Source organism: Salmo salar, chromosome ssa17 (assembly GCF_905237065.1).
Source record: "Salmo salar chromosome ssa17, Ssal_v3.1, whole genome shotgun sequence".
Classification (NCBI taxonomy): domain Eukaryota; kingdom Metazoa; phylum Chordata; class Actinopteri; order Salmoniformes; family Salmonidae; genus Salmo; species Salmo salar.
The window spans coordinates 66,593,983-66,734,821 of NC_059458.1; the positions used below are offsets into that span (position 1 = coordinate 66,593,983).

Below are 140,839 nucleotides of genomic sequence, written 5' to 3' on the forward strand. Positions count from 1 at the left end.
ACTTCTATGACCTACATACTCACCAGACATGTCACCCATTGAGCATGTTTGGGATGCTCTGGATTGACGTGTTCCAGTTCTCACCAATATCCAGCAACTTCGCAAAGCCATTGAAGGAGTGGGACAACATTCCATTCAGAACATGACATATCTTTAAGGTCTTACAACTCTTTTCATTGTGTGGAAAATTCCTCATAACTGTACTTTTCCCCTCCCCCTTTCAAAGGATACTCAAAGGCACAGTAAGTACACAACCAATTTATCTTTCTGTCTGTGCTGTAAGGTTGTATGGTTTCCTTTTGTTTTGTGCTGGTAGGTAAACAATGCAAAAACAAATATATGCAAAGGGATGATCTGTTTGGGCCATTGTAGTTTTTCTGCGGGTCAAATCTCCGATATGGGGAGTGGAGTAAATGAGTGCATATTCTGAACTGATCAAGCAAGTGGAAATGATGTGGCTGCTGTGAGGTGTTCAACATTAATACAAATATCCACAAATCTTTAACAATATTTAAAATTCATTGCATTCTCACATCAATTGCAATTCTCTCAAAAAATGAAAACAGTATAATGTTCATGGACAGCACTTGTACATTACGTGATGTTAATGTGGGTAACATTTTACATTACATGATGTTAATGTGGGTAACATTTTACATTACATGATGTTAATGTGGGTAACATTTCACATTACATGATGTTAATGTGGGTAACATTTTACATTACGTGATGTTAATGTGGGTAACATTTCACATTACATGATGTTAATGTGGGTAACATTTTACATTATGTGATGTTAATGTGGGTAACATTTTACATTACATTTTTTTATATTTTAGTCATTTTAGCAGACACTCTTATCCAGAGCGACTTACAGTAGTGAATGCATACATTTCATACATTTTTTTCTCCGTACTGGTCCCCCTGTGGGAATCAAACCCACAACCCTGGCGTTGCAAACGCCATGCTCTACCAACTGAGCCACACGTTACATTACGTGATGTTAATGTGGGTAACATTTTACATTACGTGATGTTAATGTGGGTAACATTTTACATTACGTGATGTTAATGTGGGTAACATTTTACATTACGTGATGTTAATGTGGGTAACATTTTACATTACGTGATGTTAATGTGGGTAACATTTTACATTACGTGATGTTAATGTGGGTAACATTTTACATTATTAGGTAACAAGTCATATTACACGTTCCCCCCTCCTTTCTCTGTCGTGTATTGTATTTATTTTTTCTTTATTTAACTAGGCAAGTCAGTTAAGAACAAATTCTTACTTTCAATGATGGCCTAGGAACAGTGGGTTAACTGCCTTGTTCAGGGGCAGAATGACAGATTTTTATCTTGTCAGCTCGCGGGTTTGATCTGCAACCTTTCAGTTACTAGTCCAACACTCTAACCACTAGGCTACCTGCCGCCCCAGATGCTCCTTTAAATAAATATTGAGGGTCTTATTTTGGTGACATGATGATCGAAGCTTGGCTGCCATTTGACAAATAAAATCATTCTCAAACTTTGGTCCATAATAATCTCATCATGTAGTAGACTATACCCGCACTGTCTACAAGCTGTTGACTAGAGTGCACCTGCCAATAGAGTGGGCACTATTGTTATACCTACGCACCATTTTATGTGACAAAACCATCAATTGGCCTAAAGTTGAAAATAGAAATGGAAATCCATTTAACTTGTATTTTTTATTCGGTTTATGGGAATTTAACAGCAAAAGTCATTTGTATGTGCACTATGTATTTACACACAGACTTTAATATGCAACATGTCAATTTGATGGAAACAACTCTGATGGGAAAATGCCTATATTGTATTTCTGCAGATTTTAGAATATTCGCATGGAAATCTGTCCTCGTGCTCCTAGATCTTAGTGCCGCTTTTGATACCATCGATCACCACATTCTTTTGGAGAGATTGGAAACCCAAATTGGTCTACATGGACAAGTTCTGGCCTGGTTTAGATCTTATCTGTCGGAAAGATATCAGTTTGTCTCTGTGAATGGTTTGTCCTCTGACAAATCAATTGTAAATTTCGGTGTTCCTCAAGGTTCCGTTTTAGGACCACTATTGTTTTCACTATATATTTTACCTCTTGGGGATGTCATTCGAAAACATAATGTTAAATTTCACTGCTATGCAGACGACACACAGCTGTACATTTCAATGAAACATGGTGAAGCCCCAAAATTGCCCTCGCTAGAAGCCTGTGTTTCAGACATAAAGAAGTGGATGGCTGCAAACTTTCTACTTTTAAACTCGGACAAAACAGAGATGCTTGTTCTAGGTCCCAAGAAACAAAGAGATCTTCTGTTGAATCTGACAATTAATCTGGATGGTTGTACAGTCGTCTCAAATAAAACTGTGAAGGACCTCGGCGTTACTCTGGACCCTGATCTCTCTTTTGAAGAACATATCAAGACTGTTTCAAGGACAGCTTTTTTCCATCTACGTAACATTGCAAAAATCAGAAATTTTCTGTCCAAAAATGACGCAGAAAAATTAATCCATGCTTTTGTTACTTCTAGGCTGGACTACTGCAATGCTCTACTTTCCGGCTACCCGGATAAAGCACTAAATAAACTTCAGTTAGTGCTAAATACGGCTGCTAGAATCCTGACTAGAACCAAAAAATTTGATCATATTACTCCAGTGTTAGCCTCCCTACACTGGCTTCCTGTTAAGGCAAGGGCTGATTTCAAGGTTTTACTGCTAACCTACAAAGCATTACATGGGCTTGCTCCTACCTATCTTTCCGATTTGGTCCTGCCGTACATACCTACACGTACGCTACGGTCACAAGACGCAGGCCTCCTAATTGTCCCTAGAATTTCTAAGCAAACGGCTGGAGGTAGGGCTTTCTCCTATAGAGCTCCATTTTTATGGAATGGTCTGCCTACCAATGTGAGAGACGCAGACTCAGTCTCAACCTTTAAGTCTTTACTGAAGACTTATCTCTTCAGTAGGTCCTATGATTAAGTATAGTCTGGCCCAGGAGTGTGAAGGTGAACGGAAAGGCTGGAGCAACGAACCGCCCTTGCTGTCTCTGCCTTGCCGGTTCCCCTCTTTCCACTGGGATTCTCTGCCTCTAACCCTTTTACAGAGGCTGAGTCACTGGCCTACTGGTGTTCTTCCATGCCGTCCATGGGAGGGGTGCGTCACTTGAGTGGGTTGAGTCACTGACGTGGTCTTCCTGTCTGGGTTGGCGCCCCCCCTTGGGTTGTGCCATGGCGGAGATCGTTGTGGGCTATACTCGGCCTTGTCTTAGGACGGTAAGTTGGTGGTTGGAGACATCCCTCTAGTGGTGTGGGGGCTGTGCTTTGGCAAAGTGGGTGGGGTTATATCCTGCCTGTTTGGCCCTGTCCGGGGTATCATCGGATGGGGCCACAGTGTCTTCTGATCCCTCCTGTCTCAGCCTCCAGTATTTATGCTGCAGTAGTTTATGTGTCGGGGGCTAGGGTCAGTCTGTTACATCTGGAGTATTTCTCTTGTCTTATCCGGTGTCCTGTGTGTATTTAAATATGCTCTCTCTAATTCTCTCTTTCTCTCTTTCTGTCTTTCTCTCGGAGGACCTGAGCCCTAGGACCATGCCTCAGGACTACCTGGTATGATGACTCCTTGCTGTCCCCAGTCCACCTGGCCGTGCTGCTGCTCCAGTTTCAACTGTTCTGCCTGCGGCTATGGAACCCTGACCTGTTCACCGGACGTGCTTGTTGCACCCTCGACAACTACTATGATTATTATTATTTGACCATGCTGGTCATTTATGAACATTTTAACATTTTAACATTTTGACCATGTTCTGTTATAATATCCACCCTGCACAGCCAGAAGAGGACTGGCCACCCCTCATAGCCTGGTTCCTCTCTAGGTTTCTTCCTAGGTTTTTGGCCTTTCTAGGGAGTTTTTCCTAGGGAGTTTTTCCTAGCCACCGTGCTTCTTTCACATGCTTTGCTTGCTGTTTGGGGTTTTAGGCTGGGTTTCTGTACAGCACTTTGAGAATATCAGCTGATGTACGAAGGGCTATATAAAAATAAATTTGATTTGATTTGATTTGAATTGGATGGAAACCTAGTGTCAGGTTCTTATTTTTCAGAGTAAATAATCCAGGGACACTAGAGAAGCTTTAACCAAGTTTCAATCTATCCCAAAGGTTCTGTACAGCTGTAATCAGACAACCCAACATTTGTCCCATCCAGATATTTATATTCCACACTCCCTTCCACACTCCCTCTCTCCAATCCTTACAGTTTATGCCCCAACAGGAAGAAGGTAACCAGATACTACCCTGATTACTCCCTTAAGGGGAACTGACCTCACCCCTCATTTGCTGACCTCAACCCCTCCACCTAATCCACAGATGTCGATCTGTCTTCCCTATATCAACATGTCGCTCTCCTCTCTTCCATCAAACACATTCCAAAGCCTTCTGGCTTTCTACAGAGAACCCTTAACTTTCTATGCTTCTTCTCTATCATTTATTTAATATCTCAATGTTCAAAATGTCAAACCCAACAGTCCCTCCTCTTGAACAATAGCATCCTAATGTTCAATTCATATAAACTTGGAAATTACTAATAAATGTATAACAATGATAATAAAACATGAATAAAAAAACTAACAAATGACTATATGATTCCAATGCTGTCTCTTGCAAATCAGGCCTAGGTTTTGGAGTAATATAATCTGGGTCACATGTATGAGATTCACCCTCATGCAACGGCATTAACGCAGGATTCAAAGCACCGATCTTATGAAATGGTAGATTTTCCCCATTTAACGTTAACTCCCAGTTTGTCCATCTTGCACTAGTAACAAGTTGTGCTTTGTCATACATGCTTTATGACCCTGTTCCGTCAAATTGTCTACCAATGTGGTGCGGTCTCGCATATGAGTTTCTTCGTCTTTTGACGCTAATAACAAATCCTCCACGTATTGTACAAACACAGAACCTACAATTGACACCCTTTTAACGATTGTTGGTTTTAATACAGCTGGACAGCGTCTTTGAGTAGTCTTCGTTTTCTAGGTATCTACTAAAATGTCTCCCATAGGCCTCTACTTTGACATGCCTACTGAGCTCGTTGAACACCTGTACCCTCTTGTAGTTTGGGTTCCAGTTGCTCACTACCCAGCAAACTAATTTGTCCTTCTTGGGCAGCTCAAAGATTTTATCCTCACTGGTTACCTCGACAAGCGACCCATATGGAACCTTGATATCAGAATCCATTCGATAACTCTAAGTCAAATTGAACAAGTGGTCAACACCAGGGATCCTGTTTGTGTTAGCCGGTGATTCTGCATTCCACCACACCCATTTCTGGAACCATGGACGTTGTTCTTGAGGCATGTTCTTCAGGTCTCCATGGATGTCTCTATGGTGGACGATGACACCGTGCGCCTTGCTGTAAAGGTTTTTATCCACGGTTAGGTGACAGCCTTTGATGTTAAAGTAGGCACAAGAGTCTATGTCAAAAGTGTGATCAAGTGGCCAAATCAAAATGATAGTCATCCTGAATGGTTGTCTGGGCATGGTGTGTTTGGTTCACCATCTGGTTCCTTGCCCTACGTACTTGAGTGCAAGGAGGACAACAAGCCTGGGATGCCTGGTCGATAGGGCATGAGAGAAACTTGATCTGGTGTTTGTAGTACATGAAGGATAAGCCCAGTAAGAATGTCATCATCAGAACAGGCCGTAGAACCCCCTGGGAAGCCGGAGTGGACATACCTTGACCCTTTTGAAAGAGAAAAGAGACCAATCAAATCCACTCTAGAATATCAACAATAGCCATCTTATAAAATGACAATACACCATGGAATCCAGGGAACAAAATACACAAGGAATGCAAAATGCATCACTAGTGAAACATACCAACATTCAGTGCTGTTGATTAATTCAGCATTCATGTTGACCATGTGCAAACTCATTCCACAGAGGGTCGAGTGTCAGTAGGTTTTTGCTCCTCCCTTGTACTTCATTGATTAATTAAGGTCACTAATTAGTAAGGAATTCACCTCACCTGGTTGTCTAGGTCTTAATTGAAAGGAAAAACCCGCAGACACTCGGTCCTCCGTGGAATGAGTTTGACTCCCCTGATGTGGACTCTCTGGTTGTCCTATATGATGACGTACACTACAACCCTCAAACGCAACTCTGGATCTCGAAGCCAGTTCCACTGCATTCTTTCATTGTTCCCTTCTATTCAGAGACTGATTTAGACCTGGGACACCAGGTGGGTGCAATTACTTATCAAGTAGAACAGAAAACCAGCAGGCTCTGGACTTCGCAGGGTAAGAGTTGAATACCCCTGCACAGCAAACCATGTGCACAATACGTAGAGCTATGTAACAGTACTTTTGTGCATTTGTAGATTGGCCTGAGGGCATTGTTGGGAGTTACTGTGTGTGATGATAAGTCTGGATTGTTCCAGTTTCTGTTTTTTTTGTAAATACTTATCTTAACGTTGTCCTCTGTGTATATATTTTCAAATAAATTAAAGGCAATACTTTTCATTTCCCCCCTATCTTTTTGAATAAAGTCCACTTGTGTTATCCTGTGAATATGGCAAGTATAGGTTCAGCAATATCTCATACAAGGAACAATAAGGTCTTTAGACAATACCAAACCATGTTATCACATCAAAATCATATCAAGCATTACTCCTACGGGGACTAAAGAGATTTCACCGGGACAGCTCGCAAGAACTGGCTGAACAAACAGGACACAAAAAACAAACTGTTACATGGAGGAAGTGTCAACCCTGAGCTGCTGCTGCTGCTGCTTCTTCAAGGTTTATTGGCAGACTACACTCAAAAGGTGCATTGTCTCCACCTACTGTACAGGGTGGTGAGAGAAAAAAATCTAACCTGAGCTGAGGAAAAGTACAGCACCTTTTTTATTTTACCTTTATTTAACCAGGTAGACCAGTTGAGAACAAGTTCTCATTTACAACTGCGACCTGGCTAAGATAAAGCAAAGCAGTGCGACAAAAACAACAACATAGAGTTACACATAAACGTACAGTCAATAACACAAAAGAAAAGAAAAATGGAAAAATCTATGTAGTGTGTCCAAATGTAGAAGAGTAGGGAGGTAGGGAATAAATAGGCCCTAGAGGCGAAAATAATTACAATTTAGCACTAATACTGGAGTGATAGATGTGTAGATGATGATGTGCCAGTAGAGATACTGGGGTGCAAAAGAGCAAGAGGTTAAGTAATAATATGGGGAGGAGGTAGTCGGGTGTGCTATTTAGCTGCTCAGACAGCTGATGCTTAAAGTTAGAGAGGGAGATATAAGACTCCAGCTTCAGAGATTTTTGCAATTCGTTCCAGTTATTGGCAGCACAGAACTGGAAGGAAATGCAGCCAAAGTAAGTGTTGTCTTTGGGGATGAACAGTGCAATATACCCGCTGGAGCGCTGCTACGGGTGAGGTTGCTATGGTGACCAGTAAGCTGAGATAAGGCGGGGCTTTACCTAGCAAAGACGTATAGATGACCTGGAGCCAGTGGGTTTGGCGAAGGACATCTAGTGAGGGCCAGCCAATGAGAGCATACAGGTTGCAGTGGTGGGTAGTATATGGGGCTTTGGTGATAAAACGGATGGCACTGTGATAGCAAACTGGATGTAGTCTGAATAGAGTGTTGGGGGCTATTTTGTAAATGACATCGCCGAAGTCAAGGATCGGTAGGATAGTCAGTTTTACGAGGGTATGTTTGGCGGCATGAGTGAAGGAGGCTTTGTTGCAAAATAGGAAGCCGATTCTAGATTTAATTTTGGATTGGAGATGCTTAATGTGAGTCTGGAAGGAGAGTTTACAGTCTAACCAGACACCTAGGTATTTGTGGTTGTCCACACATTCTAGGTCAGAACCGTCCAGAGTAGTGATGCTAGTCGGGCGGGCAGGTGCGGGCAGCAATCGGTTGAAGAGCATGCACTTAGTTTTACTAGCATTTTAAAAGCAGTTGGAGGTGTGGTGGATGAATCAGAATTAGTTGGGTAACATAGATAATTAAGATGTTTTATTAGCATAATATGCTTATGTGAGATACTTGTCATTAGAAAGTGTCCTTTGGACTCAGGTGTCTTTTAGTTGCACTTTTCCCTTAGCTGGGGCTCAGTCACTTGGGGCCCAGAGAGGGGAGAGGTCAGACTTGTCTTTGACATATCTCTGTTGCTATGCAGAATATCAGACAGGGAGGAGGACAAAATGGAACAGAGTCTTCATATGTGAATGTGTCTTTACCTATTCTTAAACCATGTGAAGAGATGGCGTGATTAATGGGGAACCAATTATCTGTCTCCACAATGTCTGTGCGCAAGTCACTCCCCTCAGTGAGCTTGTCCAGAAGTGGGATCAAGAGGGGGTTTACTTGAGATGAGAGTATCTAGAGTTGACAATTGATATATGCCATTGGATGAGATGGGGTTTTTGTACTATGAAGTACCAGGAACGAGATTAGAACCTCGTCATTGGGGACCAAACTGAACGATCATTTATAGCGAATGTTATCTGGTTAAGGGATACTCCTTTCTTAAGTATAAGGTCCCTTTGTGAACAGTTCCTAAGATCTGTTATTCGTCATGTACGGTATAAAAGATCTTTGTACTTTTGTGTAATCACTTTTCAATGGTTCATTGAAGGTCAAGTGCTTTTGCAAAAGCATCTTAATTATTAAAGATGTAGTTTTAAGTATAACTCTGCCTTGTGTGTGTGAAGTTTGTAACTCTCCTCAGTTGGTAATGCAGAAAGTATCCACCACAGAGGCCACGGAAGGAGTGTTGTATGGCGATGAAGCTCGTCTGGAGGTTTGTTAACACAGTGTCCAAAGAAGGGCCAGATGTATACAGAATGGTGTCGTCTGCGTAGAGGTGGATCAGAGAGTCACCAGCAGCAATAGCGACATCATTGATATATACAGAGAAAAGAGTCGGCCCGAGAATTGAACCCTGTGGCACCCCCATAGAGACTGCCAGAGGTCCGGACAACAGGCCCTCCGATTTGACACACTGAACTCTATCTGAGAAGTAGTTGGTGAACCAGGCGAGGCAGTAATTTGAGAAGCCAAGGCTATTGAGTCTGCCGATAAGAATGCGATGATTGACAGAGTCAAAAGCCTTGGCCAGGTCGATGAAGACGGCTGCACAGTACTGTCTTTTATCGATGATGGTTATGATATCATTTAGGACCTTGAGCGTGGCTGAGGTGCACCCATGACCAGCTCGGAAACCAGATTGCATAGTGGAGAAGGTGCGGTGGGATTCAAAATGGTCGGTGATTTGTTTATTAACTTGACTTTCGAAGATTTTACAATGGCAGGGCAGGATGGATATAGGTCTATAACAGTTTTGTTCTCGAGTGTCTCCCCCTTTGAAGAGGGGGATGACCGCGGCAGCTTTCCAATCTTTGGGGATCTCAGATGATACGAAGAGAGGTTGAATAGGCTAGTAATAGGGGTTGCAACAACTTCGGCGGATAATTTTAGAAAGAGAGGGTCCAGATTGTCTAGCCCAGCTGATTTGTAGGGAACCAGATTTTGCAGTTCTTTCAGAACATCAGCTGTCTGAATTTGGGTGAAGGAGAAGCGGGGGGGTTTGGGCAAGTTGCTGCAGGGGGTGCTGAGATGTTGGCCAGGGTAGGGGTAGCCAGGTGGAAAGCATGGCCAGCTGTGTAAAAATGCTTATTGAAATTATCGATTATCATAGATTTATCGATGGTGACAGTGTTTCCTATCCTCAGGGCAGTGGGCAGCTGGGAGGAGGTGCTCTTATTCTCCATGGACTTTACAGTGTCCCAAAACTTTTTGGAATTAGTGCTACAAGAAGCAAATTTCTGTTTGAAAAAGCTAGCCTTAACTTTCCTAACTGACTATATTGGTTTCTGACTTCCGTGAAAAGTTGCATATCACGGGGGCTATTCAATGCTAATGCAGAACGCCACAGGATGTTTTTGTGCTGTTCAATGGCAGTCAAGTCTGGGGTGAACCAAGGGCCATATCTGTTCTTAGTTCTAAATTTTTTGAATGGGGCATGCTTATTTAAGATGGCGAGGAAAGCACTTTTGAAGAGCAACCAGGCATCCTCTACTGACGGGATGAGGTCAATATCCTTCCAGGATACCCGGGCCAGGTCGATTAGAAAGGCCTGCTCGCTGAAGTGTTTTAGGGAGCGTTTGACAGTGATGAGGGGTGGTCGTTTGACCGCGGACCCAGTGCGCACACAGGCAGTGATCGCTGAGATCCTGGTTGAAGACAGCAGAGGTGTATTTAGAGGACAGATTGGTCAGGATGATATCTAAGAGGGTGCCCATGGTTACAGATTTATGGTTGTACCTGGTAGGTTCCTTGATGATTTGTGTGAGATTGAGGGCATCTAGCTTAGATTGTAGGATGGCCGGGGTGTTAAGTATGTCCCAGTTTAGGTCACCTAACAGTACGAACTCTGAAGATAGATGGGGGGTGACCTAGATGACAGAAGTGAGGGAGAGGCTGGAAGCTGTGGCTATCAATCGTTGATCAACAAACAATCAAACTGTTCTTGGTGTGGCGATGGTTCAGCACTGGGTCAAAGATAGTAGGAGATGATGGAGACGAAAGTGAAGCAAGTATGGAGCATAGTGGTACAAATAAATTTAGGAGTAAGAAAGAGAAATGAAGCGGGAGAGAAAGGGTGTAATGGTTTGAAGGGGAGCGAAAGGTCTATGGAGGCAGAGAGGAGGCAGAAAGGGATGTTTGAGGAGAGCAACATAGCTTCCAACGCTATAGCAGCAGTTCAGAGGTACAGAGTGCCGAGGAAGGGTAAGATAAGTCGCGAGGGGAGCATGGCGGTGAGGAGGCACATAAAGTGATTCTGAAGTTTAGGGAGGAAGGGGAAGTTGGGGCAATGAGTCCAATAAGGTTGACGGCTGTGATAAAAGAGTAGATTTGGGAAGTTGTCCATGCTAAAGTGTTAAGAGACGGGAGCTTGTTGGTGTTCTGTAAGGACATGGCACAGAGGGAAAAAGTATAAGGTGGTGTCAAGCAGCTGGACTCATCAAGCAGGGAAGCAGTGGATTAAATGGGCGATAACAGGAGTGGGGGTGGCTGGATGGAAATGGCCAAGTGATGGAAAATCTGATAGAAAGGAAAGATCTGGTGTGCCTGAATGATGGCCGAGGGACCAGGATTCATGTAGTTACAGGGAAATAGTCTGCCTTGGACCTCACTCTGGTATCTAGTGCGATGGCGGGAATCTGTGAGTGGGAGGTATGGGAGGAGTTGACAGTAAGGAGTGATCATTACCCCATAGTATGTACAGTAGGCCGGAGGAGGAGGTGTCAGTGGATGGAGTAGGCAGGTGGGTGTTTGGAAGGGCAAAGTGGACTCAGTTTCAGGAGCTGAGTGAGCAGGTGATGACTCAGGTGGATATGAGAGGAAGTGGATAGTATGAATAACTGGGTGAGAAGTGTTAGTGGGGGCAGCTATTGAGGCTATACATAAGAGTTCAGGGAGGAGGAGGAAAGCAGTCCCATGGTGGACGGAGGAGTGTGCGGTAATGGTAAGGAGTAGGAACAGGGCATTTAGAATACTGAAAAGGACTCATAACTTCCAACGTCTGATTCAGTATAAGCAGGCCCTGGTGAGGAGAACTATCCGTCAGGTAAAGAGGTCATGTTGGCGTCGGTTCTGTGACACCATTGCAAGGGCGACACCTGTGGGAGAAGTGTGGGAGATGAGAGGATGAGTGAGTGAGATTATCCAGTGTTGACGAGTGGGAAGGATGTGGCAGTAACAGATGAGAAGGCAAAGATGATGGACAAAGTATTTGTCCAAGTGCATAGCAAATTTGTCAGAGGAGAGGGAGAGAGAACGAGAGAGGAGCATCCTGGAGTGCTGGATAGGAGGGAAGATGTAAATGATGCGTTGAATGCACCATTTACCATGGCAGAGGTGAAAAGGGCAGTAGATAAGGCTGGGTTAACTTCACCTGGGAAAGATGAGGTGTGCCATGTTATATTGGCCCATCTTTGTGATGAGGCACTGGATAAGGTGTTGGTGTTGTACAACAGAGTGTGGGAGGAGGTGAAACTACCAGGCAGCTGGAAGGAGGCAGTAGTGTAAACAAGCCAGGGAAGGACACAATGAGGTCAACAAGCTATCGGCCAATAGCTTTAACATCACATGTATGTAAGATTATGGAACATATGATTACGGAGAGGCTAACTTTCTTCCTGGAGTGCAGGGGGCTAGTATCGCCACATCAGAGTGGGTTCAGCAAGGGTAGGGGAACTATGGACCCAGTGCTCTTCTTAGAAGCAGAGGTCAGGAAGGCTCAGGTGAACAAGGAGACAGTTGTAGCTGTCTTTGTTTGATGTGGAGAAGGCGTATGATATGATTTGGAAGGAGGGGTTGTTAATCAAGCTTGATATTATGGGGTTCAGAGGATGAACGTACAACTGGATAAATTATTTCCTGTTTGGATGGTTTATCCAGGTGAGGGTGGGGAAGTCTATCAGGCAGCTACCTGGTGGATAACGGTACACCACAGGGGAGCGTGATTAGTCCTCTGTTGTTCTCAATCATGATCAATTATGTTTACTCTCAGGTAAGGACAGATATTGGGAGGTCGTTATTTGCAGATGATGGGGCCTTATGGAAGAAATGTGCCATACATAGTCAGGAAGGTACAGGAAGCAATTGATGAGGTAGAGCGATGGGATTCAGGTTCTCTGTAGAGAACTCGGTGTTCTTTACCAGGAGGAAGGTGGGAGATGAGGTATGTTTGAGGTTATATGGGAGAAACTTGGAGAGAGTGGGGGCCTTCAGGTTCCTTGGGTTATACTTTGACTGACCTGGGCAGAACATGTTGAGAGAATGGTGGAAATGTGTAAGAAGGTGCTAAATGTGATGCGCTGTCTAACGGGGAAGTAGTGGGGGGTGAGCGTTCCTCATTGAGTACCATGCATGTTGGGTTGATCCGATCTGTAGTAGACTATGGCAGTGTAGCGTATAGTTCGGCAGGCCGGACCTCATTGCAAAGGCTATATCGTACAGGGGTAAGGACTCTGAATATGTAGTGGGGTGTTTCGGACCTCCCCAGTGTCTGAACTACAGGTGGAGCTGGGGGGGATATGCCATTGCAGATTAGGAGACAGCAGCTGGCAATGAATTATTGGATCAACCTACAGGGACATGGGGTGTCTCATCCTGCGAAAGGGATTTTACAGGCATGCTGGGAACATGAGTGAAGACAGAACACAAGCTTTGGGTGGGTGGGTAATACCCAGGCGAAGGAGATGGGACTGTATGGAAGGGAGTTTAGTCCAACAGTAGCTATTCCTGTAAATTCACCATGGCTACTCCCACCTCCAGTAGTTGATCTAGAAGTGTTGGAGAGACTACAGAAAGACATGATGTTTAAGAGATGTCTGGATAGTGTGTATCAGGATTTTGTAGCCATTTACACAGATGGTTCAAAAGATCCAAGGAAGGACGTACTGGGTCAGCATTTGTAGTGCAGGAATGTGGGGTGGCAGTCAGGAAATGTATTACAGATCATCTGGCTGTATATACAGCGGAGCTGATGACCATACTGTTGGTCTGGCAGTGGGTGGAGGAAGTTAAGCCAGACAGAGTAGTTATTTGCTCTGATTCATGTGCAGTGTTGATGAGTCTCCAGTCCTTTATCTCACCTAGCAGACAAGACCTGCTTTAAGAGGTGCAACAAACCCATTGCAGGATTAGACAAATTAGTATACAGATATGATTTACTTGGGTCCAAGCCCATGTGGGGGTGGAGGGCAACGAGGCAGTTGGCTAAACAAGCACTTAGTTTTGGGGATGTTGAGGTTGTAGTTCCAATGAGCAAGGCAGAGGCAAAAAGCCTGATATGGACAGTGATGGTGCAGAGATGGCAGGAGCAGTGGAAAAGAGATACTACGGGCAGGCAATTATTTAAAGTACAGAGGAAAGTCGGGGAGGCCGGCAGGAAGGGATCAAAGAGAGGAGGCTATTTTTACAAGATTAAGGGTGGGACACAGCCAGTTGAAAAATACCTTAAATGTGATGGGAAAGCATCCAACAGGAAAGTGTGATTATTGCCAGGAAACAGAGACCGTGGAGCATGTATTGCTTCACAGTGGGCAATATCAAAGGGAAAGAGAGAGGCTGAGCTCTAGTATGAGGGAGAAGGGGATACAGGAAATTAGTTTTTAAGGAGTATATTGAGTAGAACGTCATTATATATAAACTCAAATATTTGATCTTTTTTTAAGTGCAACAAGGCTGGCAGGTAGGATTTAGTTTCTCCCGGCCTCTGGCCCACACACCAGTACAGTTGGTGTTGGTAATGCACTATAACGTTGGATGCCAACTGCCAATTAACCCCACTGAAGAAGTAAAATGGTTGATAACTATGCATGGCAATGAACTAGTGCACTTTTTCCAAATCACACTGTATAGCATTTTAGATTATAATATTAAAATATAATAGACCAGGCTAAGGCTGCACCATTACATGCCCAAGTTATCACACTTACCTTGGTATCGACAATGCCAGGAGAAGATGAAGTATTGTATCACACTGTCTACGTATACAATCCAGGTGTAGAGATCCGTGAGTGACTGAGTGCAATGCCTTATCAAAATCCCTAATACCTACCTTTCAGAGAGGGGACCGGGCCAGGTGAAAAGACATGGCTGCATTTTATGTTGTCTAATCACCTGGGGTGTGTTCAGTTTGCCACAACAGTTGCTACGTTGCGTGATGGTTTGTACTGTATGACACGTTTTCCCAAAATGGTGCGCACCGTTCTTTAACAACCTTTGAAGTACGTTTGGTTCCGTTTGGTGGTTTTGGCGAGGTGTGGCCTGATCAATACAGGTCTGAAATGGAAGTGAATAAGGGAGAATTATTGGAGGTGGCATGTGCAGTGAAGTTCTCAGAGCTTGCACCGATGGTCAGGATAAAGATTAGTCTGACGGTAGGAGTGTCATTTTTTGACAAAGTGGACCCCTGCCTTTTTGCTGATCCATATGTGGTTTCAGGGTGGGTGAAAACCAAGTTGGCTGCAGTGGAATCGGTGAAGGTAACCCGAAGTGGTCTTGTGATAATTGTTTGTGTTTCTGCTGGTCAGAGGGAGCGGGCGCTTCACACCACACTGCCGTATTCATTGACCTGGCCAAGGCTTTCGACTCTGTCAATTACCACATCCTCATCGACAGACTCAATAGCCTTGGTTTCTCAAATGATTGCTTCACCTGGTTCACCAACTACTTCTCTGATAGAGTTCAGTGTGTCAAATCAGAGGGCCTGTTGTCCGGGCCTCTGGCAGTCTCTATGAGGGTGCCACAGGGTTCAATTCTTGGGCCGACTCTCTTCTCTGTATACATCAATGATGTCGCTCTTGCTGCTGGTGAGTCTCTGATCCAACTCTCTGATCTAACTACCCTCCAGACAAGCTTCAATGCCATACAACTCTCCTTCCGTGGCCTCTAACTGCTCTTAAATACAAGTAAAACTAAATGCATGCTCTTCAACCGACCCGCCCGTCCAGCATCACTACTCTGGACGGTTCTGACTTAGAATATGTGGACAACTACAAATACCTAGGTGTCTGGTTAGACTGTTTCTCTCCTTCCAGACTAACATCAAACATCTCCAATCCAAAGTTAAATCTAGAATTGGCTTCCTATTTCGCAAACAAAGCATCTTTCAATCATGCTGCCAAACATACCCTCGTAAAACTGACCATCCTACCAATCCTCGACTTCGGCGATGTCATTTACAAAATAGCCTCCAATACCCTACTCAATAAATTGGATGCAGTCTATCACAGTGCCATCCGTTTTGTCACCAAAGCCCCATATACTACCCACCACTGCGACCTGTACGCTCTCGTTGGCTGGCCCTCGCTTCATACTCGTCGCCAAACCCACTGGCTCCAGGTCATCTACAAGACCCTGCTAGGTAAAGTCCCCCCTTATCTCAGCTCGCTGGTCACCATAGCAGCACCCACCTGTAGAACGCGCTCCAGCAGGTATATCTCTCTGGTCACCCCCAAAGCCAATTCCTCCTTCGGCCGCCTCTCCTTCCAGTTCTCTGCTGCCAGTGACTGGAATGAACTACAAAAATCTCTATAACTGGAAACACTTATCTCCCTCACTAGCTTTAAGCACCAGCTGTCAGAGCAGCTCACAGATTACTGCACCTGTACATAGCCCATCTATAATTTAGCCCAAACAACTACCTCTTCCCCTACTGTATTTGCTCCTTTGCACCCCATTATTTCTATTTCTACTTTGCACTTTCTTCCACTGCAAATCTACCATTACAGTGTTTTACATGCTATATTGTATTTACTTTGCCACCATGGCCTTTTTTGCCTTTACCTCCCTTATCTCACCTCATTTGCTCACTTTGTATATAGACTTATTTTTCTACTATATTATTGACTGTAGGTTTGTTTTACTCCATGTGTAACTCTGTGTTGTTCTATGTGTCAAACTGCTTTGCTTTATCTTGGCCAGGTCGCAATTGTAAATGAGAACTTGTTCTCAACTTGCCTACCTGGTTAAATAAAGGTGAAATAAAATAAATAAATAAATAATTGGGATTAGAGCTGTGACTTATTTTGCTCTCAAGAAAAGGGCACCATTGAAAGGAGTGATTACTGGGGTAGCGGTAAATGTGAAAGTGGACCAGCTGAAGGGAAAGATTCCCGGTGTTTGTGATGCTTGTCGTTTGGTGCGACGCAAACATTGTGGTGTGAATGTAAAAATAGAAGAGTCATGGTCTGTTCTTTTGAGTTTTGATGTTAAGTATTTGCCTGACAAAGTGACGTTAGGAAATTTCAGTCATACCGTGCGAGCATTTGTGCAGAATCCATTACGTTGTTATATGTGTCAAGCTTATGGGCATCTGGCAGCAGTGTGTAGGTGTGAGGTTCCTAGGTGTGAGAAGTATGCAGATGGGCATAAAACAAAGGAATGTGTTGTATTGGGGAAAGAAGTGGTATGTGTTAATTGTATGGGTGCTTATGGGGCTGGGGATCAGAAGTGTCTGGTGAGAGGCAGGTTGAGGTTACCAGGGTTAGAGTTGTGTTGAGGAAGATGGCTCAAAGGGGAGGGATCCTGAGAGGATTTGTGTGAGTAGTAGATCTGTGCCATCACAGAGGGATAGGTAATTGAGTGATACATGCTTCAGTAAGACTGGCTTTTTAGCGCTCATCAATGCACCCCAGAGATGGAACTTAAGTCACAGAAAATAGAAGTTGTGGTGGCAGCTACAGAGAAGTATTTAGGTGTACGAGATTTGACGTCAGAGTTAGGGTGTGTTGAGTGGTGGGGTCCAAACCTCCCAGGCCATTGGCCTGAGGTAGGACCAGATAGGTTTGAATAGCGTGGTGGGTTTTTAATGTGTAGGGTTAGATGGCAGGGTATTTTCTTTAATGTATTTTCCACTCAAAGTATAAGGGATTTATACCCTAGTCTAGTTGGTGGCGGTAATGCAACATTTATTGGATGCCAACTGCCGTTAAACCTCATCGAAGAAGAATCTACGTCACATCCTTTTTCACAATGGCGGCTGATTTAACTCAGAGGTTTAGACGATTGAACAGTCAAACACGGAGCCTTCGTGAAAATGTTCAACCAGGTGAGAAATTGACATGAACATCCTTAGGCTATAAACCGTAACATGCTTTCAACTTTTTGTTTTTTGTTTTTATATCCAAAAACACAGCCAGCGTACAAAGCTGTGTTAGCTCATCTTGCTAGCCTAGCTAGTTAACGCCGTTAGTTAAACTGCTAACTAAGCCATTTATAAACACATTACATTCTAACTTAGCTAGCTACATGTCATGTTTTTAATGGCTTATGGCCACAACCCTTATCTTTTACACAACTGTGAGTAAACTTAAGTTAAACGACCATACTAGAGGTGTGTTATTAATATTGAAGTGAAGGGTAGCTAACTAACTAGATTCAGCAATGTGACGACATCCCACAAAAATCAACAACCCCCACCAAAGAAATCTGAACTGACAAGAGCCAACAGTGGCTGTCTTGGCAGATTTGAACTCTGTCGTGGTGTTTTTATTTTGCATGCAGTCGCCATACTGTTGATGAACTATGACTGAGTCTACTACCTGAATGTGTCATCACATAGGATTCTCTGGGCCCTTCCATGCTACACAGCTGTGGCACAACATCATCCAGGCGCTGCATACACAGGTGGAGGTGTGACGACGGCGGCACCACCTGTGTGTGCACCCTGACTGCTTCACGGGCTCGGACGCAGTAGACGCTGTGCTCAGCTGCTTGATGCAGAACGTCTTCTTCTGTGCCAGCGAGGTGTCACACCTCAAGGCCGCCAGGCTCTGCCAGGCGCTCATGGAGGCCAAGGTGTTTGAGGCGGTGGGGACCAAGCTGTTCCGCCGGGACAAAGAAGGCCACTTTCGAGGACACGGGCTGCAGCCTCTACCGTTTCCAGGACTGTGGCTCGCTGCCCGGTTCAGCCAGGAAGGCTGGGAAGGATGGGGACACAGAGAACATGGCCCCCGAGGACTTAGTGAGGAAGAGGAAGAAAGGCTCTAGGTTTGTCTGAGTCACAAACATGCACACACATACATTCTTATTCTTTTGGTTTCTCTCACACACGGTTTTACTATACCTCACTACATCGTCACTGCTCTCTCTCTGCAGACTGAGTGAGCTGAGGACCATCTCCAACCCCTTGGCGCTGGGCCCCTCAGACCGGAGGGTAGAGAGGCTGCTGAAGACCATCAACCTGCAGCCCTCCCTCCCTAAGGCCATTACCAAAGCCCCCACCACCATGTTCCTTTCAAAGACAGGTGAGATGACAAAGCCTGGCTGTCTCCACCTGGCCATGTTGGAAATTACTATATTGGAAAAGTTCATGTACTTTTTTCTTTTTTTCTTTCCCACTCTTGCTTGTCATTCTATACCCCCTCTCTCCCTCCTCTGTCCTCAGTGGTGGAGGAGGTGTGGAAGCAGTGGACGTTGCTTCAGCTGCTGCAGACGGTGGAGCTACCCGTGCTGGACTGCATCCTGGCGTCTCCGACCCGGGGGACCCAGCCCCACCTCCAGGCTGCCACCCTGCAGCTGCTGTAGAGCCACCACCAGGACCTGGTCATCTCCAACACCTGCCTGGACCGTGAGCTGCCCCAGACCACCAACCTTCCCGAGTTAGTACCTAACCAGCCGCCATATGATTTCATGGAAAAGATACTAGGAATTGTAAGCATTATTTTGTTGGTCAAAACCAGGGATTGGAACCGGATTATGGAACAGAACACTGAAAAAGTCATTTGAGGAACGGAAACTGAACTGGGAATGAAAGTGATCTTGTGTTCTGGAACAGAAACATTATTTTCAAATCTTTAGAATGGGTTAATAATGTTCTTTTTGTTCCAAAAATATTCTTAATATCTAGTATATAATTTGATATAAAGTTTTAATGCTAGTAATAGCCTAAACACATTCCAGTTCATGACATGATGTTCAGTGCTTCAAGCCAAGCTGGTCTCTCTCTTTCTCCCCCCACCGGTGCAGGCTCAAGATGCGACTGAAATATCTGACCAATCAACATGTAAACAACTAGCTTATGCTTCCATAGCAAGCTTCTCTATCAATGCTAATGTGTTGAGTAAATGAATGAGCTATTTTGTAAAAACTGTTGATTTCACCCAATGAAAAGGAACAATCTGAACCGGTTCCAAACTTTTCTGGTCGGAAAACTGGAACGAAAAAAGATAGGAATATTTAATTTGGCTCCAACCGCTGGTCAAAACATTAACAACCTACCATTATATTTAAGCTCTTTTGACATTAAAAGAAGGCCCTGAAGTTGGCTTCCTCTCCCTGTGACACTGTAGGCTGGACGCATGGCTGGTGGCAGCTGCCGACTGCCTGGAGCTCTTCCCTGACCAGCTGATCGTGTTGGCGGGGGAGCACCTCCTCCAGCAAGGCAGTACCACAGAAGAGACCAGTGTGGATGACGGATCACCACCTCAAGCTGAACCTCGGCAAGACGGAGCTGCTCTTCCTCCCGGGGAAGGACTGCCCGTTCCATGATCTCGCCATCACGGTTGACAACTCCATTGTGTCCTCCTCCCAGAGTGCTAAGAACCTTGGCGTGACCCTGGACAACACCCTGTCGTTCTCCACTAACATCAAGGCAGTGACCCAATCCTGTAGGTTCATGCTCTACAACATTCGCAGAGTACGACCCTGCCTCACACAGGAAGCGGCGCAGGTCCTAATCCAGGCACTTGTCATCTCCCGTCTGGATTACTGCAACTCGCTGTTGACTGGGCTCCCTGCCTGTGCCATTAAACCCTACAACTCATCCAGAACGCCGCAGCCCGTCTGGAGTTCAACCTTCCCAAGTTCTCTCACGTCACCCCGCTCCTCCGCTCTCTCCACTGGCTTCCAGTTGAAGCTCGCATCCGCTACAAGACCATGGTGCTTGCCTACGGAGCTGTGAGGGGAACGGCACCTCCGTACCTTCAGGCTCTGATCAGGCCCTACACCCAAACAAGGGCACTGCGTTCATTCACCTCTGGCCTGCTCGCCTCCCTACCTCTGAGGAAGCACAGTTCCCGCTCAGCCCAGTCAAAACTGTTCGCTGCTCTGGCACCCCAATGGTGGAACAAGCTCCCTCACGACGCCAGGACAGCGGAGTCAATCACCACCTTCCGAAGACACCTGAAACCCCACCTCTTTAAGGAATACCTGGGATAGGATAAAGTAATCCTTCTAACCCCCCCCTAAAAGATTTAGATGCACTATTGTAAAGTGGTTGTTCCACTGGATATCATAAGGTGAATGCACCAATTTGTAAGTCGCTCTGGATAAGAGCGTCTGCTAAATGACTTAAATGTAAATGTAAATGCAAGGAGGCAAAGAGGCTGGCCAGCCAGAAGAAACTGCTGTTTGACACCATGGCCAAGCACTACAGAGGCCAGGAGAGGTCCCCACTGCTCACCGGACGCTACCTGGACATCCACACGGTCATACTGGACCTGCTGGGTGAGACTGGCTGGTTGAGGAATTATTGTGGGGTGTTGTGTGATATAGTGTTTTCATCATGTTAGACCCCTGTGTCTGTACATGTCTCTTTGACATACACTCCCACCCACTCTCTCCCTATTTTCACTCTTCCTGTGTGTGCGTTCTCAGACTGTGGGAAGGTGGATGATGCTTGATGCTGTCAGGGCCTATCAGCTGTGTGTGCATCTGCTGGAGCCTGCTGGGAGAGATGAGCTGAGGAGGCTCCTGGCCTTCATGTCCACAGCAGCCCATCCAGATGCCTGCCGTCTGCACAAACAGGTAATCTCACTCCACACACACCATTTGAAAACTATTGTTTCTCAAATAATGGGTCAGGGCCCAATGATAAATACATCAGTGGTGGGCCAATCATACCCTGCGATGGCGGCTGTGGGTGTAGGTTTTTGCTTCAGCCAAAGTGGTAACACTGGTGGTCCACTGTGTGACGGACCACTCAATATGTCCAGACAGACAACAGGGCCCTGATCAGCAGGACATTTCTGAAGGCCATCATGCAGAATAAAGAGCTATCTCGTACCCAGAGCGAGAGGTTGCTGCTGTGTCTGATGGACAACCACACTCAGCTCTTTAAGGTAGGCACATGAAATCCCTGATCCTCTTCCCTGGCCCTCTTCTGACAGACCCTCGCCCGCAGTCCTCCAATCCCAAAATAAACAAGTTTAGGGCCGCATTGTTGAAAAGAAATAGTAGCTACAGAGGGAGGCTTTATAATCAGGATTTGGACACCTTGCCTTTTTAAAGTCAGGCATCTGAAGACTTAATACTGCACCCTATTCTCAAGAGTGTAATCTGTACTACAACGGTAGGGAGGCGGTACTACAACGGTAGGGAGGAGGTACTACAACGGTAGGGAGGAGGTACTACAACGGTAGGGAGGCGGTACTACAACGGTAGGGAGGCGGTACACAACGGTAGGGAGGAGGTACTACAACGGTAGGGAGGAGGTACTACAATGATAGGGAGGAGGTACTACAACGGTAGGGAGGCGGTACTACAACGGTAGGGAGGCGGTACTACAACGGTAGGGAGGAGGTACTACAACGGTAGGGAGGCGGTACTACAACGGTAGGGAGGAGGTACTACAACGGTAGGGAGGCGGTACTACAACGGTAGGGAGGAGGTACTACAACGGTAGTTTCAATTTGTTTGGCGTATTTCTGACATTGCCTGATACATTAAGTGCAGCATGTATATGATTTGTTTATGTGAATAAAGTAACCTATTATCAACCCTTCTCTATCCATAATGGAAATAGACCCCCACATCGCTGATTGATGCTATGAGGAGAACGCTGCAAATCCTGCAGCAAGGAAGAGATCCGAACAACATTGTGAGTTCAATTCAACTTGAGTACATTCAGCCCCACTTGATACATCATTTTAGGACTTGGTGATCTACAGTATATGCCCTTTTGTGGTTATGCTATTATTATAACAGTACTACATAAAATAGTGAGTCGTCCCTAATCTTCAGTAATGAAATAAACCACCATCAGTGTCGTGTTCACTAGGTACGAAATGAAAGAAAAATGACTGAAACTACCAATGAGAAGCTAATTTCTGTTTTCCGTGATGCGTTCCCTAATAAATACACCCCTGTATTGACTCCCTTCTCTTCATCCTGTGTTGCAGTGTTTACGTTCTGCCAGCAGGTGTCGCTGCAGCAGTATGAGGACCAGCGAGAGGCGGCCACCCTGGAGAGCCTGAAGCAGCTGATCAGGGACATCAGCCTGAGCAAGGCCCTGTCTGTCAAGGAGAGGAGGAGGCTGGTCAAGGAGTTCCAGAAGCACCATCCCGTAGTCTTCCTCCAGCACTTCTCCTCCATTTTCTAGGGGGGGAAAAGGAATGTAATGAGTGGTGGTAGACCCAATCCAAAATCAAACCTTACCCCCGCCATGCATTTGTAGATCTGAAAGGATTGGATTAATTATAAGCAATTCCAGGTATAAGTGTTCCACTTACCAATAAGAGGGTAAGGTCATTCCAGGGCTATGTTCGGTTGCTAAATGTTCTTGAACATTACAGATTGAAGTGAGCCTATGTGATTCCTTATTCTACATGTCAGAGGCATGTTTGATCTACATAGCATATTTATATCTGAACGTTCAACCCTGCTGAACATGCCCCTGGTCTACACAAGGGCATACTACATAGGGGATGGGCCTAGAGGTTGATTTTGGAATTGGGCAGTAGGGATCCTTGTCGCCTTAACAAGCGCGTTTGTTCTTCGTTATGCCAACATTTTCCACAGTTTTGGCAATAGTTTTGTCCCAAGACAGGATATACAGTAAGTTTTTGCCAGGTGATTATCAGGACTGTTTGTGCTTTACATGGGATGAAATGACTATTTTGATTTGATGTAGGCCTAGTTAGTGTTATCTTTTAGTGATGTTACTCTTACGAGGCTTTGCTTTTCAAGCATTCTTATGACTCCGGCTTCAGGAATGCATTTGCACTAGTTTGTAGGCTATAGTATGTTCTCATCAACACTAGATGCTAGTGGTATGATAGTAACAATTGTTTTGTTCTAACAAGGAGAGATGCACTTACCCAGGTGCCTCAAGGGTTTATTTCTGGTGAATGAGAGCATTTTCTGCTTTCCTTAGCTGATGCCTGTCAGGAAAACCTTTTGATTTTGTTGAAATCTACACAGTGGGGAATGTGTGAAATGTTTCACCAACATTAATCTAAAACTAACAGGCATAGGATCTAACTGAATTTATTCAGGGCTGGTTTTGGTATCTAGTTTTCTCAGGTAGAGTTGATTTAGGTACTGTAAATAGAAGTTTAGGCTGGATATTAAGCTTGAAGAGGAATCTCTTTTGATGAGTAAGCATTACACTTTATTTCTATACCTTAAATGAAATGTAACACACTTATTGTGTTGACAGTCTTTTAACAAATGACGTATTGTTTTGGATTTCGTTGATTGCATCTTATAACTGGTAAGGAAATAATGCTGGTAAATGTAACACTACTTTTATATCTGTACATTTTCTGTTGGGGACAAACTGAATTATTTGAAATGGTATTCATTTAGTTATTTGTGGAACCTGTTTCCCACTGCTGTCAAGAACATGTTTCATATCTGTTAATCACATAGTTGACACTAACTATTCTATTGGATTGTAATAGGTTTGATTGCATGGATTTGCAAGTTTAATCATAAGGTGTAATGTTTCAAATGCAGCCAAAAGTTTTTACTTTTGTAGTTTTTTGGCGGTCTTACAAATGAATGCTTTGTCTCAAATAAGTGCCATGTTTTTACAATAACTTGAAGGTTGAGTGAATTAACTTATTGAAATGAGTGTAAATCATACAATCCAGGGGTGTATTCATTAGTTGCACACCCTAGCAAAAAGTTGTGCAAAAAAAAATGAGTTTCTGTTGGACAAATTCAAATGGGTCCGTTTGTTTCCGTTTTCCTCTGTGTGGTTCCTAGTGAATACACCCCGGGTTACTTTTTGTGAGTGTTACATTGTTAATTAAGTTGTTGCATCATTGGTACTATGTTTTAAATTGTATAGCATTTTCTGTACTGCATGTTGCTGCCTAGTTTTGAGCTTTACGTATCTTAGTCAACAGAATAGTACACATGATCTGTAACGTTGCCGATTCAGGTTTTATAGTTAATGCGTTGAATTGTTTTGAAATGCACTTTGTTGAAAAACTGTATTAAATACAGTACAATAAGACTTTCATTAAACATCATTGGAAGTTCCAGTTCTCATTTGAGCAACCATTGGACATATAGATGTGCATGAAATATACAATATTCAAACACTATACAGAAGGGTATAATCACTTGTCTGGTATAATCATGAGAAGTGATCCTAAATGAACAGAAAGGGCACTTAACTGATAGAGTAGCCGGAAGTGACGTTTACAGTAAGTGGCAAGCTAGCTTAGCAAAGAAGTCAACCAGAAATTTAGACTGGAAGAGATGGAGGCTGTGTATCACAGCCATCACTGACAGCTGTTTTCCCATTTAAACAGTACTTGGAATCATAAAACCACTGACATTCCCTTCGTGACACAGGTAAGCATGATATAGTTTGATTCAGACCCAGAAACGCAACACGGCATTTCAACAAACGTCAAAAGTGACGTCTCTCTTTAACTAGCTTCCTACTGCTATGCGATAGCTAACTAGCTATCCATTCCAGGTTATGCGGCTAGCTGACTGGGTAGCCACATTAACAAAAACCGGTTAAACAAACAGGACAGGTATTGGTTTCGCCGATACGTTAGCTAGCTACATGGTGTAGCAAACTCTAACCCTGTCACACAACCGCGTTCCTTCCGCAATTGCTGAACTGGCCGTCGGCAGGCTCACTGGTATGGATAGCCTATCCTAGAAGCCAGCTAACGTTAACTAGCTGCTTGTGTTTGTTCAGCTACCCTACCTGACTCACGTGATCTGGCTACTTAGTTAGTTACACAGACGGTGAGGTGACAAGGGGAAAGTCTCTGATTGGCACATTCACATTTCCAGTGGGAAATAAATTAAACCAATTGTAACAAGTAGCTAAATTGATTACACTTTTATGATCATAAGGTCCATAGTGGAGTGTTAAATGTAGCCTAACTTATACAATATCCAGAGAGAGAGATACTTGTGATATATCATATTCCAACATTGCATTGCATTTTGCTTAGGATATACAGTAGCTAGGTCTCCAAGCTTGCAGACATATTTTGGTCTAATTCATACATTCATTCAACTCTATTTCAATATCTGTCATCAATGTGAGGATCTCAATAGCACAGTAAGGCGAGATTCTGGAAATTGAAATACTCTTTATTGAAATGACACGACTGCATTCAGGAATAGTATTGTGTAAATCTTTTCACAGCAGACAGACAGAGTTTGACACTTTTTAGGCAAGCTCAATCTTGATTCAGGATGTCTCTGCTGTAACCAAGAAGCTTGATCTTGACATCTAGCCACTTAGATAGCAAGTTAGAAAACAAAATGCATAGCTGGAGCTCTGAGCTGGATATCATTTATTTGATACGTCTTACATTTCTTGTAGTTATATTTAACTTCTAGTTAGTTATAAGCAGTGGCGTAGCCCTAGTCCACACATTTAGTTTGGGACAGAATTTTCAGTTTGTTGTTATGGCAACCGATGTGTGAATCATTGCTTTTTTCTAGTGTGTGTTCCACAGTTTTTTGGACATGATGGATTGGGCAGTAATGAGAGACAGAAAGTTAGTCACACACACAGTGGGGAAGAAGCTGATTAAGTAATGGGTTTTATGGACCGGTTGGTTTCCTCCCTGCTCAAGATTAAAGCACTTGGTTCTGTCCACGTACAGCATTGTCCACTGACTCAATTATGGCTGTTGGCAACAACATCAGTACCAAGCCCAGGTGATGAGGAGAGCAATGACGTTATACCCTGCTTGCAGGAGACCGACTCAGACAGATAGAGGCTTCAGACAGTGACTCAATAAGGTTTATAAATAAACATGGGGTCAATGGCTTCCTCACTAGTCTGTTTGGCATGCGAACCCACATCTCCAGCATGCGTCCCAAATGGCACCCTATTCCCTATATAGTGCACTACTTTTGTCCAGGGCTTAGTGCACTAAATGGGGATAGGGTGCCATTTGAGACGCAAGCCCACTGCTTGATATGCTAATAGGATATTATGTCTGAATGTGTTCATTCACTCTGATTCTATTGTTGTCGTGCCGGGGTTTGGACAGCGCTTGTCGGGGTTTGTCAGACGCGAGTGCAGACAATGCATACTAATAATACAGAGATATTGACTCCTGTTCGGATCTGTCTCTCTCACTTCTAAGTCACTGTGATTTAGGAGATTTGTTGGGATTTGTGTTTGTGTAATCACAGTCGCCGTGTGTGTGCGTGTGTGTGGGGGGGCACACGTCAGAGACATCGATAGCTCTGTCTACAGCCATCACAGGACACTTTAATGTAGAGGTTGAGCGATTAATCGGAATGGCCAATTTCAAGTTTTCATAACAATCGGTATTTTTGGCCACCGATTAAAAAAAAAAAAAAATTATGTTTGTGACCTCTTTGTCTCTCTTCTCCCCCAGGGGTCAAAGGTCAGGCTGAGTCACCATGGAGTCCATGCTGAACAAGCTCAAGAGCACTGTCACCAAGGTGACGGCCGACATGACCAGCGCCGTCATGGGCAACCCGGTGACACGGGAATTTGAAGTGGGCCGCCACATCGCCAGCGGCGGGCCCGGCATGTGCTGGAGGATCTACAATGGAACCAAGAAGTCAACCAAACAGGTGAGGCTGCCTGGGGGCTTCATGGACCGTTCTATACTTAACTAGAACAATGTCTCCCAACCCAGTCCTTGGGCAGCCTGAGAACATACATATTTGTTTTCCACAATTTGTTCAAAGGATAGATGGGACTCATTTTACCATCGCCAACTGACACAAACTGTCAGTGGTTGTCCTGATACAGAAGGTAATTCCTGTTTTATTGTTTGTTCTTCCAGGAGGTGGCTGTGTTTGTGTTTGATAAGAAGATGGTGGATAAGTATCAGAAGTTTGACAAGGACCAGATCATTGAGTCTCTGAAGAGAGGTGTGCAGCAGCTCACCAGACTGCGTCACCCTCGTCTGCTCACTGTCCAGCACCCACTGGAGGAGTCGAGGTGGGTTAAGTCTGCTTCCCAGTCCAAACAGTTTGCGCGTATATTCTGACTACATTTTGTGAAATTTTTGTTTGTTTTGGTGTTCTGCAGGATTTTTTTGGGGCTGTTCGAGTTGAAGTTTTACGCCCCTTCATCTGTGATTGGTCAACAGTAGGGATTCTTCAATGAAGTGTTTGTAGTCATTCAACGACAGACTAATCGTTTTCATGCAAATTCTTTCACTTGAGAAATACTCCTCCAAACATCTTGGTTAGATGTAAAATTGCGAGACTAAGACCTCCTCTGCAAAAATGTCAAAATGATAATTACAGACCTCTTGAGTTATTGTAGATTAATTCAGACTATTTTAAGGATGTGTACTAGCTGCTACGGCGTCTCAAGAGGGACAAACAGTAATATTGCCACTTTTCTAGTTTTTCAAATTAGGGTATTTTAAGGGAGTATGTGAGCACAGATGTTCACTTCGCCTAGCTGAGTTCTGCTAGGAGCCTTTACACACAGACACAAACGCGTAACACACACACACACACACACACACGTCATGCATACACACAAGGAAGTCATGCATACACACCCATGCAAAAAATGGATACATACACACGACAGATGACACATACACACATGCAGCAAGATATGATGAAAAGTTTCGGGCCTAGCTCTACAGACTTGACACTGAATAATACATACACCTGCCAGAGGAAGTGGAACAAGAGATTCACTCACTCACTCACTCACTCACTCACTCACTCACTCACTCACTCACTCACTCTCAAATTAAAGCTGCTTTATTGGCATGAAAAACATTGTGTCAATATTGCCAAAGCAACAATGTATACAATATACATTGTAATACAATTATAAACAATAACAAATAATATGAAATGGCAGTAAATAATAATATAAAATTAAATATAAAAATAATAACAATAAAATAATAGTAAAATAGTAGAATGTATTAAATATAAAAATCTAAATATGGAAAATGAATCTATAACTAACTTATAACTAATTAACGGTCATCTTCACCATTACATCAGTACTACAACTACTATCGTCATTACTACTTCTACTACCACCACCATCACTAAACTGCTATCATTACCACCCATACCACTACTATTTGGAATGATAAACAACAATAATAATAGTAATAATAATAAGTAAGTTACTATTTACTATGCAGATGTTATTATTCAGTGTCCCTCAGGCTATGGCAGGCAAATACATATTTGGCTGCAAGAGGAGCCATTGCTCCTTCACCCATGAGTATTTTTAGTTTTTCTTCTGGGTTTAATAAGTTCAAATTTGGAATGAATGTAGTTATTTCTGTGAATAATGAATCTCTTTGTGAGGAATATTTATCACAGTAAAGGAGAAAGTGCATCTCTGTCTCTACCTCCCCTGTCGTGCAGTGACCACATACACGGTCCTCTTTGAGTAGCCATGTCTTTTTATGTCTGCCGGTTTCTATTGCCAATCGGTGGTCACTCAGCCTGTACTTGGTAAGGATCTGTCTCTGCTTCGTATCTCTGACAGAGTAGAGATAATCAGCCAATTCATATTCTCTGTTTAGGGTCAGATAGCAATTTAGTCGGCTTTGGGATTTTGTTTCGTTTTTCCAATGTTGTAAATATGAGTCCTTTGATTGGTTCATGATTTTGTTTATTTGAATTCTTTCATTTGAAGCAGTGCTGGTGTCAGCTTGGTTGGTGAGGTCCAACACCAGCTGACTGAGAGGGCTCGTTTCTGGGCTCAGCTCTTGGGTTTGAAGTGCTTTAAATTGCAGACTTGAATTTGGGCTTGAATTTAGATGTAGCCCAAATTTGAATGATCTTTTCTGTATTTTCATTATTACTGGAAAGCGGCCCAATTCTGCCCTACATGCATTAGTTGGTGTATTTCTCTGGACTTGTAGGATTTTCCGACAGAATTCTGCATGTAGGGCTTCAATTGGATGTTTGTCCCACATTTTAAAGTCCAGTTCATTGAGTGGCCCCCAAACCTCACTTCCGTAAAGAGCTATTGGTAGGATTACACTGTCAAATATTTTGGTACAAATTCTAATTGGGATGTTGATTTTGAATAATTACATTTTTATTGCATACAATGCTCTGCGGGCTTTTTCTTTGAGTGCATTCACTGCCATATTAAAGTTTCCCGATGCAGATATGGTCAGACCAAGGTAGGTGTAATTTTTAGTGTGTTCAATGATGGCGTTGTTCAGGGTGAATTTATATTTGTGTTTCTGACATCTGGTTTTCTTTTGGAAAATCATGATTTTCGTTTTTTTTGAAATTTACTGCCAGGGCCCAATTATGGCAATATTGCTCAAGAATATTAATGTTCTGTTGAAGACCTTCTTTGGTTGGTGATAGAAGTACCAAGTCATCAGCAAATAGCAGGTATTTCACCTCTGTGTCAAATAGTGTGAGTCCTGGGGCTGGAGAATGGTCCAACATGTCTGCTAATTCATTGATATAAATGTTGAAAAGGTTTGAACTCAAACTGCAGCCTTGTCTCACACCTCGACATTGTTAAAATAATTATGTTCTTTGGTTTTTGATTTTTATTGCACATTTGTTTTCTGTGTACATACATTTTATTAATTCATACACCTTACCACCAAGCCCACTTTGGAGAATTTTGTAGAATAGCCCTTCATGCCAAATAGAATCAAATGCTTTTTTAAAGTCAATAAAGCAAGCAAAGATTTTGCCCTCTTTTTTTTGGTGGACGTGTTTATTAATTAGTGTGTGTAAGGTGTATATATGGTCAGTAGTGCGATGGTTAGGGAGAAAGCCAATTCGACATTTACTTATTACATTTTTTTCTTGAAGAAAGGTTTGAATTCTTGAATTCAAAATGCTACAGAAAATCTTTCCCAAGTTACTGTTTACGCAAATTCCCCTGTAATTATTGGGGTCTGATTTGTCTCCACTTTTGTGGATAGGGGAGATGAGCCCCTGGTTCCAGACATCAGGGAAGCAGCCAGAAGTTAAAACCATGTTGAACAATTTAAGCACAGCATTTTGCAACTCAGGTGTGCTGTTTTTCAGCATTTCATTTCTGATGTTGTCTAGACCACAAGCCTTCTTTGATTTAATATATTTGAGCTTTTCATTTGGTTCTTGTTGGGTTATTGGGTAATCTAATGGATTTTGTTTGTTTTTAATGACTGATTCAAGGATGTTCAATTTTTCTTTAATTTCTAATTGGTTCTGTTTTAAGTCTTTTTGTGGGATGTTTTTGTATAGATTATCAAAATAAGTTTTCCAAATTCCTACATCATGTATGGCTAATTCTTGTGGCTTTGTTGTGCTTAAATTGTTCCACATGTCCCAGAACTGATTTTGGTCAATTGCGTTTATAATTTCATCAAGTGTCTTGTTGGTATAATTCAATTTCTTGCGTTTCAGTGTTTGTTTATACTGTTTCAGAGTTTCAAAGTATTCATATCGTAGCTCTGGGTTGTTTTGCTGCTTATGTTTTTCGTTTGACATTTGTCTTAGGTGTTTTCTAATTGTTTTACATTCATTATCAAACCATTTATCAGAAACATTTTGTTTTTTGTTTCTGATGTTGCATTTCTTTTCTTTTTTTTTTCAAATTTGCTTTCGCTGCTGCTTTTTGGAATATGCAGTTGATGTTTTGAGTAGCCGAATTGACACCATCTTTATTGTTTTGGTATTGTGAGTTATTGAAAAACTGTATAGAGTTCATCATTTCATTTACGTTCAACGTTTCAATGAATCTCTCTGCACTGTTTGGAGCCCATCTGTACGATTGGTTTATGTTGTAGAGTTTATTGGGCTGTTTTTTTGAATGAGTATTGCCGGTTAATTTCTTCAGAAACACGTTGATCTGACTGTGATCTGACAATGGTGTCTGTGGTCTGACAGTGAATGCACTAATGGAGGAGGGGTCAATGTCAGTGATGGCATAATCGACTACACTTGTCCCAAGAGCTGAGCAGTAAGTAAACTGACCTAAAGAGTCCCCTCTGATTCTGCCATTAAGCATGTACAGGCCTAAGGCTCGACAGAGGTTCACTAACTCCTTCCCATTTTTGTTCAGTATTTGGTCAGGACTGTTTCTGTTATTTATAATAGGGCTACTGTACAAGGAGGGGTGTCCAAATATGTGGTGGTTACCTCCCGCATCAGTGTAGTCAGGCTCAGAACCTGTTCTTGCATTGAAATCTCCACAAATAAGCACTTTACCCTCTGCCTGAAATGTAATGATTTCTGTGTGGAGATTGTCAAAAAACTGATCATCATAATATGGTGAATCTGAAGGAGGAGCATAAGCTGCACATACGTATACATCATTGTCACAGTAGATTGTACCTTTGTTAAGTTTTAGCCAAATGTGACTGGTACCTTTTTTCATTTCATTCAGTGCTAAGTCCTGCTTATGCCAAATGATGATTCCACCTGAGTCTCGGCCCGTTTAACATTTTTATGTTTGATTGATGGTAGTAAACTTTCTCTATAGCCTGAGGGACACTGAGTATCTATGTCTCCACGACACCATGTTTCCAGTAGGATTATGATGTCCTGTCCCTTGATGTTTTTAATCAATTCTGGATTTGTTGTTTTATAACCAAAATGTGAAGAGTATAGGCCTTGGATATTCCAAGAGCTGATAGTTAATGATCTCATTTATAATAAGTGATATTCACTGGTTTGAGTAAAGTACATTGAAAAAAAAACTAAATAACATACATACATACATACATACATGCATGCATACATACATGCATACATACATACATACATACATACATACATACATACATACATACATACATACATACATACATACATACATACATACATACATACATACATAACTATAATACCGGTGCCAATAAAATTAAGAATAGTTTGCACAGAAAATAAGTACAATGCAATCTGCAACCGTGTGTGTGTGTGAGAATTAAAGGGTCTGTCTAGCTCTCTTTCCTTCGCTCTCTCTCTCTCTATTTCTTTCTCGCTCTCTACTTCAATTCAAAGGGCTTTATTGGCATGCTCACTGAGTCTGTACATTGTCAAAGCTTTCCTTATGTTTGGGTCTGTTACAGTGGTCAGTTTTTCTGCCACTCTGTTCTCTCTGTTTAGGGACAAATAGCATTATAGTTTGCTCTGTTCTTTTGTTAATTCTTTCCAATGGTTTCTCATGATTTGGTTGGGTCTAATTGTGTTGCTGTCCTGGAGCTCTGTGGGGTCTGTTTGTGTTTGTGAACAGAGCCCCAGGACCAGCTTCCTTAGGGGGACTCTTCTCCAGGTTCATCTCTCTGTAGATGATGGCTTTTTCATGGAAGGTTTAGGAATCGCTTCATTTTAGGTGGTTGTAGAATTGAGTGGCTCTTTTCTGGATTTTGATAAGTAGAGGGTATCGGCCTAATTCTGCTCTGCATGCATTATTTGGTGTTTTACATTGTACACAGAGGATATTTTTGCAGAATTCTGCATGCAGACTCTAAATTTGGTGTTTGTCCCATTTTGTGAATTCTTGGTTTGTGAGCGGACCCCAGACCTCACAACCATAAAGGGCATAAATGGGTTCTATAACTGATTCATGTATTTTTAGCCAGATCCTAATTGGTATCTCTCACACTACCCCTCTCACTTTCTCTCTCACACACACACTATCTCTCTCTCTCACACACGCACACTACCTCTCTTTCCTTCTCTCTCACACACACACACTCTCTTTCCTTCTCTCTCACATACACACACTACCTCTCTCTCTCTCTCTCACACACACACACACTACCTCTCTCTCTCTCTCTCTCACACACACACACACTACCTCTCTCTCTCACACACACACACACACTACCTCTCTCTCTCTCTCACACACACACACACACTACCTCTCTCTCTCTCTCACACACACACACACTACCTCTCTCTCTCTCTCACACACACACACACTACCTCTCTCTCACACACACACACACTACCTCTCTCTCTCACACACACACTACCTCTCTCTCTCACACACACACACTACCTCTCTCTCTCTCACACACACACTACCTCTCTCTCTCTCACACACACACACTACCTCTCTCTCTCTCTCACACACACACACTACCTCTCTCTCTCGCTCTCTCTCACACACACACACTACCTCTCTCTCTCGCTCTCTCTCACACACACACACTACCTCTCTCTCTCGCTCTCACACACACACTACCTCTCTCTCTCTCTCTCTCTCTCTCACACACACACTACCTCTCTTTCTCTCTCTCTCACACACACACTACCTCTCTCTCTCACTCACACACTACCTCTCTTTCCTTCTCTCTCACACACACACACACTACCTCTTTCTCTACCTTTTTTATTACTCAATCCTTCCTTTAGTTCACCATCATCCCCCTTCTCTTTTGTTCTTTATCTTACTGCTCCTCTTCTCTTCTCTGTCATTTTTAACACACTCCTTCTTTCTTCATCGTTGTTTGTTTGTAATAATTGACACTGTTGTTTCCTCTCTCCCTCCCTCCTTCAGGGACTGCCTGGCGTTCTGTACAGAGCCAGTGTTTGCCAGTCTGTCCAATGTGCTGGGTCAGTGGGACAACCTGCCCAGCCCCGTGCCCACAGACATCAAGGACTACAAGCTGTACGACGTGGAGACCAAGTATGGCCTGTTGCAGGTGAGACCCAATACACACACATGCAATCGTGCACATACACACACACACACACACACACACACACAGTCTGAAATGAACACACACACGTCTTGTTGCTATGTATATTGCTTGGCAGATTTATGTTTCAAACCCAATTGAACTAACCACACCTCTCTTTCTGTTTATTAAATTGTGTCCCAGGCATATTTTTGGGGATAGTTGATTAGATTGTACTCCCCTGCCAAGTCACACAGCTATTTAAAGGGGCAATCTGCGATTGCTACATACATTTTTTTTTAAACTTATAAATCAATTATATCTACCCATTGATTCTTGAAGAATATAACTTACTGTATAAATGCCTCATGAGCTTAGTTCAACTGTCGTACCCCATCAGAAATGGTTTTACTAATTTGTTTGTTATTGTAAACAAACACTTGCTTTAAAACATGGTTAAAACTATAATGTTGATGTAATGGATGGTCAGTTCTTGCATCCATAGCTCCGTTTGGGAGTGGTAAACATTTTCCAGCCCCACCCTTCGGCTTTTTACCAAAACATTGGCGGAGTTGCGCTTTGTTATTGTTTGAACTGCAGATTGCCCCTTGAAGGAGGAATGCTGTGAAATGCCAATGCTACATAATTGTTCTGTTGAGAAAAAACCTCCGTCAAGTACAGCTTGAATGTGTGTGTTATGGCGTGAATGTTCTTTTGTTGTTGCACGTCTTCTAAAATGCCTGGGACACGTGAGATGAGATGAAGTAATCAGACTGTACTTTACTGATCCCCAAGTCTTTAGTTAATATCACAGATTGTCTTTCTGTTTCTCTGCTCACTGTCTTACCTCTCCTATCTTTATCTGCTTCATGCCTTTTTATTTTCCTTTGTCTTTTTCACTTTCTTTCTACTTTGTTATGTTCTCTCATCTCTCTCTCTTCTCCCTCCTTCTTTCTCCCCCTCCTTCATATGTCCCTCCCTCAGATCTCGGAGGGCTTGTCATTCCTACACAGCGGGGTGAAGATGGTCCATGGGAACCTGTGTCTGGAGAACGTCATCCTCAACAAGAGCGGAGCCTGGAAGATCATGGGCTTTGACTTCAGCATCTCCTCCACCAACCCCTCCGATGCCGAGGTGAGACGCTCAGCGCATCTGCCTGTGTGTGGCCTGTGTGCACCTGTATGTATCTCTTCCTCTGTGTGTATCTGTATATATCCTTACATACCCGTCTCCACCTCCTTCCCTCAGCCCAAGTATTCCTGTAAGGAGTGGGAGCCCAACCTGCCGCCGCTCTGCCTGCCCAACCCAGAGTATCTGGCCCCCGAGTACATCCTGTCAGTGAGCTGCGACGCCGCCTCGGACATGTACTCGCTGGGCGTGGTGATGCACGCCGTCTTCAACGAGGGCAAGTCCGTGTTCCAGGTCAACAAGCACGACATCTTCAAGAGCTTCAGCCGACAGCTGGACCAGGTGAGGGGGTGGGGAGTGAGATGAAGGCCTGATGGCCAGAACATGTCCACGTGATTGCTCGTAAAAAAATCTACATCAAAGTTGTGAGTGCTGGTCCTCTTCATAAAGTTAGAGTTCTCTGGAGCGACAGCACCCAAGGACCTCATTCAGGCAGCAGACCTCAGGTAGAATGCATCACGTCTTATTTAGCATTTTAGGGAGAAAAGGACAAAGAGAGATTAATGCCAATGTGCACTGCAATATTTGTAATGCTTCATTGATTCCATACTTTTTGAATTGGTAGATCTCTCTCTCTCGTCCCGTCCCCCCCCCGTCTGTCCATAGCTCAGCAGACTGAGCCCCACCATGTTGAATAAGATTCCTGAGGAGGTGAGGGAGCACGTCAAGATGCTGCTGAGTGTCACGCCCAACGTCCGGCCTGACGCTGACCAGATGACCAAGGTCAGATCACCCCCCCCCCCGTGTCACCAACTATGACCTTATGTCACTAATACAACAGGATACACAAGACTTTTTACATATTAAAACAGGCTCACCAAGTTAGCTAACTGATAAATATTTAGAAATACCTTTTAGATTTTCTGATTCATTAATAAAGCTAAACTTGAATATGTGTCGTCGGTTGAAGGCCCGTTTCAAGATGGTCTTCCTAAAAAGTTACATCAGAGAATTTAAGCAAGATGATGTCATTGATCCTGCTTCATGACATACCAGCCAGCTCAGTTGAATCATCCCTTCTCTGTGTCTGGGTGCTTCAGATCCCCTTCTTTGATGACGTGGGGGCGGTGACGCTGGCCTACTTTGATTCCCTCTTCCAGAGGGACAACCTGCAGAAGTCCCAGTTCTACAAAAACCTGCCCAAGGTCTTGCCCAAGCTACCCAAGGTTAGTGTTCACTGTGTGTGTGTGTTGCTCTTACAGGTCATTTTAGTGTCCTAGCTGTACATTCCTGCAGTAGAATGCTTCATGCTCAGTGGACAGGTAGTTTGGAATGTGGTCTTCAATAATCCAGTCAAATTGGGATTGGCCATTTTGCAAATATGTGCTCAAAGGTGACTTAATACAAATGATTCTGATTAAAGCCACTATTCCTAACCCCATTGTGTCCTGTCTCGTCCTCTCCACCCCAGAGAGTGGTGGTATATCGTATCCTCCCAGCCCTCACCTCAGAGTTCCTGAACCCAGACATGGTGCCGTTCGTCCTGCCCAACGTGCTGCTGATCGCAGAGGAGTGTACCAAGGACGAGTACGTCAGACTCATCCTGCCGGACCTCAGCCCTGTGTTCAAGCAGCAGGAGCCTGTCCAGGTACACACACACACAGGATGCAAAGGGCACACGCATACAGTGTATCCCCATACCCAGTTTCCAGGCCTACCTTCTATGTTTGCTTGATGTGTGTTACAGGGATGGCATGGTTAGATAACAGACTAGAGGATGCTATACGCTTTATCTGGTGACAGGGCTGTATGTATCATACTGTTTCTCTCTCTTCTCCTTTCCACGCCTTCAGGCAAGCAATATGGTGAGTGGTCTTTGCTAAGCGTAGTTGCTAAGACAGTGTGTGTGTGTGAGACACTCTAATGCTTAAAAGAAGAGCTCACTTTATTCCTAGTTTCATTTCACTGGTAGTTACCCATCTCTCTCTTTTTATCTGTCACTCTCCCATCATTAAGCCTGGATGAACTGCGTTTAACCCTCTGTGTCTCTCAGATCCTGCTGATCTTCCTGCAAAAGATGGACCTGCTGCTGACCAAGACCCCACCGGAGGACATTAAGAACAGCGTTCTGCCCATGGTCTACAGAGCCCTGGAGGCCCCCTCCATCCAGATACAGGTACCACGGACAAGCACATCATGAGTTTACAAAGTGTTTATTCCACCGGCAGAAAGAGACCTGCAGTACTAATGAAATAAGGTTTAGGATTGAGGTTAAAGTTAGGTTTAGTTTGAGTGTGATTCAAGGTAAGTGTAAATTAGCATACTGTCGTCCGTTGCCATACATATTCTGCCCGTTAAAAATACCACCTTGATTGAATGCGTAATTTGTTGGCCAGGTACTGTACATTATAAAAGACAGACATCTCTATTTACCTATCCAAATGAGTCAGTGATGTAGTGAAGGAAGTAAAGTGTAGGAGGATAACTGCAGCGTTAACGTCTAAACACTGATTGTGGTACAAGTTGCCCCTAACCACAGCTCTAGAATCCCATTGCCTGTCCCCAAATCCTAAACTAACCATTGCGAGGATAAGAAAAACCTGACCCTGGACCAGTGGTTAGCAGCACATTCAACCAACTCTGTAAAGCTCACATGGGAACCTCCATAGAGATTCTATAATACGCCTGACCAAGACAGACAATATTTTGCCGTTGCTATGATCCCAATGTCCATTCGAGAGTTCTAGGCTTTATGTGATTCTATGGAAACCCCTGCCGTTAAGTCATCAGCAATGCTGTGCCATATATTTGTGTGCCCCCCCCAGGAGCTGTGTTTGAACATAATCCCTACCTTCGCCAACCTGATTGAGTATCCCTCCATGAAGAACGCACTCATCCCCCGCATCAAGTCTGCCTGTCTACAGACCTCCTCACTTGCAGTCAGTCTCTCGCTTTCATTTGACTCTCTGTCTGTCTCTGTCAGTCTCTCTCTCTGTTGATCAAATGCACACGGTTGTTTTTGACTGACCATTGATTGACAGGTGACAGAAATATTCTGATTGTGTGTGCGTATGTTTGACCTGTGTGTGTAGGTGAGGGTGAACTCTCTGGTGTGCCTGGGGAAGATTCTGGAGTACCTGGACAAATGGTACGTCATTGACGAGATCCTTCCCTTCCTGCAACAGATCCCCTCCAGAGAACCAGCCGTACTCATGGGGGTTCTAGGTAACAGAACATCTAGAACGTCTTAGAATCTAGATGATAGTCCTAGGAATAGTTTGCTTTTTTTCAAACAAAGAAAATCTCAACAGAAAATTATCAGTACTGTTAGTTATATCTTATTTTAGAATCCCCTAGGATAAAATGAATCAACTCACCTAGGATAAAATGAATCAACTCACCTAGGATGAAATGAGTCAACTCACCTAGGATGAAATGAGTCAATTCTCCGAGGATGGAATGAGTCAATTCTCCGAGGATGGAATGAGTCAATTCTCCGAGGATGGAATGAGTCAATTCTCCGAGGATGGAATGAGTCAATTCTCCGAGGATGGAATGAGTCAACTCTCCGAGGATGGAATGAGTCAACTCTCCGAGGATGGAATGAGTCAACTCTCCGAGGATGGAATGAGTCAACTCTCCGAGGATGGAATGAGTCAACTCTCCGAGGATGGAATGAGTCAACTCTCCGAGGATGGAATGAGTCAACTCTCCGAGGATGGAATGAGTCAACTCTCCGAGGATGGAATGAGTCAACTCTCCGAGGATGGAATGAGTCAACTCTCCGAGGATGGAATGAGTCAACTCTCCGAGGATGGAATGAGTCAACTCTCCGAGGATGGAATGAGTCAACTCTCCGAGGATGGAATGAGTCAACTCTCCGAGGATGGAATGAGTCAACTCTCCGAGGATGGAATGAGTCAACTCTCCGAGGATGGAATGAGTCAACTCTCCGAGGATGGAATGAGTCAACTCTCCGAGGATGGAATGAGTCAACTCACCTAGGATGAAATGAGTCGACAACTCACCTAGGATGAAATGACAAATTGAAATAGGCTAACACTTAAAAACATGATCTATCGCTTTAACAGTATTGCTGCTTTGTCTGTTGATTGTTGTGGTTCTGATTTATTGTGGAATGGTTGTTTCCTCCCATAGGGATCTACAAGTGTACCTTCTCCCATAAGAAACTGGGCATCCCCAAAGAGCACCTAGCTGCCAAGAGTCTGCCTCACCTAGTCTCGCTCAGTATAGACAACAACCTCAACCTCAACCAGGTATGTAGATGTGTGTGCGTGCGCACGAGTGCGCACACACACACACACACACACACACACACACACACACACACACACACACACACACACACACACACACAGACACACACACACACACACAGACAGACACAGAGGTTGTATTCCCACCCTCTCTCTGTGTGTTTCAGTTTAACTCCTTCATGGCTGTGATCAAAGACATGCTAACTCGTATGGAGGCAGAACACAAGACCAAACTGGAGCAGCTACACAGCATGCAGGAACAACAGAGGTATCAGTCAAATCATTCTCTCCCTCCTGTCTTCCTCTGACGTTGTAATGTCAGGTGCACCAGTACAATGATGATGAATCCATAATGTTTTACTAAAAATAACAAGGTAGAACAAAAACACATGAGATATAAGAACAACACGATAAAGTAAGTACGCATACTATATACAGGGTCAGTTCCAGTACCACATTTCCAATGTGCAGGGATACTGGGTCGATAGAGGTAGATATGTATAGGGGTAAGGTTACTATATACAGGGTCAGTTCCAGTAGGGATACTGGATCTATAGAGGTAGATATGTATAGGGGTAAGGTTACTATATACAGGGTCAGTTCCAGTAGGGATACTGGGTCGATAGAGGTAGATATGTATAGGGGTAAGGTTACTATATACAGGGTCAGTTCCAGTAGGGATACTGGATCTATAGAGGTAGATATGTATAGGGGTAAGGTTACTATATACAGGGTCAGTTCCAGTAGGGATACTGGGTCGATAGAGGTAGATATGTATAGGGGTAAGGTTACTATATACAGGGTCAGTTCCAGCAGGGATACTGGGTCGATAGAGGTAGATATGTATAGGGGTAAGGTTACTATATACAGGGTCAGTTCCAGCAGGGATACTGGATCTATAGAGGTAGATATGTATAGGGGTAAGGTTACTATATACAGGGTCAGTTCCAGCAGGGATACTGGATCTATAGAGGTAGATATGTATAGGGGTAAGGTTACTATATACAGGGTCAGTTCCAGTAGGGATACTGGATCTATAGAGGTAGATATGTATAGGGGTAAGGTTACTATATACAGGGTCAGTTCCAGTAGGGATACTGGGTCGATAGAGGTAGATATGTATAGGGGTAAGGTTACTATATACAGGGTCAGTTCCAGCAGGGATATTGGGTCGATAGAGGTAGATATGTATAGGGGTAAGGTTACTATATACAGGGTCAGTTCCAGTAGGGATACTGGATCTATAGAGGTAGATATGTATAGGGGTAAGGTTACTATATACAGGGTCAGTTCCAGTACCACATTTCCAATGTGCAGGGATACTGGGTCGATAGAGGTAGATATGTATAGGGGTAAGGTTACTATATACAGGGTCAGTTCCAGCAGGGATATTGGGTCGATAGAGGTAGATATGTATAGGTTTGTGTATGTGTGTTGGAGTGTCAGTGTGGCTAGGGTGTAGAGCCCTGTGAGTGTGCATAGAGATGGTCAGACATTTGTATTTTATTCTCTATGCACACTCACAGGGCTCTACACACTTTATAATGTTTTAGTAAATACAGAAAGAACAGAAGTCTATCTTCCTACTTCTCCTTTTATTGGTCAACAATGACTCAGGAAAGATGTGATGCAAGTTAATGTTCAGAATCTGATTAGAAAGATGAGGGTTGAGTCATATTTGATTGTTTGTGCGAACCAAATTCCCCTGAATGAAATAGTTTGAGCTATTCTGTCTGTCCTCAGGAGTATGACTATTAATACCAGTCAGACCAACCAATCGGAAGAGACGAAGCGCACCCCCAGCCCTGGCAACCAGGTGAGAGGTCATTTCCTTGACAGCGAGGGGAGAGGCGTTTGCCCGGATGAGGCAAATGCATGAAGGATTGATTTAATGAAGGCTTGATGTTTGTGATTTCATACACTTATAAGGTCGAATGTATAATAAAAATGCATGTTGGCATGGGTTAGTGTTATGGCTTATTGAAACCATTGTCTTTTTCCAGATTGATGATGTCTTTGGAGGGAGTTCTGGGAGTGCAGGGGTTAATGGGAAAGCGAACGGAAACTCGGCATCAGCTCCCCAACTCAACAGAGTACGTACTCTGGATCTTATTCAGTAGGCACAGACTGGAGCAAACGTATTGCACTGGAAGTCTGTTAACGTTCCTGTTAAATTAGCTTGGGTGGTGCATGTTCTGTTTGACTCTCTTTTTGTGATTGAACGTTACCAAACCCATCTTATCTATCCTAACCTTGTATAGCTGCTAGTGTATATTTCAGGGATAAGGGGTTATTATTGTTTTCTGTTCTTTCTCCCTCCCCCCCTCTCTCTGTCCCTCTCCTCCTCTGTCCCTCTCCTCTCTCTCTCTCCCTCTCTCTCTATAGATGTCTCTGACTCTGGAGGAGAAGCAGCGGTTAGCCAAGGAGCAGGAACAGGCAGCCAAACTAAGAAACCAGCCAGCACTAGCCCCCCAGAGTATCAAACCATCTACTCCTTCTGCCCAGGTAATAGACATACACACTCATACTCATGTGAAAATGTATGGTTTCTTACTTGGTAGCCATCCATGGTTACACGTTTTGATCTCCTCATATAGAACAATCACAATATATCTGTATAATTTATTAGTTTGATGTTTAGAGTGATGTAATCTACTTTAGTTTCCACTTCAAACCTGCCACCTATTTGTCATTGAGATGATAAGCTGATTTGACCTGATGTGTTTGGCAGGCCAAGGACCTGACCAGCTGCCTGCTGAACAATATGACATCCCTGGGCAGCCTGTCCCTCACCTCTCCCCCCAGACCAGGCCTCATCCAGGGCAGCACCATCTCAGCCTACCCCTCCACCACTCCCATGGGCTCTATGGTCAGCAACGGCTACAACCCAACCATGGGCTTCCAGACAGGGGGGCTGGGCATGCGGCCCCCCGGCCCCGGCCTCTACGGAGGGATGGCCACCACCACCAGCACCCCTAACTTTGGTGCCCTGACCCACAACCAAGGGAGCACCAACACCCCTGACATGTCTGTCTTGGACTCCTTGTTCACTTCCAACAAGCCCAAAGTCAGCCTCAACCAAATGGCTCCTCCCAAGCCCACCCCTGGGACCACCGCCACCCCCTGGCTTAATCAGTTTGGTTCAGCCCAGCCCAGTCAGACTGCCCCGATGCAGGGCTCGCCATTAGCCATGGGAGGGTTGACCAGTGGGTTCGGGATGCAGGCCAACCCTTTCTTCAGCCCGCAGAACTTCTCTCAGCCCACAGCCGCTCCCGGAATGAACGCGGGTGGTGGGCTCAGACACAGTTCGTCCGTCAACAACGACCTGAAAGACCTCTTTGGCTGAAAACAACTTTCCCCTCTTTTAATGACGACAGACTGATAAAAGGGGAGTTGGACTTTTGAACTGCAAACAAGAAGAAAGAAAAATCCACTTTTTGGACCGACTGTGAAAATGATGATGAAATCCACTTGATATTTGTTGCTTTTTGTATTTTAATCTTCTGTGGTTTGGGTTGCAGTGTGGTTCTTCTATGCTCCCATCAGATTGAACACTGAAGACTCAGCTTTTCAATCTGCACGCGGATTCCAAACCTTCTTGACTAGAGAGAGAGGGAAAAAGACTCACGTTGTGTTCTGCTCTCAGTAATGTTTGTGGGGGTTTCATATCGTTTCTTACTTGAGACACTTTGGGGTGAAAGGTTTATTCTAGAATGCATATCTTCTCCATAATCCCTGTTCTATGTGCTAGGATGAGCAGTGGCATGGAGACCAGTCTTTCTCAGTCCATTCCTTTTTAGCCCAGTGCTAACACGTTATTCATGCTGCCCACCTCAGCAGCCTGCTATATCATATCAATGTGGTTCTTTTTAGGGGTTCTGTTGCTTTGAGGACGACAATCCAGAAGAGCTGTAGAATCGCCGGCTAAACCGCACGGGCGGAAAGGCCAAGTCTCCATGGAAACGGTCTCCGCAGTAACACCCCACTCCATTTGGGGATTTTTAGTACCTATGCTTTCTGTTCTCTGCCTAGGAGATGATGGATAAGGATTCAACAGTGATGTCATAAGTGTCAAGATTCTTACAGTATAAATGAATCCAAATGAAACGGGATGGAAGTGAAAATCTAATCGAAGTTTATTGGTTGCGTACACAGTTTAGCAGATGTTATAGTGGGTGCGGTGAAATATTACTAGCACTTCTGCAGTCTCTATATCTGACCTAAAGAAAAGGTTATTTTCTGAGCAGAAATCCAATTCAACGAACAGTTTGAAAAGGGAGGGGTTGATTGTGTTTAGGTTAGAAGTCTGGTGAGGGATTGTTATCCACACAGAATCCTGTGTGTGCTGTGAGGGTGACTGTTACATATGTCTACCTTCTTAATTGAAGTAACTCACCTGCATATGTACTGAATGGTTTGCTGTAAGTGAGTGATTGGTCGATATATACTGGGAATTGTGAATGAATGTGAAGTAGTATACACAAATGGGTGCATATTGAAATGTCATCACAATCATCATTCATTGAGTTAGTTTGCCCGGTATCTGGTAACTTTAGCCCTGTGTGTTCCTGTTTTGTAATACCCCCTCTGACTTCATCAATGTGTTCCCTTCCATCATGTTACTGACCTGACCAAGCTGGGACACCACAAATGATTGTGATCCTGTTGAAATGTAGTGAATTTAGTAATGAATTATTTTATTCCATGCATCAAACCAGGCTGCTTTCAACAAAGCAAGCAGTCCGTGCATTTTAAGTTAATCGTTGGACATATCAAATGTACTATCAAATGCAGTTTTTATTTATATATATATATATATATATATATATATGAGTTGAGCACTTTTTCATTAAAGGGGACCTGTCCTAAATTGTTGATAAATAAATCTATTTCAATTGGAAGAGCTCTTAAAGGGGCCCTTGGATTGTTGTGGTCTTGTGATGATGAATGAAAGGCCTTAGAGGAGCGCTGTGTGCAGTAATAATCCTTGGGGGTGGAACTAAGTCTGGGACTGCATCTCAATAGTCAAAAGTAGCCTCCTTTCCTCGTCCCCTTTGCGTATCTCCTTCCCTTCATCTGCACTCATCTGAAATCCCAGGATAGGTGAAAGCCCTATGGACCAAATGGGACAGGAGTGTCATCTCACCTATCAACCTGTTGCAGACTAGTGCAGGTGAAGGAAGGAGAGGAGAAAAGGACGCCATTGTAGACTTTTGAGACCAACCCCCTTGTGTGAATCCTCATTGAATGCTGTTTGCAGACTGGGGGATGTAGGTTTTGTTAGTTAACTGAACACATGCTAATTTATATTCACAGGTCTTTGTTGGATTAAAATTAATAATTATTCCTACTGTAAACCGTGACTAGGTGAGCTGGCACTGAGCTGGCACAATGATAATGTTATGGGCCAGTGTATAACAAAAAGGTGGGCCTTCTGGGTTGTAAACCTCTCTCTATTGGACACAAGTGATGGAGGTCTGTCCTGATTGGGCAAAGACCTCTCTGATGTCCATCTTTCACGAAAGGTAGCTGCAATGTTCATGTGATTGTAACTATGACGACGGAAGCCTTTTTGAGGGCGAGAACTGGATTGCATTTCCTGTCATTGTGACTCGTGCGTTTGGACGCGAGGACAAAAAACAAAAGCCTATTCTTCTACAAGAGTTCTGATCCTTTGTATACTACTGCTGTCATATGTGTTGTGTGGCCTCTATGAACTATGTATTGTGTGGTGTTGTCTGAGGTAATTCAATGAAAATCTGTACATATATATGAAAATACACAATCTAATATTCTCTATGATGTCTGTGTATTTGAGTCTGAGCCAGAGATTTGAAAAGTAACTTTGAGTTCTGGAATAAGATGGCCTCAACAGTAGATACTTGAAAATCACCTTTATTCAAACTAAAGACAATGAAAATGTACATGCTAGAACATGCTCAAAAGGCTTGTTCCTTTTGTACCATTGGCAGTGAAAGGGTTCTTTTTACAGATCACATTTTTTAAAAAGTATTGTGCAGATAGTCAGAAGCTACTTTTCTAATAATATTATTGGTTTTTAAGTATATGCACTATGTTGAAGAAATAACAGGAACCCATGAATACATACGTAAACAAGTAATTTTTAGGAGGAAGTGGAATGGAAGGGGTTCCATCTCAATACCGGACAGTGACTTCGTCTTCACTGTGCACACGAAGAAATGGAGTTGAGAGGAAGCCACTAGACAATTGAGATGCACCCAGGGTACAATGGCTGGAATGGAATAAAGGAAACGGAGTGAAACGTTTCCATGTGTTTGATACCGTTCCATTTATTCCATTCCAGCCATTACATTGAGCCTGTCCTCCTATAGCTCCTCCCACCAGCCTCCACTGCCAGGGTATTGCACTTCGCCCCTGACAGAGGACAGTGTCGTCGTGGGCAGTGATTAGTTCAGGCGTCGAACCGATCGGGTGGTCTGAGTGGACAGGTTTTTTTGGGTCAGGGCTGCGAAAGACAAATCAAACAACTGTTAGGTCATGACAATAATGTTCTCCAACACAGGAAACGCTTGGTTTGGAGTTTGGATTCATCAAATCAGTTAAACTATTCCTCAACCTTCAACCAACCGCTATCCTTTACCCGATAGGCACTTGTCAAACTCATTCCACGGAGGGGCCGAGTCTCGGCGGGTTTTCGATCCTCCCTTGTACTTGATTGATGAATTAAGGTCATTGATTAGAAAGGAACTCCCCTCACCTGGTGGTTTAGGTCTTAATTACAAGGAAAAACCAGCGGACACTAGGCCCTCCATGGAATGAGTTTGACACCCCTGCTATAGGCACTTGTTCTGAGAAGATGACATATTTACCGGAGAAGTCCAGTTGATAGCTGAATCCCCTGGTAGTGAAGTTCATAGTTCCATTTGGGTTCTGCTGGTACTGGGCTTCAATGTCCTGGCTAGATACACTGCAGGTGCCGCTTCTCTACAGGATTAAGTCAACACACACACGCTGCTCGGTCATGTGTTTTTAATGTAGTAATATGAAGACTACTCTTATGGAGTCTGATGAGAGAGCGCAGTAAAACGGTTCATCTTACTTTGGCAAAGTCTTTCCAGCTTCCGTCCACGTCTTGAAACTGCCAACGGGACTGTAAACCCATACCTCCACTGTGAGAGGAGGATGGGAATTAGACATTGAGGTTTTCATTATTTGTCACATTGTACAGTTGTTACACATGGGTTCTCTCTAGCTGGTCAGAAAGGCCTTGACTAATGGCCAGGACATCTTCCTGAATACATGACCAGACCAGGAAAAACTCTTGGCCCTAACCTGGTCAGTAAAACTCCTTGCTCTAGGTTCCCAGCCTGTATTGTCCATACCTGCTTGTTTGTTGAGCTTCACATTGAGTTCTCCTCACAATTCTTTTGGTCCCGACGCGAACGTTGGTCTGACACATGCCTGGAAGAGACACAGAACACTTCAGGAGTGTTCCTAGACAGGTCACGTTACGATACACCAGTATTTAAGTCAGTCTGACCTGAGAAGTCGAGGGTGTAGGAATATCTCCCAGCTTTGAAGCGTATCTGTCCCTTAGGGTTCTTCTGGTAGTGTCTCTCAATCCCAGCACTGTCCAGTGAGCAACTCTGGAAATAGCCACATATTATGTGCTGCTATACCATGACTGTCTCCCTCCCCCTTTCTCACCTTAATGAGGGCATATACAATATACAATCTGTCATGTAGTGTGCTATTTGCAAGGGTTCAAGGAATCAAATAATGTCCCACTCACTGGAGTCTGGTATTCTATCCACACTCCCTCCTCGCCCATGAATTCCCAGGTGTAGCCAGCAGAGGGAGGTGGTGAGGCAATTACGGTGGGGGCTGATTGGGCAATGGATACGCTGCAAAGAAATAGTGAATTTACACTTCAGTGTTGCTGTGACAAGAAACTAGGTATGAAACTATAGATGATCACACTTGCATATGTCAGGAAAGTATGTAAAGTTATCTTGACACTGAGTTGAGGTCAAAGGGGAAACCAATCCCACTAGAGAGATTGGTTTGGTCGGGGGCACCCGTGACCAGCTCGGAATCCGGTTTCCGAGCTGGTCACGGGTGCACCTCAGCCACACTCAAGGTACTAAATGATATCATAACCGCCATCGATAAAAGACAGTACTGTGCAGCTGTCTTCATCGACCTGGCCAAGGCTTTCGACTCTGTCAATCACCGTATTCTTATTAGCAGACTCAATAGCCTTGGTTTCTCAAATGACTGCCTCGCCTAGTTCACCAACTACTTCGCAGATAGAGTTCAGTGTGTAAATCGGAGGGCCTGTTGTCCGAACCTCTGGCAGTCTCTATGGGTGTACCACAGGGTTCAATTCTTGGGCCGACTCTTTTCTCTGTATATATCAATTATGTCGCTCTTGCTGCGGGTGATTCACTGATCCACCTCTATGCAGACGACACCATTCTGTAGACATCTGGCCCTTCTTTGGACACTGTGTTAACTAACCTCCAAACGAGCTTCAATGCCATACAACACTCCTTCCATGGCCTCCAACTGCTCTTAAACGCTAGCAAAACCAAATGCATGCTTTTCAACTGTTCACTGCTCACACCCGCCTGCCCGACTAGCATCACTACTCTGGACGGTTCTGACCTAGAATACGTGGACAACTACAAATACCTAGGTGTCTGGCTAGACTGTAAACTCTCCTTCCAGACTCATCAAACATCTCCAATCCAAAATCAAATCTAGAATCGGCTTTCTATTTCGCAACAAAGCCTCCTTCACTCACGCCGCCAAACTTACCCTAGTAAAACTGACTATCCTACCGATCCTCGACTTCGGCGATGTCATCTACAAAATAGCTTCCAATACTCTACTCAGCAAACTGGATGCAGTCTATCACAGTGCCATCCGTTTTGTTACCAAAGCGCCTTATACCACCCACCACTGCGACCTGTATGCTCTAGTCGGCTGGCCCTCGCTACATATTCGTCGCCAGACCCACTGGCTCCAGGTCATCTACAAGTCTATGCTAGGTAAAGCTCCACCTTATCTCAGCTCACTGGTCACAATAACGACACCCACCCATAGCACGCGCTCCAGCAGGTATATTTCACTGGCCATCCCCAAAGCTCTGGCACCCCAATGGTGGAACAAGCTCCCTCACGACGCCAGGACAGCGGAGTCAATCACCACCTTCCGGAGACACCTGAAACCCCACCTCTTCAAGGAATACCTGGGATAGGATAAAGTAATCCTTCTAACCCCCCCCTTAAAAGATTTAGATGCACTATTGTAAAGTGGTTGTTCCACTGGATATTATAGGTGAATGCACCAATTTGTAAGTCGCTCTGGATAAGAGCGTCTGCTAAATGACTCAAATGTAAAAAAAAATGTAAATGTAAAATGTCTAACACCTCCTTTGGCCGCCTTTCCTTCCAGTTCTCTGCTGCCAGTGACTGGAACGAATTGCAAAAATCGCTGAAGCTGGAGACTTACATTTCCCTCACTAACTTTAAACATCAGCTATCTGAGCAGCTAACCGATCGCTGCAGCTGTACATAGTCCATCTGTTAATAGCCCACCCAATCTACCTACCTCATCCCCATATTGTTTTTATATACTTTGCTGCTCTTTTGCACACCAGTATCACTACTTACACACCATCATCTACTCATCATCTGCTCATCTATCATTCCAGTGTTAATCTGCTAAATTGCAATTACATTGCTACTATGGCCTATTTGTTGCCATATCTCCTCATTCCATTTGCACACACTGTATATAGCCTTTTTCTTTCTATTGTGTTATTGACTGTACGCTTGTTTATTCCATGTGTAACTCTGTGTCGCACTGCTTTGCTTTATCTTGGCCAGGTCACAGTTGTAAATGAGAACTTGTTCTCAACTAGCTTACCTGGTTAAATAAAGGTGAAATAAAAATCAATAAAATAAAAAAGAGAAGCTGGAATTTTTTGTTATAAATAATGTATATTTAATGCTATTTATTATGTTGTGGCTATTTTGTTTTGGTGTTTGTAACTTTTTCTGTATAGATTTGATGAAGATTTCTATTGATTAACACATACAAGATTCCTATAGGGCAGTTTGTATACAGAAAGTCTGCATTCCAGGCTGATTACATTGCAGACAGCGGCCAGATCTCACAAAGCCTGGATGGGTTTAAATAATCAGCTAAACACATCATATAATACAGCTGCCTGAGTGCTCAGTCGATGATGCAATACAACGAATGCAATGAAGTTGACCTGGAACTTATCCATTCAAATAACTTTGGCAACACCACCATCACACAGGTTAAATTAATGAGGCAGGCGCTTAACGGTGTATATAGATGAGGCAGCATAATAAATGCTCTTCACCGTAGGTCCTAGGGGAAGAGGCTAGGGGCCAAAATACCTGCTGTTCATCATAGGTCCTAGGGGAAGAGGCTAGGGGCCAAAATACCTGCTGTTCATCATAGGTCCTAGGGGAAGAGGCTAGGGGCCAAAATACCTGCTGTTCACCGTAGGTCCTAGGGGAAGAGGCTAGGGGCCAAAATACCTGCTGTTCATCATAGGTCCTAGGGGAAGAGGCTAGGGGCCAAAATACCTGCTGTTCATCGTAGGTCCTAGGGGAAGAGGCTAGGGGCCAAAATACCTGCTGTTCACCGTAGGCCCTATCCTAGGGGAAGAGGCCAGGGGTCTAAATGGAATAAGGCTGTGGACGAAACCTCATACCTGCCATTCCCTGAGACGATGGAGTTGAACTTTGGACGCCGCCGGACTTTTCTCTGTACCCGGGTGGCTGAATTGGTCTGTGTCATAGCTGAAGAAGACATACATATGCTAAGAAAAACCTTTGTATTGTACGGGAAAATGCTGTCTGGCAGGATATGCAAAGTATTGTCAATTGCTCTACAAAAACAAAAAATAAGCTTAAAGCAGCAATCAGCAGTTGAAACAATAACAAATCGTTCTCCATGCCCGTTTTGGTAAAAAGGTAAGGGAGGAAGCTGGAGAAATGTAACCAATCTCAAATTCATAGAGCTATGATTACAAGGACTGACCATTCATGATATCAAAAGTATAGTTTTAACCATGTTTTGAGGCTATTAAATGTTTGTTTACATTTACAAACACTGGAGTGAAACAAGCTTGTATTTTGGGTTCTGATGGGGTATGACAGTTGAACTAAGCTCATAAGGCATTTATAAGTTATATTCTTCAATAATTAATAGGTACATATCATTATGTCCAAAAAGTGATGAAGAAACTGATCAATTCAATCCATAGCGCAGAAGACCTGCCTTGTAGCGCAGTTGACATTTAAAGGTCATTTACGATTGAGCCAAAATATGCAGCGTTTATGTGAATGCAGTCTCCGCAAACGTGGTAACATTGCCTTTAAATGTCAATCGCGCTAAAGCGCAGATCTTCCACGCTATGGATTGAATCAAACCCCAAGTGCCAGATCTCAACCCCGGTGTTCCCTCTTTATGCTACTTGCTCTGTCATAATTGGGAGGGATTAGGACTTTATAATAAGAAAAACTTGTTTTGTTTTTCCGCTGCACGTTTCCAAACATTTTGCTACAGCGTGACCTAATGAATACGGCCCTGTGTGGAGTCTACCTGTGAAGTCTAACGTGTAGCTGGTGCTCCCCACAGTGAAGTGGAAGGTCCCCTGAGGTCTGAGGATGTACTGTCGTTCCACATCACCACTACTGACTGAGGACGAGCCCGGACCTGGACCCTGGGGGGGAGCAGAAAGAGAGAGAGAGAGAGAAATGAAATATGCAGGGAGAATTTCATTTTTATTTAATTCCAATTTAAAACGTTGTATTATAGGACCATTTGGGAACTTTCAGATTCACTCACCAAAGAACCGTATTCACGCCATATCAGATTGTGTTTGAAGTACCACCCGATGTCTTCACTTTGACCCTGAGGTAGGAACGTGAGTCGCCGTACACCCATGGCAGCATTTTGAGCCTCAATCTGATCAAAATCTATATAGACCTGCCTAGAATACACAGAGCAGAAAGGCTACACACACAATCCACCTGTTTGTTCAGAAACATATGTCAGAACTTAGATTACTGAACTATTGTTTAACATATAACAAATACATAATCAGATCCTAGGTTTGAGTCTTAATTCTCTTAAAATGCTTCCTCTCCTGTTCACCTCCTTGAACCAATATTATCTATCAAGGAAAGGGGACAAGGAATGAACACTATTCAAGACTATTGGGATGCAGCCTGTATAAAAGAAATTGGCACGAAACGTCTGTAAACTGACCCCATGTGTGATGGGTAGATGTTCATTCCTTTGGCCCCAGGCTGGCAGTAGTGGGTCTCGATCACATGGTCATTGCCAATATTAAGCCATCTCTGTCCTTCATACAGCTGCCACTCAAAGTGGCTCCCCCTGGCTGTCGAAATAGGAATAGCAATTGTGCGTCATCTGTTGAAGTTGCCCCCTTTGCACTGATCTAAGGTCAGTTTCTGTAGTTCTTTCCCTTCTTCCCTTCTTTCCCTAGATGTGCTCTGCTCATAGTTGTCTTCCTCCTCCTCCTCCTCTTCCTCGTCATATTCCTTCAATAAGGATTAGACCGGTAATAAACAAGTCTGAAACTATTTCCTATAAATAATGTTCATCTATAGAATGATATACCGACAGGTCTATGGGCTCTTATTCATTGTTAAGTACTTGATTTTCTGCTATGGCCGATTTATTGCTCAAGTAGTCAGTTGTGACATCAGCATTAGGCATTTGACAATAAAGTGTTTTGTTGGTGTGTTATTGACAATAGCCTATGCAAACAATAATGCAACTGAGAAATGTTGACCTGTAATGCTCGTAAACTTACCAGATAACTATTGCCAAACCCACGTAATGACACTGTAAATAACAGATATAAAACGTAATCATTATAACAAACAAAGTGAAAAATTATCTAGTCAATGACGAGCCGACTTGCTTGCTTTAGTACAAAGAAAACCTCCCAAAAGATTAAATGGGTATTAAATCATGTCTAGAAAAGTTGAAAGGCTAGTTATTTAAATATAATAGTCAAATGGTTAAACAAATAAAACTTCTTACTTTTAGTTGAAAATATAGAGTGGAAGTTTCATTCGTCTTTACACATCACTCATGACTTTATTTTGTATTGCTTTCACTTTCATTTCTTGGGCATGACGGGCGCGACTCTTGTTTCGCATAAAACATACCCTTTCAGATTGGAGAAAGATAAATAAAGACGAACAAAGGGTTGGTGAAACGCAGATTTATTAGAACCAAGAAAAATCATACTAACTACCAGAACACAAAATAAAAGCATTGCAATTTATTCTGCTTTTTCAAAACCTTATTACATAGAAACATACACTGTTTTGTCTTTATTCATTGTGTACAGTAACAATACGGCAGTTTAAGCTTTCAATTATATTATTAAGGTACCTAGGACAAGCGTTTGCCCATTTTTTTGAACATTTTAACGCAGTGTTAGTCCAACATTGTTACTACCACATTACTGTAGATTGTATTGCATTGATTTTCATAAAACATAATCAATTCATCATTGCTTAAAGTCAAACTGTTCAACTGTTCGTAACAGAATTTGTTTACTCACAGTTCTTCTGAGCAGTTATTGCACCAAAAAATTGTAACTCATCTAGGGGTAAAGTATAAGGCAGTCAGTGGGCTGTTTATTCTGAACAGCCATGTTAGAAATGAACACAAGCTAGATGACCAATGATGTGTATATACATCATTGGCTATGACTCTTGATTGAAATAAATGATTCAATTAAAAATATTAAGGCTTATTTAATGAGTGCTTTGAATATTCCCGTCTTTTCGAACAACACCTGAGATAAAAGGTATGACCTACATTTCAACATCATGCACACAAATGTTATCTAACTAAATGTCCCAGTTACTTGATCATGGCAGTCTGCTACAGCATTCCTCATATATGCAAAATAAAAATTAAAAATAAAAAACACACAGAAAAAGGTAAACAGTTTGTTATTGTGTATGTTGTTTCATACACAGTGTATACAGGAGTATATCCAATATCTGTAGTCCATTTCTGCAATAGGCATGTATTTCGTTAGTGAGCTAATGGCAGGTTCTTGCATGTAAACAATAGCAACCCAACAATTCTACTTCCCCTGAAATAAACAGGCAATGATGATGTTGGAGTGTTGCGTTGTTCATCATGCTCTCAAGACACGCCTGATGTTGCGCGTCACCCTTGTAGACTGGTTGGTTTGCTTCATGGCTGCAAAAGACAGAGACATTTAGAGAATGCTTCAGACAAGGCCTAAATACATACTGTCATTCCTTTTCTAGAGAATCTAATTGATTAAGACCTACTATGAGAATGATGATCTTCAAAAGAGATCCCACTGAAGTTCTCTCTCCTCTAACATGAGTTACACATCATCTGTAAGGCTACACGTCTTGAGGCCTCCTACCTGAGAAGTCCAGCTTGTAGGTCTGTCGGTTGACAGTGTAGGACATGGATCCCTTGAAGTCCTGCTGGTACTGGTGTTCAATGTCAGCACTGTCTTTGAAGGTGTGCCAGCCCCCACTTTTCCCCCCAAACTGCCACTCTGGAGATTCACTCTGGCCCGCTGGGGACATCTTCACTCTCTGGAAAGCAGACGTCACTCGACCAATTCTGTTCAATCAGAGAGACCGGTTCGCTTGTCTCAAGTAAAATATCAATACATTCAAATCAGCACATTCAAATAATGAGGGTTTTATCTATGGCACAGTCAATGTCTTCTCCTAAAGGGGTAATCTGTTCCATTGTGTTTGAACTTACAGATTTCCGCTTTGAGGTGGTTGGTACTTTGGACGACGGACAACTTTCCTCTTCCTCTTGCCGCTCACCTGTCTCATTTCTGACAAACACACACACACATAATGAACAGAGAAATGAATAAGCAACGCAGAAATGTTTTATTCACATACTTTCACTTTCCCAGTTACGTTGAGTCTTTCTGTTTTGAGTGAGTCACAGACTGGCAACTGCTTGGCAACGACCACAAGGCACTACAGAGGGTAGCGCGTACGGCCCAGTACATCCAGCTCTATAACAGGCGGTGTATATATGTCTATTTAGAAATATATGTTTATTTTGAAATATATATCTATATATATATATATATCTATATCTATACTGTATAGCCACATTATTGTTATTTTATTGTGTTACTATTTCCTTTTTTTCTTTAGCAAATGTTTCTTACTTTTTAACTCTGCATTGTTGGGAAAGGGCTCGTAAGTAAGTATTTCACGGTAAAGTCTTTACCAGTTGTATTTGGCGCATGTGACAAATAAAATGTGATTTGACTGATTTGACATTAAAGTTCTAATGTCAATATAAGTGTTTGTCTAAGGTTTCTTTCAGTCTGACTCACGTCTGAATCGGATCTCGAAGATATCGGATCCGATGTTGAACGTAAGAGAACCGTTACGGTTGCCTTGGAATTTCTTCTCGATCTCAGAACTCTGGATGGGGCCTGGGTTTCCCTTGGAATCCTGAGAGAAAAAACAAACACTCTTCCTGTCACTCAACAATGGTTTCTGTGACACTTTTTTTCTCTCAATAGCATTACATGTCATATGATATGTTTCTAAGCTGAATTAAGACTGGAGAAGAGGATTCCAGAGTTCCAGAAGAGGTTTCCATGGTTCAGTTTACTTCCTGAATTGACTGAATTGAAATGGAATTGACCTCAACCCTGGCATGTCCCTAAGTTCAGCTTCTAAAGATAACGGTACACTTGGGGTTGTTGCCTGGTGTTCTGCTGTACCTTTTCTCCATATTTGGTCCAGCCTTTGCTAGTTGAGTAGAACCAGATCCACTCTGTCTGCTGACCATCCAAACGCCTCACCCTCAGATTCTTCTTACCGTGGACTCTCATCGCCTTGAAATCAATACTCACTTTGCTACAGAGAGAGATAATAGAAAGAGACAAGATAGAGGGAGAGACAGACAGACATGGGGGGGGGGGTGAGTCTCAATTACCAAAATCATTATTTCAAAGTCCTTGAAAGACTTTAGATCAGTCAACCAAACCCATGTATATATACAGTGTCAAGAAAAAGTATGTGAACCCTTTGGAATGACCTGGATTTCTGCATAAATTGTTCATACAATTTGATCTGACCTTCATCTAAGTCACAGCAATAGACACACACAGTGTGCTTAAACTAATAACACACAAACAATTATACATTTTCATGTTTTATTGAACACACCGTGTAAACATTCACAATGCAGGGTGGAAAAAGTATGTGAACCCTTGGATTTAATAACTGGTTGACCCTCCTTTGGAAGCAACAACCTCAACCAAACGTTTTCTGTAGTTGCGTATCAGACCTGCACAACGGTCAGGAGGAATTTTGGACCATTCCTCTTTACAAAACTGTTTCAGTTCAGCAATATTCTTGTGATGTCTGGTGTGAACCGCTCTATTGAGGTCATGCTACTGCATCTCAATCGGGTTGAGGTCAGGACTCTGACTGGGCCACTCCAGAAGGCGTATTTTCTTCTGTTGAAGCAATTCTGTTGTCGATTTACTTTTGTGTTTTGGGTTGTTGTCCTGTTGCATCACCCAACTTCTGTTGACCTTCAATTGGCGGACAGATAGCCTTACATTCTCCTGCAAAATGTCTTGATAAACATAGGAATTCATTTTTTCTGTCGATAATAGCAAGCTGTCCAGGCCCTGAGGTAGCAAAGCAGACCCAAACCATGATGCTCCCTCCACCATACTTTACAGTTGGGATGAGGTTTTCATGTTGGTGTGCTGTGCCTTTTTTTCTCCACACATAGTGTTGTGTGTTCCTTCCAAACAACTCAACTTTAGTTTTAATCTGTCCACAGAATATTTTGCCAGTAGCGCTGTGGAACATCCAGGTGGCGAACTTCAGACGTCCAGCAATGTTTTCTTTGGACAGCAGTGGCTTCTTCCGTGGTGTTCTCCCATGAACACCATTCTTGTTTAGTGTTTTACGTATCGTAGACTCATCAACAGAGATGCTAGCATGTTCCAGAGATTTCTGTAAGTCTTTAGCTGACACTCTAGGATTCTTCTTAACCTCATTGAGCATTCTGCGCTGTGCTCTTGCAGTCATCTTTGCAGGATGGCCAGTCCTAGGGAGAGTAGCAACAGTGCTGAACTTTCTCCATTTATAGACAATTTGTCTTACCATGGACTGATGAACATCAAGGCTTTTAGAGATAATTTTATAACCTTTTCCAGCTTTATGCAAGTCAACAATTCTTAATCTTAGGTCTTCTGAGATCTCTTTTGTTCGAGGCATGGCTCATATCAGGCAATGCTTCTTGTGAATTGGAAACTCAAATTTTGTGAGTGTTTTATATAGGGCAGGGCAACTCTTACCAACATCTCCAATCTCGTCTCATTGGTTGGACTCCAGGTTAGCTGACTCCTGACTCCAATTAGCTTTTGGAGAAGTCATTAGCCTAGGGGGTTCACATTCTTTTTACAACCTACACTGTGAATGTTTAAATGATGTATTTAATATAGACAAGAACATTACAATAATGTGGGTGTTATTAGTTTAAGCACACTGTGTGTCTATTGTTGTGACTTAGATGAAGGTCAGATCAAATTGTATGAATAATTTATGCAGAAATCCAGGTCATTCCAAAGGGTTCACATACTTTTTCTTGCCACTGTATATATACACAATACCAGTCAAGTCAAGTTTGGACACATCTACTCATTCAAGGGTTTTTCTTTATTTTTACTATTTTCTACATTGTAGAATAATAGTGAAGTGACATCAAAACTATGAAGTAACCCATATGGAATCATGTAGATACAAAAATGTGTTAAACAAATCAAAATATATTTTATTTTGGAGATTCAAAGTAGCCACCCTTTGCCTTGATGACAGCTTTGCACACTATTGGCATTCTCTCAAACAGCTTAGTGAGGAACGCAGTCACCTGGAATGCATTTCAATTAACAGGTGTGCCTGGTTAAAAAGTACATTTTTGGAATTACTTTCCTTCTTTATGCATTTGGGCCAATCAGTTGTGTTGTGACAAGGTAGGGTTGGTATACATAAGATAGCCCTATTTGGTAAAAGACCAAGTCCATATTATGGCAAGAACAGCTCAAATAAGCAAAGAGAAACGTCAGTCCATCTTTACTTTAAGACATGAAGGTCAGTCAATCAAGAGCATTTCAAGAACTTTGAAAGTTTCTTCAAGTGCAGTCGGAAACACCATCAAGCGCTATGATGAAACTGGCTCTCTTGAGGACCGCCATAGGAAAGGAAGACCCAGAGTTACCTCTGCTGCATAGAATAAGTTCATTAGTTACCAGCATCCGAAATTGGCAATGGACATTAGACCGGTGGAAATCGATTTTTGATTCCAACCGCCGTGTCTTTGTGAGACGTAGAGTAGGTGAACGGACTATCTCCGCATGTGTGGTTCCCACCGTGAAGCATGGAGGAGGTAGTGTGATGGTGTGGGGGTACTTTGCTGGTGACACTGTCTGTGATTTATTTAGAACTCAAGGCACACAACCAGAATGGCTACCACAGCATTCTGCAGCGATACGCCATCCCATCTGGTTAGCGCTTAGTGGGACAATCATTTGTTTTTCAACAGGGCAATGACCCAACACACCTCCAGGCTGTGTAAGGGCTATTTGACCAAGACGGAGAGTGATGGAGTGCTGCATCAGATGACTTGGCCTCCACAATCCCGACCTCAACCCAATTGAGATGGTTTGGGATGAGTTGGACTGCAGAGTAAAGGAAAAGCAGCCAACAAGTGCTCAGCATATGTGGGAACTCCTTTAAGACTTTTGGAAAAGCATTCCAGGTGAAGCTAGTTGAGAGAATGCTAAGAGTTTATCAAGGCAAATGGTGGCTACTTTGAAGAATTTCAAATAAAAAAATACATTTTGATTTGTTTAACACTTTTTTGGTTACTACATGATTCCATCTGTGCTATTTCATAGTTTTGATGTCTTCACTATTATTCTACAACATAGAAAATTGTAAAAAATAAAGAAAAACCCTTGAATGAGTAGGTGTGTCCAAACTTTTGACTGGTACTGTATATATATTGTATATACAGACAATGTATGTAGGCCTATCTGGCTCTGAACTGAACTAATACCATCAGGTGTACTTCCTCTCCTTACCCGTAGGGGGTGTTGTAGATATTGATGCCCTTGGTATTGGGTTGGGAGTACTGTCCTTCCAAAATGTGATCGTTGGCTATGTCCTTCCAGCCATGTCCATCTTCCAACTGCCATTTGTATGGCCCGCTAAAGTCACGCTGAGCCCCTGACAGTGGGGCACAAAATGGATACAGGTAAATTACACTCACAACACACTCATTCGTTGCATCCATACATATCTCTGCTCATGGTCACAAACACAACCATATTAACTTGATTAGGCCAATGTCCATTTTCAGTCTTGGTCAATTAACATTTCTTAACGTTTCAAGGTTTATGGAGTGAATGGAAGCAAACTTGTCGACTCCCTCCCTTCCTCTCTGACCCTATTACAGCCTAGTACACGTCTCACCTCTAGATGAAGAACTTTCCCTGGCCCGGTCTCCTCTTCTCACTCCAGATGAAGACCTCCTCCTGTCCCTCCTCCCACCTCCTCCTCCTCTCCCTCCAGATAAAGACCTCCTCCTGTCCCTCCTCCCACCTCCTCCTCCTCTCCCTCCAGATAAAGACCTCCTCCTGTCCCTCCTTCCACCTCCTCCTCTACCTCCAGATAAAGACCTCCTCCTTTCTCTCCCACTTCCTCCAGATAAAGACCTCCTCCTTTCTCTCCCACTTCCTCCTCTCCCTCCAGATAAAGACCTCCTCCTGTCCCTCCTCCCACCTCCTCCTCTACCTCCAGATGAAGACCTCCTCCTGTCCCTCCTTCCACCTCCTCTACCTCCAGATAAAGACCTCCTCCTGTCCCTCCTTCCACCTCCTCCTTTCCCTCCAGATAAAGACCTCCTCCTGTCCCTCCTCCCACTTCCTCCTCTCCCTCCAGATGAAGACCTCCTCCTTTCTCTCCCACCTCCTCCTCTACCTCCAGATAAAGACCTCCTCCTGTCCCTCCTTCCACCTCTTCCTCCTCTACCTCCAGATGAAGACCTCCTCCTGTCCCTCCTTCCACCTCCTCCTCTACCTCCAGATAAAGACCTCCTCCTGTCCCTCCTTCCACCTCTTCCTCCTCTACCTCCAGATGAAGACCTCCTCCTTTCTCTCCCACCGCCTTCTCTTCTCCCTCCAGATAAAGATCTCCTCCTTTCCCTCCTCCCACTACCTCCATTACGGTCAGAGGAGGAGCTGAGGTGCTTGAGGCGACACTTGGCTCCGTAGCGACAGTTGCCTCTCAGTGCGTATTTGCAGACGTGTAAGTAGTGGCACCTTTTCCCATCCCGGCAGTGACCACTGTTGTAGTACCGGCAAGGCTCTTCCTGATCCTGATCAAATATAATATAATCAATTAAACTGAAATAGATATGACAGCATGACTTTTGACTTTTTCCACATTTTGTTACGTTACAGCCTTATTCTAAAATGGAATAAATAAAAATGTTTCCTCAGCAATCTACACACAATACCTCATAATGACAAAGCAAAAACAGGTTTGTAAAAACATAACTACCTTATTTACATAAGTATTCAGACCCTTTGCTATGAGACTCGAAATTGAGCTCAGGTGCATCCTGTTTCCATTGATCATCCTTGCAATGATTCTACAACTTGATTGGAGTCCACCTGTGGTAAATTCAATTGATTTGACATGATTTGGAAAGGCACATGCCTGTCTATATAAGGTCCCACAGTTGACAGTGCATGTCAGAGCAAAAATCTAGCCATGAGGTCATAGGAATTGTCCGTAGAGCTCCGAGAAAGGATTGTGTCGAGGCACAGATCTGGGGAAGGGTACCAAAAAATGTCTGCAGCATTGAAGGTCCCCAAGAACACAGTGGCCTCCATCATTCTGAAATGATGGAGAGCAGGCCGCCTGGCCAAACTGAGCAATCGGAGGAGAAGGCCCTTGGTCAGGGAGGTGACCAAGAACCCAAGAGCTCTAGAGTTCCTCTGCAGAGATAGGAGGACCTTACAGAAGGACAACCATTTCTGCAGCACTCCACCAATCAGGCCTTTATGGTAGAGTGGCCAGACGGAAGCCACTCCTCAGTAAAAGGCACATGACAGCCCACTTGGAATTTGCCAAAAGGCACCTAAAGACTCTCAGACCATGAGAAACAGGATTCTCTGGTTTGGTGAAACCAAGATTGAACTATTTGGCCTGAATGCCAAGCATCACGTCTGGCACAATCCCTACGGTGAGGCATGCTGGTGGCAGCATTGTGTTGTGGGGATGTTTTTCAGCAGCAGGGACTGGGAGACTAGTCAGGATTGAGGCAAAGATGAACGGAGAAAAGTACAGAGAGATCCTTGATGAAAACCTCCTCCAGAGTGCTCAGGACCTCAGACTGGGGCGAAAGTTCACCTTCCAACAGGACAACGACCCTATGCACATAGCCAAGACAATGTAGGAGTGGCTTTGGGACAAGTCTCTGAATGTCCTTGAGTGGCCCAGCCAGAGCCCGGACTTGAACATCTCTGGAGAGACCTGAAAATAGCTGTGCAGCGACGCTCCCCATCTAACCTGACAGAGTTTGAGAGGATCTGCAGAGAAAAATGGGAGAAACTCCCCAAATACAATTGTGCCAAGCTTGTAGCGTCATACCCAAGAAGACTCAATGCAGTAATCGCTGCCAAAGGTGCTTCAACAAAGTACTGAGTAAAGGGTCTGAATACTTATGTAAATGTGATATTTCAGTTTTCTTTTTTTTTTATACATTTGCAAAATGTCTAAAAACCTGTTTTTGCTTTGTCATTATGGGGTATTGTGTGTAGATTGATGAGGGGAAAAAACAATTTTATAAATGTTAGAAAAAGGTTATAACATAACAAAATGTGGAAAAAAGTCAAGGGGTCTGAAAAAGGCACTATATCTGTTAACTATAAGTGGGGTTGCATTTGTAAAGTTGAACAGTTCACGTGTAAAGGCTATTTTCTTTACTTTTACATAAAATGTTTAATTTGAGCCACAGATCGAAACTACAAAAAAAAAAAGGATGCTTGATATTTTTACAGACTTAGTTCTGACCTGCCGGGGTCCTGCTGCATCACTGTCTGATTCCTCTTCTGTAGCACTGCTCTCAGAGTTACTCTCAGAGCAGCTGAAGTCCTCCTGGTAGCTGTTCCCTTGACTAGGGTCTGGACAGGGAAAATAGAATAGAAATACAATAGAATAGAACAATAGGAAATAGAAGAGAAGCTGTGATTACAGTGTGATATTGGACCAGTGTGATATCAAATTGTGTTTTGTCACAGTAAATAACTGTATAATCAATAGTAACAAACTGTATATTACATTGCATATTCGGGAAAAATGTAACGACTGGGAAATATTTTAAGTATTTTGTAACGTAAATAAATGCTTCATAAAATACAGTAGCAGTTCACTTACACAATACATTTAATATTTTATTATTCGTTTACTGGTACTTGTTTTGTTGATTTATATGCATTACTTTGTTGATGGCAGTGTTGTTTTATATTATACACAAACATATACAGTCAGAAAGGCACAACATACAAATAAATCATTTTCCATTGTTAAAAGTAAACCACAAAAATAGGAGCTACATGTAAAGAGCTGGCCCCTTGTGGAAATTAGGTGAATAATATGAGTGTGTATTTTCAATGTGATGTACACTGAGTGTACAAAACACTAGGAACACCTGCCTTTTCCATGACATAAACTGACCAGGTGAATCCAGGTGAAAGCTATGATCCCTTATTGATGTCATCTGTTAAAGCACAATATGTAACTTTTTCAGGGACTTGACCGAATTCACATAGAAATGTGTGTTATTGTTCTGTCCTTCGCATCGAAAGCAAATCTAAGAAGCGGTAGATATGTTCTATGTGCACTATTTCTATGCTTCCCATTCTTAAGTTTTGTTTTTGCGTCTTTTACTTTCGGTTTTGTACACCAATTTCAAACAGCTGAAAATTCAATATTTTGGTTATGGAAAATATATTTTATGGCGGTTTAGATGGTGCAATGACTTTCTAGACTATACTTGCTTGTTTAGCCACATAAACTGAAATTAGGAGAACTATTCGAATTTTGGCAAACAGGAAAAGGCAGAGCTATTTCTGCATAGTGCATCTTTAAATCCACTGACTAAATCCAATCAGTGTAGATGAAAGGGAGGAGACAGGTTAAAGAACGATTTTTGAAGCCTTGAGACATGGATTGTGTACGTGTGCCATTCAGAGGGTGAATGGACAAGACAAAAGATTGAAGTGCCTTTGAACGGGGTATGGTAGTAGGTGCCAGGCGCACCAGTTTGAGTGTGTCAAGAACTGCAAAGGTGCTGAGTTTTTCACGCTCAACAATTTCAAGAATGGTCCACCACCCAAAGGACATCCAGTCAACTTGACCCACTGTGGGAAGCATTGGAGTCAACATGGGCCAGTATCCCTGTGGAACGCTTTCGACACCTTGTAGAGTCCATGCCCTGATGAATTGAGGCTGTTCTGAGGGCAAAGAGGGATCCAACTCAATATTAGGACGGTGTTCCTAATGCTTTGTATATTACATGCTGTCGGGGGGGACATTGTAATATAATTATGTACATTGTCATTACTAGCTTACTAGCCAGTTAGCCAGGCTAACTAGCTACCTTTCCCCTGTGTCATACACTGTGTATTTGAGTCATGATTATGCCTTACTTGTAAGATGGTAGTTCCATTCTATACAGAGTTCTTGTTATACTGTACAGCCTGCTCACTGTTGCAGCATCTTAATGACCAAGTATACCACGGTTAAGTTGGTTAATGAGCGCTCTCGCTCTGTCCGCCATTAACTTGGTTTAGTGACAGTTTTCTTAACGTGCGGTGGTCACGTGTACTCTCGGGCCACATTATACTTCAGTCTATGTGTGCATATCGGATCTGTGTTATGTAGCAGTAAAGACTGCAGCTTTATCCTGCTATTGTCGTTCATATTTTTCTATGCTGCATTATCATTCAGTTAAGTCAAGTTGTATCTGTGTATAGCCTTACCCCTTTTAAATTTGATGATGTGTTATAATTTGTCCTTTCTTTTCTACCCTTGTAGAATCACCATCTACAGTTATTACTGGGTTGGAACTTAAAACTAAGAGTGGTCAGTGTGCGTTTTATTTATTTTAATTTCACCTTTATTTAACCAGGTAGGCTAGTTGAGAACAAGTTCTCATTTACAACTGCGACCTGGCCAAGATTAATCAAAGCAGTTCGACACATACAACAACACAGAGGTACACATGGAATAAACAAACATACAGTCAATAATACAGTACAAAAAGTCTATGTACAGAGTGTGCAAATGAGGTAGGATAAGGGAGGTAAGGAAATAAATAGACCCTGGTGGCTAAGTAATTACAATATAGCAATTAGACACTGGAATGGTAGATGTGCAGAAGATGAATGTGCAAGTAGAGATACTGGGGTGCAAAGGAGCAAGATAATAAATAAATACAGTATGGGGATGAGGTAGTTGGATGGGCTATTTACAGATGGGCTATGTACAGGTGCAGTGATCTGTGAGCTGCTCTGACAGCTGGTGCTTAAAGCTAGTGAGGAAGATATGAGTCTCCAGCTTCAGTGATTTTTGCAGTTCGTTCCAGTCATTGGCAGCAGAAAACTGGAAGGAAAGGCGGCCAAAGGAAGAACTGGCTTTGGGGGTGACCAGTGAGATATACCTGTTGGAGCGCGTGCTACGGGTGGGTGCTGCTATGGTGACCAGTGAGCTGAGATAAGGTGGGGCTTTACCTAGCAGAGACTTGTAGATGACCTGGAGCCAGTGGATTTGGCAACGAGTATGAAGCGAGGGCCAGCCAATGAGAGCGTACAGGTCGCAGTGGTGGGTAGTATATGGGGCTTTGGTGACAAAACGGATGGCACTGTGATAGACTGCATCCAATTTGTTGAGTAGAGTGTTGGAGGCTATTTTGTAAATGACATCGCCGAAGTCGAGGACCGGTAGGATGGTCAGTTTTACGAGGGTATGTTTGTCAGCATGAGTGAAGGATGCTTTGTTGCGAAATAGGAAGCCGATTCTAGATTTAACTTTGGATTGGAGATGCTTAATGTGAGTCTGGAAGGAGAGTTTACAGTCTAACCAGACACCTAGGTATTTGTAATTGTCCACATATTCTAAGTCAGAACCATCCAGAGTAGTGACGCTGGATGGGCGGGCAGGTGCGGGCAGCGATCGGTTGAAAAGCATGCATTTGGTTTTACTTGCATTTAAGAGCAGTTGGAGGCCATGAAGGATAGTTAGTTGTATGGCATTGAAGCTCGTCTGGAGGTTAACACAGTGTCCAAAGAAGGGCCAGAGGTATACAGAATGGTGTCGTCTCCGTAGAGGTGGATCAGAGAATCACCAACAGCAAGAGCGACATCATTGATGTATACAGAGAAGAGAGTCGGCCCGAGAATTGAACCCTGTGGCACCGCCATAGAGACTGCCAGAGGTTCGGACAACAGGCCCTCCGATTTTACACACTGAACTCTGTCTGAGAAGTATTTGGTGAACCAGGCGAGGTAATCATTTGAGAAACCAAGCCTGTTGAGTCTGCTGATAAGAATGTGGTGATTGACAGAGTCGAAAGCCTTGGCCAGGTCAATGAATACGGCTGCACAGTAATGTCTCTTATTGACCGTGGTTATGATATCGTTTAGGACCTTGAGCGTGGCTGAGGTGCACCCATGACCAGCTCTGAAACCAGATTGCATAGCGGAGAAGGTACGGTGGGATTCGAAATGGTCTCTAATCTGTTTGTTAACTTGGCTTTCGAAGACCTTAGAAAGGCAGGGTAGGATAGATATAGGTCTGTAGAAGTTTGGGTCTAGAGTGTCTCCCCCTTTGAAGAGGGGAATGACCACCGCAGCTTTCCAATCTTTGGGAATCTCAGACGATACGAAAGAGAGGTTGAACAGGCTAGTAATAGGGGTTGCAACAATTTCGGCAGATCATTTTAGAAAGAGAGAGTCCAGATTGTCTAGCCCGGCTGATTTTGTATGGGTCCAGATTTTTCAGCTCTTTCAGAACATCAGCTATCTGGATTTGGGTGAAGGAGAAATGGGGGAGGCTTGGGCGAGTGGGGGGTGCAGGCTGTTGACCGGGGTAGGGGTAGCCAGGTGGAAAGCATGGCCAGACGTGGAAAAATGCTTATTGAAATTGTCAATTATAGTGGATTTATCGGTGGTGACAGTGTTTCCTAGCCTCAGTGCAGTGGGCAGCTGGGAGGAGGTGCTATTATTCTCCATGGACTTTACAGTGTCCCAGAACTTTTTTGATTTTGTGCTACAGGATGCAAATTTCTGCTTGAAAAAGCTAGCCTTAGCTTTCCTAACTGCCTGTGTATATTGGTTCCTAACTTCCCTGAAAAGTTGCATATCACTTGGGCTATTCGATGCTAACGCTGAACGCCACAGGATGTTTTTGTGCTCGTCAAGGGCAGTGAGGTCTGGAGAGAATCAAGGGCTATATCTGTTCCTGGTTCAATTTTTTTTGAAAGGTGCATGCTTATTTAAGATGGTGAGGAAGGCACTTTTAAAGAATAACCAGGCGTCCTCTACTGACGGGATGAGGTCAATATCCTTCCAGGATACCCGGGCCAGGTCGATTAGAAAGGCCTGCTCGCTGAAGTGTTTTAGGGAGCGTTTGACAGTGATGAGGGGTGGTCGTTGGACCACAGACCCGTTACGGATGCAGGCAATGAGGCAGTGATCGCTGAGATCTTGGTTGAAAACAGCAGAGGTATATTTGGAGGGCAAGTTGGTTAGGAGGATATCTATGAGGGTGCCCGTGTTTACGGATTTGGGGTTGTACCTGGTGGGTACATTGATAATTTGTGTGAGATTGAGGGCATCAAGCTTAGATTGTAGGTTGGCTGGGGTGTTAAGCATGTCCCAGTTTAGGTCACCTAGCAGCACGACCTCTGAAGATAGATGGGGGCAATCAATTCACATATGGTGTCCAGGGCACAGCTGGGGGCAGAGGGTGGTCTATAGCAAGCGGCAACGGTGAGAGACTTGTTTCTGGAAAGGTGGATTTTTAAAAGTAGAAGCTTGAATTGTTTGGGTACAGACCTGAATAGTAAGACAGAACTCTGCAGGCTATCTCTGCAGTAGATTGCAACACCGCCCCCTTTGGCAGTTCTATCTTGTCGGAACGTTATAGTTAGGGATGGCAATTTCAGGGTGTTTGGTGGTCTTCCTAAGCCAGGATTCAGACACGGCTAGGACATCCGGGTTGGCAGAGTGTGCTAAAGCAGTGACTAAAACAAACTTAGGGAGGAGGCTTCTAATGTTAACATGCATGAAACCAAGACGTTTACGGTTACAGAAGTCAACAAATGAGAGCACCTGGGGAGTAGGAGTGGAGCTAGGCACTCCAGTGCCTGGATTAACCTCTACATCACCAGAGGAACAGAGGAGGAGTAGGATAAGGGTTTGGCTAAAGACTATCAGAACTGGTCGTCTAGTACGTTCGGAAAGAGAGTAAAAGGAGCAGGTTTCTGAGCGCGATAGAATAGATTCAAGGCATAATGTACAGACAAAGGTATGGTAGGATGTGAGTACATTGGAGGTAAACCTAGGCATTGAGTAATGATGAGAGAGATTGTCTCTAGAGACGTTTAAACCAGGTGATTTCACCGCATATGTGGGAGGTGGAACTAAATGGTTGGTTAAGGCAGTGAAATAAGACAATAATCACTAACCAGGACAGTAATGGACAAGGCATATTGATATTAGGGAGAGGCATGCGTAGCCGAGTGATCATAGGGGTCCAGTGAGTGGTTGGGCTGGCTAGAGACACGGCGATTCAGACAGCTAGCAGGCCAAGGCTACCAAGCTAGCAGAAGGGCCTTAGAGGGACGTCAAGACGGAGGAAAGTCTGTTTTAGCCTCCGCATGTGGTGACGTCGATAGACCAGTCGTGATGGATTAGTAGGGTTCCGAGTAGCAGAGGAGTCAAAGTCCAATTGGCAAAATAGGTATAGTGGCCCAAGAAATTGGCCGATGGATCTATTCAGCTAACAGTCCAATATGCTCTAGACTGCTAGCGAGCCGTGGCTAGCAGATGGGCATTTAGGAGACGTCACAGCGTAGGCGCCAGTTGAGTACTCCCTCGAGCAGATTACATCGGTAGTCCAGTTGTGAAGGATCGACGGGGTTCCGTGCCCCGTACCGGCAGTAGAAGAGGTCCGGGTATTATAGCCCAGGAGTGGCAAATGGGCTTCTTCAGCTAGCCGGGAGATGGGCCTAGCTCCAGGCTTATTGGTGCTTGCGTCGGGACAGACGTTAGCCAGGAGTAGTCACTCGGATTGCAGCTAGCTACCTGCGATGATCCAGGTGAAAAGGTTCAGAGCTTGCGGTAGGAATCTGGGGATATGGACAGAAAATAGGTCCGGTATGCTCTGGTTTGAATCGCGTTGTACAAACTGGCGAGAGCTTTCCGAGCTAAAGGTTAGCTGATGACCGCTAGCAGTGGTTAGCTGACTACTAGCTAGTCGCTAGTGAGCTGGCTAGCTTCTGTTGGGGGATTCCGGTTCCAAGGTAAATAAAAATCCTTTACAAAAAAACTAATCCACACCACATTGGGTGAGGCGGATTGCAGGAGAGTATTTTGAAGTTGAGGTTTAGAAAAATATAAAAAGATATATACATGGGACACGACAAGACGAAGGACAAAGATGTCTGACTGCTATGCCATCTTGGATTACAATGGTTTGTGTGTGTGTGTGTGTGTGTGTGTGTGTGTGTGTGTGTGTGTGTGTGTGTATCTTCAATAAACCCCCTTAATCTGGAAATACTGCTTCCTTCCTTGTTTTGGACGAACATTCTGTAGTGTTTCCTTCTGGCCTAATATCAGCACTGAAGTTTTCCCTTATTTTAATGTTCTTTCGAATCTACAACCTAGCCATATTTGTCACATGTTGTTCACCATAGGGGGCTTATTGGAGCTGTCATTTGTGACTGAGACTTGTAAACATGTGCTTTAAACAATGTACATTTGTTGATTGCTAAGCATACAAATAAGATTGTTTCTTGATACATTTGAATAGAAGTCTAGTTGTGGCCGCAACTGGACTAGATTGTGTAGCCAGGCAAGATGATAATCACAGTCACAAACTGCAGCCCCCCCCAAACAATTTGTTCTCAAGTTTGAGTTTGTTGAGCAGAGGCTGTGTATGTCTTGGTTTTACAAAGCTGTGTCCACTACAACATTCAATAATCAATGAATTTCAGTCATTCTAGCACCATGCGATCAGTTATCAGTTCCAAACATGTATTTTTTGTTCTCTATGCTCATGATCTATTTTCCTGCGAGCATATGACAGACAGCATACGACAGACAGCATATGACAGACAGCATATGACAGACAGCATATGACAAACAGCATATGACGGACAGTGTGACGACCCTCCCACTCTGTCTGCCGTATTCTTACTCTTTGCTCTTGTTTTCCTTATTAGGATGTCGGTGGACAGAGCGGGGAGGGTCGTTTTTGTTACGAACTTCGAGCCGTTTCATGACATGTGGAGGCTCGTCCGGGATCTTGAAGGTATTGTGTTTGGGAGGAAACGTGGAGTTAATGTTAAACTCTGTTGGTGCTTTGTTTGCAACTTTTGTTACAGCTTTTTTGAGTTGTAATGTTTTGGTGCCCAGTGTTGGCTGCCTTTATTTGTTTGGAAAACTTGCCACTGCAGTGGATAGTTGGTTGTGTGCTGCGTTGGAGAGAGTACATTGGTTAGTTTCCAGGCCCCTGCCCAGGTTGAAGACTCTTGCTCTGCTTGCTGTTGGGACATCGGTCCGAGGAGGTGAGTACAATCGGAGCTATAGCCTTTCTTTTTCCCCTGTTAGGCTTAGCGACATGTTTCACTTTGGAATACGTTGGGCATGGTTATTTTGTTTATTTTTGTGATGTCCGTGGACTGAGCAGTTGTCTCGGGGACACATGTCGGGGACACAGTTGTCTCGGGGACACATCCGTGGCTTGGGGGAATATGCCAGCGTGCTGGGTGTTTTTTGTTTTTTCTCTCTTCCTTGCTAGCGGGCTACAGTGCGCAATTACCCACTGCAAATCCGCACGAAGACTAGGGTTGAGTTATTGTAGGTTTTGGGGAAGCTCCATATATATATCTCATCACTCTTCTGTGGTGCCCAGTGTGATTGGTGTTTCTCTTGTGGTCTGGTCTGGTGTGCTCAGCAGAGGGGAAGAGCAAGATTCTTTTTTGTATTTACTTGTGACTATGGTGTCTTACGTAGACGAGTTCATTTGCTTTCAATCAGAGGAACTGTTAGAATTATGTACTAAAGAACAGCTGTTGAAGATCGCTGAACACTACAAGGTTGAGATTAGTGAAAGGTCTAAAATTCTGTTAGGTTGATATTGAAGGCCAATCTGATGGAGAGTGGTATTCTTGAAGTTACCACTGGAGCAGCCTCTGCCGAGGACTCACCACCCTCCTGTTTCATTACAATGGCTGCTCCATCTGTTAGCCCTAGTAGGCTTCTTTTTGAACAGCAGAAAGAACTGCTTCTGTTACAGTTAGAGCATGATCGTGTAAAATATGAAAAGGAATTGGAATTTAAACAGGATTTGGCGAGTGCTAAAATCAAGTTGCAACAAGACCGGCTAGAGTTGGTTAGGGAAGGAAACCTCTCAGGGGAGAGTTTGCTCTGGGAAGGTGACCCAGATTTACCTAGGGGTCGCTGCTCTTTTGGCCGTGCCCCGGACACTTGAGGTCGACCGATTATGATTTTTCAACGCCGATACCGATTATTGGAGGGCCAAAAAAAGCCGATGCCGATCAATCGGCCGATTTCTTTTTTTTGTTGTAATAATGACAATTACAACAATACTGAATGAACACTTTTATTTAAACTTAATATAATACATCAATAAAATCAATTTAGCCTCAAATAAATAATGAAACATGTTCAATTTGGTTTAAATAATGTAAAAACAAAGTGTTGGAGAAGAAAGTAAAAGTGCAATATGTGCCATGTAAAAAAGCTAACGTTTAAGTTCCTTGCTCAGAACATGAGAACATATGAAAGCTGGTGGTTCCTTTTAACATGAGTCTTCAATATTCCCAGGTAAGAAGTTTTAGGTTGTAGTTATTATAGGAATTATAGGCCTATTTCTCTCTATACCATTTGTATTTCATATACCTTTGACTATTGGATGTTCTTATAGGCACTATAGTATGCCAGTGTAACAATAGAGCTTCCGTCCCTCTCCTCGCCCCTACCTGGGCTCGAACCAGGAACACATCGACAACAGCCACCCTCGAAGCATCGTTACCCATCGCTCCACAAAAGCCGCGGCCCTTGCAGAGCAAGGGGAACAACTACTTCAAGGTCTCAGAGCGAGTGACGTCACCGATTGAAACGCTATTAGCGCGCACCCCGCTAACTAGCTAGCCATTTCACATCGGTTACACCAGCCTAATGTCGGGAGTTGATAGGCTTGAAATCATAAACAGCTCAATGCTTGAAGCACAGCGAAGAGCTGCTGGCAAATGCACGAAAGTGCTGTTTGAATGAATGCTTACGAGTCTGCTGCTGCCTACCACCGCTCAGTCAGACTGCTCTATCAAATATCAAATCATAGACTTAATTATAACAAAATAACACACAGAAATACGAGCCTTAGGTCATTAATATGGTCAAATCCAGAAACTATCATTTAGAAAACAAAACGTTTATTTTTTCAGTGAAATACAGAACCGTTCTGTTTATCTAACGGGTGGCATCCCTAAGTCTAAATATTGCTGTTACATTGCACAACCTTCAATGCTATGTCATAATTATGTACAATTCTGGCAAATTAATTACGGTCTTTGTTAGGAATAAATTGTCTTCACACAGTTCGCAATGAGCCAGGTGGCCCAAACTGGCATATACCCTGACTGCTTGCACGGAACGCAAGAGAAGTGACACAATTTCCCTAGTTAAAAGAAATTCATGTTAGCAGGCAATATTAACTAAATATGCAGGTTTAAAAATATATACTTGTGTATTGATTTTAAAGAAAGGCATTGATGTTTATGGTTAGGTACACATTGGTGCAACGACAGTGCTTTTTTCACAAATGCGCTTGTTAAATCATCACCCGTTTGGCGAAGTAGGCTGTGATTCGATGAGAAATTAACAGACACCGCATCGATTATATGCAACGCAGGACAAGCTAGATAAACTAGTAATACCGTCAACTAGTGATTGTTAAGATTGATTGTTTTTTATAAGATAAGTTTAATGCTAGCTAGCAACTTAACTTGGCTTCTTGCTGCACTCCTGTAACAGGTATTCAGCCTGCCACGCAGTCTCCTCGTGGAGTGCAATGTAATCGGCCACAATCGGAGTCCAAAAATGCCAATTATTGATTGTTATGAAAACTTGAAATCGACCCTAATTAATCTGGCCATTCCGATTAATCGGTCGACCTCTACCGGACACATTTGATATTATTGGAAACTTACGTATGTTGCCAAAATGTAATGAGAAGGACCCTGAGACGTTATTTTTGTTGGAGCTTGTTGCTGACGCGCTCTCTCATGCACCCTGTTCCTGAATGTCTATGTGACTGACCGTTGTTTATTTTGTTTGGTATTGTCCTGTTCTGTCGCTCCTGTCTGTTCCCTTCTGGTCTCGTTTTTGTCTTTCCTTTTAAAGGTTACTTCCTGTGCGCTAAGGTTGCTAAGGTCTGGGGAGGACGAGGTTGGCTGGGGCAAGTGGAAGTGTGAACACGTAGCCCCTTATGAATTTGGTAAGCAGGCTGGGTTTATTTGGGACACAGGCTAGGTCATTTACTAGGATCCAGGGCAGTATTTTGTTTGTGACTGGTATGGTGTTCCGGGGTCCTTCTTGGTCCCCGGTGTTATGGGGGGGGGCGGGATGACCCTCCCACACTCTGTCTGCCATATTCTTTTTCTTTGCTCTTGTTTTCCTTATTAGGATGTCGGTGGGTGGAGCTGGGAGGGTCGTCAGCGACATGGGACACCTGTGTGTCCCGGGATAAATATACATCTTTCCCCATTCATTGAAGAGACTCTCTCCATGCAGACACACTTATAGATTTTGGTTGTGGCATTTTTGTGGCCGTTTGTTTGCTTTGGCACCTTTCTACACCCCTCATTATCACATTTATGCACGCAACCACTCACTTACACTACTGATTACTGACTACACACACCATTGTTAATTGTATTTACTTCAGTTAATAAATATATTTTGTTATTCCTTATCTCCACGTTGTCTCCTTTTTGTTATGAACTTCGAGCCGGTTCATGACAACAGCATATGACAGACAGTTTGTGGTCGGAGCACGTCTCTGGAGCCGCTGACCCCAATATGGTGTAATTGCAGATGCAATTCAGGGCTTTTCTTGATGTGGTCGTTCCTTGATATCAGGTAATGCCCATTGGTGTTACCTACCCCGCCCCCTCTTGTTTTTACACTGCTGCTACTCGCTGTTTATTATCTATGCACAGTCACTTTACCCCTTCCTACATGTACAAATTACCTCGACTAACCTGTATCCCCGCACAATGACTTTGTACCGATACTCCCTGTATATAGTCTCGTTATTGTTATGTAATTGCATTGTGTTACTTATTTAAGTCAATATTTTCTTAACTCTATTTCTTGAACGGCATTGTTGGTTAAGGGCTTGGAAGTACGCATTTCACGGTAAGGTCTACACCTGTTGTATTTGGCGCATGTGACAAATTTGATTCAATGGCGAGCATCAATGGGTGTAACTTGACATCAGAAAACGCCCCTAATAGCGATCTGCAATTACTCCTGCTGTAGAACTCATTGAGGCCAGCAATAGCAGGTCAAACGAACGACTCACTCAAAACATATCATGACTCTCGAGTCAGTAAAGAGTTGTTCAAAAATAATGAATCATTCACAAACTAAACATCCCTACACTAGACTATTTATCTTTTAATGCAGTCATCTCAGTTTTCATGTGAAGCATATTTGTATCCTTCACTTGTTTGTAACAATTGTAAAGACATTGGCAACTCTGTATTTGTATTCAACTTAGTTCTGAAGTTATCTGAAGTCATAGACAGAGAAGTATCTTGATTCTATGTTTAGCAGAGATCTTCTGTGTATGAAGTGATACGGTAGGGAAAAACACCTCTAACGAAGCACTAAGCTGTGTTACGAGTGGTCTGAGGCATTTGGTAAGTAACAAGCGTTTTTAAGTGCAACTTCAGTAAAAATGGTTTTGGGAAACAGCTCGGAGATTTAACGATGCTCCCACGAAGGTTCTAACCGGGACCTGGCCTGTGTGGTACAGTTTTTCATGTGTAGTAGTTTGTTGTATCGTATTGCTCAGTTTATCATTTGTCAACTTTGAATTCCATCTAAGCCACAGATTTTTATGTCCTCCAATTTGTACATGACCTTTTATAGCACTTTGAGAGCAAGCAGCCCAAGTCTCCAATGGTCCCAGAACTGGTTGATGTGCCACCCTAAGTGACCACACACTCAGATGGACCTACAGCTGGGCTAAGATTTTTTCACCATTCCCACACAGTAGACCTAGTGTAAACTATAATGTTGTGTATGGCTTAATTTGTGGAAATGCTGTGATTACTCACGTTTTTAATGTTGTGATTCACAGACACACGATGACCACAATTTGAATGCTGCAGTTGAGACTAAATGATGTTTAGGGACACACACTGAGACCCAAAGTATGGCTGGACATGGGAATCATGAGGGAGACACATTTGTAATATTTGTTTGGTCTTAGATGTCATAGACTATAGTGTCTTAATAAATATTTTTAAAGCATTTGATATGGATGAGCATAGTTTTGTTTGAAACTATTTCTCTGGTTTTGATAATTACTTTAAACGATACATTTTGCAACCCTACTTACAGGCCTGTTGTGGCCTGTAAACCATGAGTTTCAGGCCACGGTTTAAGGCCTTATGTTAAGGTATACTGTATGTCATGGCTCAATTATAATGATCCTCGCCTAGGAACTCACATGGTGAAGGCCACAGGACTGAAAACGAACAAATTCAACAACTATGTCTCTCATTAACAAATACAGTCATGGGAGGTAACTCTACAATTGAAAGGCACACTGGGGGCTTAAATTTAAGTATACCTTACTCAAAAGAAACTGCATTTATTTTACTCATATGAAGATAGCTGAAGTGAGCAGTACTATTTAAGTATCTTAACTTCATTTTTTCCCCCTCAATGTTTGAGAAGCCAGAACTTATCCGGGTTTACAGTGTATAATGCTGTCCTCCTGCTTATTATGAGGTTTAGACCGAATGCAGTGTTAAATGTGTTTCCCACAATTGATAACAGCAATATGGACCTGGTTAAATTGGCAAGAAGGATTTTGATTTACACTATACATACAAAAGTATGTGGCCACCCCTTCAAATTAGTGGATTCGGCTATTTCAGCCACACCCATTGCTGACAGGTGTATGACATCAAGCACACAGCCATACAATCTCCATAGACAAGCATTGGTAGTAGAATGGCCTTACTGAAGACCTGTGACTTTCAACGTGGCACCGTCATAGGATGCCACCTTTCCAACAAGTCAGTTCGTCAAATTTCTTCCCTGGTCAACTGAAAGTGCTGCTATTGTGAAGTGGAAACATCTAGGAGCAACAACAGAACGGGACCGCCGACTGCTGAAGTGGGTAAAAATTGTCTGTCCTCGGTTGCAGCACTCACTACCGAGTTCCAAACTGCCTCCGGAAGCAACATCAGCACAAGAACTGTTCATCAGGAGCTTCATTAAATGGGTTTCCATGGCCGAGCAGCCGTACACAAGCCTAAGATCACCATGCGCAATGACAGTGGTGTAAAGCTCGCCGCCATTGGACTCTGGAGCAGTGGAAATGCATTCTCTGGAGTGATGAATCACGCTTCACCGTCTGGCAGTCCGACTGGGTTTGGCGGATGCCAGGAGAACGCTACCTGCCCCAATGCATAGTGCCAACTGTAAAGTTTGGTGGAAGAGGAATAATGGTCTGGGGCTGTTTTTCATGATTTGGGTTAAACCCCTTAGTTCCAGTGAAGGAAAATCTTAACACTACAGCATACAATGCCATTCTAGACAATTCTGTGCATCCAACTTTGTGGCAATGGGGAAGACCCTTTCCTGTTTCAGCATGATAATGCCCCCATACACAAAGTGAGGTCCATACAGAAATGGTTTGTTGAGATCGGTGTGGAAGAACTTGACTGGCCTGCACAAAGCCCTGACCTCAATCCCATCAAACACCTTTGGGATGAATTGGAACGCCGACTGCGAGCCAGGCCTAATCGCCCAACATCAGTTGCCAGACCTTACAAATGCTCTTGTGGCTGAATGGAAGCAAGTCCCCGCAGCAATGTTTCAACATCTAGTGGAAAGCCTTCCCAGAAGAGTTGAGGCTGTTATAGCAGCAAAGGGGGGACCAAATCCATATTAATACCCATGATTTTGAAATGAGATGTACAACGAGCAGATGTCCACATACTTTTGGTCATGTAGTGTAGCTGTGTATAGGCATGGCTTTCTTGTTTTTAGTCTACCCGTCTGAGCATTATAGGACATTGTTATGAATTAAAGAAATGAAAGTGAAAGCATGTTATAATTTCATAGAAACAAAATCCTACTATTATAGTAACTTTACCATAACGACTATACCTGAGAACAAAGTAAACATTGAAATGTGAATTTTATATAAAACACCTAAATTAACTTTAACGTGTAGTCAAGTTGGCTAGGACCTTTTGAATCAAAGCCGTCTGTCCGACAAGAAACAACAACAATTCACGCATCATACCGCTTGATATGAAACATAAATATTACAAGGGAAGGGGATATAATAAAATAAAACATTGTAAGGAAATAATCTAATCAGTTCGAATGTAATGCGTCTTACCATTTACGCTGCTGGACGCCATGGTGAGAATAGTAATAGCTTTCGTTTCCCAGTGAAGTTTGCTCAATCGTTTTATATTAGGGACAGATCGAAATTTACGGAGCAGGGTTTGACAAACTTTTTTATTTTGCTTTGGGGAGGGTTGTGTGTGTGTTTTTTTTTTTTTATTGGGCACAGGGGATGGTAGTGTGTTTTTTTCCCCTAGGTTTACATTGACTCTCTTGCGTTTGTTTACGATATAATTCTTCCATCCTATCCAAATGTCCCCATCTGCTTGCATTCGCCTCCCCTATAATCAATGTGTTATGGTACTTCCCTTATGCCTGCCTTTTCCTTGCACTAAGTTTATTTATAAACTGGGTGGTTTGAATGCTGATTGGCTGACATATCAGACCGTATACCATGGGTATGACAAAACATTTGTTTTCCCTGCACTAATTAGGTTGGTAACAAGTTAATAATAGCAATAAGGGCCCTTGGGGGTTTGTGGTATATGGCCAATATACCACAGCTAAGGGCTGTGTCCAGGCACTCCGCTTGCGTCGTGCATTTGAACAGCCCTTAGCCGTGGTATATTGGCCATATACCACACCCCCTCATGCATTATTGCTTAATTATGAACTGGGTGATTCGAGCCCTGAATGCTGATTGGCTGAAAGCTATGGTATATCAGACAATGTACCACAGGTACAGTATGACAAAACATTACTTTTTACTCTTCTAATGATGTTAGTAACCAGTTTATAATAGCAATAAGGCACCTTGGGGGTTTATGGTATATGGCCAATACACCACGGCTAAGGGCTGTATCCAGGCACTCCTTGTTACATTGTGCATGAGAACAAATCAAATCAAATCAAATTTATTTATATAGCCCTTCGTACATCAGCTGATATCTCAAAGTGCTGTACAGAAACCCAGCCTAAACCCCCAAACAACAAGCAATGCATGTGAAAGAAGCACGGTGGCTAGGAAAAACTCCCTAGGAAAAACTCCCTAGAAAGGCCAAAAACCTAGGAAGAAACCTAGAGAGGAACCAGGCTATGAGGGGTGGCCAGTCCTCTTCTGGCTGTGCCGGGTGGATATTATAACAGAACATGGTCAAGATGTTAAAATGTTCATAAATGACCAGCATGGTCAAATAATAATAATCATAGTAGTTGTCGAGGGTACAACAAGCACGTCCGGTGAACAGGTCAGGGTTCCATAGCCGCAGGCAGAACAGTTGAAACTGGAGCAGCAGCACGGCCAGGTGGACTGGGGACAGCAAGGAGTCATCATGCCAGGTAGTCCTGAGGCATGGTCCTAGGGCTCAGGTCCTCCGAGAGAAAGAAAGAAAGAGAGAAAGAGAGAATTAGAGAGAGCATATTTAAATTCACACAGGACACCGGATAAGACAAGAGAAATACTCCAGATGTAACAGACTGACCCTAGCCCCCACACCACTAGAGGGATGTCTCCAACCACCAACTTACCGTCCTAAGACAAGGCCGAGTATAGCCCACAAAGATCTCCGCCACGGCACAACCCAAGGGGGGGGCGCCAACCCAGACAGGAAGACCACGTCAGTGACTCAGCCCACTCAAGTGACGCACCCCTCCTATGGACGGCATGGAAGAACACCAGTACGCCAGTGACTAAGCCCCTGTAATAGGGTTAGAGGCAGAGAATCCCAGTGGAGAGAGGGGAACCGGCAAGGCAGAGACAGCAAGGGCGGTTCGTTGCTCCAGCCTTTCCGTTCACCTTCACACTCCTGGGCCAGACTATACTTAATCATAGGACCTACTGAAGAGATAAGTCTTCAGTAAAGACTTAAAGGTTGAGACTGAGTCTGCGTCTCTCACATGGGTAGGCAGACTATTCCATAAAAATGGAGCTCTATAGGAGAAAGCCCTACCTCCAGCCGTTTGCTTAGAAATTCTAGGGACAATTAGGAGGCCTCGTGCCTTGTGACCGTAGCGTACGTGTAGGTATGTACGGCAGGACCAAATCGGAAAGATAGGTAGGAGCAAGCCCATGTAATGCTTTGTAGGTTAGCAGTAAAACCTTGAAATCAGCCCTTGCCTTAACAGGAAGCCAGTGTAGGGAGGCTAGCACTGGTGTAATATGATCAAATTTTTTGGTTCTAGTCAGGATTCTAGCAGCCGTATTTAGCACTAACTGAAGTTTATTTAGTGCTTTATCCGGGTAGCCGGAAAGTAGAGCATTGCAGTAGTCCAGCCTAGAAGTAACAAAAGCATGGATTAATTTTTCTGCGTCATTTTTGGACAGAAAGTTTCTGATTTTTGCAATGTTACGTCGATGGTAAAAAGCTGTCCTTGAAACAGTCCTGATATGTTCTTCAAAAGAGAGATCAGGGTCCAGAGTAATGCCGAGGTCCTTCACAGTTTTATTTGAGACGACTGTACAACCATCCAGATTAATTGTCAGATTCAACAGAAGATCTCTTTCTTTCTTGGGACCTAGAACAAGCATCTCTGTTTTGTCCGAGTTTAAAAGTAGAAAGTTTGCAGCCATCCACTTCTTTATGTCTGAAACACAGGCTTCTAGCGAGGGCAATTTTGGGGCTTCACCATGTTTCATTGAAATGTACAAGTGTGTGTCGTCCGCATAGCAGTGAAATTTAACATGATGTTTTCGAATGACATCCCCAAGAGGTAAAATATATAGTGAAAACAATAGTGGTCCTAAAACGGAACCTTGAGGAACACCGAAATGTACAATTGATTTGTCAGAGGACAAACCATTCACAGAGACAAACTGATATCTTTCCGACAGATAAGATCTAAACCAGGCCAGAACTTGTCCATGTAGACCAATTTGGGTTTCCAATCTCTCCAAAAGAATGTGGTGATCGATGGTATCAAAAGCAGCACTAAGATCTAGGAGCACGAGGACAGATGCAGAGCCTCGGTCTGACGTCATTAAAAGGTCATTTACCACCTTCACAAGTGCAGTCTCAGTGCTATGATGGGGTCTAAAACCAGACTGAAGCGTTTCGTATACATTGTTTGTCTTCAGGAAGGCAGTGAGTTGCTGTGCAACAGCTTTTTCTAACATTTTTGAGAGGAATGGAAGATTAGATATAGGCCGATAGTTTTTTATAATTTCTGGGTCAAGATTCGGCTTTTTCAAGAGAGGCTTTATTACTGCCACTTTTAGTGAGCTTGGTACACATCCGATGGATAGAGAGCCGTTTATTATGTTCAACATAGGAGGGCCAAGCACAGGAAGCAGCTCTTTCAGTAGTTTAGTTGGAATAGGGTCCAGTATGCAGCTTGAGGGTTTGGAGGCCATGATTATTTTCATCATTGTGTCAAGAGATATAGTACTAAAACACTTTAGTATCTCCCTTGATCCTAGGTCCTGGCAGAGTTGTGCAGACTCAGGACAATGGAGCTTTGGAGGAATACCCAGATTTTAAGAGGAGTCCGTAATTTGCTTTCTAATGATCATGATCTTTTCCTCAAAGAAGTTCATAAATGTATTACTGCTGAAGTGAAAGCCATCCTCCATTTGCGAATGCTGCTTTTTAGTTAGCTTTGCGACAGTATCAAAAAGAAATTTCGGATTGTTCTTATTTTCCTCAATTAAGTTGGAAAAATAGGATGATCGAGCAGCAGTGAGGGCTCTTCGATACTGCACGGTACTGTCTTTCCAAGCTAGTCGGAAGACTTCCAGTTTGGTGTGGCGCAATTTCCGTTCCAATTTTCTGGAAGCTTGCTTCAGAGCTCGTGTATTTTCTGTATACCAGGGAGCTAGTTTCTTATGACAGATGTTTTTCATTTTTAGGGGTGCAACTGCATCTAGGGTATTGCGCAAGGTTAAATTGAGTTCCTCGGTTAGGTGGTTAACTGATTTTTGTCCTCTGGCGTCCTTGGGTAGGCAGAGGGAGTCTGGAAGGGCATCAAGGAATCTTTGGGTTGTCTGAGAATTTATAGCACGACTTTTAATGCTCCTTGGTTGGGGTCTGAGCAGATTATTTGTTGCAAACGCAATAAAATGGTGGTCCGATAATCCAGGATTATGAGGAAAAACATTAAGATCCACAACATTTATTCCATGGGACAAAACTAGGTCCAGAGTATGACTGTGGCAGTGAGTAGGTCCAGAGACATGTTGGACAAAACTCACTGAGTCGATGATGGCTCCGAAAGCCTTTTGGAGTGGGTCTGTGGACTTTTCCATGTGAATGTTAAAGTCACCAAAATTAAAATATTATCTGCTATGACTACAAGATCCGATAGGAATTCAGGGAACTCAGTGAGGAACACTGCATATGGCCCAGGAGGCCTGTAAACAGTAGCTATAAAAAGTGAGTGAGTAGGCTGCATAGATTTCATGACTAGAAGCTCAAAAGACGAAAACGTTATTTTTTTTTTTTTTTGTAAATTGAAATTTGCTATCGTAAATGTTAGCAACACCTCCGCCTTTGCCGGATGCACGGGGGGTATGGTCACTAGTGTAACCAGGGGGTGAGGCCTCATTTAACACAGTAAATTCATCAGGCTTAAGCCATGCTTCAGTCAGGCCAATCACATCAAGATTATGATCAGTGATTAGTTCATTGACTATAACCGCCTTGGAAGTGACATTAAGTAACCCAATTTTGAGATGTGAGGTATCACAATCTCTTTCAATAATGGCAGGAATGGAGGAGGTCTTTATACTAGTGAGATTGCTAAAGCGAACACCGCCATTTTTAATTTTGCCCAACCTAGATCGACGCACAGACACGGTCTCAATGGGGAAAGCTGAGCTGACTACGCTGACTGTGCTAGTGGCATCCCTGTCTATGTTTGTAGATAAGATGAGAGCACCCCTCCAGCTAGGATGGAGTCCGTCACTCCTCAACAGGCCAGGCTTGGTCCTGTTTGTGGGTGAGTCCCAGAAAGAGGGCCAATTATCTACAAATTCTATCTTTTGGGAGGGGCAGAACACAGTTTTCAACCAGCGATTGAGTTGTGAGACTTTGCTGTAGAGCTCATCACTCCCCCTAACTGGGAGGGGGCCAGAGACAATTAATCGATGCCGACACATCTTTCTAGCTGATTTACACGCTGAAGCTATGTTGCGCTTGGTGACCTCTGACTGTTTCATCCTAACATCATTGGTGCCGACGTGGATAACAATATCTCTATACTATCTACACTCGCCAGTTTTAGCTTTAGCCAGCACCGTCTTTAGATTAGCCTTAACGTCGGTAGCCCTGCCCCCTGGTAAACAGTGTATGATCGCTGGATGATTAGTTTTAAGTCTAATACTGCGGGTAATGGAGTCGCCAATGACTAGGTTTTTCAATTTGTCAGAGCTAATGGTGGGAGCCGTCGGCGTCTCAGACCCCACAACGGGAGCCCTTAGACATTGGCCATATACTGTACCACACCCCCTCGGGCCTTATTGCTTAAATATAAACTGGGTGGTTCAAGCCCTGAATGCTGAATGGCTGAAAGAAGTTATATATCAGACCATATACCATAGGTATGACAAAACATAACTTTATACTCCTCTAATTACGTTGGTAATCAGTTTATAATAGCAATAAGGCACCTCAGGGGTTTGTGGTATATGGCCCATATACCACGACTAAGTGCTGTTTCGAGGCACTCAGCATTGCGTAGTGCACAAGAACAGTCGTGCATAAGAACAGCCCTTAGCCCTGGTATATTGGCCATATACCACACCCCTTCAGGCCTTATTTCTTAACTATACCACAGGTCAATATATTCTACCAGTCTGTCTATCCTGCCCTTGATCCACCATTCATAGTGACAATAGTGGTAGGTGGATCGTTTATCCAAATCTGCAATAGGCTAACTAGCAATCATACCACACATAAAAAGCATTAAAAGCAGCATTAATTTTCAATAGGAATCCACGAGAACAAATAGGTGTAGCTGATGCGGAGAGGCCAGGTGCATCATTGCGCATGAAAGAACAGTGAAGACCTGAGACGCACAGCTCAAAATGCTCCCCTATTGATCTTGTTTAGTGACAATACAATTATCCTACCTAGACTAGCCTACGACACCTTAATGCAATAAATCATTGCATTATTGTTTTCAAGTGAGTACAACATTATACTCTAGTCTGCAGTGAAATGCCATTTGAATAATGGCTCAAAAGCCCTGTGATTATGAATGTTTCATTCCATTAAGATCAGTTTTGAGTCTACTCTCGTCAGTTATATAAGGTGTAGAAAGGCATGGTAGAAGGCCAGACTGACTGTATTTTTACTTCTGATACTCATTTTCATTATTTAGCAGACACTCTTATCCAGAGCGACTCATAGTAGTGAGTGCATACATTTTAATTATTTTTTTCGTACTGGTACCCCGTGTCAATCAAACCCACCAGATGAGCTACATGGGAATATACTGAGATGGGCTGTCTGTTGCAGATCATCCTTCTCCCAAGTCATCCAATTAAAATGTGGCCACACATGCTCCGGCAGGCTCAGTTATTCAGGAAAGCTTAAAGGATCCGCCCCTTCCCCCCCCCAATTTTCACCTAAAATGAAATACCCAAATCTAACTGCCTGTAGCTCAGGCCCTGAAGCAAGGATATGCCTATTCTTGGTACCATTTGAAAGGAAACACTTTGAAGTTTGTGGAAATGTGAAAGGAATGTAGGAGAATATAACACAATAGATCTGGTAAAAGATAATATAAAGCAAAAAACTAATACTTTTTTGTACCATCACTTGAAATGCAAGAGAGAGGCCATAATGTATTATTACAGCCCAGGTGCAATATACATTTTGGCCACTAGATGGCGGCAGTGTATGTGCAAAATCTTTGACTGATCTAATGAACCATTGCATTTCTGTTCAAAATTGTGTATCAAGACTGCCCAAATATGCGTAATTTGTTTATTAATAACTTTTTATTTTAAAATTGTGCATTCTCCTCAAACAATAGCATGGTATTTTTTCACTGTAATAGCCACTGTAAATTGGACAGTGCAGTTAGATTAACAAGAATTTCAGCTTTCTGCCATTATCAGATATGTCTATGTCCTGGGAAATGTTCTTGTTACTTATGTAACCGATGTGAAATGGCTAGTTAGTTAGCCGTGGTGCGCGCTAATAGCATTTCAATTGGTGACGTCACTCGCTCTGAGACTTGAAGTAGGGTTTCCCCTTGCATTGCAAGAGGCGCGGCTTTTGTGGCGCGATGGGTAATGATGCTTCGTGGGGTGTCAGTTGTTGATGTGTGCAAGGGTCCCTGGTTCGAGCCCGGGTTGGGGCAAAGAGAGGGACGGAACCTACACTGTTACATTGGTGCCGTGACCCGGATCATTGGTTGCTGCGGAAAAGGAGGAGGTCAAAAGGGGGGTGAGTGTAACCGATGTGAAATGGCTAGTTAGTTAGCCGTGGTGCACGCTAATAGCATTTCAATTGGTGACGTCACTCGCTCTGAGACTTGAAGTAGGGTTTCCACTTGCGTTGCAAGGGCCGCGGCTTTTGTGGCGCGATGGGTAACGATGCTTCATGGGGTGTCAGTTGTTGATGTGTGCAAGGGTCCCTGGTTCGAGCCCGGGTTGGGGCAAAAAGAGGGACGGAACCTACACTGTTACACTTACAACCTCATGCTTATCGCATTAGCCTACGTTAGCTCAACTGTCCCGTGGAAGGGACACCGATCCCAAAAAGTTTTAACAGCATCTACCCCCAAGCCATACACTGCTGCTACTAGCTGTTTATTATCTATGCATAGTCACTTCACCCCTACCTTCATGTTCAAATTACCTCTAACCTGTACCCCTGCACACTGACTCGGTACCCCCTGTACCGAGTCAGTGTAGCCTCGTTATTGTTATGTTATTGTGTTACTTTTGATTCTTTTTTACTTTAGTTTATTTGGTAAATATTTTCTTCTTGAACTGCACTGTTGGTTAAGGGCTTGTAAGTAAGCATTTCACGGTAAGGTCTACACTTGTTGTATTCGGCGCATGTGACAAATACAGTTTGATTTGATATGTGTATAACACAAAATTCGTCCTAAATATGTACCTGAGCAGCTAGCTAGACCCGCTGCATATCTTACAGCTTTAGTAATAAAACGTTCTGATGTAGGCAGGGGCACTTGCTAATGTGAGGTGAGGAATGGTAGTATGTGGTGCGTGTGCGCAGTCTGAACTGTGGGTGGAAGCAACATGCCTAGATGCGACTAGTCTGCGGCCGGAAACCAACACGAAGAAGAAGAGACGAAGGGCGGAAGAGACGAAGTGCACTCCTTTGTGGTCCCTTCGCAGTGCTAGCTAACATGGATGCTACAATGGAAAACATCGAACACACGCTACCGCTATACTCTAATAATGCAAAAAAGAAAAGTAAAAAGAAAGTGAATTCAGAATACACATACAAATGTAAGTAGTCAATTTATCCTGTATATGTTTATTTCGGACTACAAATGAAGTAAGGAACTCCGAGCTAGTTAGCAAGCAAGCTAGCTACCTACAAAGGGGACATCATGGCGCCTTGTCTCGAATACTTGTTCGAGCAGATGCGTGCCGTAGGCATCAGACGGCGCGATCCACCTTTGTCCTATTCGTCAAAATATGAATGCTATTTATTACATTGTGTATGTAGTGATTTAAAACATATTTATTTATTTCAGTGTCTGAATATGAAACAATGGACTTTGTGAAATTGCGCGTATCAAATCGCTACATGTTTACGGGGAGGAGAAATGCCTCTCGACTGGCCTGGAGGTGAGTTCAGATACTTACCCGAGATCCCACCCAGTACACGTTTTGTTAGATACGTTTTTTCATTTTACCTGTCATTGAGACGAGTCAATGTGTATGTTTTGAAATCGAAATGATCATTGTATACCTTTTTGTTGCAGGGCCATCCTCAAACACATGGGCTTGCAGGGGAAGATGACTGCCAGTCAGGCAATGAAAAAATGGGAAAATCTGAAGAAACGATACAAGGTAGCAATTGCATCCTACATACACTACATATCCAAAAGTAAGTGGACACCTGCTTGTCGAACATCTCATTCCAAAATCATGGGCATTAATATGGAGTTGGTCCCCCCCTTTGCTGCTATAACAGCCTCCACTCTTCTGGGAAAACTCTTCACTAGATGTTGGAACATTGCTGTGGGGACTTACTTCCATTCAGCCACAAGATCATTAGTGAGGTCGGGCACAGATGTTGGCCGATTAGGCCTGGCTCGCAGTCTATATTCAAATTCATCCCAAAGGTGTTTGATGGGGTTGAGGTTAGGGCTCTGTGCAGGCCAGTCAAGTTCTTCCACACTGATCTCAACAAACCATTTCTGTATGGACCTTGCTTTGTGCATGGGCGCATTGTCATTCTGAAACAGGAAAGGGCCACAGACCTGGAAGCACAGAATCGTCTAGAATGTCATTGTATGCTGTAGTGTTAAGATTTCCCTTCACTGGAACTAAGAGGGCAAGCCCGAACCATAAAAAACAGCCCCAGACCATTATTCCTGCTCCACCGAACTTTACAGTTGGAACTATGCATTGGGGCAGGATGCGTTCTCCGTCCGTCTTCCTGCCAGATGGTGAAGCGGGATTAATCTCTCCAGAGAACGTATTTCCACTGCTCCAGAGTCCAATGGCTGCGAGCTTTACACAACTACAGCTGACGTTTGACATTGCGCATGGTGATCTTAGGCTTGTGTGCGGTTGCTTGGCCATGGAAACCCATTTCATGAAACTCCCGACAAACAGTTCTTGTGCTGACATTGCTTCCAGAGGCATTTTGGAACTCTGTAGTGAGTGTCACAACTGAGGATAGGCGATTTTTACTTGATATGTGTTTCAGCACTCGATGGTCCTGTTCTGTGAGCTTGTGTGGTCTACCACTTTGCGGCTGAGCCGTTGTTGCGCCTAGCTGTTTCCACTTCACTGTAGCAGCACTTACAGTTGACTAGGGCAGAAATTTGACAAACTGACTTGTTGGAAAGGTGGCATCTTATGACGGTGCCACGTTGAAAGTCGCTGAGCTCTTAAGTAAGGCCATTCTACTGCCAATGTTTGTCTTTGGAGATTGCATGGCTGTGTGCTTGATTTTATACACGTCAGCAACAGGTATTGCTGAAATGGAAGAATCCGCTAATTTGAAGGGGTGTCCACATACTTTTGGCCATGTTGTGTACCTCAGGATGGAAACCTCTGAATTTGACCCTTTAATTGGCATCCTTGTAAAGTTCTTAATAACCCTGCCCTAGAGACAAAACCTTCATTATCTGACTACCTACTAATACTGTTTATCCTTTTGGGGACAGGAGCTGAAGTACCCTCCCCCAGGGGTGCAGGTGTTCCCCCACAGTTGGCGTTGGTATGATCTGATGAGTGACGCAATGGAGGGGCGTCTGGCAGGCTCAGCCCCCATCATCGGCCCACTCCCCCCGGGCACTAGCGACAGTGATTTTCTCCCAGACGCCCGGCCCAGGAAGAGATCCATGATGGGCGGAATAGGGGTGATGGGGATGCACTGCGACCTGGATGAGATGGACACCGAGAGGGCGACGCTGGAGACCGAACGGGCGGCATTGGAGGGCGAGCGAGAGGTGATGGGGAGAGAGCGGATGGCGTTGGAGAGAGAGCAAGCAGGGCTGGAACGAGAGATGGCCAACCTGGACCGGGAGCGTGCCCAACTGGAGAGGGAGAAGGCAGCGGTGGAGAGGGAGAGGGGGCTGATAGAGAAGGAGAAAGCGCAGGTAGCCAGGGATAGGCTGGCTGTGGACAGAGACAGAGTTCTACTGGCGGAGGGTAGAGCAGCGGAGGAGAACGGTGCGGAAGGACAAAGCTGTAAAACAGGAGGACAGCGGGTCGTTGGGTCGTTGGAAAGAACCGAGAGATTCCTCAAGATGTTTGAAAAGTTGGTTGAACGTATGTGAAGAACAATTACACGTTTGTTTACAATAGACTAGACTATTCAATTGGAAAGTAATTGGATATCATTTGTATTGGTTTTATTTTCTATGAATGTATAAAGTATAATGACAAATCCTTTTTGTATTGCTGTTCAGAGATGCCTGTATGCCTATTGTTATCTGGGCTCGAAGTATTTGAACATTAACTGCCTAAACAGTTGTACTCAGTCAGTTCATTTCAAAACCAGTTTGCAGTTACACACCTTACCGGTCAATTCTCAATTAAAATGTTTAGCCATTGAGGTCATCAAAACAACTTTATTCAATTGTGGTATTTCCATACAAAGCACACAATAGCAGGCTGTTTCTTCTTGTTAACCCCATCCACACCCAACAGACCCCCCCCTCCCCAGTCATACAATAGTCTTGATCTTTATTGATGTAGGCTATTGTGGTCATAACAGTAACTTTGAAATGTAATATGCCAAATATTGCAGTTCATGTAAAAAAGTGACTTCAGAATATATTTTTATATTACAGTACAGACTTTACAACAAATGCTTGTTTAATTGCTTCTTTTATTGCATTGATATTCAATTTAGCATTCCAGTAAGCTTCAATTAGTTAATGCTAGTATAATAGTTTTTTTAAATAGTGTTAGATTTCTGTAATATAATTTTTTTCCTTTACAAAAACATATTTAAACAATATTACAGGTTGTCATTGCCAGTCGTGAACAGACATGAAACAATGTTTGATTGTTGGATCAATAAAATGTCACATTTTCATTCTTTTTTTTGCTTCAAGTTGCTGAACAGTTTGGCTTTTGACAAAAAATTATGTGGTGTGTATTTGTGTGTGTAGGAATGAGAGATACACACCATCTCGCTCACTGTGTGTTATGTATGCGATCAACAACTCATCAGACTTAAATTAGGCAAGATAGGTAGATACTGTGTTCCGGTGTTTACTGTATGTGCAGATTGCAATTGAACTGAGACTGGACAACTTTTATGATCTGTCTCAGTAGCTAAGTGTGTGTGTATGGTATGTACATATGTCTCGTAGACAATGAGTTGAGCTGTGTGAAGATGCGTGTGTATTGATCAGTGTGTGGTTAGATGTGGGCTCCGATGGGGACGCGGGGCAGACATACATAGGCCTGTGGGGTCCTGCTGAGGTTAATGGGGTTGCCGTCCAGGCGAATGTCCTCCAGTGCGTTCCTGATGTAGTTGAAATCTTTCAGGTTGCAGAACGTGTCCTCGTGGATCATCTGAATGTTGTTGCGCTGGAAAACAAGGCATTGGAAGTCTAAGAAAACACTCCGAAACAACACATTCATTATGGCGCTCTAACCACCACCTAGTGGTTAGAGCGTTGGCCTTGTAACCGAAAGGTTGCAAGATCGAATTCCTGAGCTGACAAGGTAAAAATCTGTCGTTCTGCCTATGAACAAAGCAGTTAACCCACTGTTCCTAGGCCGTCATTGTAAATAAGAATTTGTTCTTAACTGACTTGCCTAGTTACATTTTTATTTATCTATGGGCCTTAAAAAAACGATGCATGACGAACTAATGCTTGTTTGAGATTCTGCACCGGTCTGCCAGAGTGCTGGAGAAAAGTACAGTTTAAATATACAATAATTTGCCCTAATAACTGAATGGCAGAGAATTGGCCAGAATGTTTTGAAACAGCTTGCAGAAAGAGGGGATACAGTGGTCAGTTGAGCAAAAATCCCTCTAGTCACCACCGGTGTACAGTATGGGGTTATCCTATAGTTCCCACATCACCCACATAGGGGCAGTAAAGAGGCAGAAGTGCAGATACCTGTAGGTGCAGAGAGCGCAGGCTGTCCGGTAGGGGCACAGGGATGTGGTCAATGTGGTTGTCTGTTAGGTACAGGTACAGCAGACCCGTCATGTCCTAAACAAAACACGTTGTTTACATTTAGAGTGGAGTCATTTATGCCAGACAGTCTCTCAATACATCCCTGTTTTTGTTTAATCCCAGCACTAACACCTGATTCAACTCATCAAGGGCTTGGTGATTAGTCCAGTATGGGAATCAAATGTGATAATGCTGGGAAAAAGCAAATCAATTGTTTGTAATCCTTGTCAGACCTACATACCTTGAAAGCCTCTTTGTGGATGCCTGTAGCGCCAATGTTGTTGTGGCTGGCGTCGATGAGGGTCATCACGGGCGGAAGGGCAGGCAGCTGTGACACGCCGTTCTCACGGAGCACCAGCTCCTCCAGCACGGGCAGGCCGGAGAACGCATCGTTAGCGATGGATGCAATCTTGTTGGCGGTCAAGTCGATCCTCTTCAGCTTGTCTGCAAGAGAGAGAAGGTAAAGTACTCAGACTGTTCCACGTGGTTTCATTAATTGAAACAGCCATTGAACAGCAGGAAATCTCACGGGCTGTGCCTTTAACATGTGACACCTACTCATCTGAGCAAAGTCGCCCTTGTTGATCTTGGTGATGTGGTTGTAGCGGGCGTAGAAGTGAGTGGTCTCTTTGGGGAGAGGCGGCACGCTCGTCAGCTTCACATCATCACAGTAGACAGAACCACCCAGACAGGTGCACAGCAGGCAGGTAGGCATACCTGGGACAGACAGACAGGACAAGGAAGTAAGATGGAGGTAGGCGATACACTTGAGAGAACAGTTGATAGGTCTGAGAGGTTGTGTGATGAAGTTTAGGCCACCAGCCTTCGATGCAGTAACAATGGGTTTGTAGAATGGTGGAGACGTGTACTCAGTGTTGATATGATTTGTTTGTTTTACCTCTTGCATCAAGAAATGTTGTCAAGTCTTGGATTGGACGCAGCTCTTGATGTGACAATGGTGGGCACATTAAGATGGTTGTTGCTGAGGTGCTATGGTTGAGGTGTAGTGCATTGCCAATGTTAGACATTGTGTTAATGGTGTTCGGGACAGGTTATAACACAGATGTTAGGTGAAGATGACGATAACAGATGTTACAGACTCATATCGTAGAGCAACTTGATAGTAAACACATGATACAGACAGACACATGATAGTGTTTGTGACAGGTAAGGACAAGACATAAGTCATGTAACGGACATTACAGATACATATGGCTTAAACCCAGTTTGTGATCAGTTTTAACAGTATGCACATAAATATAAGATTCAATAACCCTATTCAATCAAAACCAGGGTTTCTGGGGTGAAATGAAAGAGACACATCATGTAAAGATATGAGAAAATATGTTTCGATATGGGAATGTGATAGACCCCATATACTGCATAGTGAAGTAGAATAGACCCTATAACCCCAGAAGCCTGGTTACAGGTTTTGATTGAATAGTTAGCGTTTGTGCTGGATACTGACCTTTGATGTCCAAGTCAACCTCTGGCAACCCAGAGCCCCCTGAGCCTACTGTACCTCCAGACTCCTCAGGGGTTTTCGGAGTAGTCAGGAGCACTTCCTCCTCTTGTTAGAGATAGAGATGAGGTATTAAAGAGACAGGTTGGAAACAGCATAGACAGTGACACGACAACAAGGGCTGTTTGCCACGGTGAGAAGTCACAAATAGCAAGGGAGTTATGTTGTTGTCGTTGTTTAGGACACATTTAACTGATTAAATTAGGTAATAGTTAAATGGAATCTTGGGAATGGATTTTGAGAGTTAATCAAATTATGTTATGTTGATATATGTTTAATATAAATACAGTTTAAGTCAGAGGTTTACATACACTAAGGTTGGAGTCATTAAAACTCGTTTTTCAACCACTCCACACATCTACTTTGTGCATGACACAATTCATTTTTCCAACATTAATTTACAGACAGATTATTTCACTATCTCAATGCCAGTGGGTCAGAAGTTTACATACACTAAGTTGACTGTGCCTTTAAACAGCTTGGAAAATTCAAGAAAATGATGTCATGGCTTTAGAAGCTTCTGATAGGCTAGTTGACATCATTTGAGTCAATTGGAGGTGTACCTGTGGATGTATTTCAAGGCCTACCTTCAAACTCAGTGCCTCTTTGCTTGACATCATGGGAAAATCAAAAGAAATCAGCCAAGACCTCAGAAAAACAATTGTAGACCTCCACAAGTCTGGTTCATCCTTGGAAGCAATCTCCAAAGGCCTGAAGGTACCACGTTCATCTGTACAAACAATAGTACCCAAGTATAAACACCATGGGACCACGCAGCTGTCTTACCGCTCAGGAAGGAGACACTTTCTGTCTCCTAGAGATGAACGCACTTTGGTGCGAAAAGTGCAAATCAATCCCAGAACAACAGCAAAGGACCTTGTGAAGATGCTGGAGGAAACAGGTACAAAAGTATCTATATCCACAGTAAAACGAGTCCTATATCGACATAACCTGAAAGGCCGCTCAGCAAGGAAGAAGCCACTGCTCCAAAACCACCATAAAAAAGCCAGACTACGGTTTGCAACTGCACATGGGGACAAAGATCATACTTTTTGAAGAAATGTCCTCTGGTCTGATGAAACAAAAATAGAACTGTTTGGCCATAATGACCATCGTTATGTTTGGAGGAAAAAGAGGGAGGCTTGCAAGCTGATGAACACCATCCCAACCTTGAAGCACGGGGGTGGCAGCATCATGTTGTGGGGGTGCTTTGCTGAAGGAGTGACTGGTGCACTTCACAAAATAGATGGCATCATGAGAAAGGAAAATTATGTGGATATATTGAAGCAACATCTGAAGACATCAGTCAGGAAGTTAAAGCTTGGTCGCAAATGGGTCGTCCAAATGGACAATGACCCCAAGCATACTTCCAAAGTTGTGGCAAAATGGCTTAAGGACAGCAAAGTCAAGGTATTGGAGTGGCCATCACAAAACCCTGACCTCAATCCTATAGAAAATGTGTGGGCAGAACTGAAAAAGCGTGTGTGAGCAAGGAGGCCGACAAACCTGACTCAGTTACACCAGGTCTGTCAGGAGGAATGGGCCAAAATTCATCCAACCTATTGTGGAAAGCTTGTGGAAGGCTACCCAAAACTTTTGACCCAAATTAAACAATTTAAAGGCAATGCTACCAAATGCTAATCGTGTGTATGTAAACTTCTGACCCACTGGGAATGTGATGAAAGAAATAAATAAATCAAATTTCTACTATTATTCTGACACATTTCACATTCTTAAAATAAAGTGGTGATCTTAACTGACCTAAAACAGGGAATTTTTACTAGGATTAAATGTCAGGAATTGTGAAAAACTGAGTTAAATTGTATTTGGCTAAGGTGTATGTAAACTTCCGACTTCAACTGTAGGTACATTGGAACAGTGTTCTTAGCTGGAATTGGAGATTATTCATACTTGTCAACCACAAATCCTTTGAAAAGCATCTCTTGACCAGATTATTTGGTCACCTTCTCTTGTCCAAATACGGACATGGCAGCAGAGCATGCTTTCTGCTCAAAGTTTTTGGGACCTTTACCTCTGTTATCCTTACACATATGATACAATGGGTTGATACCATAGATATGTTTTCTTATTGTTTCTTTATTTGGTGGTACTGACCTTCTTCAGGGTCAGGGATTAATGTGACCTCTGACCCACCAGAGTCGGAGCCCCCAGGCCCTGAGGCCCCTGAGGTGCCAGAGGCCCCGGACTCCCCAGAAGCACCCGATGCCTCCTGGGGGGTAGTGTCAGGAATGAGGGGCAGCTCCTCCTCTTGTTAGCGCCAAGGGGAGGTGTTAGGAGACAGGTTAGTGCTTCTCATGGGATGGGATGGACTGTCAATCAACAATCATTCAATCAGCCAATCAATCAATCATTCTCAAACATGGTTTGACAGTGGGTTAGGTTAACAATGATTAGGAACTTATGGCAAGTAATGCAATGACAATGGTAGGACAATGAGTGATGGTTACACTGACAATGATACTGTAAGTGGCAAAGCAATGACACAGGGTTTACAATGACGACAAGTAGCAAATCACAAGAAAGCATTATCAATTCACATTTAACCAGCACAAAGCAGTTAAATGAAAAGGCAAATTTAGAAATGCAATGAAATCCCATATAGTCTTAGTGTATCAATCAGTGCTTGGAACTGTACTAGGTTCACAAGGCCACTATAGGCCCAACCAACTATCTGTATACTTCTACAGTCTAGTCTGTATAAGTATAGGTACTGACCTCCAGATATAATTATTATTCCTGAGTCCCCGGAACCTCCAGAACCTCCGAAAGCCCCAGTACTGGAAACCAATATGTCCCCGGAACCCCCTGAGCCTAGGAGGGTGCCGGAACCTACAGAGCCCTGGGAACCAAAATCCCCGGAACCCCCAGAGCCTCCAGAACCAAGGTCCACAGAGCCTCCGGATCCAAGGTCCCCGGAACCCACAGAGTCTCCGGATCCAAGGTCCCCAGAACCCACAGAGTCTCCGGATCCAAGGTCCCCGGAACCCACAGAGCCTCCGGATCCAAGGTCCCCGGAACCCCCAGAGTCTCCGGAACCAAGGACCCTGGAACCCCCAGAACCAAGATCCCCAGAACCTGCTGAACCAATTTCCCTGGAACCCCCTGAGCCTCCAGAAGCCAAAAGGTCCCCAGAACCGGAAGCCAAAAGGTCTCCGGAACCCCCAGAACCTCCGGAAACCCCAGAGCCACCGGAACCTCCAGAACCCGTGGAACCCCCGAAGTCCCCGGAGATATGAAGAATGTCAATGGGACTCAGGCGCAGCTCCTCCTCTTGTTAGAGACAAGATTAGGTGTTAGAAGAGACAGGTTAGAGCAGAGTGGACCATGATTCCGTTTAGGGCTAGTGAGTCATGTTTCTAATGATGATTAGGTGACATTACAAAAAGTTAATGAGATTTATGGTTGAGTACCACACATTTAACTAATGTCAGACAGTTAAATGGAACTCATGCATTTGGAAATGACGAAGGATGATTGTAAAAAGGGGTCGATTTGCATGGGTAGGCGTTAAGAGGGAAGGTTGTGTGTTATGTATCACTGTCAGTACTGGACACATACCTTCATCTCCCTGTGTGTATGGGCTCATAGTGTGAGGTGACAGAGTGGATGTGCTGTGGGTGTGTGTATACAGACCTCCCTGTGTGTATGGGCTCATAGTGTGAGGTGACACGGTGTATGTGCTGTGGGTGTGTGTATGTGTGTATACAGACCTCCCTGTGCGTCGGGGCCCATGAGTACCCCAGACCCCCCTGAGCCTTGGGGAATGAGCTGGGGTCTTAGGGGCAACTCCTCCTCCTCTTCCTCCTCTAGTGATGCAGGGCCCCCAGGGCCAGGGTAGTTATAATCTGGTGGGGCCAGTGTGCCAATCTCTATCTGTGAGAAAGACAGCGACAGAGGGAGTCAATGCTAATGCAGGAGGTGCACCACCAGAGAGCGCCAGAGACCACCAGAGAGCGCCAGAGCCCGCCAGACACCAGAGACCACCAGAGAGCGGCAGAGACCGCCAGAGAGTACCAGAGAGCACCAGAGACCGACAGAGAGTACCAGAGAGCACCAGAGACCGCCAGAGAGTACCAGAGAGCGCCAGAGACCACCAGAGAGCGCCAGAGATCACCAGAGAGCGCCAGAGGCCACCATTGAGAGCCAGAGACCACCATCGAGAGCCAAAGACCACCAGAGAGTGCCAGAGACCACCAGAGAACGCCAGAGACCACCAGAGACCACCAGAGAGCGCCAGAGACCACCAGAGGGCAGTAGCCTCACTTACTGAGTAACCGGAGGCATCAAAAGCCAACTGTCGCTCATGGACCGGAAGCTCTACATCTTTTGGTATAGCCATGCAGAGTGTGAAGCACTGATTTTGAGTTCAATATCAGTAATCATCTCATCAGTACCCAATTTATGTCACAGGATAACGTTATGTATGACCATGCTCAATAGGCAATAAAGCTTAACAGCGACCAAACAAGAATGACATATTTGGATACAACACGAGTAGCTAAAGAGTGCCCAGGAAAAGGACCAGGAACATGAGGACTTCTAGACATCCTGACTTCTACCGTTCAGAGAGAATAGAAGATCCAGAGACAGTTATAGTATCAGTCATTCACAGGTGTAGCTTAACAGGGGCACCTCAGGGCTATGCTGTTTCACCTCTACCATTTAAATACAGATGACTGAAGAAGCAACCAGGAACGGAGACACATCATTAAGTATGCAGATGATTCAGTCATGATAAACCTCCTAAATGATCATGACACTGGTAATGGCCAAGTAGTGGAAGACTTGGTGTATTGCTTCATATCTACAGGTGAATGTTGAAAAAAAATTGAGGACATGAATATTGATTTGAGGAAGACCCTCAAGGGTTGCCCTCCCCCCAAAAATCCCAGCCAGGAATTGGAAAATGTGGATACAAATGTCTGGGTACAATTTCGCACCACAAACTGAGATGAGAGAAGAATATAAGTGCAGTCTGGGTAAAGGCACAACAGAAAGGGTTTTTAGTGGGGAAACTCCACCTTCCAACCAAGGAAACAAGACTATTCTCACCCTGTTTTACAGATATTTTATGACAGATTTTTTACTGTTACCACATTCTCCATGGTCTGTTGGTTTGTAAACATAACTGTAAAATGTTTGGTCAAAATTAACAGGATAGTGAGCATCAGTTCAAACATCACAGGTGTGGCACAAACCAACTTTCCGTCACTATACAATAGGAACGTCCTATCATTTTCATTAAAGGGAAGTTCAGTATTTTACAATTTAATGTAAGAAACTTCCTCACCCTGAAAGTAGTCTATGGACCAGGGGAAACCGTAATCCATGGTTGTTTAAAAAAAAGAAGGCCTTTTCAGTGTGACGAACCATTCGACAACTTGTAAAATACCGAACTTCCCCTTTAACTGACTGTTGTGGGTCTTCAACTTGGGGACTGCATAACCTGCACAGTAGGCTTACCTATGGCAGTGATGTCTTGGTAGGATGCTCTGTGACAATCACTTCCTGGTTCAAGTGACAGGATATACTCATAGGGGTCACATTCAGACAGTACATACAAACCGAAAAATGGAAGAATCCGTTGCAAATGGAGAAGTTAGAATGGCTACAGTGTGAACATGTTGGAAACATGTCTAACCTGACCCAGTTGAGATTGACTATGACAAATTGTAAAAGAGGAATTATGCCATTTATGAGCAGTTTGTGTGTTTCATGTAGAATGATGACCACAGCAGGTGTTTGGTTTGTTTAGAAAGCAAATAAACAGTCACACTACAAGGTAGGCCTACATCTAAAGAAAATCTCCTAAACTCAGTCACATCTTATCCTGTTGACCTTTCACCTCTCCATGTTCTCACACTCCTCAGAACCCAATGAGGAGTGTGTGTGTGTCAGAAGGTTGAAGCATTTTGACTCAAATTTACCGAACAGACAGCCGAAATATGCAATGTCAAGAGGACATTTTGAAATCCTAATGGCACACTTTCCAGAAGCGGTCTTTGGCTGTAAGAGGGCCCCCATAGTATGTTGTGATAGTGCCTCACAGCAAAGCACGACACACTCATTGTTTTAATACCAGTTATGATATCAACTGCAACTGCATCTATCTACTGTGCTTTAAGCCATACATCTCACCTCCTAAACAGATGAACATAATGCAAAACTTCCAACACAGCTACATTGTTATGCAATGTGGAAGAGAGGGGTAAGAACTGTCATTCTTGTTTTGTTTGTTTGATGTTATGTCTGGCCTATGCCACCTGACCACAGTGCATTTTCTTGCACGTAAAGCAAATATCTGAAAATCAGACAATAAAGAAATATCTACTCTCAACTAATGTTAAGAATGTGATAGTCACTTCAAGGGGTACCTGCCTTCATTGTCCTTGCTATTCAGCAAACCACCAGAGTAATGCCATGCAGTTCTATTATTAGCCACACAGGGGCGCTGAAACCCCACAATGTGCAAAAGGTCATATTTGAGCCTCTTACACCCATGGGCTGATTCTTATCTTCCAAAACAGGGAATGGTCCTTGTGGAACCAAGAGACACATGGTAGCTGCAAAAATGCATATTTCACTCCACTTCTCTCAACCAATGTTGAGAGAAGCTGTCCATCGACTTTCACTCCAAGTCAGGCAGATTCCTAACCCGAGGTAGCCTGAGACTTACCTAAAGGCAACTCACCACAAAGTGTATGTTGTTGTATAATGAAATTCCTAAAAGTAGATACACATTTAGATGCAAGTAAAGGCATGTACAGTAAAATGGGGACGTTTGTAAACGCAGCCACGTAGAACAGGTATGAAATTGAAAATGCAGTTTGGCAGTGACAGAGTTTAGGAGACAACAAGGTAGACCTTTGAGTAGTCTTGCACAGAGTTAGTTTGCTTGCTGCTGATGCCCCTCCTCCTCCTCCCCCCAAAAAGCAAACATACAAACTCGGGGGAAACGAGGGGCGATAGCTTGGCCACCCCCAAAAAAACAACTCTGGGATACAACGTGGGAATACAAAATGTGCAGGGAGAGAGTTTTGAAGTTCCATAATGTGAAATAGAGGAGCTAATTTGAAGCATACAGATCTTTCTGTGCAGCACTGCACTCTTGCTCACTCACAAACATTATTTTCTGGTCTATCACGCCAATGCATCTCTTTAGAAACTTCACAACTCTAGAGAGATCTATGCATAATACCATCACTCTTCCAAACCAAGCTGTGACACCCTAAAACACGTCACAAAACCAACCAAGGAATCCCATTTACCACAAAGTCCTAGCCTCACAGAATGGTTTATATGTTAGGTCATTGTCAGAGTGTATACCACATATGATCACCCATTTGGATGTAGTTTATTTGCACAGATAAAACCAGTAAGTTAAAACAATGTGCAGGAAGAGGCTAAATGGGTTTGTCTAGGAGTCTTCTAGTTGTCAGACAATATCAGGCTTGTTTAGGACCAAGAAGATATACAATGGAACCCAAAACCGGCAAATGGAATGAATAACTTTAGAATATGCGTATTGGTACTCCATGCACATAGGGGTGAAGTGGTATGTTGGAAAGTGCTTCTTTACATATAAACAAGAATTTTAAACAAATACAGTGCATTCAGAAAGTATTCGTACCCCTCCCATTGTTTCACATTTTGTTACGTTACAGCCTTATTCTAAAATTGATTCAATATTTGTTTCTCATCAATCTATACTCAATACCCCATATTGAAAAAGCATTTTTTGGTGTGGAATTTTTAGCAAATGTATAATAAAAAAAAACAGAAAATACCTCATTTAAGTATTCAGACCCTTTGCTATGAGACTCGAAATTGAGCTCAGGTGCATCCTGTTTCCATTGATCATCCTTTGAGATGTTTCTACAATTTGATTGGAGTCCACCTGTGGTAAATTCAATCGATTGGACATGATTTGGAAAGACACACACCTGTCTATATAAGGTCCCACAGTTGACAGGGCATGTCAGAGCAAAAACCAAGCCATGAGGTCGAAGGAATTGTCCATAGAGTTCTGAGACAGGATTGTGTGGCGGCACAGATCTTGGAAGGGTACCAAAAATGTCTGCAGCATTGAAGGTCCCCAAGAACACAGTGGCCTCCATCAATCTTAAATGGGAGAAGTTTGGAACCACCAAGACTCTTCCTAGAGCTGGCCAAACTGAGCAATCGGGGGAGAAGGCCCTTGGTCAGGGAGATGACCAAGAATCCGATGGTCACTCTGACGAACTCCAGAGTTCCTCTGTGGAGATGGGAGAACAAGCAACTGTAGCACTCCACCAATCAGGCCTTTATGGTAGAGTGGCCAGACAGAAGCCACTTCTCAGTAAAAGGCACATGACCACCCTCTTGGAGTTTGTCAAAAGGCACCTAAAGACTCTCAGATCATGAGAAACAACATTCTCTGGTCTGATGAAACCAAGAGTTAACTATTTGGCCTGAATGCCAAGTGTCATTTCTGGAGGAAACCTGGCACCATCCCTACGTTGAAACATGGTGGTGGCAGCATCATGCTGTGGGGATGTTTTTCAGCGTCAGGGACTGGGAGACTAGTCAGGATTGAGGGAAAGATGAATGGAGCAAAGTACAGAGAGATCCTTGATGAAAACCTCCTCCAGAGCGCTCAGGACCTCAGACAGACGCAAGGTTTCACCTTCCAACAGGACAACGACCGTAAGCACACTGCCAAGACAACGCAGGAGTGGCTTCGGAACAAGTCTCTGAATGTCCTTGAGTGGCCCAGCCAAAGCCCGGACTTGAACCCGATCGAACATCTCTGGAGAGACCTGAAAATAGCTGTGCAGCGTCGCTCCCCATCCAACCTGACAGAGCTTGAGAGGATCTTCAGAGAAGAATGGGAGAAACTACCCAAATACAGGTGTGCCAAGCTTGTAGTGTCATACCCAAGACTCGAGGCTGTAATCGCTGACAAAGGTGCTTCAACAAAGTATTGAGTAAAGGGTCTGAATACTTATGTAAATGTGATTGAATTTTTCAATTTTTTATAAGTTAGCAAAAAAATTATAAAACCAGTTTTTGCTTTGTCATTATGGGGTATTGTGTGTAGATTCATGAGGAAAAAACTATCCATTTTAGAATAAGGCCGTAACGTAACAAAATGTGGAAAAAGTCAAGGGGTCTGATTACTTTCCGAACGCACTGTATGGGTTCAATGGCAGGCATATGGGACTGTACACACATGTACATCTGTATGCATACGTTCCATCTGCCTTTGTGTAATGTTCCGTGTGTCTTTTTCAGGGCCCACTGCCCCTCTCTACAACGGCTAACTTCGCTCAATGATGGCTTCATGATAACACAAGATACATTGCAGCCACACTGCAAAAAATGTCAATCTTACATAGATTTTTCTTTTGTATTGAGATAAGGAAGTAAACATGACTTGTTTTGAGTTTCTCTCACTCACCCAGAAAATGCATGAACTTTTTTTTGTTGATTTTGCTTCCCCAGGAAATACAAGATAATTCAGACTTGTTTCAATCCTGCCAGTGCACTAAAATAATTTACCTTGGTAAGACATCAAGTTAATGCATTCTAATGGTAAGAAATACAATATCTATGTAAGATCAAAACATTTTGCAGAGCGCTTGTTTACAATATGTTGTCCATTGAAAGGCTTTCTGCTATAAAGTTTGGTGACCTAGTTACACGTGACGAAGGACTTAAACACTTGGCTCACGTTTAGGGTTTAGCTAAGTGGGCTAATAGGGACTTGTGGTGCCCAGATGACACGGGTTCAGCATGCGTGACCTATAAGTTGATGAAAACACTAATCCCTGTCCACATGCAGCAACTGCCAATCACAAGGTCATAGGTCACCTGAGCGATCAGACGGACACGTCTGTTTGTTTTCAAAGCAACACCACAGACTTTAATTTGAGAAATAGCCGAAACAATGGCAGTTGTCATGTATTATGATATAATAAATAAAATGCATATGCAATGATTGTATTTAAAAAAAAAAACTTTTGTGGATCTTACGTGGAATTGCAGTATAGATCAGACTTCGCTAAAATATTTAAAAAGTAAAATTTGAGATGAGCTTGATTTAACGTGGAATTTGTACTTTTGGGACTATTCTATTGGTTCTATTGTAACGGGAAAACTAAATGAAGTGCAGCTCAAGTATTTGAAAGTATTTTCCATACATGGCTATATTTGACCCAGGACTGGTATTAAAATATTTAAGGACACCACTAGAGGATAATGACAATCAGGTATAAACAGAATAAAGCGACGGATTTTTACTACATAACTTCACTTGTTTTCCAGGAGTGGCCCCTAGCACCGTCTCTAAAGCTGCTACTCTGAAGCTGCTTAGAGGTACCATTTAAATAGACCAAAGAGAGCATTACAAGCTTCTATTTGCATGTTGCTGATGCAATGTGACCTGTGACCTATTCACAACAAGCACATACTCTACAGTGCTCTAAACCAAGTCAGCTCCTGTTCTAGGAGTGTCTGCAAAGAGCTTTAAATGCACCAGATCACTAACTCTGGCCTTGGATTACAGTTTACAGGAGAAAAGTGTGAAGCTTCTTAGGGTTAGGCTTAGAGGAGCTGCAGAACAAAGAAAGGCAATAGAGAGCTGGAAAGAGAAAGCAGAGATCACTGAGTCTCCTCTGACTTGGTGAGGGAGGACTCCTTCCAGTCTGCATGATCCCCTTTCCCACTCTACATCCTTATTCCTAAATCTGCCCTCTCACCCTTCAGTAGCCTACTGTATCAAGGGTAAGCGCTGCCACACACTAACAAATATTCTATAATTGCACTGAAAATGTTAATCATGTGAGAGCGATCTAGAATATATTTTCCCCAGCACACACACACCACTGAAGAGAAGGTCTGAAGGGAACTGCTGGAGTTTTTCCTGTCTTCTAGCTACACTATTGTCAAGGGATTGTTTTCTCCTGTATCAGTTTCTCTTTCCCCTGAATCATTCCAAGGCTTTTGGATTACATGCACTATACTCCATCTGTCCTGTTTATACTGAGAAGAAGAGTTTGAATTGGGACAATGTAAATGAGATGTAATTAGCTGTAATTGCTTGAAATAAAATGTGGTAATTTAACAGATGTGATTATCCAAAACACACACACACACACACACACACACACACACACACACACACACACACACACACACACACACACACACACACACACACACACACACACACACACACACACACACAATGCATTAACATCACCTTCCTCCATCAAACTGAGCCATTAGAACATTCTCTGAGATTGCACATTGATAAACCAGCAGACTAATGAAAGACTACAACATTGTTTTGTACACAGATCCCTCATGTCATAATAGCCAAATGTGCATTGGATTGTGGGACTGACTTGGATGGTGGCATACCACATCGGGTTCAGTTTAAATGGTTTGGCTCAAGGGGAACTAGTCGAAAATCTGATCCCGCTGTTTAGCCTCATGCCAGCCTGACATCGTTTTGGCATTGTGTCTTTGTTACAAAAGAAAATAAATGGGAACATTGGCTGAAATGGGCTGTTTTAGTGTTCTCTGTCCAAACCTGCATTGCAGACTAGTTGCATCACGTCCAACTTGGGCCGTTGAAGGCTACTTCTGTCATGGGCAGCGCTCTCTCTGCTCACTCTCCTCTTTCCTCCATTTTGGACTCATTTGGGTGCTTTTTATTGTTCAGATTGTTTAATGTCCGACAGGACCCTCTGGCCCATTTGAAACCGTTTGGGTTCTGGCTAGCACAGAGCAGTTTAGACCATTTTAGCATGCCGATGTCAGACCTGGGCCAAATGTGGGTTAGAATTGAACTTAACAACAAGGGCTATAATATCCTTTGCCACATAGGCCATCAGTATCTACAGGCTACTGTAGAAGGTACTAACACCTCTCACAAACAGCAACGCCACTCATTTACTTTGACCCATACTTGCCATAATAGTTCCATGTCTAATGTAGCTACATTCCTATCCTAATTGTATCCCTTCCCCAGGCCTTTATGAATACATTGTATGCAAGTGAGTTGAAAGGCTCGAACCCTGCAGCTGTATTTATTTATTTAATTTTTATTTAACATTTATTTAACTAGGCAAGTCAGTTAAGAACAAATTCTTATTTACAATGACGGCCTACCCCGGCCAAACCCGGACGACGCTGGGCCAATTGTGTGCCCTATGGGACTCACAATCACGGCCGGATATGAAACAGCTGTATTGCTCAATGCATACACTTCCATCTAACCCCCCCCCCCAACACACAAGCACAATATTTTCATGCATGTTTTTCTTCTCCCCAAAGGCAATTTGAAATATTCTGAAAAATGGCCAGTTTAAACCAGCAGTGACAGTAAATCAGATGTCTCATAACATTGATAAATAACTTATCTAAATGACACATAGGCAGAAATATCCAGGTGGTAACGGCAGGATATAGGGCCCCCTACTGTGGATGAAGGGTTTAACCATGCAAAAGGGCATCATGATGAACTTGGTAATATTCCCAGAACCAACCAAGTAGTAATCCCAAAGCGGAGAAAGATACACCTGCTTTCAGAGTGAGATTGAGTACTTGAGTCTGACAACTGCATTGTATGCAAGGCTTTTGGATCCTATGGACTGTACTCCATCTGTCCTGTTTATATTGAGATGAAGAGTTTTAATTGGGCCAATGTAAATTAGATTTAATTAGATGTAATTGCTTGAAATAAAAATGTGGTAATTTAACAAGTGATTATCCGAAGCAACACACATGCACACATGCACACACGCCCACATGCACACACACTCTGCATTAACATCACCTTCCTCCATCAAACTGAGCCATTAGAACATTCTCTGAGATGACGTAATCTGCAAAACTCATCAAATTCGAATCACTGTCATTAGAGAAAAAAAGTTATGATATCATATACACGTTGATAAACCAACACACTACTGCACGACTACAGTATTGTTTGTAGTCTACAATCTCACCCCAAAGGGGGGGAATACACCTGCTTTCAGAGGGAGATTGAGTACCTGACTCTGACTAACGATAAAGAAGATTTTCGACATAGATGAATAAAATGTAATTGTATGCATTATTCTCTGTCTGAAGGCATTGTAGCTGAGGACAAATGTTCACTGAGCCCATCAAGTCATGTCTACAGACACAGCAACTGCAGTATTTGACTCTGAATGCTATATGGCTGTAATAGCCCTAGATGTAATCTAACAATCAGAGTTGAGAAGTATGGAACCTCTAATCCCACCCAACTCAAAACTCAACTTCTCCCTTCAACCATTGCTCATCATAGAAGAGTTAATTAGATGTCTATCACAAATGTTCAAGACTCCCTAGTTTCAGTGCATGCATACAGTACAATCCATCAGTGCCAATCAACCCTTGAGGGGGGAGTGAACGAGTGCAGTTTGGAGAGAAGGGGGAGGAAAGGGATACATGGAATTGGGCCAAAGTGACAAGCGTTGACAACTACAGTCAGCTATGAGCATTCAAACTAATAAGCAGGAAAACTTGTGAGGTTCTATCTGACATTTTGGTCAAAAAAATAATATTCACATAGAGTTGCTCTTTAAGTGGTCCTTTACAAGTAAATGTACAATATAATCCAAAAATCTGAAAGTTCTATCTGCGCAAACAGCTGTTCATTTGGTGCTATAAAGTTCTTTATGCAATCCAATCACACAATTCTGGGTTGTCAATCAAAAATAATTGTATGTGACTGTTTACTTATTGAGTCACGAAAGAGGAAGACATCACAAAACAGTTCTGAGATCTGGGACTTGAAAATACAAATGATCTCAAAACGATACGTTTTGCAGATAAAAACGTGTAGTCCCAAGTCCTTGGGTCTCGAACTCTTCCAATGTTTCAGTAATGCAGATTCCATCATCGAGGCTCAGGATACTGTAGGGTGTAAGCCATAATAAGTCCCCATCAACGAATTAACACACCATCTTCCACAAGATAGAATGCCAATGCTTTATCCGCCAACTTACATGGCACTTTGACATTGATGTCTGAGTCAGGAAATGGAGCTAGCAAAGTGCAGGCAACATCAACCAAGGCAAAACAGTAATGTGATATGTACAATGTACAAAATTCTAAGTAATACATTCACCTTCATAGGATGTCTATGATGTGAGGTTCCTTCCTCTGTCACTGACCTGTCATAACTGAGTCAGTGTAAGCTATAGTATGTAATCTGCTAGTTTCTTTTACCTATCGCACTGATTAGTGATTGCTTCAAGGACGTGTGGATAGAGGGATACATTCTTAGAATGTTCAAACGGGGTCTGAGGTCAAATCTCAGCATCTCTGTCAACCATCCCTCCAATTTCCCCCAAGTATCTTACCTGAGGTTCGTCAATAGTCAGTCCATCTTCATAATCATAGACATCCTGGTTCTCCAAATTCAAGTTGTCTAGATCCACATCATAGTTAGCGCTGTCGTACGTGTCTAATTCCAGCTGCCGGGCAAATCTGGGGTTGGCCACCACTGCTTTTAGGACGAAGAGTCCCAATATGAGCCTCGCCAACATCCTCATAGTCCACCTGGAAACACAGGACGAGAGAGACATGTCAACCAAGCACTGAACACAGGGAGTGAGATCATGAACCCTGAACCCAACCTGAACACTGATAAAGAAACATTTTGATGAAACGTTCATAGTACAAAGAAGACATATTGATTAAACCTTCAGTATATTTTATTTTACTGAGGAAAAGGGATAATCTTATGAACCAACCATAAGAAAGTAGTGAGCATCTACACTACCAGTCAAAAGTTTGAACACCTACTCATTGAAGGATTTTTCTTCATTTTTACTATTTTATACAAAGTAGAATAATAGTGAAGACATCAACACTATGAAATAACACATATTGAATAATGTAATAATCCAAAAAGTGTTAAACAAATCAAAATATATTTTATATTTGAGATTCTTCAAATAGCCACCCTTTCCCTTGATGACAGCTTTACACACTTTTGGCATTCTCTCAACCAGCTTCATGAGGTAGTCACCTGGAATGCATTTCAATTAAAAGATAATTTGTGGAATTTCTTAATAATGTGTTTGAGCATTTACAGAAGTTAGCCCTTGTCAGAGTCTATGTGATGTGGGTAAGGCGGAGTCAGGCGCAGGACACAGAGATGAGTACTAATAGTAACTTTACTCAAAATCAGTCTTCCAACAAGGAGAACGAAAATCCAGAATCACATAAACGAGACAACTGACAACAATAAACACGCACAAAACCATGATGGCTCCAGAGGGTTAAATAGGGAAATAATTAAAACGTAATGGGAACCAAGTGTGAACAATACAGACAAAACAAATGGAAAAAGAAATGTAGATCGGTGGAGGCTAGAAAGCCGGTGACGTCGACTGCCGAACGCCGCCCGAACAAGGAGAGGCACCAACTTCGGCGGAAGTCGTGACAGCCCTATTTGGTAAAAGACCAAGTCCATATTATGGCAAGAACAGCTCAAATAAGCAAAGAGAAATGACAGTCCATCAATACTTTAAAACATGAAGGTCAGTCAATACGGAACATTTCAGGAACTTTGAACGTTTCTTTAAGTGCAGTCGCAAAAAAACATCAAGCGCTGTGATGAAACTGGCTCTCATGAGGACCGCCACAGGAAATGAAAACCCAGAGTTACCTCTGCTGCAGAGAATAAGTTCATTAGAGTTATCAGCCTCTAATGAACAAATTGCAGTCCAAATAAATGCTTCACAGAGTTCAAGTAACAGACACATCTCAACATCAACTGTTCAGAGGAGACTGTGTGAATCAGACCTTCATGGTCGAATTGCTGCAAAGAAACCACTACTAAATGACACCAATAAGAAGAAGAGACTTGCTTGGGTCAAGAAACACGAGCAATGGACATTAGACCGGTGGAAATGTATCATTGGGTCTGGTGTCCAAATTTGAGATTTTTGGTTCCAACCGCTGTGTCTTTGTGAGACACGGTGTGGGTGAACGGATGATCTCCGCATGTGTATTTCCCACCGTAAAGCATGGAGGAGGTGTTATGGTGTGGGGTTGCTTTGCTGGTGACACTGTCTGTGATTTATTTAGAATTCAAGGCACACGTAACCAGCATGGCTACCACAGCATTCTGCAGCTACACGCCATCCCATCTGGTTTGGGCTTAGTGGGACTATCATTTATTTTTCAACAAGACAATGACCCAACATACCTACATGCTGTGTAAGGGCTATTTGACCAAGAAGGAGAGTGATGGAGTGCTGCATCAAATGACCTGGCCTCCACAATCCCCCAACCTCAACCAAATTGAGATGGTTTGGGATGAGTCAGACCACAGAGTGAAGGAAAAGCAGCCAGCAAGTGCTCAGCATATGTGGGATCTCCTTCAAGACTGCTGGAAAAGCATTCCAGGTAAAGCTGGTTGAGAGAATGCCAAGAGTGTGCAAAGCTGTCATCAAGGCAAAGGGTGGCTATTTGAAGATAAAATAAAATATATTTTGATTTGTTTAACACTTTTTTGGTTACTACATGATTCCATATGTGTTACTTCACAGTTTTGGTGTCTTCACTATTATTCTACAATGTAGAAAATAGTTCAAATAAAGAAAAACCTTTGAATGAGTAAGTGTTCTAAAACTTTTGACCGGTAGTGTGTATGGCAAAGGCTGTATCATCTATCCTCAATCTTCAGAGACAACAAAGGAAGTCACAAATGTTTGTTGCTATATCTTCGCTAAATGTCATGGCATTCCTATAATGCATATACTGTATATGCAAGCCTTTGAATTTCATAGAGCGCCAACACACACATTGGAAAGTCACATCTCTGCATTAGATACAGCTCTAATAGCCATGGAAACCAATCATATCCAAAGAAAAAGGATTTGTTTGCCCATCTTACAGTACCTGCAGGGAAATTTCATGGTAACAGAGTTATGCTGAGACAAAAATGTATGTCAAACAAAAACCAGTGATTGTAAAGTTAAACAAACCATACAACTCATTGGATGACTTATAACAATTTCCACAGATTTTTTTTGACGAAAACACATTTACTTGAAGAACTTTGATAACAGAATGGTGGCACCAACAGCACAAACAGTCATTGTTACCAGATTTTGCTTGTGCAATGTTCTTCTAGTAAAGGTTTTTTGTTGTTGTGTGGAAATCATTAAAGGTAGTCCTTGTGCATATGGTTTGTTTAACTTTGCAGTCATTGGTTTTTGTATGCCAGATTTGAATGAGTCTCAGCATCACTCCGTTACCAACTGCATGGGTGTGCTGTGGGTCCGGTTTGGACGTTTGGTTGGTAGAACACACTTTTGAGGTCAGGGAACTCAATATTCATTACCAAGGTGCAGACAACCCAAATAGATGAAATATGAGTCCCCCAAATTCCCCTGAAACCTCCTTCCTTAAAGCCCAAAGCTCACTGTTGTAAGAGGTGGTGGCCATCTTGGTTTTAATCATTGGCTGCCTGTGGTGTATCAAAGGTGAAGGGTCAGAGTTGATCTGGTAAATGCTGCTGTACCTGCAATTATATTCAGTGGTGTCGTGGGAACATGTTTTTTTGCTAAATCTTCCCAGCACATTGGTTTACAAGATGCTGGAAAATATGGGTTGTTTTCCCCAGTTCATTTTCATTTTTATCTTACTGCTGAATCACTATTGTTTTTTATTCCCTACTAGAAAATGTCACAACATTTTGGCTATGTTATCATAAGAATTTTTGGTTCACTTGAATTGGTGAACATTTATCATGTGTGCTTTTCTGCTTGTTGTGCAGAAAACTCTGAGTCAGACCTCTCTCTCTCTCTCTCTCTCTCTCTCTCTCTCTCTCTCTCTCTCTCTCTCTCTCTCTCTCTCTCTCTCTCTCTCTCTCTCTCTCTCTGTCTCTCACCACCTCCTTGGACGAGAGCTTTGATGCTAGCCTTCATACTTAATTCCCCACACACTCCACACAAACAGTAACAATATCTGACACGACCATCTGTAGGTTATAAGGACTATCTCTGGACACTATAAAAGAAAGAATGACAATTCCAGACGGACTGTTGGCTGTGAAGATACTGAGCCCAGGAAAAGAAAAAGCCAGTCTAACTGATGTTCAGTAGATCATTGACAGCTACATTCTGTAATGTGTAGAAGGACCAGACAGCCACTTGTGAGTGCAGCCTCTACAGTAACACAGGGCCTGACTTTGGGCTGAACTGAAACAGGCCGGTCAAAAAAGGCCCTGGAAAACGAGAGGAGAGAGAGAGTCCACTAGGCCGGCAGGGAAATGGAGAGCGAGGGAAGAGAGAGAGTCCTTTAGGCCGGCAGGGAAACGGAGAGCGAGGGGAGAGAGAGAGGATTGCGAGAAACGTGGATGAGGCACTGGCCCTCAGGGTTAGCTGGAGAGAGTGAGGGAAAATATCACTGTGTGTGTGAGAGAGAGAGAGAGAGAGAGAGAGAGAGAGAGTGAGCTGACTCGCCCCCTCGGCCTTCACAGAGGTTCTTTATGAGTCCACGTCCCGGCCTGTCTCAGCACTCACACTCGAAATTCCACCGAGGTTTGTGGACAGGATGGCAGTGAGTTACGACTGCAAGAAAAACCTTCATTCAATGCGCACACACACACACACTTGCAGACACACACATACACTTAAACACTGACTCACACAAACACCACCCTCACAGAGACACACACACCTAACACACCTATCTTTCAGAAAGAATGTTGATTCTCTATTTTTGGGATGAGTGCTGATTAAAAAAACAAAAAACACCTTATTTTAGTCATAAATCCATTCTTTGTTGATATGAGGTAGAGAGTCATCTAAATGTGGTTTTATACCTCTGCTATTTATAACAGCACACTATCTACTCTTTATTGGTGCATAGAGGAAGGTCTGGGATCTGTCAGTTTTCATAATGTCATGAAACCATGACAACGCATGGCAACGGTGAAAGAGGGACTATACTAAAGACAGAGGCTTGCTTTTATACACGCCATCACAGCACACAGTGTGTGTGTGTGAGTGTGTGTGTGTGTGTGTGTGTGTGTGTGTGTGTGTGTGTGTGTGTGTGTGTGTGTGTGTGTGTGTGTGTGTGTGTGTGTGTGTGTGTGTGTAGCCTACAGACTGCCTCTGTGTTTTGCTTGGCTCTTTGTTGGGCATTCCTGATATTCAGTGATTTGACAGCTTTTCTTATTCTTCCCAATAGCTGGAAGCAAAGCTGATTTATTTTTGACAGACGTACATACACAAAATTAGCAGTAAGACTAATTTGTACAAAACTGAAGAGCCAAAAGTACAATCAATTACTGTAAATTGAAATTCAGGCAAAATTGGCACAGTGTTACTAGATCAAAATATGCATAGACCAATTGCCAAATATAATATCTCCAATCTCTTCAACCTGCTGATTCCAATCCAGGGTGCCAATTTCCCTGTCACCACAATGGTTATTAGAAGGGATCAAAACTCTTGATACAACGCGCTAACAATCCAGTTAAAGGATCCAATCAAGAACGTGTGTAACTTCATCCCTAAAAAGTATGTCAACCACTGCTCTGTTCAGTATGAAATTTGACATCGGATCAAATGTTATGGTCCCAATTGAGGACGTGTCAAAGTGCCGTCTCTACTCCTCGAAGTCACCTGTTCGCCCATACCTGAATGGTTACAATTACCAAGCCAGTTGTGTATTAAGCAAGAAATAGGGAAACACTCAATAAATAAATAAATATAATTACTTGGTATGATCAGACAGTAGACATCCAAACCAAGAATAGATGTAAAAATCCCAAAGCAATAAATAAATCTAATATCAAAACCTCTATCAGCAATTAGCCAACTTGTCCATGCACTGCACTAACCCTTGTGAACAGCACTTTTTAGAGGGGTTAATTTTGCTAGAGTGCCTTGCAAATCCTGCATACTAAAACCCATAGCCCATAGTGAAGATCGCACCCAGAAGGCTTACCTCTGTCTCCTGTTTTCTTGAATGGTCCCTTCAGCCGTGATGGAGATGCTGAGGGCTAGGGGACCTGGCCAATGATGCCGGGAAGAGAGAGGGTGGGTGTGTATAGGTGTGTATGTGTGGGTGTGTGTAGGTGTGTATAGGTGTGTATGTGTAGGTGTGTGTGCTCTGGCAGACCAGAGCAGTGTGCCCTACCTTGCGTGTGTGAAGGTAGGCACTGAGAACGATCGGAGGGGAGCGGACTGCTTTTGGTCACTCGGACTTGGGCTGTGCACCCACCCCGTACCATGAACACTTTTCACACACACACACACACACACACACACACACACACACACACACACACACACACACACACACACACACACACACACACACACACACACACACACACACACACACACACACACACACACACACACACACACACACACACCCACACTCACTCACATAGAGAACCTGCTATAACAACAGACACCAGATAGACACACACACAGAGAGAGAGAGCGACAGAGAGGGACAGAGAGAGAGAGAGACAGAGAGGGACAGAGAGAGAGAAGCACCCAAATGGACAAAATATCTTTATCACTAACAAGAGTAGCCGTTATTTTTCTAGAGGGGTTCGTGGCTTAATCAGACCTGCAGTGTGACTCAGAAATGTTTGTCTTCCTTTTCATAAGGTGAAACTCTGGCATGTGCGGCTTTCATATGTGGTGAGGAATCTACGGGGCCCCAGAACACAATGGGGCCTCTGTGAGGAGCCTCTGTTAGCACGCTGCCGAGAGGAAGTCCCTGCCTGGAGGAGAACGGCCTCAGCTCTCCATACACTGGTATCGCTCAGCTACGTTTCCTCCTAACCACAGGTCAGTTTTATCTTCAATTCCTATTGTTGTTTCCTCCTAACCACAGGTCAGTTTTATCTTCAATTCTTATTGTTGTTTTCTCCTAACCACAGGTCAGTTTTATCTTCAATTCCTATTGTTGTTTCCTCCTAACCACAGGTCAGTTTTATCTTCAATTCCTATTGTTGTTTCCTCCTAACTACAGGTCAGTTTTATCTTCAATTCTTATTGTTCAAGACTTGGCCTAGGAAATCAAATCCTGTATCTGTGGTTAGGTCTTGGTGCAGCATAGTCAAGGCCCAATGCAGGCAGAGGTTGGGATTAAATGCAGATCCAGGGTCAACTCACTCAATTCTAATTCCTATTGTTAAACCGATAGGAGGGAAATACAAACTGACCTAGGACCTGCTATTCCTACTTCCACCCAGGCTGGAGCGGTAGACACAGACTGGAAGTACCTTACTAGCTTTCATGTGTAAATTTAATCTTACGTTTCTGATTTTCTGGCCTCAATTTTCACTCGACCCCCCCAAACCTAGCTCTTTCTTTCTCCCCAAGTAACTGGAGCTTTTGCTGAGTGAGGGAAATTGAACTATGCTGGAATGCTGGGAATCGTTTAGAATCATTGGGAATCGTGCTACACCTGCTACCAGGAATGGTGACATACACTAAGTGTACAAAACATTAGGAACACCTTCCTAATATTGAGTTTCACCCCCTTTTGCCCTCAAAACAGCCTCAATTTGTCAGGGTGTTGAAAGTATTCCACAGGGATGCTGGTCCATGTTGACTTCAATGTTTCCCACAGTTATGTCAAGTTGGCTGGATGTCCTTTGGGTGGTGGACCATTCTTGATACACATGGGAAACTGTTGAGCGTAAAAATGACCAGCAGCACTGTAGTTCTTGACACACTCAAACTGGTGCGCCTGGCACCTACTACCATACCCCTTTTAAAGGCACTTAAATATTTTGTCTTACCCATTCACCCTCTGAATGGCACACATACACAATCCATGTCTCAATTGTCTCATGGCTTGAAAATCCTTCTTTATCCCGTCTCCTCCCCTTCATCTACACTGAATGAAGTAGATTTAACAGGTGACATCAATAAGGGATCATAGCTTTCACCTGGATTTACCTGGTCAGTCTATGTCATGGAAAGTGCAGGTGTTCATAATGTTTTGTCAACTCAGTGTATAGCTATGGTCAGGTGGAGTTCTGATTTTACTAACCCCAGCATGATTCTGAGAAGGGATTGGTTAATGATGGTGGTTAATTGATTCATCTTTTCATCTGAGACTGTTACCAGCTAAAATATAAAGCTACAATCAATTAAAAACACCAACCATGAAAAGGAAAGAGAGATTTAGAGAGGGAGAGAAAGTTCTGAAGAAGGCGATATGAAGCGAGAGTGATTGATCACAACTGACATGAGGAATGCTTGCTTCTGGCACACAATAACAATCCCTGTCAATTCTTGGACGTTGTTGCATTACTGAGTGTGTTCACCACTGTTGTGGTATTCCTGCAAGAATAGTATTCTGACTGTACTGTCGATTCCATCGGTCACCAAACATTGGCTATAGCAGAATGGTGGAAATGTGTCCTGAGAGAAACCATAAAGTGACAACACCTTCATGATATCATTACCAGGCCAGCGGCTTGAGACTCAGTGTTTTCTCTGGTCTTCCTCTGGCACTGCTTCCTTGGTGCATGTGGAAGTGCATTCTGGGAGATCTTAGCTCTCCAACTATTAAGCAGTAAGTCATAGAGACTACCGCAAATATGCACTCAAAGAATGTGTGGTTTCTAGGTCTGTGTGAGTGTGATTGAGTCTCTCTCTGTGTGTGTGTCTGTCTGTGTGTGTGTGTCTGTCTGTGTGTGTGTGTGTGTCTGTCTGTGTGTGTCTGTCTGTGTGTGTCTGTCTGTGTGTGTGTGTCTGTCTGTCTGTGTGTATCTGTCTGTGTGTGTGTTAGTGTGACTGAGTCTCTCTCTGTCTGTGTGTGACTGTCTGTGTGTGTCTGTCTGTGTGTGTGTTTGTGAGTGTGTCTATAGAAGGGAAGGTGATTAATGTAACATATTTCTTCCTTCATTTAATGTTTTTCCAGAAAAATGTTTTATTTATATTATTGACTGTATAAGGAATTCACAACTTAACATATTCTTAACAAAATGCAAGCATTCCAAAATTGCTTTGGCATTTCCGAAATATGTAAGATGACTGCAAAAAGATTGACCCATTGAGTAGAAAATGGAATTTCACATTTGAGACAGTGATCAAGAATTCAGTGAATTCAGTGAAAAACAGACAATTAAATAAATTAGCTAAATGTGAAAGAGCAAACAATTGCATGTTTGTGTGGAATAGCATGTGTCTAAAGTTACCTCAACATATTCATATTCACAGAGAACATGAAAATAAAATAATTTGCATTTAATTTGGTTTCAAGTCTTATATCATCAATTCAAGTTATTCTGTCAGAGAGGAGCAGTATTCACAAAAGATGATCTTCCATTCAAAGAAAGAGAATGGGGACAATGAGTCATCAGAAGATTCAACATGCCTTAAATATATACTGTTAATAAACAATATTCCTCTTATCTTGTCCCAATCACATTGTCATAGTAAATGATTGTCTTTTTTAGAGTTTTGGAAAAACACAATTTCAAGGTTTTCTACCACTTTCAGACCAATGTGTGCTGTATTGAAGCAGCACACTCAGACATACTGCACTGTTGCATTCAGCACTTGTGACTATAGGACTAACATAAGGCACAACTAGTGGTCAAAAGACAGTAGTGCAGTCCAATCACACTATCTACAGATTGTCAGGTGACCTTCACCCAACAAGGTTGAGGTCAATTCCATTCCCATTCTACCAATTCAGGAGACTCAATTCAACAACTGAAAATGGCCCATTATTTTCTATTGACCAATTAATTGCATTAATTCTTAAATTGACTGAGTTTGGTTTGACCCCAACCCTGGCGTCTAATATGCGGTTCTCAACATAAGTATGCAAATAAGTAGTCCACAGATCAAAAATCCGTATAGATTAGCATAGTCACTTCCATTCGTTAGTAATCATCTGCCCTTGGATCCGGGAGACTATAGCTAGATGCGATTGGCTGTTGGAAGTGTATTTCTTAAATGACGATGGACCTGAGGAGACGGAAGCACACCATAAGGTCTCTGGGTATTGGTGGCTTGACCTCATTGCCATCGAGACGGAGGTAGCGGAGTTTAGGAGCGGTCTCAGTGGCATAGCCCTCCAGAGCATCAGCCGACACAGGGCAGATATCAGATCCATTCACACCTGCAATTGCAAATACACCATCTTAGCAAAACAGTCCTACAACTCATCAAAGACATTTTCCACTGATTATAATAATACAATTATCTGGATTTTCAACAAATCATCAGTTAACCATCCAGGCAGTCAGTCAATGTATCAATGAAACTAGAACAGTGTCAAAAACGTACTCTTAATCTGGTTGTGGTCCAGGTGGAGGTGTTCCAGGCCTGAGGGGATCATAGGAACCTGAGTTAGCTGGTTATGGGACAACTGCAGGTCCAGGATGCTGGACATGTTGAACACATTCTTGGGCAGCCCGCCGTTTCCCAGCTTGTTGCGGTTGAGCCTGAGGAAGGCCACCTTGGGTAGACCCTTGAAGTAGTCAGCGGGGATCTTCTCAATGGCGTTGTTGTCCAGGAAGAGCTGGGTGATGGTGATGGGGAGGCCCAGGGGCATGGTGGTAAGCTGGTTCTTGGCTAGGTTGATCTGGACCAGGTTGCTCAGGCCCTTCAGGCTCACCTCGGTCACTGCATCATCCTGGAGCTTGTTCCCCTGCAGTTCCAGCAGTATCAGCCGATCCAGACCTGAGAACACCCCGGCGGGGATCTTGGAGATGCGGTTGCGGGAGAGGCGCAGCTGCTCCAGGCTGGAGGGCAGGTTGGCTGGGACGGAGCTCAGCAGGTTGTCATCCATGTAGAGGTGGACCAGGCGGAGCATGGCGGCCAGGGCACCCTCCTCCATGCCCTCGCTGGTGATGCGGTTGCGGTTGAGGTTGATCCAGCGCAGCTGCGTGGCGTTGCGGAAAGCATCTGTTGACAGTACGTCGATGAGGTTGTTCTGCAGGTACAGATACCAGGTGTGTGGGGGGATGGTGGGGATGCGCTTCAGAGCCTTGTTGTCGCAGTAGACGGCGTTGGGGAAGCTGGGCGGGCAGCGGCACTCTTTGGGACAGGCCTGTAACTGGGCCATATAGTCTTCGTAGGACATGTCCGGGCTCTGGGCCAGAGCGGGACCGACCAGAAGGAGGACGGAGGAAAGGGCCAGGAGAAGCGCCATCTTAACACTTAGCCTGGGGTAGAGGAGAGAGAAAACACATGAGATGAGACTGACTCATGCAAAACACAGACACAGATACAGGCACAGACACAAACCCTGAAGACAAGATCAAGAACATGGTTGAACAAACACACCAACCCAAATACACAAATGATGATCTCTGCATGTTCCAAGATAACTCAACATGGACCGGATTGAGGACTAGGTGTTAGCACTTCATTGTGACCTATCCTGTTTTATTATAGGCGAGTCTCGTTTCCTCTCACCTTATTTTAGATGAAGTGCTTTCAAGTACAGATAAGCTTATTTGGACATGGTGCATTAAGTGTGCAAGTGTTCATCAAGCTGCCTTATGTTCATTCACATGTAAACAACAATGATTCCAGGTGTTAATTTAGTCCCTTATTGAAAAAACTGCCAGGCCTTCCATCAATGGCTAGCCCAAACTAGCCGTAGCTAGCTTCAAATCTCCTGCATTGACGCAAGGTCATTAGCATTCGAGTTTACATGAAGTTAATGAGCGTTGGCACATCATGTGGTCAGGCCAGCTGTCCACTGGGTCCATGGGAGATTATAAGCTTTCTTAAGGACAGGATGCACTGCCAGGTAAATTAATGGCCTTACACGAAAACTTCTGATTGGATGCTAATCTGTCAAATCGGCACATGCAGGAGGCAGTTGAGGTTGGGCTGAGGTTGGGTGTTCCTTTAGGAGTAAAACACAGAGCAAACCAAATCCACCTGACTGTTGTGGATGAAGCACAATCTGTTACACCTGACCTTGGTAATGAATTAAAATACCCACCAACACACCTAGCCGTGGAATGCCGTATAAGCATTTATACATACAGTACATAGATGCCTATAAAAGCAGTTACATTCTCCACGCAATCATGACAGAGAAAGTGGAATTAACCTACATAGAAGAGGAAAAACATGGAGAAAAGAGGAACTGGGGATGATAGCGAGACAGGAAGCCAAAGTGACAAAGAGATTGACAGAGGCAGACAATAACTCAGAGACATCTAAACTCTGCAATAGCGCATCCACCCATCCTGTCCCAGAATCCTTGATTCCTCTCAACTGTCATCTGGTGCTGATTTAAATTCTTGGCGTGTGCTCCACACATTGGTCTGGAACTCATTTTCAACATGCCTTGTTATGCCATGGCTGGGCCCACTTCAAAGACCTGGTTCGCTCACCTGGTTCTGGAGCCCCTAGCACCTATCTCACTGTATGGGGCCAAAGATCTAGGGAACACCATGTGTCCATGCCTCTAACCTTAGAGACCCAACTGTTGGGTTAAACTTTCCACCTGACCATAATTCTAGCTGCTAGTATTTCGTTTGGCCAAGGTCAGGAAAAGTTACTTTTACTTATCACATTTGTCAAATGTGAAATTCCTGTTAAGCAAACTGCCGTAAAGACCATAACTGGAATCTCTTCAGAGCCTCACTCGTTCAAAGCTTCAAAGCCATTCACAAGCTCTGGCTTTTCAGTGCAAGATGACCTACAGTATAGTTCAAATGAACGCAGAAAATCGCCAAATAAAGGTCCAGCTACTCAATGTGCCTCAATTGTCATCTCCCAAAACTGAACTCACATTGTCTTTGTGACCATTAGTTTGCAAGCAAAGTCCCATCTATACCTACTTTTCCTCAAACTGGAAACCCAATTTAATTGTCCACTAGAACCACACGTACCTTTGAGTTCAAGTGATTTTCCAAAGTCTGTCTTTGCGCCCTGTTTTTGCCTTGCTCAAGAGATGTGGTAGCACCTGCAGTCCCAAACTTAGAGAAACACCGCTCACCTCCCCTGTATTTGTACCAACGGTGTCTTCATTCAGTTGGTGGGAACCCTTCATTGACAGCCCCACTGTAGTTCCTCTCAGCCAATCAGAGGCCTGTAATCAGAGGTCATAATCCATGCAGTGACTTTTTCCCTGTTAAGCCTGCGGCGGTGTGGTAGCTGAGGCCTTGAGACTTGGCCCACTTCAAAATCAGGCTAATACGGGCATATACTCACTATGAAACCACCCTAACCCTTCTGTCCACTCCGCGTTCTCCCACAGTTGGCACTTGGCACCATCTCTATGTTTATGTCCTTCAGGTAAATGTCCTGCTGAGATCTCTAATGTTCTTAGCGCTAATCAGGCAGCGATGTCTGAATGGAACAACTCAACTCTGTTTGAAAGAAACAAATCTACGTCTCCTCATTTTTCTGTGCAGAATGGTGCAATAGCAATCCATGTGTTCCTCATAATAGTGACTTGGCCATAAAAACTCAGGAGAAATATGGTCACAGTGTCTCCTTGTGTTGGCATGATAAGGGATAAGCTGATGGCCCTCTTTTGGGCCAACTCATGACAATAGGATTATCCTACTCACAACGTATGGCTTTGACAATGTCTTTCAGTCCTTGGTGTTCTTTCTGACAGTTCTCTGAATTGGAATTCAGAGAACTGCAAACAAATTATACACTGTGGGAACAAATTGGCTTTTGCTAATGATTCAGATTTGTTTAAATCCTTTCTGATGCGGACCCACCCAACAATCTTCTAGCACAATCGGACACAATCAGACTCTGACCTTAAAAGACATCAAACCCAGTACAATTAAGTACACATCAGTCTGTCTAGAATGAGACTTAATGGGGTGGGGTTAGAGTGAAAATAAGGGGATTTAAAAGGTGTAGACTGGGTTGGCAAAGTGTTCTCAAGTTAGCATTGGGGTTGGGCTAGCTAGTTAAGTTGGGGTGGGTAGGTCATTTTGTTTTGCTCATTCTCATTTCCTTTGAAGCTGCCATAGGCCCACCTAATACCTTGGGATAATCCCATCTGATTGGCTTGTCCAGGTTGGAGCTAGTCTTGATCCAACATGTGCCGCGAGAGACCAATACGGATCGTCTCGTGTCTGGCAAGCTGCTAGCGCACAATACAGTCACTCCTCAACACAATGCGAGAGGTAGAAACACTCTAACCCCTTAAGAGAATTTAGCTACCTTGAATCCCGAACACATTTAAACTGACAACACTTCAAAGGTCAAAGCGTAAAATGCAAGGTAAAGGAAGGAACAGTGACTGTGCGTCAATCACAGTGCGTATCTCCTCACAGGTTATTTTACCTCAATGGGAACAGGTAAATGTTGCTCACACTCAAAAATAGAAAACTTCGAAAAAGACTTAGCTGTTTCCAAAACCTGGAAGTTGCAAATCAGTGATGCATATTGTTTACGTCATGTCCACTTATAACGAAAATATGTGAGTTTCTGGTTTGGCATATACAGCATCTCATCTGACATGCTCTCAGATAACAGTCTACAGTTTGTTTGACCTCCATCTCCATCACAAAACACCTTGCTGTTGAAAAGACACCCTCAGCATACGCCCACCACTCTATAGTGGTAGCAGTCTAGCAGAGCTGGTATATCAATAAAGATGGAGAAAGGTGTGGTCATTGCCAGAGTCAAGTGCTCCACACCTACACATCATCCCCAGCTTCCAATGGGCTCATTCATCCCCCCTCCTCTTCCCTGTAACAATTCCCCAGGTCGTTGCTGTAAATGAGAATGTGTTCTCAGTCAACTTACATTATAAAATAAGGGTTACATTTAATTTAAAAAATCATCTGTTTCTCTTTAGAGGCACTTACACATCAGCAGTAACTATATAGTAAAACTGGTCATGAGAAATGTGCATGAAATCAACACACAATAACAGTTAATAAAGTGTTCTGCACGGCAAACCCACTTGGCAGTACTTCAGTCATGTTTTTACCTTGTCTTGATGGAAATCAGATGTCTCTAATCAAATGAAAGATTAGACTGCAGATATGCACCACAAGGGAATCCATCCATTAGGATTTTCATTAGTATAACTACATTACTATTGATTTAATGGCAAAGCGACAACCAAGTTTTCATAATCTCACTGTAGTGACTCAGGGCTTCTCATTATGTTGCAGAATGGAACAAAACAGGATTGAAAACAAATGTTGGCCACTTTCCTGTTTGACGTTCTGAAAGGAAACATGTGGAGGAGTATGATAATGTGAATTTCCTGGAAGAGGTTTCCAGTCAAAGCCAGCTATGTTAATTAGTTAAAGGACTGTGTTTGAACGGGCTTCAGTTGGTTTCAGCTCTACTTGATGACTGCGCTGAAATGAAATTGACTTCTCTCGAGCATTGATCAGAGGACATTCAGCTCAGTTACAGCTGTGTTAAACAAGCCCTGTGTCTACATAATACTACAAGGCTCTGGAAAGCAGAACTATGTCTGGCATTGGAATATCAAACATGATGCAGTTTTTATCTCTGCATATTTTCCAATAGTATCTATGAATATTTACAAGAGACTGATTATGGAATAAACTCTTCAACTTGAAAATAACAGACGCCCGCACACTGAATATGCTCTCAATTTACCACCTGCTTTTGACCTGACAAAGTTCAGTGCTGATTTGAACCGTTGCCAGTAAAAGGTGGTAAATTGGGAGCATATTCATTATGCAGGCCTCTGTTCTTTTCAAGTTTAATTCTTTAGCCCAGCACCTATGTTTTTAAGGATATGTGTATGACCACAAACATTTCTATAAACTCTTCCACCGCTATCATAATCAATCTGTTACTGCATTATTTCTTTCCACTAACAAACTTCAAAACATACTTTTCAAGGGAGACATTTAACTAAGAAATAATCTGTGAGTACACTTCTAATTGAATTTCACACCCCTGCAAGACCGCAGCAAACTGCAGAAAATACTGCTAGATCTCTTGAACGCATTGGTCCTTTTTGGAACCGAAACTGGCACGCAGCACAAGATCAAAGGTAAAGACCAGAATACTTCTCATATCAATCTCTCCAGATGTAAATAATGCCCCCCAAAAGAAAAGAACCGAAAAGGATGACCCATCCACACCCCTTTTAGCCTTTCACCCCTCTCCAGGAAAAACAATACCTGCTTCTCCAAACGGTGTTTGTTGGTAGTGTATGGCCAGGTGATGCTTGGCTCAGGGGTAGTAGTGGTCGTCTGGTCCTCCAGTACTCTTCTCTGGTGCTGGTCCACAGTGCTCTAACAGTCTCAGTTGCTCCCTGCGACCAAGGAGGAGAGAGAGAGAGAGAGAAAGCCCTATTAGATTCTGTATTGTTTTTAATATTATTTCCTCAAGGCTGTACCTTTGACATCCACTAGTGGAGCAGAGAGAGTGTGTGTGTGAGGGTGAGGGTTGGGGGGTAAGAGTGGGGGTAGGGGTGAGGGTGGGGGTGTGTGTGAGAGTGGGTGGGGGGTACGGGTGAGGGTGTGTGTGTGTGTGTGTCGGTGAGGGTAGGGGTAGGGGTGAGGGTGGGGGTGTGTGTGAGGGTGGGGTGTACGGATGAGGATGGGGGTGAGGGTGGGTGTGTGTGTGCGGGTAAGGGTGGGGGTATGGGTTTGTGGGGATTGTCTTTTCGGGAGTGTTCATTGGCTACTTTTCACCAGCCCAGCATACAGCAGGTTTTTAAAGGACCAAAGAGTTCGGTCTGATTTGTGTTTTAATGTTTTCCATGGAAAACAATATGGTGATACTGGTACTGTCCCGGCCCTAGCTGTACCCCATCATCATCGCCATAGCAATGCACATGACCTCTTCATAGGTTCTGTTTATCATAGTGTCAGTCCAGGACTGAGTGGAGCTTAGGGAACCGTTCAGGCACCTTGATAACCAAGAATGTAAGGCTACTGAGTACTGACACTCACAGGCACTTAGTGACACAAACAGAGCAACATGCATGCACACACACAAAGAACATTGACAGGGTTAACACTGCAGCACTCTACCTCTCTCTCTACTCTCCCCCTTCATCCCTTCAGGCCCTCTGTTTATGTATTCTGTTCTCTCTCTCTCTCTCTCTCTCTCTCTCTCTCTCTCTCTCTCTCTCTCTCTCTCTCTCTCTCTCTCTCTCTCTCTCGTTTGTGTGTGATAAACAGGGCAGGCCCAGGGAGGACAGGAGCAGAGCGGGGACATCTGGACCCAACATCTGGATCCTGCTCTCTGTGGAGAGAGAGAGTGAGAACGAAAAGGGAAGATGGAGAATTGAGGGGGCGAGAGAATAGAGGGATATGGGAAAGAGAGTTGGGAGAAAACTTGCCCCCCAAGTTTTCTGAGCAAAAATGATTTTCATTGTTGGATATAAGAATATAAAAACAGTTCGTTATTTTAATTTAGGAAATCTCTTCCCAAGTATTCTCATGCATAGTACAGAGACACACAGATTGTATACAAATGTAAGCAAGATTTAAAATTATTTTGTTTTAGTCAAATATTATATCTGTTTGGGCTTCTTGCAATCAATTTGCAGTCTACAAATGATTTGTAATTATATTCCAGCCCCTCGACCATCCGCTCAAGAAAAAAATCCTCCCATGGCTGAATCTAGTTGATGATCCCAGGAATTGACTATTCAGACAGAGAAAATAGAGAAAGGAGGGAGGGAGAGAGGGGAGACAAAAACACTTAACAGAGGAGGAAAGAAAGAGCAGAGTGAGAACAGCTGGAGAAGGTGCCTAGGATGGGCCTTTGAGCCGAACGTCCTGGCCAGGCAGCTGATTAAACTTTCATTAAACATTTCCAAAGGCAGGGAAGAGGATGTGCGGGCCATGACTTTATGAAGGGCTTTATTGTCTAGACACAGCAGCAAGAGCTCCAAGCTATTCTCCAACGGAGGAATGGCGAGGAGGAAGTGGAGGAGATTATATTGGATTTGGGATCAGTAAGAATGGTTGTGCAAAAACACAGTAATGTCATCTAGGTAATTTAGGGGTTTTATAAATCCTGCCGCCCATGCTTCAATTGGATCAAATTTCCGTAGTACGTCATTTGAGGTAGGTCTCTTGTTTAGGTCAAAGAATATCCAGGAATATTCTAGAGCGACTAGACATATAGAAGCACCGGCACAATAGCACTCAGCCTACAGTGAAAGAAAACCACTGTGTCAAATATAATATAGCCCTCTCAACGATATTATTTGTGCAAGATGAGCAATTGCAAGGTGTGATTGACTATAACAGCGGGATCTTATTACGAGTAACAGGCTGGAAAAATTGAACGTCTGGCAACCCTTTAAGTGATACTCGCTAAAGATGTTTAGCTAATTAGCTGACCTGGAGCCTGTAGAAAGTGTCTGCTGTAATTAGGCATGCACAAGTTAGCCGACACCACTGATCCCAGCACAGAACCCATCCAAAATACGACTTTACATAGGCAGGATGCTAACAGTTCACTCCTACTACACATTAAAACAGAAATGTCTTCAGTATAAAACTACACAAGAAAACCAACAGATGCATATTTCCACGTGAGGGAGTAAATGTTTTAAAGTATCCCTCCCGCAACACCGGCACTTTCGTGATTTCTCAGCCTCGGCGTTTGAACTGGAAGAATTATTTCACCAAATTAGTCCAACGTTCCTCACTCTGGACGGTATATTTTTCTGTGGACTGTCTGCCCCAGGAATTTGCCATGTCTGGTCATTGAAAAAGATGAGGAGGAGTGTATGGGATAACGGCTTGGTACAATATGAGAAACGCATTAGTCCACTGGTTCTGCTCATCCATCAGCTCTTCCCTGAAATCCCCTCTCCCTATCCCAAATGGACTCCCCCAGTCCCACCCACCCTGGACACTTTAGAGAGGTTGTCAACATCTCCAAAACCATCTGCAAAAATAACCAGTGCCTACGTGTACACCTGTTTGGAACACGTAGGCACTGGCTTACGTGTTTATGTAATTCTGATGGAAAATCACCACTGGGCCATACTTTAGTTATGATCCTGTGTTGGAGGTGGTGCACACTGCACAAATGACTCTCAAAGCACTGAGTGTTCTGGCACAAAATGGCCGCCAAAGATCACCTAAGTGGCTGCTTGACCTGTTTGGCGTTACTTACTGTTGATTAAGTTACAGGCATCCTTCTGTCAAATCACCATGTAAGGAACACCAAAAACCTGTTTACCACACATCATTACATCAAAGCTAACCGTGTGAATAGTTACAGCTACCTCAACTGAGCATTTCAGCTCTGGTTTCCAGTCAAACCCTGCAACCCCTGCAGCCCTCCAGGACCATAGGATCTACATACCTACATGCCTGCACTGGCACAACATCCACCCACCCATCCACCAAACCCACCCACCAAACCCACCCACCCACCCATCCACCAAACCCACCCACCCACCCACCCACCCATCCAAGGAGAATATGGAACAGATCAGAATGTTCCACTTGCTATTCATGTGCAGAGACACAGCATGACACTGGGAGAAGACCCATTTCCTGCAGGAAGAGAGTTGCCAACCATCGTGGTGCAGGCCCAAACACAACACATTAACCCCTAAAACACAAACCACTCAGGAAAGCTTAAAGTAAGAAGCAACATACATGTGTCAGTGTAGGGCCTGGGGGGTAAGAGACTAGATAGATCCCATTCTTCTTGTGTCACGTGTAGGGCCTGGGGGGTAAGAGACTAGATAGATCCCATTCTTCTTGTGTCACGTGTAGGGCCTGGGCGGTAAGAGACTAGATAGATCCCATTCTTCTTGTGTCACGTGTAGGGCCTGGGGGGTAAGAGACTAGATAGATCCCATTCTTCTTGTGTCACGTGTAGGGCCTGGGGGGTAAGAGACTAGAGAGATCTCTTTCTTCTTGTGTCACGTGTTTTGTGTATGTTGTCATACTGCAGACACATTTACTGTCTGTTTCCTCAGGAAACAGTATATGGTAAATGTAGTCATTCAAAAAAATCTTCTGCTGAATTTACGACTGAGTATTATAGGTTTAAAACAAACATTTGCCACACATGAGTATTGGAAATGTAGTTTATTCAAATGTATTTTATGTCCTCACAGTAAATTCACCAGCGATTACTGAGTCAAAAGCCATAATGAAAATAAATCTGGATATACTCTGCCCAAATAGCACATGACATTCCACCAACATTGCCACAACAGAGCAAGATAAAGTTAGCGTCACAACAAATTGTTGTTATTCTGATAAAGCTATACGGGCAAAAGCACACATCAAACATGGCAAACAAGGTAACCATGAATGGACAAAAACTTCAAATGCTAGCTTTTATTATCATACAGAGTTACCATGAGATGCATGCAAGCAATGCAAATGTTGTATAAATGTCGGCATAACAACGGTGATCTGCAATGAATGGGCGATTGACTCTTATTTAACTGCATAATAACTAATTAAAAAAACAGTAAATTACTTCAACAGAGCTATTCAGTGTCAAGCCTTTTAATCTTGTCGATAAGGATTATTAAAAACGTGTTTTTTTTTTAAAACTTTCCCCCCATCATTCATACAGAAAGATGGGTAATATGCCATAGCTTTTGGCATGACATATGAGTTTTAATTTGGTTCCAAAAGTGTTCCACTGTTCAACATTCCCCAGTAGACATTACACCAGAGTACACAACACAGCTCTCTTAGATACTTGTATTCCTTACCTGCAGGTCTTTTGCACAGCAATATGATTCTGGGAGTGTACTGACTAAATACAAGAAACCTTTAAAAAACATCATGACAAACATACAATAGAGGATTGGACAATGCATTTATTTGCAAGCGAGATTTATTCCCATATTCCTCAATGTACTTGTCTGAAAACAACATGTGCCACTACTTTTGGAATGTTTGAAGTGTGTGAGCTGCTTTTTCATTAAAGCACTTCATTCAGGAATCACTATGTTCCTATATTGTCTCTTTTGCACAAGAAAAGGCACCTGTTGTTTGAAACAAGTACAGACAAGTACAGTTCAAGTGCTTTTTACGAGGCACTGTTACAATATATTGTGACCAATTGTTTGATTTGCCGCAAATTTGGGTAAAACTATTGGTACAGGGCCAGCCATTTGCTACGGCCAAAATACCCTATGGTTGTCATGAGAATACCTTTGTTATGGGTAATATGAAAGGACTACCGATGAGTTGACAGAGGTGACCTCGATTTCGCCGGTAGGGGGAAGGATGCATATTTAGGGTTGTTGCAAACACTGTTGCTCGGGTTCATTATCCACACTAGCATTCCACTTAGAATAAAGAAACATATTGGGCAGATACTCTGAGTAGTATGCTATTGTAGATATTGAAATATAGCCACATTGTGTATATCGGGGTTTGAAGGATTAGTTTAGGGTAGGTCGTGGTGCCCGGGGAGGGTCACAGAGGGAGACTTGCGGATGAGGGGAGGGTCCTTAGTCGAAGATGATGTCAGAGGCCTGGCGCAGGCAGTTGGAGGAGTCATGGGGTAGGTCGGCATGTGTGAGGTTGTTCCCATCCAGACGCAGGTGCTTCAGTCTGGAGTAGTTCAGAGGGCCAGAGAACTTGCAAATATTTTCCAGGTTGAACTCTGGAAGGGTGGGAAGGGGTTTGGTGAACTGACTCATACATGATTCAACATTTCCTACTGTATGTACACATTCTACACCGATTGCCTGGCACTTGCTGGAGGCAGACTTGAGGATAGATATGACTACGATACGAAAGAGAACAGAAAGAGAACAGAAAGAGAATGTTGAAAGAGAGAAAAGAGAATAGAGAAAAGAGAGAGAAGAGAAAGAGAGAAGAGAAAAGAGAATGAAAAAAAAGAGGAAATACAAAGAAAATCACTCACTGTTGATTTCGTTGACCTGCAGATAGAGATGCTCCAGCTGTTCGTTGATCTCAGGGATGGACTGCAGCTTGTTGTAGGACAGATCTAGCTCGATCAGGCTCGTCACGTTGAACACGCCCGCCGGAATCCCTGCGTCCGTCATCTGATTGTAGGCCAACCTCAGGTACGCCAGCTTGGGCAGCTCTTTGAGGTCCCCGGCGGCGATGCTGCTGATGTCATTGTGATCGCCATAGAAAGTCTCCAGTGAACTGGGCATGCCTGAGGGCAGCTTCTTCAGCTTGTTGTTGGTCAAGTCTATGGCCACCAGCTTGTTGAGGCCCTTGAAGACCCCGTTAAGAGCTTTAGAGGTCAGCTCGTTGTTCTGGAGGTGGACCGAGGTCAGGTTCTGCATGCCGGCCAGACTCCCTGCGGGGAACTTGGACAGCTGGTTGTTCATCATCTTCAGCTCGTCCAATGACTTGGAGGGAGGGATCACAGCTTCCGTCAGTTTGTTGAAGCTGAACAAGATCTTATGAAGTCCGGTCAGCTTGTCGATGGTTCCCTTGGCCACCTTCTCATTGGTGATCTGGTTATGGTCCAGGACCAGCCAACGGAGTTCAGCCGTGACGTTGTCAAAGACCCCAGCCTTGATCTCCTCGATCAGGTTGTTCTGCAGGTACAGGTACTTGATGCCTGAGGGCACAATGGGCACAAACTTAAGGTTGCGGGAGTCACAGTACATGGCAGTGGGGAAGTTGATGGGGCACTCGCATTCCTGGGCACAGTTGGCGCTGGACGGGCCGTACTGGGAGGCCGGCTGGTAGTCGTAGTCATCGTACTGACCCACGGTCAGGCTGACCAGCACGGCAAAGATGGGGACACGGAGGGGAAACATAACTGTACTGGGGAGAGGAAAACAGACAGAGGGAGAAAGGGAGACAAAGAGAAAAACGTAAAGTGAAACGGGGAGAAAGTCAGCAAAAGTTTGTCTACCGCATCTTGAACATTTCCTACATAGTCTTACCTACTATTATCCTGAGTGGTACTTTGATTTTAAAATCTACAGAGAACAAACTCTATTTGAACAGTTAAATACATGACATTTCGATTGCATGATAGACGACATAAACTGGTAAAGAATGGACTTGTTACAGATTCCAAGTTAGAAACATTCATCTCAGGCTACTAGGGTTCCCTGAGAGAGAAAAAAACATCTATTGAAAAAGCTCAATTGACCAAAACTATTCATGAATCCCCCTAACACAGCAATCTGGTAAAACCGGTGAACTGCAAAACTCTTTAAAAAAATAGGCAGATCCCCACTGTAAATACTCAGAACTATCTATGAACCAACAATGCAGGTTTTTCAGTGAGCACACACTTTATAATGTCAACAAATAAAGGCAATAAATATCATCATAACATATTGAAACTTTTAAGATGATTTAACTCAATGTGTTGATTTAAAGTATGACATGTAATCACATGAGAATACCGTACTGCAAATGCAAACACATTAATGCCTTTGACTAACAAGACTTTGACTAACAATAATGTGCATCAATACAGTGTATTCATTTTATAAATCCATTCATGCCATGGTGCAATATAAGAACAACACATTGTCCAATGCAACATGAAAAGCATCAGATAACTTCGAAGTACAAAATTCTCTCCACTCCTTTCCCTTGTCAAGTGACAACTAGTTAACCCTGTATCACACACAATCCTCCCCCAGAGTTTATCTGGGACTGGGATAACTATTAATCCCAGCATGGAAAGACCAAATACCTAGGGACAACCGAGCAGGAACCCTTCAGGAAATGACAAGAGTCCATTCCTCTTACCTTTCTCTTCTCTCTCTCTCTCTCTCCCTCTGCGTGTGGGATGGAAGGTCAGCAGGTAAGAAGACTGTGGTTGCTCAAAAGCCAGATGTCTCTGGAGAGAGGGAGGAGAACGAGGGAGAAAGGGAGAGGGAGGGGGAGATAAAGAGAGCGAGAGAAAGAGAGAGCGAGGGAAAGGGGTGGGAAAGCTTCTGCTTCTTCAGATGACTGTAGTCCCGGATTGATAGAAGACAGCTGCCCAAACTGAAGTCACACTGTAGTATACAAAGACGATGGAATCAACATGAGTTTTTAAGGCATTGAGAATTATGGGCTCTGCCTGACCAGTCACCAGGATACGAGGTTCGCCTCATGCGTGAATGAGAATGCGAAGCCTCACAAAGGACACATGGCATCATATATATCTGTCATTTTTCCTCCCTCTCCACCAAACTACCACCTCCCTTTCTTCCTTTCCCCTACTAACAAAAAAAGCGAAGTGGATACAAGTTAAAACAAAAGGTTCCTGGAATGGTAAAGAAAGTGTGTGGAAAAATTCTGTCCGCAGCCAGAGCCAACTGCCAATTATTATGCAGCAGCATGAAACCTTATATAGGGTCTCGGAAAAAGTGACAAGGTCTTAGTGGACCAGAAAAGGATTATAAAACAGCCTATGCTGAATCCCAAATTGACCCCTAGCCCCTAACCTAACGTAGCAGGAGTAAGAAGACTTCTGAGTCCCCACATCCGTTTGTCAGGGGAAACGGAAGTTAGGTTGAAAATATCCCTGAAAACCATAAACATCCGCTTTCTTCCGAGCCCGTGGAGAGTGCCTAGCCCCTAAACCCTAACCTAATCTGCCTCTTCATGGTAAACACATGGTACCATAATAGAGGAAAGTAAGGTGAGGCAGACGTCCAATGAATTCCATATGTCCCCAGCAGAGGAGGCTGGTGGGAGGAGATATGGGAAGATGGGCTCATTGAACCCGTATCAAAAACATCAAACATATGGAAACCACATGTTTGAACCTGTTTAATTCATACCATACCAGCCATTACAATGATCCCGTCCTCCTATAGCTCCTCCCGCCAACCTCCTCTGGTCCCCACTGTAAATCACTCAAGTGCCGTCAGACCCCCTCCTTCTCCTCCCCCCTCCATTTATCTTCACACACTTCAAAGTGCTCTTCATCTCCTTCCATATCCAACTATCCGTCTGCAGACTGCACTGCATCTACAGTACACGTTTCAAGACAATGGCTCTTCTAGAAGATTTTGTTGAAATTGGTGAAGAAGACTGACACTGTAATGGTTTCCCATTTTTACCTTTCTTTGTTTATGTTCAATTCTTGCATCACTGCAGGGCTATCGTCTGGATTCAATTGGTCACAGTCCCATGTGTATCTCCACGAACATGCCTTTCAATAGTCACTAGTTACCACAGCCACAAAATCATAAACCCCACCCATTTCAAAAAAATATCTTATTTAAATGTGATTTTAAACCTAACCTTAACCACACTGAAAAAACCATATGCCTAACCCTAACCTTAAATTAAGACCAAATAAGTAATTTTAGTTTTCAAATATTTTTACGATATAGCCAATTTTGACTTTGTGGCTGTGGTTACTAGTGGAAACCATAGCCGTATTCGAATACCCATACTTCATGAGTATATACACTGCTCAAAAAAATAAAGGGAACCCTTAAACAACACATCCTAGATCTGAATGAAAGAAATAATCTTATTAAATACTTGTTTCTTTAAATAGTTGAATGTGCTGACAACAAAATCACACAAAAATAATCAATGGAAATCCAATTTATCAACCCATGGAGGTCTGGATTTGGAGTCACACTCAAAATTAAAGTGGAAAACCACATTACAGGCTGATCCAACTTTGATGTAATGTCCTTAAAACAAGTCAAAATGAGGCTCAGTAGTGTGTGTGGCCTCCACGTGCCTGTATGACCTCCCTACAACGCCTGGGCATGCTCCTGATGAGGTGGCGGATGGTCTCCTGAGGGATCTCCTCCCAGACCTGGACTAAAGCATCCGCCAACTCCTGGACAGTCTGTGGTGCAACGTGGCGTTGGTGGATGGAGCGAGACATGATGTCCCAGATGTGCTCAATTGGATTCAGGTCTGGGGAACGGGCGGGCCAGTCCATAGCATCAATGCCTTCCTCTTGCAGGAACTGCTGACACACTCCAGCCACATGAGGTCTAGCATTGTCTTGCATTAGGAGGAACCCAGGGCCAACCGCACCAGCATATGGTCTCACAAGGGTTCTGAGGATCTCATCTCGGTACCTAATGGCAGTCAGGCTACCTCTGGCGAGCACATGGAGGGCTGTGCGGCCCCCCAAAGAAATGCCACCCCACACCATGACTGACCCACCGCCAAACCGGTCATGCTGGAGGATGTTGCTGGCAGCAGAACGTTCTCCACGGCGTCTCCAGACTCTGTCACGTCTGTCACGTGCTCAGTGTGAACCTGCTTTCATCTGTGAAGAGCACAGGGCGCCAGTGGCGAATTTGCCAATCTTGGTGTTTTCTGGCAAATGCCAAACGTCCTGCACGGTGTTGGGCTGTAAGCACAACCCCCACCTGTGGACGTCGGGCCCTCATACCACCCTCATGGAGTCTGTTTCTGACCGTTTGTGCAGACACATGCACATTTGTGGCCTGCTGGAGGTCATTTTGCAGGGCTCTGGCAGTGCTCCTCCTGCTCCTCCTTGCACAAAGGCGGAGGTAGCGGTCCTGTTGCTGGGTTGTTGCCCTCCTACGGCCTCCTCCACGTCTCCTGATGTACTGGCCTGTCTCCTGGAAGCGCCTCCATGCTCTGGACACTACGCTGACAGACACAGCAAACCTTCTTGCCACAGCTCGCATTGATGTGCCATCCTGGATGAGCTGCACTACCTGAGCCACTTGTGTGGGTTGTAGACTCCGTCTCATGCTACCACTAGAGTGAAAGCACCGCCAGCATTCAAAAGTGACCAAAACATCAGCCAGGAAGCATAGGAACTGAGAAGTGGTCTGCAGAACCACTCCTTTATTGGGGGTGTCTTGCTTATTGCCTATATTTTCCACCTGTTGTCTATTCCATTTGCACAACAGCATGTGAAATTTATTGTCAATCAGTGTTGCTTCCTAAGTGGACAGTTTGATTTCACAGAAGTGTGATTGACTTGGCGTTACATTGTGTTGTTTAAGTGTTCCCTTTATTTTTTTGAGCAGTATATTACATATACTATTAGTTCATTTTAGTATACTGTAAACAAACAGTATGCTTTCAGTTGAGCGTACTAGCTCTTCTGCTGTCTACCGGAAGTTGATGCTGTTGCTATGCAACCTATTGCTAGCTAGTTAGCATAACAAATTACTAGTTAGACATTTTACGACTTCGGGTGTGTTCTTAAATTCAATGTGGAGTGCCAGAGTGCCGACGTTTGCCGACGTTTGCTTGACACCGACCATTTTCAAAGGGTGTTTTGCCAACGTTTACTGACAGCGGCCATTTTCAAAAGGGTGTTGAGCACTCGTAAATGCATTATTCTGCACTGTGGTACACTCAGACGAGAGTGCTCTGAAATTGGAGAAGATAGTCAGACCGAATTTACGAAAGCACCCGAATGTCCATTGTGAACGCACAACGACTATACCATTTAGCAAAGCTAAGAATGACTGGAATAATCAAGTCAATAAACGCTGGGTAGATAGATAGCCTATAGTTAATATACTGGCAACTTTGACATACCGGTGCATACTGCTGTAATGATATGCTATGTGGTTCGTAAAGATATCGTAGCTAACAAATTGTCAGTCAACATAACGTGTAAGGTAACTTATTTGAAAGGTCATTATTTTATTACATTGCTCAAACTTTTCTTAACATTTGTCATAATTAGTTAAAGCAATGAATTTGTATCCACTCTCGTTGTACTTCGGCTGAAAAATTGCATTATGGGCCCTAAAGTAAGGAAATAGTGTCCTCTGCGTGTACACTTCATATTTTGGTGACATCCGGGAACTTTTGGCATACTAACTATATCCATACTATGACCAATAAACATACTATATACTCAATTCACGTGACAAATTGTACGGTTGGTGAGGTTAGTATGAGTATTCGAACACAGCTCATGCCTTTCTGGTGGCCATCTTAGATTGAAAAGACTTCCCGCGTCAACATTGGACTGCAGAGATGATTTGAGGAGGAGCATGTGTGTACTTCTTTTTTGAGCATTTCCAAAGGAACCACCGTGGCCTACAGCTGTGTAGCCTATCGCTACAAAACCCATGATTCATTTAACAATGAACATTCTTCTTACTCACACCTAACCGAATTGCTCAAGATTCTCGACTTGACAAATTGAAATTGCAGTAGCTTCCAGACACTTCTGATAAGACTAGCATCCTCGTAAGCTTTGACCATATGTATTGCTTTCCAACCGTTTTAAAAAGCCATGTCCTTGCTTGCTTCTGTGTTCACCTCCATCCTTGTCTTTAGATCATTTTCTTCTTCGGTCGTCCCAAACTAAAGCAACTGTCCCTCGATTTCTCCTCCATCTCACCATCCATCTAGTTGAAGGCCTAGGTCATGGTTTTAAGTGGAAACATGACCAAATACAAACAATGTAGTTATTACCTCCGCAAGGCAATCAAACAAGTAAAGCGTCAGTATAGAGACAAATTGGAGTCGCAATTCAATGGCTCAAATACAAGACGTATGTGGCAGGGTCTACAGACAATCACGGATCACAAAAAGAAAACCAGCCCTGTCGCGGACATCGACGTCTTGCTCCCAGACAAATTAAACAACTTCTTTATGCGCTTTGAGGACAATACAGTGCCACCAACACGGCCCACTACCATAGACTCTGGGCTCTCCTTCTCTGTGGCCGACGTGAGTAAAACATTTAAACGTGTTAACCCTCGCAAGGCTGCCGGCCCAGACGGCATCCCTAGACGCGTCCTCAGAGCATGCGCAGCTGGTGTATTTACGGACATATTCAATCAATCCCTATCCCAGTCTGCTGTCCCCACATGCTTCAAGATGGCCACCATTGTTTCTGTGGTGTGAAGGTGAACGGAAAGGCTGGAGCAACGAACCGCCCTTGCTGTCTCTGCCTTGCCGGTTCCCCTCTTTCCACTGGGATTCTCTGCCTCTAACCCTTTTACAGGGGCTGAGTCACTGGCTTACTGGTGTTCTTCCATGCCGTCCATGGGAGGGGTGCGTCACTTGAGTGGGTTGAGTCACTGACGTGGTCTTCCTGTCTGGGTTGGCGCCCCCCCTTGGGTTGTGCCTTGGCGGAGATCGTTGTGGGCTATACTCGGCCTTGTCTTAGGACGGTAAGTTGGTGGTTGGAGACATCCCTCTAGTGGTGTGGGGGCTGTGCTTTGGCAAAGTGGGTGGGGTTATCTCCTGCCTGTTTGGCCCTGTCCGGGGGTATCATCGGATGGGGCCACAGTGTCTTCTGATCCCTCCTGTCTCAGCCTCCAGTATTTATGCTGCAGTAGTTTATGTGTCGGGGGCTAGGGTCAGTCTGTTACATCTGGAGTATTTCTCTTGTCTTATCCGGTGTCCTGTGTGAATTTAAATATGCTCTCTCTAATTCTCTCTTTCTCTCTTTCTGTCTTTCTCTCGGAGGACCTGAGCCCTAGGACCTTGCCTCAGGACTACCTGGTATGATGACTCCTTGCTGTCCCCAGTCCACCTGGCCGTGCTGCTGCTCCAGTTTCAACTGTTCTGCCTGCGGCTATGGAACCCTGACCTGTTCACCGGACGTGCTTGTTGCACCCTCGACAACTACTATGATTATTATTATTTGACCATGCTGGTCATTTATGAACATTTTAACATTTTAACATCTTGACCATGTTCTGTTATAATATCCACCCTGCACAGCCAGAAGAGGACTGGCCACCCCTCATAGTCTGGTTCCTCTCTAGGTTTCTTCCTAGGTTTTTGGCCTTTCTAGGGAGTTTTTCCTAGGGAGTTTTTCCTAGCCACCGTGCTTCTTTCACATGCTTCGCTTGCTGTTTGGGGTTTTAGGCTGGGTTTCTGTACAGCACTTTGAGATATCAGCTGATGTACGAAGGGCTATATAAAAATAAATTTGATTTGATTTGATTTGATTCCCAAGATAGCTAAGGTAACTGAACTAAATGACTATTGCCCCGTAGCACTCACCTCTGACATCATGAAGTGCTTTGAGAGACTAGTCAAGGATCATATCACATCCACCCTACCTGTTACCCTAGACCCACTCCAATTTACTTACCGCCCCAATAGGTCCACAGACGATGCAATTGCCATCACACTGCACACTGCCCTATACCATCTGGACAAGAGGAATACATATGTAAGAATGCTGTTCATTGACTACAGCTCAGCATTCAACACCATAGTACCCTCCAAACTCGTCATTAAGCTTGAGACCCTGGGTCTTGACCCCGCCCTGTGCAACTCGGCCCTGGACTTTCACGGGCCGTCCCCAGGTGGTGAAGGTAGGAAACAACACCTCCACTCTGCTGATCCTCAACACTGGGTCCCCACAAGGGTGCGTTCTCAGCCCTCTACTGTACTCCCTGTTCACCCATGACTGCGTGGCCATGCACGCCTCCAACTCAATCATCAAGTTTGCAGACAACACTACAGTGGTAGGCTTGATTCCCAACAATGACGAGACAGTCTACAGGGAGGAGGTGAGGGCACTCGGAGGGTGGTGTCGGGAAAATAACCTCTCACTCAACGTCAACAAAACAAAGGAGATGATCGTGGACTTCAGGAAACAGCAGAGGGAGCACCCCCCTATCCATATCGACGGGACAGTAGTGGAGAAGGTGGAAAGTTCCTCTGCGTACACTTCACGGACAAACTGAAATGGTCCACCCACACAGACAGCGTGGTGAAGAAGGCGCAGCAGTGCCTCTTCAACCTTAGGAGGCTGAAAAAATGTGTCTTGTCATCTAAATTCCTCACAAACTTTTACAGATGCACAATCTAGAGCATCCTGTCGGGCTGTATCACCGCCTGGTACGGCAACTGCTCCGCCCTCAACAGCAAGGCTCTCCAGAGGGTAGTGCGGTCTGCACAACGCATCACCGGTGGCAAACTACCTGCCCTCCAGGACACCTACAGAACCCGATGCCACAGGAAGACCAGAAATATCATCAAGGACAACAACCACCCAAGCCACTGCCTGTTCACCCCGCTATCATCCAGAAGGCGAGGTCAGTACAGGTGCATCACTGCTGGGACCGAGAGTCTGAAAAACAGCTTCTATCTCAAGGCCATCAGACTGTTAAACAGCCATCACTAACATTGAGAGGCTGCTGCCAACATACAGACTCTAATCACTGACCACTTTAATAAATGGATTTAATAAAGGTATCACTAGTCACTTTAAATAATGCCACTTTAATAATATTTACATATCCTACGTTACTCATCTCATATGTATATACTGTATTTTATACCATCTATTGCATCTTGCCTATGCCGTTCGGCCATCGCTCATCCATATATTTATATGTACATATTCTTATTCCATCCCTTTACATTTGTTTGTATAAGGTAGTCGTTGTGAATTTGTTAGATTACTTGTTAGATATTACTGCACTGTCGGAACTAGAAGCACAATAATTTTGCTACACTCGCATTAACATCTGCTAGCCATATGTATGTGATCAATGCAATTTCATTTGATTTGATGATACTGTAGTGGACTTGGGGTGTGCTGACCTTAGAAGGAAGGGAAAGTTACACGGTTAGCTGGACGGTTAGGATTAAAGAAATGGAAAGATCTAGCTGCTCATTGAATGCACGCCTGTTGCAGGTCTAAGTAATGCAGAATGTTTAGACATGAATACCAGTTCAGACATCTGAATCCATGTCCTCCACCCTGCACTAGTGGTGGCCTTTACACATGACTTTTACATGTTGATCTGGTCTCCTAATTAGACACCTCTACCACCTCCTCTCTGCATCTTGCTACTGCTATTTTAGTAACCGGAGACAGACCCCCTAAAGAGGTGGTGCTGTTTATTCTCACTAAGCTATTAGCATGATTAATTAGGGGTCAAGAATGTATTACCTGTTAACGATCAGTAAACACAGTGATCTACTTTGGGGCTGGGTGGTTAAATGTGTTACGTTTATCCAAATACGTTCCCTTAGCTGACAACATTCAAAGGGGGCATTCTGGCATTGTACAAGCCAATTTATTGTTTCAATCATCTCTCGAAGGACAAAACATTGACAAAAGGTGGAAAATATACTGTTATGAATCCTCCAGAAAACAGTGCAATCCCACTGGTTGAATCAACGTTGTTTCCAGGTAATATCAATGAAATTACGTTGAACCAACATTGAATGACATTTTTGCCCAGTGGGATGTTTCTTAGTGCTTTCCATTGTCCAGTCCTGTCCTTGTGGGTTGGTTTACCACCTCATCATCACCCTGTACAGAGTGTTTATGTCTTGAAGGTGATGTGTTGATGTTTCAGTCCTGTTATTGCTGCACTTTACTTTGGAAACACTCCAAACCCCTATTCAAACCCTCAGAAGTTCGGAAAACAGATATTCTTCCCAGTCACCTTGCTTCCTCTGTTCGCTTTGATGACGTCAACCCTGATGCTCTCACATCCTCTCCACGTCTCAGAACTGAGCCAATGGTTTGAAAATGATGGGTCTTGGCTCTAAGGACTATTTTCCCCATTTATATTTCAGTAACATTTTTTTTCCTTTTCTGGTGTTAATACTGGCCACGTTCTAAGTCTCTAATGGATGACACTGGAACGTTATGTCATCAAAAGCTGTTTCGGTACAGAATACAACCTGTTTCCAGTCCCATTTTCTTCCCAAACCAGTAACAATGAACTATTACAATATATGTAAACAAGTCAAACGATGGCTGTTTCATTGATGGAAAAATTGGAAGTATATTTTTGCTTTCTCAGCAACTTGTTAATTACATCTATACATTTAGATGAACTGCAAGACTCTGCTCCAATACAATGAAATAGGCATTTATACCATTTGGTTTTAAGCCAGTTTATTTAGCTAATGAGCTAAATCACTCTATTTCTGTAGGTTTATTGATGTCTAGTCATTAGGTACAGCATATGGTTTCAATTAACCATTTGAACATGTATACAGAACATTATGTCAGCTCAGTTAAACAATGCATCACAACTTTATACAGCCAATCCAGAAATAACAAACTCCATTCTGTTCTGTTTATTGGAATGCTCAAATTTTCCAGACATTCCATATGTAACACTTCCATATGTGAATGTAGCACACACGCACACTCTCTCACACACACACAGACACACACAGACACACACAGAAAATGATACGTCCACTACAGGAAATACACTGGTACGTTCCTGGGAAACCAGCAGCTTGTTAATTAACCAGGTCATGATCTTAATAATGATCTCATGCTAAACCATACTCTGAGCTATCATTGGATGACACAAACACACACACACGCCTCTTGAGCCATCCCAAACTGTACACACACCCCTTAGGTCTACAGGGAGAAAATGGGATGTCATGCAGGCAGGCACACACACACACACACACACACACACACACACACACACACACACACACACACACACACACACACACACACATACACACACACACACACACACACACACACACACACGCACAGAGCATTGGGTTTCTAGGATTTCAAATCAAAATCCCATTTTATTTGTCACAAGCTTCAAGTGTAGACTAACGTGAAATGCTTAATGACGGGTCCTTTTCCAACAATGCAGAGTTAAAGATACAGATAAATGAGATAAAATAGAAATAGTAACACATGGAATAAATACAGTGAATAATGAATAACAGCAACGAGTAAAAAACACATGGGGGACCAGGGGGGGCTCAGCTCCCCTGAATGAGATGTTTGCTCCCCTAAATGCAACAAAATTTGAACTTTGGGGGGGGTTCTCTAAATAATTCAGTGGTAAATATGAAAATCTTCAACTCAAACGAACACCCCTACCTCTCTGTCATGGTTTAAACCGTTTATTTATATGTGGCAGTACTCTTTATGCATACATTTTCCTTTGTACTTCCTCATTTTCGCCATTTGTTTGCATTGTGTCCCTGATTAAAAATAGCCTTTATTCCAGTGCATTAGTTTTATTCGTTGATTTATCATTGTTGTGTTTTTCAGGTGTTCCTGGGTACTGTTGTTCTCCTTGCTGTCTGGGGCCAGAAGTACCAGACCATTTATATAGCTTTATTACTTTCTATCAATATCTTTTTCTTTCCTGGATCAGCTGATGATGATCGACAATACCACTAGACAACTATCCTACAGCTAGACACCAATACGCATTCAATCCATCCAACAAGTATATGTTAATGACAGTAGGCCTATAGTTGACTCTTTGGGTTAGAAGCATTACATTTTGCAATGGCATAGTCCTATATTATTTTGGATTTGTGTGCCCATGAGAACTGTTTTCACAGAGAAACATTAAATGTTACGTAGGCATATTTAGACTTACAGTGCATTTTACGAGATCTCCAAGATCCATGATTCGTACAGGGTTTATGTTACATTTTCTAATTCAATTGGTAAATGCTTAGTAATTGTCGCGCCCTGATCTGTTTCACCTGTCTTTGTGATTGTCTCCACCCCCTCCAGGTGTCGCCCATCTTCCCCATTATCCCCTGTGTACTTATACCTGGGTTCTCTGTTTGTCTGTCACCAGTTGGTCTTGTCAAGCTTACCAGCGTTTGTCCTGTCAGCTCCTGTCTTTTCCCAGCTTCTTTTTCTCATCCTCCTGGTTTTTGACCCTTGCCTGTCCTGACCCTGTACCTGCCTGCGGTCCTGTACCTTTGCTCCTACTCTGGATTGTCAACCCCTGCCTGCCTTGACCTGTCGTTTGCCTGCCCCGGTACTTACAATAAACATTGTTACTTCACACAGTCTGCACTTGGGTCTTACCTTGATTTTTGATAGTAATGACAAATAACACTGTCATAAATGGCATTCATGTAAAGAAAAAAAGCTTGTGTTTTATGTCACACGATCTGTGAAGACTCCAGCATTTAACTCATTAAATATGGACAACTCATGATCTACGGTGTAAAACATGTTTTAATTGAACTCATGTATTATATTGAATGTAGACTACCTATTCTGCGTGTGTTCGTGTGTTTAAAATTGCCTTGGCTGAGATGGTAGGCTACCGGCAGGGGTGTAGGCCTAGTGGAGGGTAAACGTAAGTAAACACTGTTTACCCACCTAAAAAAACTAATAAACATTTAAAGCATAGGGAGAGATACGCGAATTGGAGTGGGTCCAGGGTGTCTGGGGTGATGGTATTGATGTGAGCCATGACCAGCCTTTCAAAGCATTTCATGGCTATAGATGTGAGTACTATGGGGCAATAGTAATTTAGGCTGGTTACTTTGGCGTTCTTGGGCACGGGGACTATAGTGGTCTGTGGTAGTCTGCTTAAAACAAGTTGGTATTACAGACCGGGTCAAGGATAGGTGATTTCTTATTTTTTGTTCTTTTTACTGGATTGTTGGGTTTAGAGCTTGCAAGAAAAGCATTTCACTGTACTTGTGCACGTGACATTAAAACTTGAAAATTTAAAATGTCAGTGAAGACACTTGCCAGCTGGTCAGAGCATCCTCTGAGTATGCATCCTGGTATTCCATCTGGCCCCGTGGCCTGAGATCATACAGTCTTCCAGAACAGCTGGTGCTCTCATGCATGGTTCAGTGTTGCTTGCGAGCTTTGAAGACATTTAGCTCTGGTAGGATCGCGTCGTTGGGCATCTCACGGCTGGGTTTCCCTTTTGTAATCCGTGATAGTTTGCAAGCCCTACCACATCTGTCGCGCGTCCGAGCCTGTGTAGTATGATTCGATTTTAGCCTTGTATTGACACTGCCTGTTTGATGGCTATATATGTTGTGCTCATTCCAGGCAACATGTTTGTCATGCAAAAGGTCACCGTTCTGATCAAAATA

At 43.4% G+C, this 140,839-nt stretch overlaps 7 protein-coding genes, 1 long non-coding RNA gene and 2 pseudogenes across 15 annotated transcripts; 4 read left to right on the forward strand and 6 right to left on the reverse strand.

Annotated features, from left to right (window-relative positions):
- Positions 1 to 4,147: 4,147 nt before the first annotated feature.
- Positions 4,148 to 6,216, reverse strand: LOC106576458 (4-galactosyl-N-acetylglucosaminide 3-alpha-L-fucosyltransferase 9-like; annotated as a pseudogene).
- An 11,940-nt stretch (positions 6,217 to 18,156) lies between these two features.
- LOC106576456 (DEP domain-containing protein 7-like) lies at positions 18,157 to 22,930 on the forward strand (annotated as a pseudogene).
- A 2,026-nt stretch (positions 22,931 to 24,956) lies between these two features.
- Positions 24,957 to 45,584, forward strand: LOC106595592 (SCY1-like protein 2). Of its 2 annotated transcripts, XM_045700013.1 has the most exons (19): positions 24,957 to 25,137; positions 27,168 to 27,369; positions 27,585 to 27,742; positions 34,262 to 34,406; positions 35,367 to 35,516; positions 35,631 to 35,852; positions 36,177 to 36,293; positions 36,611 to 36,736; positions 36,982 to 37,158; positions 37,364 to 37,375; positions 37,564 to 37,686; positions 38,336 to 38,449; positions 38,603 to 38,735; positions 39,669 to 39,787; positions 39,955 to 40,055; positions 41,531 to 41,603; positions 41,791 to 41,880; positions 42,173 to 42,292; positions 42,519 to 45,584. In XM_045700013.1, the coding sequence occupies exons 2-19, from the start codon at positions 27,193 to 27,195 to the stop codon at positions 43,131 to 43,133; spliced, it is 2,772 nt and encodes a 923-aa protein (XP_045555969.1). In that variant the 5' UTR covers positions 24,957 to 25,137; positions 27,168 to 27,192; the 3' UTR covers positions 43,134 to 45,584. The 2 variants fall into 2 exon arrangements, with proteins under 2 accessions (XP_045555969.1, XP_045555970.1); XM_045700014.1 differs by lacking the exon at positions 37,364 to 37,375.
- An 82-nt stretch (positions 45,585 to 45,666) lies between these two features.
- Positions 45,667 to 53,020, reverse strand: LOC106576451 (uncharacterized). 3 transcript variants are annotated; one of them, XM_014153642.2, is made up of 12 exons: positions 52,892 to 53,020; positions 52,659 to 52,690; positions 52,088 to 52,220; positions 51,665 to 51,809; positions 51,419 to 51,539; positions 50,526 to 50,613; positions 47,562 to 47,673; positions 47,310 to 47,415; positions 47,152 to 47,230; positions 46,869 to 46,938; positions 46,639 to 46,753; positions 45,667 to 46,274 (listed from the first exon to the last, which is right to left on the reverse strand). In XM_014153642.2, exons 3-12 carry the CDS (start codon positions 52,111 to 52,113, stop codon positions 46,216 to 46,218), a joined length of 921 nt encoding a protein of 306 aa, XP_014009117.1. In that variant the 5' UTR covers positions 52,114 to 52,220; positions 52,659 to 52,690; positions 52,892 to 53,020; the 3' UTR covers positions 45,667 to 46,215. The 3 variants fall into 3 exon arrangements, with proteins under 3 accessions (XP_014009117.1, XP_045555971.1, XP_045555972.1); XM_045700015.1 differs by having other exon boundaries at positions 52,088 to 52,383; positions 52,892 to 52,994; XM_045700016.1 differs by lacking the exon at positions 52,659 to 52,690 and having other exon boundaries at positions 52,892 to 52,929.
- Positions 53,021 to 53,060: 40 nt separating this feature from the next.
- Positions 53,061 to 77,036, reverse strand: LOC106576452 (protein mono-ADP-ribosyltransferase PARP12). Of its 2 annotated transcripts, none has more exons than XM_014153644.2 (9): positions 76,885 to 77,036; positions 61,996 to 62,105; positions 60,133 to 60,292; positions 58,998 to 59,142; positions 55,617 to 55,752; positions 55,221 to 55,341; positions 54,623 to 54,701; positions 54,270 to 54,475; positions 53,061 to 54,073 (listed from the first exon to the last, which is right to left on the reverse strand). In XM_014153644.2, exons 1-9 carry the CDS (start codon positions 76,904 to 76,906, stop codon positions 54,009 to 54,011), a joined length of 1,044 nt encoding a protein of 347 aa, XP_014009119.1. In that variant the 5' UTR covers positions 76,907 to 77,036; the 3' UTR covers positions 53,061 to 54,008. The 2 variants fall into 2 exon arrangements, with proteins under 2 accessions (XP_014009119.1, XP_014009118.1); XM_014153643.2 differs by having other exon boundaries at positions 60,046 to 60,292.
- LOC123728254 (uncharacterized) lies at positions 69,450 to 73,476 on the forward strand. The gene is made up of 3 exons (XR_006760167.1): positions 69,450 to 69,775; positions 72,636 to 72,729; positions 72,918 to 73,476. It is a non-coding gene; the product is annotated as an uncharacterized lncRNA (long non-coding RNA).
- An 8,022-nt stretch (positions 77,037 to 85,058) lies between the features above and the next one.
- LOC106593927 (uncharacterized) lies at positions 85,059 to 88,531 on the forward strand. Its single transcript, XM_014185304.2, has 4 exons — positions 85,059 to 85,254; positions 85,506 to 85,599; positions 85,737 to 85,824; positions 87,153 to 88,531. The coding sequence occupies exons 1-4, from the start codon at positions 85,152 to 85,154 to the stop codon at positions 87,765 to 87,767; spliced, it is 900 nt and encodes a 299-aa protein (XP_014040779.2). The 5' UTR covers positions 85,059 to 85,151; the 3' UTR covers positions 87,768 to 88,531.
- LOC106576453 (leucine-rich repeat protein soc-2 homolog) lies at positions 88,042 to 111,416 on the reverse strand. The gene is made up of 10 exons (XM_045700018.1): positions 111,163 to 111,416; positions 105,552 to 105,750; positions 94,884 to 95,046; positions 93,889 to 94,443; positions 93,268 to 93,420; positions 91,099 to 91,200; positions 90,189 to 90,347; positions 89,872 to 90,074; positions 89,571 to 89,666; positions 88,042 to 89,031 (listed from the first exon to the last, which is right to left on the reverse strand). Exons 2-10 carry the CDS (start codon positions 105,741 to 105,743, stop codon positions 88,861 to 88,863), a joined length of 1,794 nt encoding a protein of 597 aa, XP_045555974.1. The 5' UTR covers positions 105,744 to 105,750; positions 111,163 to 111,416; the 3' UTR covers positions 88,042 to 88,860.
- Positions 111,417 to 114,095: 2,679 nt separating this feature from the next.
- LOC106576462 (keratocan) lies at positions 114,096 to 121,567 on the reverse strand. Of its 3 annotated transcripts, none has more exons than XM_014153661.2 (3): positions 121,310 to 121,567; positions 115,488 to 116,368; positions 114,096 to 115,320 (listed from the first exon to the last, which is right to left on the reverse strand). In XM_014153661.2, the coding sequence occupies exons 2-3, from the start codon at positions 116,353 to 116,355 to the stop codon at positions 115,151 to 115,153; spliced, it is 1,038 nt and encodes a 345-aa protein (XP_014009136.1). In that variant the 5' UTR covers positions 116,356 to 116,368; positions 121,310 to 121,567; the 3' UTR covers positions 114,096 to 115,150. The 3 variants fall into 3 exon arrangements, with proteins under 3 accessions (XP_014009136.1, XP_045555975.1, XP_014009135.1); XM_045700019.1 differs by lacking the exon at positions 121,310 to 121,567 and adding an exon at positions 120,130 to 120,307; XM_014153660.2 differs by lacking the exon at positions 121,310 to 121,567 and adding an exon at positions 118,058 to 118,420.
- A 3,621-nt stretch (positions 121,568 to 125,188) lies between these two features.
- lum (lumican) lies at positions 125,189 to 129,248 on the reverse strand. 2 transcript variants are annotated; one of them, XM_014153659.2, is made up of 3 exons: positions 128,781 to 129,248; positions 127,011 to 127,891; positions 125,189 to 126,746 (listed from the first exon to the last, which is right to left on the reverse strand). In XM_014153659.2, the coding sequence occupies exons 1-3, from the start codon at positions 128,825 to 128,827 to the stop codon at positions 126,592 to 126,594; spliced, it is 1,083 nt and encodes a 360-aa protein (XP_014009134.1). In that variant the 5' UTR covers positions 128,828 to 129,248; the 3' UTR covers positions 125,189 to 126,591.
- Between the last annotated feature and the right edge of the window lie 11,591 nt (positions 129,249 to 140,839).

What these genes read in the sequence shown, in the direction of transcription:
- LOC106576451 (XM_014153642.2), bottom strand. Translation starts at nt 52,113, where the DNA reads ATGAACATCTACCCATCACACATGGG. An exon ending in ATCTACCCATCACACATGGG is followed by an intron (nt 51,810 to 52,087) that starts GTCAGTTTACAG and finishes TGTGTATTCTAG; the next exon opens with GCAGGTCTATATAGATTTTG. An exon ending in GAAGCTCAACAAACAAGCAG is followed by an intron (nt 46,939 to 47,151) that starts GTATGGACAATA and finishes CTCCTCTCACAG; the next exon opens with TGGAGGTATGGGTTTACAGT.
- LOC106576452 (XM_014153643.2), bottom strand. Translation starts at nt 76,906, where the DNA reads ATGGCGTCCAGCAGCGTAAATG. An exon ending in ATGCAGCAGGACCCCGGCAG is followed by an intron (nt 60,293 to 61,995) that starts GTCAGAACTAAG and finishes ATATTTGATCAG; the next exon opens with GATCAGGAAGAGCCTTGCCG. An exon ending in CTTCGAGATCCGATTCAGAC is followed by an intron (nt 54,702 to 55,220) that starts GTGAGTCAGACT and finishes TGTGTTTGTCAG; the next exon opens with AAATGAGACAGGTGAGCGGC.
- LOC106593927 (XM_014185304.2), top strand. Translation starts at nt 85,152, where the DNA reads ATGGATGCTACAATGGAAAACATCGAACACACGCTACCGCTATACTCT. An exon ending in TTCAGAATACACATACAAAT is followed by an intron (nt 85,255 to 85,505) that starts GTAAGTAGTCAA and finishes TATTTATTTCAG; the next exon opens with TGTCTGAATATGAAACAATG. An exon ending in GCCTCTCGACTGGCCTGGAG is followed by an intron (nt 85,600 to 85,736) that starts GTGAGTTCAGAT and finishes TTTTTGTTGCAG; the next exon opens with GGCCATCCTCAAACACATGG.
- LOC106576462 (XM_014153661.2), bottom strand. Translation starts at nt 116,355, where the DNA reads ATGGCGCTTCTCCTGGCCCTTTCCTCCGTCCTCCTTCTGGTCGGTCCC. An exon ending in GGACCACAACCAGATTAAGA is followed by an intron (nt 115,321 to 115,487) that starts GTACGTTTTTGA and finishes TTGCAATTGCAG; the next exon opens with GTGTGAATGGATCTGATATC.
- lum (XM_014153659.2), bottom strand. Translation starts at nt 128,827, where the DNA reads ATGGACTCTTGTCATTTCCTGAAGGGTTCCTGCTCGGTTGTCCCTAG. An exon ending in TCCTGCTCGGTTGTCCCTAG is followed by an intron (nt 127,892 to 128,780) that starts GTATTTGGTCTT and finishes TCCTCTCCCCAG; the next exon opens with TACAGTTATGTTTCCCCTCC. An exon ending in GCAGGTCAACGAAATCAACA is followed by an intron (nt 126,747 to 127,010) that starts GTGAGTGATTTT and finishes CCACCCTTCCAG; the next exon opens with AGTTCAACCTGGAAAATATT.
- LOC106595592 (XM_045700013.1), top strand. Translation starts at nt 27,193, where the DNA reads ATGGAGTCCATGCTGAACAAGCTCAAGAGCACTGTCACCAAGGTGACG. An exon ending in CCAAGAAGTCAACCAAACAG is followed by an intron (nt 27,370 to 27,584) that starts GTGAGGCTGCCT and finishes TTGTTCTTCCAG; the next exon opens with GAGGTGGCTGTGTTTGTGTT. An exon ending in CACCCACTGGAGGAGTCGAG is followed by an intron (nt 27,743 to 34,261) that starts GTGGGTTAAGTC and finishes TCCCTCCTTCAG; the next exon opens with GGACTGCCTGGCGTTCTGTA.
- LOC106576453 (XM_045700018.1), bottom strand. Translation starts at nt 105,743, where the DNA reads ATGAGGATGTTGGCGAGGCTCATATTGGGACTCTTCGTCCTAAAAGCA. An exon ending in GGGCCCCGACGCACAGGGAG is followed by an intron (nt 94,444 to 94,883) that starts GTCTGTATACAC and finishes GTCTCTAACAAG; the next exon opens with AGGAGGAGCTGCGCCTGAGT. An exon ending in AATCCCTGACCCTGAAGAAG is followed by an intron (nt 91,201 to 93,267) that starts GTCAGTACCACC and finishes ATCTCTAACAAG; the next exon opens with AGGAGGAAGTGCTCCTGACT.